This window comes from Pelodiscus sinensis, chromosome 11 (assembly GCF_052426305.1).
Source record: "Pelodiscus sinensis isolate ZL-2025 chromosome 11, ASM5242630v1, whole genome shotgun sequence".
NCBI classification, from domain to species: Eukaryota; Metazoa; Chordata; order Testudines; family Trionychidae; genus Pelodiscus; species Pelodiscus sinensis.
The window spans coordinates 1,988,632-2,132,810 of NC_143062.1; the positions used below are offsets into that span (position 1 = coordinate 1,988,632).

The 144,179-nt window shown below is 43.4% G+C and overlaps 2 protein-coding genes and 1 long non-coding RNA gene across 6 annotated transcripts; 2 read left to right on the forward strand and 1 right to left on the reverse strand.

Annotated features, from left to right (window-relative positions):
- Nucleotides 1-734: 734 nt before the first annotated feature.
- FBXW12 (F-box and WD repeat domain containing 12) lies at nt 735-23,355 on the reverse strand. 3 transcript variants are annotated; one of them, XM_075939679.2, is made up of 11 exons: nt 23,224-23,348; nt 21,654-21,815; nt 19,208-19,245; nt 17,026-17,189; nt 15,699-15,820; nt 8,673-8,882; nt 7,152-7,316; nt 3,379-3,586; nt 2,263-2,444; nt 2,051-2,178; nt 735-1,158 (listed from the first exon to the last, which is right to left on the reverse strand). In XM_075939679.2, exons 4-11 carry the CDS (start codon nt 17,132-17,134, stop codon nt 1,059-1,061), a joined length of 1,224 nt encoding a protein of 407 aa, XP_075795794.2. In that variant the 5' UTR covers nt 17,135-17,189; nt 19,208-19,245; nt 21,654-21,815; nt 23,224-23,348; the 3' UTR covers nt 735-1,058. The 3 variants fall into 3 exon arrangements, with proteins under 3 accessions (XP_075795794.2, XP_075795793.2, XP_089637133.1); XM_075939678.2 differs by lacking the exon at nt 21,654-21,815 and having other exon boundaries at nt 23,224-23,355; XM_089781007.1 differs by lacking the exons at nt 21,654-21,815; nt 23,224-23,348 and adding an exon at nt 20,641-21,049.
- On the forward strand, nt 23,226-45,652 carry LOC149523764 (uncharacterized). Its single transcript, XR_016350401.1, has 3 exons — nt 23,226-23,367; nt 36,648-36,748; nt 41,679-45,652. It is a non-coding gene; the product is annotated as an uncharacterized LOC149523764 (long non-coding RNA).
- A 4,105-nt stretch (nt 45,653-49,757) lies between these two features.
- WNT7A (Wnt family member 7A) lies at nt 49,758-105,778 on the forward strand. 2 transcript variants are annotated; one of them, XM_075939682.2, is made up of 5 exons: nt 49,758-50,456; nt 51,389-52,109; nt 53,424-53,650; nt 76,869-77,140; nt 103,487-105,778. In XM_075939682.2, the coding sequence occupies exons 2-5, from the start codon at nt 52,039-52,041 to the stop codon at nt 103,964-103,966; spliced, it is 1,050 nt and encodes a 349-aa protein (XP_075795797.1). In that variant the 5' UTR covers nt 49,758-50,456; nt 51,389-52,038; the 3' UTR covers nt 103,967-105,778. The 2 variants fall into 2 exon arrangements, with proteins under 2 accessions (XP_075795797.1, XP_089637134.1); XM_089781008.1 differs by lacking the exon at nt 49,758-50,456 and having other exon boundaries at nt 50,507-52,109.
- Nucleotides 105,779-144,179: the final 38,401 nt, after the last annotated feature.

Genomic DNA, 144,179 nt, shown 5'->3' on the forward strand with positions numbered 1-144,179 from the left:
TACTGTATTAATCACAAGGTTGCAGCCAGAATAGTGCTGCTTTTGAGGGCAAACAGAGAACACGCCATTAGCTCTCTTGGTAAAAGTGAGTGGTAATAAGGTAAAGTGTCACTTATCCTAATTTTGAAAGGAAGGTTAAGACCTTCCAGTACTGAATGAGTTAAAATATTCAAGTGACTTTTAATAATAGCAGAAGTGTGGGATATCTCTTCTCAAAGTGCTCAATACTTAGTCTTTTTCTACAGCAATAAACATCTACAATGATTGAGTTCTAAAGTTTTATTTTTTATTCATCGTGGATATGTGGGGTATTAAAGGGAGGATTGAAACAGCTTAAAAATAATTAATGCTGACAATCACAGGAAGTATAGTGGTCCTTTCCTGTAGATATGATGGTACAAACTGTTCCATGATTTTAAACTACATCTATAAATCTACATTGCACAGCATACTGTAACTTTTGCAGAACTGCACGCAGGTCTACATCTTGCATGTGTGGAAAAGATGTCCCCTGCTATGTTATTTAAAGGCAGTCAGTGCTTATATTTTATAAACATCTTTTAAAAATATAGTAGTATGCTACTGGATAAAATATCATGCCAGAAGAGTTGCACTGAACCATACTGTATTGACAGAACTAGGTACAAGGATTGTTTCATTCCTGTATTTTTTTAAATTTCAGCATGTATTGTGTATATTCCATGTGACTAATGTATTTTTATTTGCAGATCCAATAAATTTTAAACTGTTGTATGACTCTTTATTGAGGATAAGAGCAACTTAACTTACATAATAGAAAGCCGAGGGTTACTTAAAGCATTCTAAAAGCAATATTAATAGTGGTGGCCTTACTGAAATTAAGTGTATTTTAAAGGAATATTTTTATTAGATGAGCTAAAATACAGGTTAGGACCTCTAGTAAACCGCATATATCCTGCTGTTTATCATTACTTTAAAAGTTTTATGATGACAGAGTGCCGTATGCTTAATTGCGTAAAGCTTTGCAAAGGAACACACAAAATGTAGCTAAAATGATGGATCATTAAATGTTTCTGTATTCACAAGTTAAAGGAATATGCTCTTAAAATACTTTTTCCATCACTTTCCGCCACCACACCTACAATGCTGATATTGTCACATGCCACTTCTGTAAAGCCCCTGTGTGGAAAAAAATTGAGAGAGAACAAGTTAAACAGAAGGTCTTAATAGGCAGCTAGTTGTAGTTGTCACCTTTAAATTAGGACTATACAATTTAAAGTGTAGACATATCCATTAAGTCCATGTTTTACTCTTGGGGCAGAAATACCTGTCACAGCCTAGACAGCCATCCTAAACTTTCAGTGTGGGGGTGGAGGAGAGCCTGCCTCTTGCGATATTTGTGCCTGCAGTTTAAATTCTACTGCCCTGCAGCTTCTCAATTGAACATAACAACACAAACAGCATTAGCAGAGGCCTAACCCACTGAAAAATAGTGATGACTTTCTGACTTTAAAACAGAACTTGATTTTGTAGCAGGGGTGGGGAATCTTTTTTGGGTTGAGGGCCACTGATCCACAGAAAAATCAGTCATTGAGAGGCCCTAAGCAAGAAGCAGGAAAACTCCGTGGTGTACTCCCTAACTGAAAAGGAGAGATGCTCTCCACATTACCCTTACATACGGGTGCTTAGGAGGGACTAGCCTAGTAGATTGTGTGTGCTTGGAGCAGGGAGTGGAGCATCAGCTTCCCCAGGCTGGCATATGCCCTCAACCTCTGGACTTGAGGTTCCCCACCTCTATAGAAATAAATACCATGCAAAATACAAGAACCACATGATCATTAGAAAATATTTTACATACAAAAAGCAGCTTAATATCTTCCACATTTCTGAAAAAACTACTAGTTTGATTTTTTTTTCCCTTTAGAGGAGACTGCAGTAGTGACAATTCCCCTGTCTATTGCCAATATCTCAGTTTTCAGAATATTGAATTATTCACATGTTTAAGTGAAAACAAGTTAATCATATAAATAAAGTTGCTAACTTGGTCCAGTTACCAAGTGAGTTGTCTTACCTTGACCATCTGTGGGATCCCCCTAGTAAGTGATAGCGACCTGTCAGCGAAGAGATTTTGTTTACTTTTTTCCAGGTGTACACACGTAGTGAGAGATCCATAGATGATGTGACAACACGAAAAGAATCCTTCCAATTAAACAAAAAACCTTGGAGTTAGAGTAGAAATAAACAATGCAAAAAATATTAGTGCTAAACATTTGAGAGACATACCACCCATATAGAAGTGATTGTATTCTTGTGGTCCTGGAAAACTTCTAATTGAGTCCCGAAGATAGAATAGAGTTTCAATTCTGATCCACATCCTAGAAGAATTGTTTCTGTTCCATGCCCTTCCATGAGAATTGCTGTGGTCCGGGTTCCTCCTGGTAATGTGAAACTTGCAATCTGTTGAGCTTTAATAAAGAAAATACAATATTTGTAAACACTCAAAGACTCTTCCAACTCTAAAACCACTTCTACTAAAATCTGCAGTATAGGAAGAGTTTAAGACTTTTTCTCTGGTGCCTGGTTACTGTGAGCGTGACATCGCTCTTCTTTTCCATAATTTACACTATTTGTCGGTCAATATCCTGCCACCCCTCCCAACAAGATCTTATGATGGCTCTCTTCCCCCTTTAGGATAGTGCTACATTCCTGTTTGACTGAGAGCCTTATTTTTACATGAGCTGCAGGCTGTGTGTTCTCCATAAGGCTCCCTTGACTTTGGACATGGCCTTTTGCCCATCCAGGACCATGTGCATATTTTAAATTATTTAGCCTCTTACCCTTTTTGCATTTTGAGTAAGGACTACAGGAGAAAAATTTTCCTCCATTCTTCTAAGTAACTGCTTGCGAATTGGGGGGGAACCTGCCACTATACCCCAATGACCAGCTGGCTCTGTTGCAGCAGTGGTAGTGATCATTTCCAGAGTTGAGTATTCCTATATACTTACATGTCTATGTGCCCTAGCTGAACTGGACTGCTGGAGAGTAGAAGGGGAAATACATGGCTTCAGAAAGGACACAAGCTATGAACAGCTTTGCGGATTAATATCAAACCCCTCAAACTGCAACCAGAAGCCAACAGGAAGCTAGCAGTTCCTGAAGCACAACTGCGGCAAAAGCAAATTTTTTTCCTTTCTCCTATAATAAGTGATGTATTTTAATCCATATTTTTTAAAAAAATATTTGGGATAGAAAATTCCAGCTCCAAGATAAAATGTTTTGGAAAGAGTTTTGTATCCTGAACTATATAATAAACTGCTATGATTACTATAAAAAAGTGCAAGTCAAATAAAAAAAAATCTTTTCTATGCAGTGTTAAAGGGAATAGTAATCAAAACATACCTAGAACTTCCGTTTTATATTTTGACTTCTTGACTGCTAGATCAAACACTGTGATGTTCATTTCAACTGACATGCCATCTTTGTGCATTACTGCTATTCTTGCTGGTGCTTTTGGTAAGCAGCAGACTACAGCACAGTTGTTGACAGGCAAAGAACAAGATATGGGTGGTTCATCTGTTGGATTAATCAAGCAATCTATATAAAATATCTGTTGTAGGGAAAACAAAAAAAATACACTATTCAGATTACAGTGCCACCTATGGAAACAGTAGAAAAAATTCTCCACAATTAAAGTTAAGAAAAACTTTTGAAAGTCAGTTATTAAAGTTTGCCTTTGAATGCTTTATTGAAAGTCATCACAGTCTTACTGAAAAGTGAGGGTTTGATGCTTGTGAAAGTCTGGGATAAGACTTCGTATAGCTGAGCCACAGACTGAGCAGGATTGCTTACGCAGTTCTGCCAGCATATCTGAATATAAAATGGCAGCATTCTCTGCTATTCCAGTCAACTTTCCTTTTATCTTATGCTAAAATATGTAGAAGGGGTGTATGGTGTTTTAACTAGAATGATGCCAACAGAGCACTGCTGAAAATGATACTTTTTGCATGAAGAAAGATCCCAAATTACTTGTGGCTTGGTTGATTATTCTGAGGTATTTCTAATAAACTTTCAGAATCCATTGTAAAATGAATCTAACCTGTCAAGGGCGGTTAAAAATTTGTTGCTGTGCATGTTATTCAATATATAGGAGAATATCTCAAAGCACATATGAAACTAGGGTGAATTCACAAACTCCTAGAATATTAGAACTGGAAGGGACCTTGAGAGGTTATCAAGTCCAGTCCTCTACCCTCACAACAGCACTAAGCACTGTCTCAGTCATCCCTGACAGATTTCTATCCAACCTGCTCAAATATCTCCAGTGACTGAGATTCTACAACCTCCCTAGGCAATTTATTCCAGTGCTTAACCACCCTGACATTTAGGAAAATTTTCTGTGTCCAACCTGAACCTCCCAGGCTGCAGATTAAACCCATAGCCTCTGATGACAGGATAAGAAGCAAAGGAGAACAATTTTCCCCTCTCCTCCCTGACACACCTTTTAGATACCTGAAAACTGCTATCATGTCCCTTCTCAGTCTTTTTTTTCCTAACCAAACAAGCCCAATTCCTTCAGCCTTCCCTTATAGCTAGTTTTCTAGACTGTTAATCCATTTTTGTTGCTCTTCTCTTGACCTCCAATTTTTCCACATCTTTCTTGAAATGTGGTGCCTAGAACTGGACTCACGCTGAGGCCTAATCAGCACAGAGTAGAGCGGAAGGATGACTACTTCTGTCTTGCTCACAACATTCTTGTTAATGTATCCCAGAACCAGGTTTGCTTTTTTTTGCAAGTGTCACACTGTTGACTCATATTTAGCTTGTGGTCCACTATCACCCCTAGATCGCTTTCTGCAATACTCCTTCCTAGACAGTCGCTTCCCATTCTGTATGTGTGAAAAGGATTGTTCCTTCCTAAGTGGAATACTTTGCATTTGTCCTTATTAAACTTCATCCTATTTACCGCAGACCATTTCTCCAGTTTGTCCAGGTCATTTTGAATTATGATCCTATCCTCCAAAGTACTTGCAACTAAGGATGTTAACTAACTAGTAATTTACTAGTCGAGTAGTTGATGGAATTTCCATCGACTACTCAACTAGTCAATAGCCCAATGGGGGCTCTACATTTCAAAGGAGGAATGTGGAACTTTGCCTGCAGCCCGGGGCTAGCAGGAAGTCCTGCTGACTCCGGGCTCCATGTGGGTGCTTACCCTTTGAAATGGGTAAGCCCTGGGGGGCTCTTGTGCTTTTCAAAGGGTAAGCATCCACATGGAGCCCGGAGTCAGCAGGACCTCCTGCTGGCCCCAGGCTGCATGCAGCGTGCCAGCTTTGAAATATACAAGAGTCCCCAGCGGGGGTTCTTGTGAATTTCAAAGCAGAAGCGCCCTCATGGAGTCTGGGGTCAGCAGGGGACTATTTTTGGGAAAATTCATCCTGAACTAGGACAAGAATGTCAAAACCTCAATTTTTCACAGAACAGTAATCCCACAATGAAATACAGAACTTAGAGGTTCCAAAATTAAATGTGCTCCTTAGAATCCTTCTGGTAAGCTGCAGTGAGGATGAGAACACTGCTACCCCTGGCAACCGCTACTAAAAGTACTATGATTGTATCGCTGCTGTCCACCATTAAATAGCCATGTGAGATTGACCAGACTCTGGTCAAGTTTAACACCTTGTCAGTTTCACTGCTGCTATTCAGTGCTGGGCAGCAGTGAAACTGAAAGGAATTGTCTGCCAGGGCCCCTGGCTCCATTGCAACCACCCTGGCAGCCCTTGGCCCTCTGTAGCCTAACTAGCAAACTGATGGGAGTGTTGATTCACAAACTCCTGTGTCAGCTCGACCTCTCAGAAGTTCAGCAATGGAGGGAAGCAACCGTCCTGGAAGATACAGGGTTCAGAATTCAGGGAAGTCTACATAACATGAGCTGCCATGAACTCTGAAAGCCTGGGCATCCTAGCGCAACCTACCAGGCAGGTGTCCAAAATAAATGTATCACAACCTTTCTGACAGATTGATGAATTCTGATGAAAAAAGTGTCTTGCTGGAGTTTATGTGAACCTTGCCGTTATCTTAGCAAGCAAATTCAGTTGTATCTCATTCTGTAAAGATGAGGACCTTGACAGTAACCACTAGGAGTGTCATCTGCCTAACACTAAGAGCAAGTTGTTCGTTTAGGCTTCTAGCAAATTTTCTATTTTTATTTTTCGAATCTTCATATTATTTATTAGCTTCAGATATATAAAACTGCTACACAGATTGCTCTACTTGCACCACAAAAATATAAAATGCAATAGTTTAGATATTCAAATTCAACCAGTTGCATTAGAAGCAGAGTGTTTTGCAACAAAGAAAGCTACATTATAAATTACATGTAATGCCCTAAGATTTATGGGATAAAACACATTAGGCACTTTGTCCAGGAAGGGCAAATTCTTTAAGGTTAATTAGGAAATGTTCTATCAAGGAAGATGTTTTCCTTCTTTGATATCAGATTGTTATATATTAATACAGTAAAACTCCGATGGTCCGGCACCATCAGGAACTCAGAAGTGCTCTGGGCAGCCGGACCATTGGAGCTGCTCTGCCCCCAGTTTCCCGGATTCAGCCGCTGCTAAAACTGACCAGCGGCTGAATCCAGGAAGCCGGGGGCAGAACAGCTCTGTCTCCGGCTTCCTGGAGTCAGCCACTGATCAGTTTCAGCAGCGGCTGACTTGGGGACACCTGGGGCAGAGCAGCAGGGGTGCTGCCGGGTTGGTCTCGCCGTGCCAAGGGTCGGCGCTACCGGATGAACCTAGCAGCACTCCAGCTGCTCTGCTGCAGGCGTCCCCGATTCAGCCGCTGCTGAAACTGACCAGCAGCGGCTGAATCAGGGACGCCTGGGGAAGAGCCGGACTAATCGGAAGGGGGGGCTATGAAGGGTCTGGGGCCAGACCCCTCATAGCCCCCCCTTCTGATAGTCAAGCATATCTGATAATCCGGCACCCCCTGGGTCCTAAAGGTGCTGGATTATCAGAAGTTTACTGTACTTCTGAGTCCATCAGTCAGGAATCTATGCCAATAAGATCAAGAGGAAGGCACAAGAGACTATATTAAAATGTATATAGTTAACATCTGCATATTTAAATACAGCTCCCAATTGTATTTGAGCGTTTAATGGCATGTTGTACCTTTAGCGATGTATCTGCATTCTCAGTAGATCCAGCAACTAGCCATTGCTTGTCCGGTGAACAAAGTAATAAATCAATGCTAGAGTTTTGAAATGCTGTAATATGTGAAACCTGATTTAGGTTAGGAACTTCTAATATATAGATAGCACCTCCTGCGGTGGCTGCCTAAAATAAAGAAAAGATGCATAAGATAGAAGCACAGCTACAGCATCCCAACTTCTATAAAAAATATGACTCTGAAGGCTTAGTGCTGATGACATCAACCAGCATCTGTCTCATCTGAATTGAAGCTAAGAGTTGAATTTTACCAAGCACCAGCCCTGAAGGCTAAAGTGCATCTCACATCAAGATGTTCATAGCACAGAGTCTCCTATGTAATCCATTCAAAAGAAAAGGAAAATTTGTATTAACTGAGGGGTTTTTTTAAGTCCATTTTGGGGATCAGCACAGCTGCTCTCCTGTTGCTGTTACAGCAGTTGGCATACAAAATTAACATGATCCTGTGGAGGAAGAACCACCTCACTATATGTAGTGTGAGGCGCAGAAGCAAAAGGCTGTGGAGAGAATTTCCTCATGATTCAACATCTAAGATTCCAGTCTCTGAAGTGGGAATTTAATTCTCCACTAGCTAAGTGCTTAGCAGTAGCTCAGTGCCACTATGCTGTAATTTTGAATACTATAACGAACATTCCGTCCTCTTAGCCGTGTTCTCTGCAGTGATGAGGAATACTGGAATCCACAGTATTCATTCCCTCAGCTAGCAGCACTAATACCACAGAGAACTGAAACAGAGACTTCCCAAACAAGCCCCATTAAGACTGGATAAAGCCTTCTTGTATTCCTATCTATTGTCCTTCTCTTGCATTCTTCCACAACACACATGCTTTTACTTGTTCCATTGTAATAGCAAGGCAAAAGATGTTCATTACAAACATCTGTATAACACTTAGTATGTGGCAATTTCCTATGTTCTAGATACTTTATTCCAAAAATATGTAGACAAACTCAAGAGAGCCCAAAAACGGAGCTGGAGGAAAGATCAAAATAACTAAATAAAATGCGGGGAGCAACCTGAAAGGAGTACAATAGTCTCCAAAGTGTATAAATGCAAGGAAGCATGATTGTGCTATATGCAACAAAAGAAGAATTAAGTTAATAAAATAAATGGGCTTTGAGAATGAAAGCCCTTGGAAGAGGCACATCTATACAGTAGAGTGGTGAAAGTTCTATCCTGGCAGACTTTTGAAATGAGACTGGATAAAACCCTAGATCATCCAGCGCAGAATAATTAATTCTTTACAGGCTGCTGTTCCAGGATGAAATCCTGGCCTCACTGAAGTTAACAAGTTTTGCCATTGCCTCCCTTCAACCAGATGTCATCTGAAGTCTCTTTCAATAAACATGTACCTATCTCCCAGTACTTAAAATGCACTCCAGAAGTATATTCCTCATTATATTAAGTAAGCACATATCTGAGGGTAGGCTGAGCTCTCATTACTTAAGCCACCTTGGTGTACTTACAGCTAGGAAGAGCTGCTTGTTCACTGAGAAGGTGACCAAACTGCAGGAGGATGACGATGTGGAGAAAGCAGCAAGTTCTTCCCCAGTTTCTCCATCCCAGACTTTGATGGTTCCATGGGCGTCTGTGCTGATTGCCAATTTGTACTGTGGGACAGTAATAACTTTGACAAATGGCACTTCCTGGGTGGGACTTGACCATATCTGTATACCCTGAACAAAAATTTGTAGTTAGAGGTCAGCTTATGGGCATCTGCAATGGATTTAAATCGCTATCAATGCATCCTTTCCCCCTTATTGCTTGTTTTTGAAAATATTACATATTTCAATAACATTTTGCTTGGTATTTTCCAGTGTTTGTGTTGAAATAGTTTTCCTTTGACAAGATAGCCATTAGTTTCTCCTTGCTGGAACTCTCTTCTCTCTCTGGATTCTAATAATGACTCAGCTTACTCCATTGAATTGAAAAAATCCTGAAATGCAGCCAAGAAACTCTTTCCAAAGATGACATCATTTTAAATAATCTGATGTTTCCTTTGCACCATAAATCAAACTTGTTCTATCCACACCCAATGACTTTGCAGACCACAGGACTGGAAAATTCCATTCCGTCACCCCTTCTTGGTAGCAAGAATCTGAAATAGTTTTTAAATCTTCTCTCCTATTCTCTTTCATTATCTCTGCATTCTTCAGGGCACCATCACAAAGTGATTTGCATTGATAATTAAAGCATATTTTAAGAGCCATCTGTAGTACAGTCAGACTAAGCAGCATTTGATACCTTGCTATGCAAATTCATCTCAGTCTGGACCTACAATACCAACACTTTTGTTACTCACGTCCTGAGCAAGGACTGCCAATAGCATTTCACTCTGCCAAAGGGGATAGTGGTTTCTGAAGTGATCTCAGGAATTAAACTCAGACCAAACACACTGTCATAATTCATCTATCGTAAGTTTTCATTCTAGTTTCTCAGTTTGCTCTTGGCATCATTCTGTTCAGCTCAGTTGATGAAGGGGAGTTGCACCTGCTTGCTTCCATGAGTCAAATTCTATCCTGTTGTCGAAAACGGGTGTGCATGTTAGAGGACTGATGTTATGGGTCACTGTCAATTGATTTATCATTTCATAGGCATGTAATACTTAGGTGTGTAAAAATGCATGCCAAAGGTGTAGGGACGTGTGTGTGTGTATGTCTGTACAGGTTGAACCTCTCTAATGTGGCACCCTTGGGATCTGACCGGTTCCAAACCAGAGAATTTTCTGGACCATGGGAGATCAATGTTATCTAGCAGCATTACCAACACTTCCACTGCTTACTGGGCTCTTAGAAGACATTTAGGGATAAATTAGAGCTAAATAACAGCACAGAACACTCAGAACCAGGACTGGTGGCTATAAACAAACTGCATAGGACCATGGGAAACTTGGCCACATCCATGAAAAGTGGACATCCAGCTAACTAAAATAATTCCAGATCATGGATGTTTCCAGACTAGAGAGGTTCAACCTGTACTACCAAGTTACTTAACCTGTACTACTTAAGTTAGCACTAGTTAACTTAAAAATCTGTCGTATTATTGCACTCATTTCCCCAAACATGTTTACAATGGCCCAGCTCTCAACTGATCTTGAATGCATTACGTTTAGCCAATTAAATGACACTGGCTCCATTCAAGCTTTATTTTCTAACTGTACGTGATACTATGCAGGCCTTGAATTTTTTAATATTAAATGCAATACTAATTTAAAATGTAACAAGTCTAGCTTCTCTAAAAGTAACAGTCCCCAATAGCTGTTTCAAGGGCGCCAGCCTAAAGCCCAATATTCAGTGATTTATCTTTAAAAACGTAGAAAACAATGAATATGATACTTTAATCATTGCAAGATTTCACTTTAACCTTTGGGCAAGACTATCATGTTGAACAGTGTGTAACCTCCCCCGCACTACCCAGAAAAAAACCCAAATTGTTTACACTCTTAGAAATGCTTATCTAATTCAAATTAATTGACCACATGAAGGCAGTGGAGCTTTGATGCATGAAAAACCTTCTTTGTAATAGGACAGAATACTAGAGATATGACTTGGTTGCACACTCTGCTCCTCTCAAATGTGATGAGAGAAGCCAGGGAAGAAGAAAAGTCTGATTTCATAATATACCGTGTTTTTTGTGCTGTGATTTGAATTAAATATTGAACATTAGTGACCATAAGCCTGAATCTCTAGTCAGAAAGAGAGTTAAAGACCTGAAGGAATCACTAGCTTGTTATCTAAATCTGTGCTGCAGGCACAGGAGGGCCGAAGCTGCAGCAGTGCCTATGCTCCCCATCCCCAATGGCAGGGAAATGATGATGTGATATGTACCCCAATAATCCTGGCCTGTGATTCACATGCTGCAGAGGAAGGCAAAAAAAAACAAAAAAAAAACCTAACCCCATGACTTCTGCCAGTCTGACCAGATGGGAAAATTCCTTTCAAACCCCACCTATAATCCCACATGGTGATCATTTAGACAAGTGGTCTCCAACCTTTTTTACACCCAAGATCACTTTTTAAATGACAGACCAAGCCAAGTTCTACCACCCCGCACCTTCTTTGAAGCCCCGCCAACTCTCTGCTCCACCTCTTCATCACTTGCTATCCCCAATCCTTATACTGCTACTTTAAAAAAAAATTCCCACCGTTCCTCACAGCTACTCACCTGTGCTGTTGCTCGGTGAGTAGCTGCTCCTCAAATGAGGAAATCTAATGTAAATGTACTGCGCAGTTCAGAGAGGGCTCAAGAGCTACTCTTAGAGCCTCCGAGATCTACCGGTAGATTGCGATCTACAGGTTGGTGACCACGGATTTAGACCATGAACAAGAACCAGCCAGCCAAGCACTTGAGAAAGAGAGTATGTTTGTGTTGCACCAGCTCTGGTCCATCTTCACTTTTTTCTTCACTCAGCACATAGCCAACCTGTGGAACTCCTTGCCAGAGGATGTGGTGAAGGCTAGAACTTTAGCAGGGTTCAAAAAAGAGCTAGAAAAATTCATGGAGGTTAGATCCATTAATGGCTATTAGCCAGGATAGGTAAAAATGGTATCCCTACCCTCTGTTTCTCTGGAGGTGGGTGACAGGAGGGATCACATTAGGATTACCTATTGTGATCTCTCCCTCTGGGGCATCTGGTATAGGCCACTGTTGGCAGACAGGATACTGGGCTAGATGGACCTTTGGTCTGACCCAGCATGGCTGTTCTTATGTTCTTCTACCCTCAATGTTCCATCTCCACCTGTGGCCATCTCTGATGCTTCCAAATAAGAAAGAAAAAAGCCTTCCAGCTGGTGGTTAGCTGAAATCCTGAGAGTCATGAGTTTTAGGAACGTAAGTCAAAGCCAATCTTCTTTCCCACAATTCCTATTGGAAAGCTGTTCTCAATTTCAGCCTGAATTTGTTCATGGATGGTTTACATTCATTTGTTCATGTGCCAATACTGTCCTTTAAATAGCTCTTTGTCTTCCCTAATATTTACTTATTTCCCCATGTATTTATAGATAGCAATCATTTCCCTGCTCAGATTTTTTCTAGCCTAAATAAGCCTAGCTTTTCCAGTCTCCCGTCATAAAATACACCCTCCCTTCTCTGATCATTCTAATAACTCTTCTCTGCACCTGTTTCAATTTGAATTAATCTTTTGGGTGACCAGAATTGTATACAGTATTCCAAGTAAGATATTACTAATATCTTGTACAATGGCATTATTTCTCTGTCTCTACTGGAAATGCCTCTCCTAATACATACTATGATCACATTTGCCTTTTTCACAATGGCATTAAATTGAAGACTCGGTCATCCTGTGACTGATCCATACACTCAAGTCTCTCTCCTCTGTCATTTCCAACTGATGAACCCCTAGCTTGTATTCTTATTAGCCCCTAGAAGCATGCCCTTTCACTCTGTACTATTGAATTTAATCTCAGGGTCATCCAGATTTTTCTGTGTAATGTTCCGATCCTCCTCTGTGTATTGATGATGCCTCCAAACTTATCATCAGCAAATTTCTTTAGCACACTCCAATTTTTTGTGCCAAACTCATTAATTAAAAAAATTAAGTAAGATTGGTTCCAAGACTGAGCCTTGGAGAACTCCACCAGTAACCTCCCTCCAATTTTCAGCACAACTTGTAGCCTTTTCCATTTAGCCAATTCCTTGTTTATTTTACAATGCTCATACTGATCCCTATCCCAGTTTACCAACAAACATATAGTATAGTGTCAAATCCTTTACTGAAGTTCAAGTATACTAGATCTACCACACTTCCCATATCTAAAAAATCCCAGTTATTTTCCCAGAGGAGGAAATCAGGTCAGCATGACACAATCTACCTTTGGCAAACCCATGCCACACTGCACCATTTCCTTTACCATTTACCTCTATGTTTTCACAATTTGTTCTACAATTTTAAACAGTACTGAGACCAGACTAACAAGATCTGTCATTTGCCACTACCTCCTTTATTAAATACAGCTATGACTGTTTTTTGTATTAATCCCCAAATAGTTGGATTTATTAAAAACCTTTGCCACTGGATTAGCAATCTCATGTACCAGTTCTTTCAGTGGTCTGCAGTGGAAGTTCTGTTCCCCTGATTAGAGTGCATTAAGCTCTTAAAGTTTTTCTTCCACCTCAGAGGTGGTAATTTCCATTTCTAGAAACACATGTCCATCAGCCAGATCACCTTCATGTATATATGCCACACTATCATTGCAACCAAAAACTGAGGTATTCATTTAGCTCAGGTGATTTTTGAGCAGAATACTTCCAGTCCCTTGAGATGGAGGGTCAAGACAAAATAATGAAGATGAAAAGACGGCTCAAGGGTTGATGCTATAGGAAGGTTTGGGATGATTGACCTTTGGGAGGCAGTTACAGAAAGAAGTTTCTTCTCAACTGATAGACTCCACGTGAGTAGTTGGGGTATTAATCTATTGTGATCAACACTGGTACTATTGCTAAAAAGGGCTTTAAACTAGGAGATGGGGTTGAGAGAGACTCTTGAAGTCTCCAGTATATTGAAGCCAGACATGGAGCAGGAAAATCAGCTAAAGGAAGATACAGTAAGGTATAAGGGAACATCACAAGCTAGAAAACCAGGTAAGGTCTGAGGGAAATAACTGAAATGCATGTTCACAAATGCAAGGGGTTTGGTCAATAGAATGGAGGATCTGGTGCTATTGGTGCTATTACAGGGAATATAGAAACATGGTAGAATAGAACTCAAGACTGGAATACAGGAAGTGAAGGTTGCATGCTGTTTAAGAGAGAAATGGGTAAAAGGGTGGAGTAGCATTGTACATCAACAAAGCAGTAAACTTAAAGAAGTGATAGTATGGACAAAATCTGTTTGGGTTAAAATCATTTTGGGGAAGGGTTGTGAAAGAGGTTCTGCTGGGATAGTATTAGGAGTATGCTATAGACCCCCAGAATCAGATTCTGTTGTGGACAGTAATCACCACCATATTATTAGATAGCAATACTTTTGGGAATTGTGGGAAACTTTAAATTTCCTGGATATAAATTGTAAAATAAATGCTGTTACTACTGTTGGGCCCAGTTATTCCTGGATGTAATAGATGACAGTTTTCTTTATCAAATTGTCACTGAACCAACAAGAGATGATGCAGTTTTGGACTTACTTTCAGTAAGTAGAGACATCACAGGAGAATATGTCATAGGAAATACCCTTAGATTGAGTGATCGTGAATTCATTCAGTTTAAATTAAACAAGGGATAATCCAAACCACAATGTTAGCTCTGTATTTTTTATTTCCAAAGGGCAGACTTTGGGACTATAAGGGAATTAAAGCCAGTTGTAGTAAAGAGTTCAAGGACTTAAATCCAATTCTTTTCCATATTTAACTATACAAACACTATTTGAAATAAAAAAAAAAAAACTTGTAGGCTGTGTCGAGACTGGCAAGTTCTTCCGCAAAATCATCTGCTTTTGCGGAAAAACTTGCCAGCTGTCTACAATGGCCGCTTGAATTTCCGCAAAAGCACTGACGAGCTCATGTAAGATTGCCAGTGCTTTTGTGGAAATACTATGCTGCTCCCGTTCGGGCAAAAGTCTTTTTCCAAAAAACTTTTGTGCAAAAGGACCAGTGTAGACAGCAGAGATTTGTTTTCCGCAAAAAGTCCTGATCGCGAAAATGGTGATCGGGGCTTTTTTGTGGAAAACTGCGTCTAGATTGGCCACGGACGCTTTTCCGCAAAAAGTGCTTTTGCAGAAAAGCATCCTGCCAATCTAGACGCGCTTTTCTGAAAATGCTTTTAACGGAAAATTTTTCCGTTAAAAGCATTTTCGGAAAATCATGCCAGTGTAGACGTAGCCGTAGGGAAAGGCTCTAGACCCACCTAAATAAATATCAACCTCAAAAAGTTTGATATGAAGAAGCAGAGAGATTGCATGGAATGGAAAAAAGGGCTGGCCAGCAAACAACGCTGCATTGTAGCAGTTAGAAAAGTGGAGGAATAAAGTGAGACTTGCTAAAAGTCAAGCTGAATAAACTCTTGCCAAGGAAACTAAATTCATGTGAGTAATATGAGCAAAAAGTAATGATTTTTTTTTCCACTATGTAAATCATAAGGAACAATGAAGTTGGATCTCTTGGGAAAGAGATTAAAGATCTAGGTCTGGTCCAAAAACTGAAGCTAATGAGTTTTCTATACATAAAAAAAGCAACAATTGCCCCCCGCAGAATTTTAGACAGATGACACTAGGAACAAAATCTGGGTTATCCACGTTCCCCCTTCCTTATTTACATACTAGCAATCTTATGGCATCTATATAGATATGGAACAGTTCACTCAGTATGAATTGAAAAGCATGGATAATATTTGACCTGCATTTTAAATATTATCTTCTGAAGATTACGAGTGGTTGTGTAACATATTGTGTAAGAGGTGTAGGTGACATAATTGTTTTTAAAATAACAGTACAACTATTCTTGATGGGACACTGGACTTGTAAAGAGTGTGCATCTCACCTCTTGGACTTGCCATGCTCGGATAGTGCCATCAGTGGATGCAGTGCATACCACAGACCTCAGCTTTCCAGCACCAAACACGTGCTCGTTGTTGGAGAGATAAGCCATAGCAACTATTTTACCTACAATAATAAAATACAGCAAAATATGGGTATGACCATCCTGTGATTTCATGCCCCCCAAGAGCACTAAGGCCTCTATTCGGCAAAGAATTACATATGAGATGAATTGCAGTAAGCAAAAATGGAGATACAAATCCAGGGAGATCTGATTGCTTCCTAGCATATAATCATACTGCACTTTCAAACATGAGCTAGCAGTTTTTTCTTAATATTCAGAGCAACATAGATATAAAGTTCCATTTGTTGTGAGTGTGATGACTCACGCTAATGTAGCACATGCTGTTATCCAAAACGTTTAGTACATTTTTTTTAAAAAATGAGAGAAAATAAATCACATAAATTATCCCCTGTGCAGACAAGAGGTGATTAAACATCATTTCAGCAAATAACTCATATAGTGATAAAAACTGCCTTAGTTAAATCTGTTAACCCTTTGCTTTGACAATCTTACTGTTTGAATGAAAATATGATGGATTCCAAAACTTGCACATCTAGAGTTTAACAATATGATGTATGAACATAGCAAGACATTAAAGGGTAAATCATACTAACTCAAGCTATGAAGGCAAATTGAAAGGCATATAAAAAATTAGATTCTATTTTTATTTGTGTGTGGAATCCAGAATATTGTCTTAAATTCTTATGTGGGGACACTATTTAATTTGGACTTCAGTGAAGGTGCCATGCAATTCATAGGCTATAGAGTTCTGATTTTTAAAGGTATATGGGTGTCTAAAGATAGATGCCTAGCTCCCTTTAAAAATGTGGCCCTAATTATAAGCGAAGAGAGAATTTATTTAACCAGCATGGAATAACCAATGTAATTATTTGGTTTTATGTCACCATCTTTGAAGAGAACAACATTTTCTTCAAAACATTATGGGATGAAGCTCGTAATTTAAGAATGTTAAGGGCCCTGTTCTTTTCTGGAGAATGTGTCCATGCTATCATACCATAAGCTTAGTCTTCCAAGGCACTTCACCGAATCTGAACATTTTTCTCATGGTTTTCTACCTACAAAGATTCCTGATTTTGGATTTGTGAGATTTGCATGTAAAAAAAAAGCACATGTTCAAATTGAGAACAACAGTTTTGAAGGCTGCTGAAGTCTCTTATCGCTAGTGTACAAAGCATTTGTCCACCTAGATCCCATGAGGGGTTAGATCCAGTTTGTTATACATTATTTTTACTGTATTCTCACATACCTTTATGTCCCCTCATGGCCAGACATGTGTAATCAGCTGATGGCCGGCCTGATGCCATATGATGCTCAAGTTTGGAGCGATGGAGATAGTACTCTTTCCATGTCTGCATCCCTGGCGTCAGGTTGGAAATATTGCAAAAAGTCCAATGACCTAGGCACAGCCTTCTATAAAACATAAAGGTGACACTATTTTTGTTAGAAGTGGGGATGGTCATTCTGCAACTCCTTAACTATTCACATTTGGTGGATGCCTCTAGCTAGGTACAGCCAAATATTTGTCTTGGATAAAAGTAAGATTGTTCTACATTTGGAGAATTTAAGATGCGGCACTGGAGAAAGTGAATTCCTCCTCAATCACAAAAGACCCTTCAGGAAATAAGGGCACCCCCTCATGGATTGGGAGTAAAAATATCAACTTGTATAGGTCCACCATTTTGCTCACTGCAACATTCTGAAAATGGTTTTTTTTTGTAAAGCCCAGTTGCATATAGTGCATTGGAGAATGCGTTCTAGAGCTGTCTCAGTGAAACTGCAGTGTGGACAGTCAGTGAGAGACCTAGCAATCCCCAGAGTGGATGTGATTCAGTAGCCCTTGAGTCAATGTGTGTTTTTTCACTGACTTTATTAGGTAGAAGATCAGGCCCAGCAAACACAATGTCTAGCGCCCATAAAGGCATCTGTGGAAAAATGTAACAAAAATGGGTTTTTTTTCTAAGATATCGCCAGCCTCTACAAGAAAGTGTAGAGGCTGGCGATACCTTTGGAGAATTTAACTGAAAACAAGTTTATGAGCTCAAAATATGATCACCTAAAATGACAATGTCTCTGTAATAGTAAACACACACATCAGTCCTAATCTGATGTAGCAAACTCTCCCAGAACCTGGACTGATCTGTTCATTCCTAATGCCAGAGTTAATTATTTAAACATTAAATGTGCTAATGAAAGGTGCCAGCCTGCAGAACAAAAGTCTGTATTTGTCTACTGAATAGATACAGCCCACTTGGTGGCAGCAGAAGCTTCCCCATTAGAGAAACCAGTGATATGTCTATTTTTCCACAATCGATCCACCGGGGGTATATTTAATGGGACTAGTGAAGACCCACTAAATGACCACAGATCACTCTCCTGTTGGTACGCCATTGGAATAAGAGGCATAAGATAAGTCGATGGGAGAATTTTTCCAATCTACTCAGTGCAGTGTAAACACCACAATAAATTAACTTAAGCAATGTCAACTCCAGCTACATTATTCATGTAGTTGGAGTTGCATAACTTAGGTTGACCTAGCCTTGAAATGTAATAATATAAGAGATAATACCAATATTCGGGGCTTTTACTTATATAGGTGCCCATTATTCCCCATTCATCCCAATTTTTCACACTTACTATTTGGTCATCCTATTCTGTACCCTGCCCCATCAATGTATTTCACATAAAAGGAAAAAAAAATCTATAAGTGAAACAGCAGTGAGATGAGGCCATAGCCATGCTTACAAGGATACCAATTAAATTATTTTTTAACTGTGTTGTTGCTGGGGTAATGGATGGGTCTGCCTTATTCATTACTGTATTTTTAAAAGATTATCCTGGGTGCCCAGAGCTCTGGAGGGCTTCTCTTACTAGAGAGTGGCAAGAATCTAAGATATTAAAAAAGGTGGTATTTGTGTGACGTGGCTATAGTTTCGTATCAGCCAAAGGGACTGGATTCAAAACACTATGTTGGGTGAAAAAGAGAGTGAGTACACACACATACATAGGCCTTACAAGCAACCCTGGGACCTTTTGTCCACCATATTGTATGCACTTCAATTTTATGCAGTTAAAATTCCTGGATCAAAATTATTTCCAGGTTTCTCATTCTGAGTATACTCCAAGAGAGGCTGGGTTCTCAGAGTCCCCATCACAGACAGCGGGGGGCGAGGGCACCCAAGTTCAGGACCTCGCAGGACTGGTCTGTTTGAACTGGGTAGCCATGAAGTCCCACCACCCCTTTGAGAAAGTTGATGGGAACCAAGAGCTACTATAAAGGGCAAAGCAAAAGTACCAGGCAGGTGGCTATAAAAAAATGCCAACGAGGGACACAGCGCAGAGAACCCCAGACAGTTCCCCCAAAGATCACCTTGCAGCTTCTCCACTCTTCTACACACTGGACTCTTTGAGACACTGAAAGGGGCACTCACCTCCATAGTGAAGTTGTATCTGCAGCTTCATTCCATGCCTAATACAATGGGAAGAGAGAAAGAAAAGATGTGTTAGAACAAAGGAAGCTGCGTTTCATGCTGTTCAGCATTACTGTCACTGACAGAAGAAAGAAGATAATATTAGTCATTGGAGGGGAAAGGGACCAGGAAATCTTTCTAGGTCTGCCCTGCAATCCCCATTACTTTTAACTGCCACTCTTAAGTTTACATTTTGTTTGAAATAGGGATGTAAAAATCCTGTTCAGTTAACAAATTAAACATCAGGTTAGCCATTTCAATGTTATGTTTGACCAGCTGACTGATCAAATGAGAGTGGGCGGGGGGCTGCTCCAGCTTCAGCTCGTTATCCATAACCGATAAGCACCACCCAGTAAGGGTGATGCTTACCAGTTAACCATTCACATGCCTAGTTTGAATATTTAGCACAAGATAGTAAGGGGGAATTTCCAAATCGATTGTTTTCAGTTTTGCGTTGATTTTTATAGGAATTCTGTGGTTATAGGAAGTGTGCTAGATAACTATTCAAAATTGTGTTTTACTCTTTGATGCTTCTTTCAGTGTTTATATACGCATGCTTTATCTGTATTTGTATTTCTCTCTCCATACCAAAAGCTATAACTATTTAAAGACAGCCAGCCTGTACCATCTAGGTACTTTGGTGCTGAGTCCAGACGCACAGTAAAAGCGATCTAAAACAGAAAAACAGGTTAATATTGTAACATTAAAATAGGTTACTGCCACCTGCAGATGAAGAGAACAGACTGAGGAGCTATGACACAAGAATAAAAACAGAGGAACAAAGGGTATAAATTAGGATGTGGAAGGTTAACCAGTGTCATCTTTAATGGGTGATGCTTACTGGTTCTGGTTAACCAGTTGGGATTGGAGCAGCTCCTAGCCTACCACCTTGAGCCTGGCCGTGGCCTGCAGCACCGCCCTCCCTCCCCCACCAACCACCTTTAATTAGTTAACCAGTTAAATATCACGTTTAAGCAGTTAACCAATTAAACAGGATTTTACATCCCTTGTATAAATATGGGACCAACAGTGACCATAATAAACACACGCCACTGGGGAAAAAAATCAAACAACCAAACCTCCCACCCTTCTGCATTTTTTTAAATAGTATGCCACATGCTGGGGCCTACCAAAGCAAAGTTTTGATCTTTTTCCAACCTAAAACATGGCAACAGAATTGTTAAAGGATGAGTGACATCTCAACATAGGTATCTGTTGGGTTCCTCTAAGAGACCTCAAATATATAAAGGAAAGAGCCAATGCAATACATCAGATGTACAGCATAGGCAGAATGGGTCAAATGCAGTCTTGGCTACTCATATCAGCAAGCACCATTCCTGGGAAAGTTCTGCACATGTGCAGAATGTATGTTCCCCACAGATTTCTTTGCTTACCTGCCAAAAAATGACTCTGATGGTGAAGCAAAGGGAAACCACAAGAGCAGTCACGAGACCCTCCCCAGAAATATGTTTTGGGTGCCTAGGACAGACGGCAGAGAGGTAGCGGGGGGGACGGGACTGGGAAGGAGTGGGACTTCCTCTTTCCCTGCAGAGCATCCAAGGTTGAGTCAAACCTACTCTACCCCTAGATTTCTACCCCAGGTGCAGGAAGCTCTGCAAACTTCTATCTCCGCTATCTCTCATTTCCTGCATCCATCACTCCTCAGCTATAGGAAGAAGGATCCCTTCATAAGGAGTTCCTCAGCTATCCATCCAGACCCTATGCTGAGTCTTAGCCCCCCCACTCAGAACACCCCTTCCGAGCCTCACTCACCCTGTACCTGGACCACTCAGATCCCCACCTGGCTGAGCCCGAATCTCCCAGTATCTGGACTCCCCATCACTTCTCCACCAAGCTCTATTCCTCCCACCCCACACCCAGAGCCCCTGCTAGGCCCCAACCACCTTTACCTTGCCCTTGCTACGTTCCATTACTAGTGCACCCAGAATCCCCACCCCAAGAAGCCCCTGTGCACTCAGATCTCCCACTAAGCTGATTACTCCACACAAACGCTTTCAACCCACACTAGGATGTAGCTGTTTCAGCAGGTAACTGATCAGTATGAGCTTATTGGTTACCCAAATGGTTACACGAAGCTCGTGGCCCATTCCTGGAAGTAGACTGGCATGTGGGAACTGGTGCATGCCAGGTGCTGGCTTAAAAAATGAATCCTGGTATGCACCGGCTCCTGGGGAACTGACTGCCGCCCCAGGCAGCAACTGGCTCCCCGGGAGTGGGATGGCAGGTAGGAGACAGTGCACACTTGGAACTGGCTTAAAAGCCAGCTCCTGTTGCACACCAGCTCCCAAAAAGCTGGCTGCCACCTCGCGTGTACCTGTGTAACCGTTGAAATGTTCAGTGGTTACAAGGTTAGCCAATTGCATGCATGTCGGCATCCTTAACTCACACGTGGATCCTTCCCCCAACATTAAACCCCTCAACGCTTGGATCCTGTCTTGCTGAGTCTGTTTGCCCCTGGCATGGAAGTATCCTGGAGTGTTTTTTGGGGCAGGCCCAAATATCCTTGTGCTGTCAGAGTTGGATGCAGCCTCCTTGCTCAGTCTGTGTCCTGGGAGAAGAGATACAGCAATTTCCCACCTCTGTGCAGCTAGTCGCCTGTGCTCCCACCACATTTATTTGACAAATAAATGCCTCCAAATTTTAAAACATTGTGTGCAGAATGTTTAGGCGCAAAATGCCCTTAAGAGTAACATATACACTACAACACTCTGAATACCTGGCTTGGCAAGTGATATACATTACTTTGGAAAGAGCAGCACGGACTACACACTGCAGCTGGATTCCTGACAGCAGAGAAGTTGAAACATCAATTGGTATTTTTCAGTGTTGGTCTGCCCCCAGTTTCCTCTAGTATGCGTTTGCTCACAACTTGCACTCAATGCGTATACTCTGAACTGGCTCATATAAAATCTCCTGAACTCCGCTTCAGTGATTTGCCAACAAACTGCCATCTGCATAAAAGCAGCTCATAGAAATGGTTTGCAAAAGAAGCACTGCTTTACAATAATCATGTTACTCGGGACTTGCATTTTTATAGCATCTTCCAACTGGAGATCTCAAAGTGCTTTACAAGTGTTAATGAATTTACCTTCACTACTCTCCCCTGAGGTAGGAAAGTCTGAGTTCTGTGTTTATGGGAAACTCAAGGCACAGGTAAGCAATTTACTGCAAGTTACACAGGAGTTTTCTGCAGAGCAAAGCAAACAGGCCCCACTGTCTGACTCCCAATGCTGTCCTTTACCAACAGGCATGATTTCCTCTCTATTGATGTATGGCCGACTGAGCAGTTACAGTTAAGGGGGATAAAGCATCACTACGGGTCACACGGGATGGGCAGAGTTTTGTGTCAAGTGTCCAGCTGCTTTCTGTCACTCTGGCGGATCCACTGGGGTACAGCTCAGTGACTCTACACCCAGTCCCAAGTTTGCTACCCGCTCTGCTCACCAGTGGGAGCAGGTGACGGGTCGCTTCACTATTCCTCTCCTCATCCCCGCACAGCGGGGTCAGGCATCAGGGCTCGGCAGGGGCCGATGTGCTTGCCCGCTGCAGAAACGGGTGGAGAGAGGGAGCCAGAGAGCTGGAGCTTCCCGGTGGGGACAATGTTTGCTCAGGCAGGTTAAGCGAACATGCCCCTTTGCTGCCCCCCCCCCCCCCGGTATCCATCACTCCGCCCTGCCCCCTCTCCCCGCCGCCCGCAGGCAAAGCCCAGAGCAGAGAAGGCCTGGAGCAGGGGGTGGGGATGCTCTGCCAGAGGGCGGGGCGCGGGGGCAGGCCCCTAGCCAGCTCCACTGCTGCGACGTCACAGCCCGGCCAGCTGGCGCGGCTCCGGGCCGGGAGTGGCGCTTTGGCTCGGGACCCGGGGCACGGGGCGGCCAGGCCCCCTCGCTCCCCAGCCCGGCACAGCCCGGGGCGAGGGCCCAGCGCAGGGCCGGGCGGAGCGGAGCCCGGCGCGGTACCTTGCTGACGCGCGCGGCGCGGAGCAGATCCGGGGCCTCCAGGTGGGAGAAGATGAGGAGCAGGCAGTCCAGCGTGAGCCGCTCGGCGCCCATCCCCAGCCCGGCTCCGGCCTCTGCCGCCCCGGGGCGGAGCGAGCGCGACACGTGAGTCGGCAGCAGCCCGCTGCTCGCCCCGCCCGTCTGCAGGGCTCCCGCGGCTGCCCCGGGCCTGTCCCCTGCTCCCAGCTGAGCCCCGTTCCTGCCCTTCCTCCTCCCGCTCAGCCTGTGTCCAGGCCCCGCCTCGCTCCCATTCCCCAGCGAGCACCCAGTGTGGGGATAGCGATAGGGATGGAGCCGGGTTAGTCTGGGGGAGCTGAAGCAACATGCAGGACAATGTAGCACTTCAAAGACTGACACAGTGCTGGGGTGCAGCTCCTCGGGGTGACGCTGGCAGCAGAGGTGCCCTGTATTAGGGTTACCATCTCTGAGCTTTCAAAAAGAGGCCACTTCTGAGAAGTAGTTTATCTGTATCCTATCTACCAACTCACCCTGTATTATTGTGTTACAGGAAATCCCCGAGTTGCGACCCCCCCCCCACTTACAACTATTTTTTAAAGTGCCGAAACCCCCCCACTTACGTCCTCTGCCCACATTTATGACAGCGCATGGCACCTGTCAATGACAGTTCGAATGACAACACCTCTGACTTGCAACGCTTCCCTGGGAACCAATCGCGTCGCAAGTCGGGGGTCGCCTGTATATATTACATCAGAAGTGTCCTCTTTTTTGAAAGTTCAAATATGGTAATCCTACCCTACATCACACCTCCGCTTAGGGCACGCAGTGCAAGTGAACGCTTGAAACAGCAGGGGGACTAGTCATAGCCAGATGCAGTTACCTGAGTTGACGTAAGACAAAAAACGTAAAGACATGCTCACCCACTTCCTGAAAGTGCTGCCCTGGCACAATTCATGACCATCAGTGGTCCTGACCTTGATGTTGTCTCATCTACTAGCATTTGATTTAGTTGGTCTAGTGTAGACCCTCAAATTGAATGCTGATGGCAGGCCCAGCCGAGGTCCGGTACTCCTCGATCTGCGAGAGTAAGAGAAGCCGCCCGCAGTGTAGACTCTGCAGCGGCTCCGCTTAAAGTAATCCAGATCCAGCTATGCATTTTGCATAGCTGGATGGTGTACCTTAAGTCAACCTGCCTGATCTAGTGTAGACCAGGCCTTAGCTTGTTCCGTGGGCCTGCTTTGGGAAAGCCACTAGCAGGCCTGTGCCACTTCGTAGTCATGGAGCCCTGTGGCATCCATTGGCTCCGGTTCACTGTTTTCAGCCAAGGGGAGCTGTGGGAAGCCAGGCCCAGGCCATGCCACTTCCCATGGCTCCTCTTGGCTGGAAACGGCAAACTGGAGCCAATGGAAGCTACTAAGTTCCATAGTTAGGAACCGTCTAGGTAAACAAAGTGGCACAGGCAGTGACTTTCCCACGGTGGGCCCACGGAACACTTTGAGAAACACTGGTGTACAAGTACACGAAGACCAGAATAAACTACAGAGACTTGAGCATATGGTGAGGAGGAGAAGAGAAGCCCTATATCTCCAGCTACCTGTCATACATATTGTGCCAGTTACACATCCTGCAAAGAGTACATTTAACAAACAAAAACAGATTCACCTCTAAGGACCTAGCTCAAATAAAATGTTTAAATTTAATGTCCAGCTGAGACTTACTTGGTAAAACACAGGCTCTAAACCTGTTCTCTTAATTTATGTGGTTTATTTTCTCTCCTGCAAACTGCAGGGGTTATCTCTTTTCAGCAGAAGGGTTGATTACTGCAATAAATGTTGCTTAAACAACTTAGATTTTCATGATACAAAGCCTTTGCTTGTTAGTTTTGTTAACTCTGTGCTTCCTGTTATTTGAGCAAAAATACATTGTTTTCCATACAGTCTGGTGGATTTTGTAATGTGATGCATTGAAAAGGGTAACAAAGCTCCCCGAATTCTTCTCATTTGCTATATGAGTGGAGTTCAGAGTTCTGCCTTGGGATATCACTTCAGCAAACTAATCACTTAAACTTTCAAAAGGCTTATTTTCATAATGTTTACTTGTCTGCATGGCAAGTTTCTGTTCTGCGTGGCAAGTTACTACAAAGCAACATGTGAGTCTACAGCGCACCAATCTTACTGTGCTGTAGCAGGCCCCACCCATGTAACTGCAGGGCAAGTGGGTGCACTGTAAAATCACACCCTAGCTTGGAGCACAATAACTGTCTGTTTCCCAAGTGAGTTCTTTCCCTCACACGGCAGAATTCTTCCTTGTCTGAGTCACCAAGTTTCTGCTGACTCTTTATCCTATGAAGAAACATCCATATAGCAGTATGTTGTATTTGGCAACACGCAGAACTTGCCATCCAAAGATAAAGCACATTACACTATGGAATAGAGAGAGAGTGAGTCAGAGACAGCAACAAAACCCAGGGCTTCCGACTTGCAATCCCTCTGGAAGCCCAGTGGGCACTCTCAAAGGGTCTGTCTACACTACCCTCCTAGTTCGAACTAGCGGGGTAATGTAGGCATACCGCACTTGCAAATGAAGCCCGGGATTTGAATTTCCTGGGCTTCATTTGCATAAGCCGGCCAGCGCCATTTTTAAATGCCGGCTTGTTCGAACCCCGTGCAGCGCGGCTACACGCGGCACGGACTAGATAGTTCGAACTAGCAAGCCATTCCAAACTATCTGTACACCTCGTGGAAGGGAGACAAAGGGTAGGTGGAGTTGACACCAGGCTGGGGACTAGGACCTGGGGGATGAATCAGTGTCAGATGGGTTAGGATGAGACAAGGGCTAAGGACCCCTTCTCCCTGAGAGGAATAATTCTGGCTGCTCTTGGTCCCTGTGTTCCACGAGGTGTACAGATAGTGCGGAATGGCTTGCTAGTTCAAACTATCTAGCCCGCGCGCCACGGGGTTCGAACGAGCCGGCATTTAAAAATGGCGCTGGCCAGCTTATGCAAATGAAGCCCGGGAAATTCAAATCCCGGGCTTCATTTGCAAGTGCGGTATGCCTACATTACCACCCTAGTTCGAACTAGGGGGGTAGTGTAGACATACCCAAAGTGAGTTTAAGCCCCATTCAGGGTGTATTTTTTCATATGGAATCAAATTTGACTCACTTTGTGCCAGAAACTTCCAGGGTGGGTTTTTTTTTGTGTGTGTGGCACATCTGTGAATTATGTTTCCTTAAAGAACCACAGCCCTCTTTAAGTACCTTAGAAATGCACCATAAGCACTAAGCCAATGTTAGACAGTAATAAATGAGGCAAATGACATGCCAGGATGTGCTGGTGATAACTGTTTTCCACTGAAGACAGAATCAGTGAAATTTTCCAGCACAACAACAGAAGCAGTTTCCCCTACCTCCCAGCGAGACAAAAAAGTGAACTCCTCCTCACACAGAAACTCTACTGCAGACCTGCAAATACTCCTCAATTTGAGACTATCCTATTAGCAACCCTCAGACTGACCTATGTTCAGCAGTTAGGTAGGCCAACCTGGGGAAGTCTGACCTTTAACCTACTCCCTCTTTTCTTGTCTGTGTGCCCAAGAGGAAATCACATGCATGGCACGAGCCTGACCCAGATATATTGCAGGGAGGAGGATATTTTGTGCGAATAAGGAAGGGCAGGGACTGCAAGATGAATCACCAAAACAATAATTATCCTGAGGAAAAACCTTGGAGGGTGGATTAACTGTGATAGCTGCCCTGTCAAGGTAACAACGTGAACTGTCAACTCTCCTGAACTGCTAGAAACACTTTAGCACAAAAAGAGAAAAGCATAAAAAGTGATCTGGACAAAGAGACATCCTTTCATTCCCAACTGAAATAGGATAGGACTGAAGCTTGTAATTGCTGCACACTGTACAACAGTAACGGCTTCCAAAACTATTTTTAGCCCACCCCTCATACAGTGAAAATAAATAAAAAGACAGTGTTGCCAGAAAGCCAGGAAATAAACTTTTGAAACTATTTAGCTTTTGGCTTAAGCAAGGCAATTGAGCTACAGCATTCCTGAGTGTGCATGACAGTCTCTGATAAGGTGAACTCCAAACCATCATTTTCTCTTCCAGCTCCAAGCTGTAAAGTAACAATCAGCACTTTGAAAGTCCACCACACTGGACTCGTACGGGCCGTGTTCACTACAGACACAGCAGTGGGTTTATAACTAGTTTACTGCTCATCTGACCAGGCTAGAACAAATGTGGCTGAGTCATGTTCACACATAAGCATTTTTGCTCCAACACACAATCACATGTATGTCTACATTTACCACGCTGGTTAAGCAGCTAAGTGCAGGCTGGGGAAATCTGGGCAGTAGGCCTGTCATGGAATGTGGGGGAGTCACCGGGTCCTGCACCCCCATCCGCAGCCAGATGTGACTCAGCCAGCAAGCAGAACAAGGTTTGTTGGTTCACACAGGGATACAGTGTAGCATAAGATTGATGTTAACACAGGGACCAAGAGCAGCCAGAATTATTCCTCTCAGGGAGAAGGGGTCCTTGGCCCTTTTCTCATCCTAACCCAGCTGACACTGACTCATCCCCCAGGTCCTAGTCCCCAGCCTGGTGTCAACTCCACCTACCCTTTGTCTCCCTTCCTGGGCAGGAGTTATCTCCTATGCTGGGCCCTCCTGCAGTGAGTCATTCCCCTTCATTCAGACAGTGTTGCCATGCCCAGGACAGTAGGAACCACACACAGCACATAAAGCAACACAGTATGTCACAAGCCCCATAGTGCTTCAGCAGGTGACTGTCCGGAGGGCATGCCCGCAGAATAGGAGGAGCAGCAACAAATCAGACAATGCTCCCAGAGATGTCCTCCTACCTAGCGCCAGAAGGAAGGAGCAGCAGCCAGACTGATTACCTCGCTATTTGTTTATGGGCTACTCTCTAAAAAACAAAGAAGCACATTAAGAGTGCCAGGCCAGGCCACCAGCATGGCTAATTGGTAACCCTGGTTAGCCACATGCACACAAGTCATGGTCCTGACTCTGCTCCCACAGAAGATAATGACAAAACTTCCATTGATTCTAACAGTGATGGATCAAGCTTTCTGTTTACAACCCTCCAGGTCACTGTGGTCTTGCTAAACGGGAAACTTTAGCAAAATATTCTCAGCCATGCTGCCATTTGTGGGAGCTCAAATGTAGGCAAAACACTAGCGCCTTCCAGTGTTTTCATCACTGTGTGAATTAAATCTGCTTATGAAATTTTAAATATTGGTTGCTTCCGGAGACTTCGCTACACCAAGGCTATGTTTACACTATGTGTTTTGTCAGAAGAGGCAATGCAAATGAAGCGCTGATTAGCATTTTGTCACGCTTCATTTGCATAATCTGTTCCAATCCATTTTTGTGCAAGAGACATAAGGATCTTGCACAAAAAGGGTTTTTTGCACAAAATGGACACGTCTACACTGCATGTTTTTGCGCAAAACTTCTTGTGCAAAAATGGATGGGAATAGATTATGCAAATGAAATGCAACAAAATGCTAATCAGAGCTTCATTTGCATTGCCTCGTCCGACAAAACACGTAGTGTAGACATAGCCCTAAGGCTCACATTGGCCTGGCTAACCCAATGACAGCACTTTTGCTAAAATTACTTTCTGTAGACTTGGCCTGACAGAGTTACTTACTTGGTTAAAAAATGTAGCATAAAATATATCTTGTGTCCCTCATTCTCTGGATTGCACCTGATCAGAAGAGGTCATTATCCAATTTGTATTAGCATGATTTATCAAATAAGCCAGAATCAGAAAGATACAAAACAGTAGTGAATAATTTCCACACAAATGTAAGAAACACAAAGCAAAAACAAAACAACCACCACAAATGTTTTGCACAAGAGGAATGCAATATCAGGTTCCTAGTGATGTGTCTTACATAAATGCTTTTCTTGATGTATTTAGAAACAAGATGAACATCTGCCACAAACACACAAGTTAAAGATAGTTATGAAAAGTATAAGCAGATACAGACGTCCCAGAAATAATATGCATTTGGGGTAGGGATTGAAAAGTCTGGGAAGTCTATATCTGCTTATACCTGTCATAACTATCTTAAACTTGAAACGTCTGGACTGTGTCCTTCTTGGACACGCGCTCACTCTGCTGGTGAAGGTCTTAATTTCATAACCACAAACTGTTCTGAACACAAATGTTCAGCAGTTTAACACTCTAAAATCCACGCTGTGTAGGTAACTACTGCATGTATTACAGAGCAGTTGGCTCTCCATTCCAGTATCCAATCTCAGAATGATCAATCCCAGATGCTGCAGTGAAAGATGTAAACCTCCATTATGGGCAATTGCTCCATAGTGGATCATAGGAGATGTTTCTTCCTTACACCAAGCGGTTAGTGTTGGCTTATGTTCAGGAGCATGGATGTTTATATCAGGGCTCCTCAACACGTGGTCCACAGGTGGGAGTCAAAACAAAAAAGCAGTCAATAAAATGGTCTTCTGTTGCTATGCGTTTTAGTAGTTAAATTCCTGGACTGTCATTGCTCATTAAAAGTGCTGTCATATGGGTGGAAATCGGGTGAATATTGCATTTTATTAATATCAGCAGAACTGACTTAAATGGAGCCTAAGTGTTGTGTAGTCTTGCCTTAATCTTTGTATTCATGCCTGTCAGTGTTAAAGAAGCTATTTGCATATATTTGCATATATATTTGCATGTATATGCAACCACACTTAAGTTGCAGCCCTTGGCATTGGCTGTGAGTATGCAAAGTTTTGTAGCCCTGGTTTATGTACATTGTAGCCTAACTTTGAATGCTCTCATTATCCATATAAGTGCCTACTCCTTTTGTAAATCCAAATAATTTGGTCAGGCCGAGTGGCAATGAATTCCATAGGCTAATTACATCCGTGTTTAAAAAAAACCTTTTCCTTGTTCTAGTTTTATATAAATGCCTTTCAATTTCATTGAATTTGAAAGTAAATAATGACCTTCCATTTGACATTCTCTAGATTAGTCATTATTTTATATGTCAGTCCTGATCTTTTCAGTCTGTCTTTATACAAAATTTGTCCGTGTCCAGAATAATTTTCATTGCCTGTCTTTGGACTCTGACTTCCCTTAAATTGCTTTAAGAGCGAGTGCCCAGAACTGAACACGGTAGTCTAGGTGATGTGGGTGTATCATATGTTTTATTCCTGGAGTGTCATATGAGTGGAAAGTGGGTAAATATGTGGGTAAACATTACAATATTCAGAATTATTCTCTAAGGGTACGTCTACACTAGCCCCCTAGTTCGAACTAGGGAGGCTAATAAGGGCAACCGAAATAGCTAATGAGGTGTGGGATTTAAATATCCTGCGCTAGATTAGCATATTCCCGGCCGGTCGCCATTTTGGAAACTGACTAGCCAAAGTAACTGCCTCATTCCACGAGAAGTAACAGTTAATTTCAACTAAGGGGTTTATCTCGGAATCCCGCTTCTCTGCCGCATTTAGATGTGGGCAGTTACTTCTGACTAGTCAGTTTCCAAAATGGCGACCAGCCGGGAATATGCGCGGGATATTTAAATTCCATGCTTCATTAGCAATTTGGGTCACCCTCATTAGCCTCCCTAGTTCAAACTAGGGGGCTAGTGTAGACGTACCCTAATTCATTCTATTCAATCCATAGCAGCAGAGCAAAAAAGCAGTTGTGTGTGTATGTGCGTGTGTGCGTGCGCACGCAAAGTAGCATGAGTGTGTGTGTGTGTGTATACGCATCTGTAACATTTAATTTGCTTTTTGGATGCATACCGAGCAGATGTGTTCTGGGCTGCCCACAATGGCATCTTGGCCTTTTCCCCTGAAAGGTTATAATTTTATATATGACCTAGGGAGAAAGGCTTTAATATTTTTTAGCTACAGCTGCAAACAGTTTTAAAAGGGTAAAAAACACCCCTATTCCTCAATTTTGGCTAATACTGTCACTAGAAGAAAATGCAACATCTATTCCTTTCCTGTGAGCTCTTTGGTAGTAGTGCTTTCCAATGCATACTATAGAAGCGATAGAGCTAAAAAGTGATGCACTAAAAGCTGGTATTAATTTTTCCTGGTGTCTAAATTATGAGAGTAAGCCATCACTGCAGTAAGAGTGAGAAAACCCACAGCCTGTTTATCAATGCCAGGAAAACAATAGTGCACTTTGCTTCTGAAAAGTCACTACCCTGAAACAGGAAGCGTGCTGCCAGTTTAATATTAGCCTGATGACTGATGGGAGGAGTGGTACGATTGCAAATGTTTTTTGGGAAAAGTTTTTTTGACTTTTCTCCCCCCACATCCTCACTATGTTTAAAGAGATATTCACGTTTATAATAAAACAAAGGGTGGAATGGAGTCTCATTCTGTAGCGAACACATTTAGGATGCTACTCAGCCAAAGACAATCTAATACATATGCGTGAGCTGCCTCTAGGGCGGTGAAGTATAATAGGATGTAGAAGATGAAGTGCTTTATTATAGCACTGACGTAACATATACGTCTGTGCTTCTCCTGCAAAACCTCTCTTGTTTTCATATCAGGGAAGTAATTTCTTTCGAAGGCCACCCACTGTCAGGGCTGGATTACTGTTTCTTAAATGGGCAGAAGAGCACAGGCCTGGAGGGTAGAAAAAATCTGGTGAGACACGCAGCCCAATGTAGCGGTTTTAAAAAAGAAGTGGTTTGAATTCAGAGCTGCTGGCTCAACAGACTTGAAGACTCAGGTCCCATATTAATGTACAGGCCAGGTACAGCCAGGACTGTGGCAATGCAAGCTTCCCCACACTGCCCCCTGCCAACCTACCTCACTTGTGATCAGCAGGGCTGTTGGAGTCCTTTAGCCGCTGTGGCCTTTCGGTCCCTGTTTTTTCTGCTAGGATGGGTGAGCACCGATTGCTGGGGAGCATGTACTTTGTTGCTGGATATTTCTTTGTCATGTTTTATTAGATCTTGTTTTGGAGGTCTTAAAACAGGAAACATCAGTTCTCCTGTGCTCGGTAGCAACCCCTCATTTCTCCTGTCCAGCAGGGGGCACCGCTGTAGCCATTGGAAAGCCAGTCACCCCATGTCCCAGGTGAAGCAGGTGGAGGATAGTAGCCTCAGTGCTACCTGGCCAGTGGCCACCACCTCCAGAGTCTGGTGGCTGAATCTGCCCATGAGCGAGGGGGGTGGTTGTCTGGAGGTCAGCTACCCTGTTTGTCAGGCATCCAGTATACACACACAACATGAACTTTGAATTGGAGATCGTTGTCAGTAAGGGCGCTTACACCTGCCTTCTTTGGTGCAAATTGATTTCTGGGAGCAAGGGATCTAGATTAAAATCCCCGCTAGAGAGTTTTAGGTTCTAGGTCCTTAACGGATACTATTGAATCCATCTCAGTGCAGGACAGGAGTCACTGTGTGTCACCTCTGTGCCCTTCCCCCAGCCCTGGGGCCAGCTCAACCCCAGGTATAAGCCACAATAGTTCCAGGGGCCTTTCTGGTAGCTGAGGATTGGGAGAGCATGTTGGCACACTGGATACATACATGGCACCTCGAAGAGGGGCAGACTAAGATGGTGTTAAGCTAGTCATGTTGGCCCTCTGCCAGGGAATCCTTGGGTGTCTAGCAGTGTTTCCTCTGCTGTGGATAAAGAGTTTTACTCCAGTATTCCTAATGCATCACGTTTCACAAATTCACACAGGGCTGGTCCTCATCTGGGGTGCATCAGCAGAGAGCCAATGGGGCTTCTGTTGAAGCCAATGGGGCTACACAAATGTACATCAACATTCCTAAAAATAGAAACAAAACGGAACCCTCCATACCCTAATAGTACTTTGTCTCAATCTAGGGTGACCAGTTCTCCTGATGTTGTAGGAATAGTTGGAATATTCAGGGCTATCTCCTACACCTTGTCCCGATTTTTCATAGTTGCTGTCTAGTCAACCCTACCTGTATCTGACATGCTAACTGCCATAAATTCCTCATTCATACAAAAGTTATATTAGGATTTGATCAGTTTTCTTCTATGCCATTTTACCTCTGCAGTTTACAATTACAGGTATGCTATCTTTTGTTTATTTACTCCATAATTCCTGTTTGGAGAAGTATAACTAGAGGGCAGTACAAATCATCTTGAAGAGGTTAACTGACCCCCTGGTAAACAGATGTGCATTAAGTAACACTTCCCATAAACACAAATTAGCATTTTAGCTTAGTCAGGCATTTTCCAGGAAAACACACGTTTTGATAGATTAGCGTTGTTTATATAGTTTTAAAGAAAATACCAAATACAAGCTTTTTTTGTCTTACATCATGAGAAAAAACACACCTTCACTTATGTAAATAGAGAGAGTTTCCTGGCTTCATGAGGTGGTAGGAAGTTATTTGTAAGTCCATAGACTCCTGCTCTCGGCAGTGCAATACAATTTCTTGGGGTTCACAGCAAATAAAAGTTATTTGCTACTAGCAAAGGATACTAGAACAACAATCTTGGTTGGAAGAAAAATCAAATCCAGGATAGAAATTCCCCATCCTTACACTTTGCTGCCGAAGTAAAGCTGAAGTTAGGGGGAAAAGCTAACACTTTACAAACATCACTTGCCATGCCCACCGTGTCTGCAGGCACTACACACGTGGCTCACAATCCCATCGCTGTTATCTTGCCAGAGTCTTTGGCTGTGTCTACACTGGCCCCTTCTTCGGAATAGCCATGCTAATTTAGAACTTTGGAATAGGGAAATGCGTGGGGGATTTAAATATCCCCCGCGGGATTTAAATAAACATGGCCGCCACTTTTTTTCCGGCTTGGGGAAAAGCTGGAAAAGAGCGTCCAGACTGGCGCGATCCTCCGGAATAAAGCCCTATTCCGGAGGATCTCTTATTCCTACTTGAAAGGCGGCCATGTTTATTTAAATCCCGTGGGGGATATTTAAATCCCCCGCGCATTTCCCTATTCCAAAGTTCTAAATTAGCATGGCTATTCCGAAGAAGGGGCCAGTGTAGACGTAGCCTTTGTGTCGTCTCTAGTCACATTATGAAACCAACGTTTCAAAACCACATCTGAAGTGTCATGAGAGGAGGGGGAAGAGGAGGGAAGAAAAATTCTTTTCAGAGAACAAATATTTTTCTAATTTAAGTAACTTTGTCATTTGTTAAATTTCTCGTTGATATTAGTAAGTGATAGCATAGATACAAGACAATACTAGATGGCTTTTTCATTGCAAATCCCATCTCTACGTGTCTTCCTCTCGTCTTCCACCCATTTCCTTCCTGCATACTGCCTCCAATGGACAGTTTACTCCCCCATAGCCTCCACGTTCAGCATTCCCTTTGCTCACACCGTGGATTACTCCAGCCCCAGGCAGTTTTTGTGACTCCTCTCGACCCAAAGAAAGCCAATAGATGGTCCCCCTTTTCCCTGTGTTTCTTTCCCCCATCTGTCTATCCGTGCCATCTGCTTTGCCTTCATCCTGTGCACTGTGACATTGTGCATGGTAGCAAGGTCAGCTTTGTCTGACTACTTATGTGAAGCAAAGCTCTGCCTCCTCCTCCACAAATGGGAACAGTCAGCTGACTTCAGCCTATGTTGGAACAAAGTCTGCCAAACCTCTATCTAGCACATTTTACTATTATGGGTGGTGTTGAATAGGGCTAACTGTGTCCACCCTAGCAGGACTACCCTTTTCAATACCAGTTAAATAGGGCTAGAGGATGTTTGATACCCATTTTCATAATATAACCACAGCCTTGGCTGGCTCCTTTCCTCACTGTGAGGATGTCCTTCCCATTGTTCACTTTTTCCTCTATTGTTTGTGCCTCCATCCCTTATATACATGGGCTACTCCCCAGGCACAGCAAACTCTCCTCTGCACCAGCCAGCCTCTCTAGCTTTATAGTTCTTGCACCATTCAAGGTCACATCAAATATTTTCTGGATCAGGTCCACGGTGGTCAAGACCTTTGTCTAACAACAATGATCTGCTTTGGTAGTTCATCTTTTCACCTTCACATCCATTTATAAATGTGCAAAGGAAATGTCAGTGTTAAAGGACAAAAATAGCAAATGCCTAAGTGCATATTGTGAGGAGTTGGGTGTATTTCCTCATGAACGTGGTACAAGTCTCTGTGTGGCTGTTCGCAATGGGTTGCTTGCTGCAGGGGAAGATGAAAAGGGATTGCTAAAGAAACAAAGCAGGAAAGGTAAAGCATTGGCCCAGGTCAGGCACATCCTCAGACACACAAACACAGCAGCCGGGGTTTATGGGAAAGAACAGACCATTACAGGAGCAAGGGCCTACAAAAGAAGAGGTGGGAAGAAGTGGTTAGCATGCGGGGAGGTTGACACAGGCTGGAGCTGCAGGCAAGGCCCTAAACAAGGCCTCAGCATCTAGGCCAAGAGCAAGTAAAATGTTTAGTAAGAGCCAAGCTGTTACGCCTCCCTGTGTTATTTTTAACCTATGTCTCTAGATGCTCTATTCCTATTGTTAATAATAATCAGTACTTTCTGAGATGGCTGGGTGGGCCCTGTGTATTAACCATTAGGCACTGTTCTGAGTCCAGAGCCCTGCTGGACGAGATGAAGTAGTCATGGCTGGTAACCAGCGGCTGTAAACCCGGTCTTGGTTGAAGCGTGGCTGAATTGTGGGACTCCACCCCATGAGAGGTAAGGGCTTCAGGCCTGGCATCTGTGGGGTTGTGTATTCAGAGACCTTGACAAGAGCCAGCAGGACAGCTAGCCCCCTATTCATAACACATAACAGCACACAAAAAAAGCAAGAGTAATATTTTCCGAAGTGCCTCTGTTCCTGGGGCTATGTCTAGATTGCAGGCTTTTTTTGGAAGAAGCTTTTCTGGAAGAGATCTTCCAAAAAAACTTCTTCTGAAAGAGCGTGTCCACACTGCCAAAGTGCATCGAAAAAACAATCTTCTTTTTTGAAAGAGCGTCCACACAAAATGGACACTCTCTCACGTGTAAGCTGTGACTGCAATGGAAGGAGTGGCCATCATGGCACCTGTGCTTTTTCCTCTTTCCCCTTCTTTTGAAAGAACTCCCTCGTCTCTGTCCAAACACTCTTTCGGAAAAAGGTTTCTTCCTCATAGGAAGAGGTTTACCAATGTTGGAAAAACCCTTCTGTTCTTTCAATTTTTTTCGAAAGAACACTATTGCAGTGTGGACGTAAGTGAAGTTTTTCCAAAAAAGCTCTGTAGTGTAGACATGGCCTTAGATTCCTGAGTCACTTGTAGTGAAACTTAAGCACTTTTGAAAATGTTACTTTTGTTTTTTTCTGTGCTGATAGGTGTGTGGGTTACTAGGCTGCACTGCAGTCCCTTTTTGGAGTCCCAACAACATTATCCAAGGGGCAGGAGAATAGTAGTTGCAAACAGTATGCAGGGGATAATCATGTGGGTCTCTCCTTTTAGATTTCCTCGCGTGTGGAGACTCCAGACCATGTGAAACCCAAAGCACACAAAGTACCTAGAAGAGACTCCCCATTAATCAAGAGCAGCGGGACTGTGTAGAGGTCAGTAGCTTTGGTTTGCAGGAGCATGTGTAGACCTTTCCTGTGCATCCCTGGATTTCCACTTGAGAGTGAATGTTTGAATGAACCCCAAATTCAAAGAGAAACTTGACCGTTACCTCCCTGGTTTCATGTGGGAACCTCCAAGTTGTACTTGGATCACACTCAGAACCAAGAGTGAGCTCACCATGGCAAGCTATAATCAGCATCAGAAAGGTAGCAGAGTGCTCATGTTTAACAGGAACTACTCTCGCTACGAGCTGGAGTTTAACCAAGATGGCACAAACCTGGCAGAAATCTCTGGCTGCTTTTATTCCAAGCAGTTTAACAGTCAGCAAGCTCCAAAAGCCTCTTTCTACCCTGGGAAGTAAATTAGCTCCTCTAGGCATTGAGAAGTCAGACTAACAGGTACTGTGGGCAGTTCTTCCAGCTGTGCTATTGCTTTCTCTCAGGAGCAACATTAGGGCGACGGTTGGACGGGCTGCAGATTCTCCACCCACTTGGCACCAAAGTCCCACAGGCCCCCTACCAGCAGGCTCAAGACCGTGCCCTGGGATCACTCGCGACTCTTGACTGCGTTTTCAGATGGCTTGTAAATTCTGCATTTCAAAATCTAGACTTGGTCTATGTGCCCAGCACTGGCCCTGAGGTCCTGAACGGCGGCGCATGAACACTGAAGGACAGAGGCAATGGGTTATGGCCCAGACCCATCCATGTTTGAGCTGGGTTGCAACCAGAATTTTGCTAAGATTGGGGGTCAAGTTATCTTCCTGTCCATGCCCTAAATGTGAAGTGGTAACTGGCACTGCATCCTGGTACATGGGGTTACCAGATGGTGGGGCAGCTGAACTAAATTTGAGTGGCATTGTGATCAGGTGCACAGGGCAGCCCCACCATCCTTCCATCATGCCAGGCCAGCTTTCTTTCTCAGACCCTCAAGTGTAAGGGCTTGATCACTTCCCTACTGAGGACTTTCCTCTTTGATCCCCAGCAAAAAATTCACAAACCCAGCACCTGAATCCTGAGCTGCAGCAGCTGCTCACATAAGAGAAAGTCACTTAACAGCACAGAAAGAGATTTGACTCCACTTTTTGAGGAGGTCTTTCTGCTTCTTGCTCTTGCTGTGGCATTAAGCCATCAGAGCTACATCTAGACTACAAGCCTCTTTCGAAAGAGGCGTTTTCAAAATTATTTGAAAAAGCTTCTTTTGAAAGAGATCATCTAGACAGCAACCAGTTTTTTCGAAAAAGAGAGCCACTCTCTTTCGAAAAAGCACTGTTTGCGGTCAATAACTGTTTGCGTTTCAAAAAAGCACTTTCGAAAAAAGGCGTTATTCCTTGTAAAATGAGGTTTTCTGCAGCCGAAAAAACTGCCACATTCTTTCGATTTAATTTCAAAAGAACGCGGCAGCAGTCTAGACACAGGGGAAGTTCTTTAGAAAAAAGGCCATTTTTTTCGAAAAAACCCTGTAGTCTAGATACACCCAAGGAGACAACAGTGTGCTTGGTCTTAACCTAGGCTGTATCTTCTCCAGATACTGAACAACTGACCTAGACTTTTCCATGCTATTCAGACCAGCTGGGAAAATCACGCTTTTCCAGCTTCCACATTGGAGTCAAAGAAAGAAACATGGAGGCTGTGTTTAGACTGCATCCCTTTTCCGTAAAAGGGATGCAAATTAGATACATCGCAATTGCAAATGAAGCAGGGATTTAAATCCCCCCCACTTCATTTGCATAAAAATGGCTGCTGCTTTTTTCCGGCTCGGAGCTTTGCCAGAAAAAAGCGCCAGTCTAGACGCAGATCTTTCGGAAAATAAAGCCTTTTATGAAAGATCCCTTACTCCTTATTTTACGAGGAATAAGGGATCTTTCGGAAAAGGCTTTATTTTCTGAAAGATCCGCGTCTAGACTGGTGCTTTTTTCCAGCAAAGCTCCGAGCCAGAAAAAAGCGGCAGCCATTTTTATGCAAATGAAGTGGGGGGGGGGGATTTAAATCCCCGCTTTATTTGCAATTGCGATGTGTCTAATTTGCATCCCTTTTACGGAAAGGAATGCAGTCTAGAAACAGCCGGACTGAATTCCAAGGAGCTACTGCATTTTATTTTATTTTATTTTCTATATTAAATTAAAAGAGAGCAGGGAGCATGAATTGAATCTGGAGAGGACATTTTCAATTACTCTTATTTCTTTGGTGTTTAGAGTTTAGTTTAGGCTCAACAACCAACAAATGTTTCTGAATTTATAACGACTAAGCTTGGTCAAGAGGTAAGCTTCCATAGCCTGGTCTCGTTATATGTGGAATACAAGCAAACGTGTGGGCAAGAGAACTATTGTTTTATAGTATCGTAGGAAAAATAAGTATAATTGTTAATGCAGCTTTTAATTCGACATGTCATTTAAAACTGGCGTTGTGCAAGCCTTAGGAAAATAGGATACTGTCATATATACACATAAAACAGGGGTCTCCAACCTTTTTAACCACAAGATCACTTTTTCAATTGAAGTGCAATGTAAGATCTACCTCAAACCCAAATACCCTTGCCCTGCTTCCTTCCCCCCTTCTCTGAGCCCCGCCCCTGCTACACCCCTACTCCTCTACTCCGAGGCATCACCCTGCTCACTCCACCCCCTTCCTCCCTGAATCTCATTCACTGTCACCAGGCTGGGGTAGGGGGTTGGGGTGCAGGCTCTGGTCTTGGGTCAAGGGGTCGGAGTGTGGGAGGGGATGCTCTGAAAGTAAATAGGTGGGGTGGGTCCTGGAGTGGCCTAAGGGCTAGGGCATTTGCCTGGGGAGCACAGGGTGGTGGGTTGGAGTCCTATTCCCCCCTAGGCAGCTCAAGTCCCAACTGTCCTCCCCCCATCCTGGGAGTGGCTGGACAGCCAATACATGCTGCCCCAGTGATGGAGCTAGCCCCCGTATTAGGAAGGCAGGATAACAGACCCCCTGAAGCAGGGCTGGATTACCCAATAGACAGACTAAGCACATGCTTAGGGCACCAGCAAAGCAGGGGCACCAAAAAAAAAGAAGAGAGATTTTATGGTATAGCATTGTTTTTATTTTGAATTACATACGGGGGGGGGGGGGGTGACACCATACTCTTTTCAGTGCTGCCAGTGGTCTCCAACCTTTTTACACCCAAGATCACTTTTTAAATCTCAGAACAGGCGAAGATCTACTGCCCCGCCCCTTCCTTGAAGCCCCGCCTACATTACATGAGGAAATCTAATGTAAATGTACTGTGCAGGCGCGCAGTTCAGAGAGGGCTCAAGAGCTACTCTTAGAGCCCCTGAGATCTCCCGGTAGCTCGCGATCTACTGGTTGGTGACCACGGGCTTAGGGCCTCTAAAAGTCTTAATCCGGCCCTGCTCTGAAGGTAGGGAGGTGGGATGGGGGATGGGGTGCTCATCTGGGGAGCACACTGGTGTGGTCAAGTCCTGCCCATCCTGGGAGCTGTCAGACAGCTAACACAGGCTGCCCCAGGGATGGAGCTGGCTCTTTCATTAGGAAGGCAGGATAAGGGACACCCTGAACATAGGGGACAGTGTGCTAGCCTGGGGAGCACAGCACAGCATGGTGGGTGGGAGTCCCTCTGCCCACCATGGAAGTGACCAGCCAGCCAACACAGGAGAAGGAACCCTCAGGAAGTGCAGTGGGCTAGGGGCTAGGGAATTTGTCTGGGGAGCACAGGGTTGTGGACAGCCGCTTGAGGTATGGAATTAAGGCAGGTTTACTTCTGCCCTGGCCCTGCACCACTCCTGAAAGCAGCTGGAATGTCCAGCAATGGCTCCATGTGCTGCCCCTCGTCTACAGGCACTGACCCCACAGCTTCTACTGGCCATGGTTCCCCATTATCAATCAATGGGAGCTGCAGGAGTGGTGTCTTCAGGCAAGGACAGCTTGTGGAGACCCCCTGCTCTGCCTTTCTCAGGGGCCGCAGGTACATGCCAGCCACCTCCAGGAGCACAGTTCCCACAGGAATTACTCCAGCCATGACATGTCAGAGCATTAAATGTAAGTGTGAGAGAAATGAAAGTTACAAATTGCACAGACCAGTCAAAAACCAAAACTAACCCACTTTGCAAGCAGTAAAAGTAGCAACAACCCCCCATGTACGTGTTGGGTCAGGAGATGAGCGTGAAGGACAGTGTGTGTTTGTGAGAATGACAGTGACAGAGATTTGCATTGCCGAGATGCCTCCAGCCCCTTCTCTCTGCGTGGAGACAGGGTACAAGAGTGGGGGGAGGAAGGAGACCCTGACATCAGCACCCCAGCACCCCTCTCTTCTCCCTCCTACACTCTGCACAGCAAGCAGGAGGCTCCCTCAAAAAAGATACACTGGCATTAGAAAAGGTTCAGAGAAGGGCAACTAAAATGATAGGGGTTCCGTCATATGAGGAGAGATTAAAGAGACTGGGACTTTTCAGCTTGGAAAAGAGGAGACTAAGGGGGGGATATGAAAGAGGTCTATAAAATCATGAGTGGTGTGGAGAAAGTGAATACGGAAAAGTTATTTACTTGTTCCCATAATATAAGAACTAGGGGCCACCAAATGAAATTAATGGGCAGCAGGTTTAAAACAAATAAAAGGAAGTATTTCTTCACACAGCGCATAGTCAGTCTGTGGAACTCCTTGCCTGAGGAGACTGTGAAGGCTAGGACTATAACAGGGTTTAAAAGAGAACTAGATACATTCATGGCGGTTAAGTCCATAAATGGCTACTAGCCAATATGGGTAAGGAAGGTATCCCCAGTCTGTTTGGTGGAGATGGATGGCAGGAGAGAGATCGCTTGATCATTACCTGTTCGGTTCACTCCCTCTGGGGCACCTGGCATTGGCCACTGTCGGTAGACAGGACACTGGGCTGGATGGGCCTTTGGTCGGACTCAGTATGGCCGTTGTTATGTTCTTATGTTCTTATGTTCTCCCAAGGTGCAGCTCCAAGGCAGACGCCAGGAGCAGCAGGACAGTGCGCAGAAAGGCAACTGAAGTGCCAGCACTTGAGAGCTTCCTGGCCAAACCAGTCAGGATCCCCTGTCAAAGGCTCCAGGTTTAACTGGTAGATCTCAATCTACTGGTTGGTGACCACTGAATTAGAATGAAGACTATTGTTAAGACAGGAGTCACCAGATGGCACTATTACACAGTCTTAAGACTTCTCATACTGTGTTGAATTTTTGATGAAATTTTGCATTGTTGTTAATTTTTTATGTCTATTCTTTTTGTGGGGCTCTGGCAAGCAGTGAGGGAGTTTTTTCTCTGAGTTGATCGCTGTAAATAGTCAATTTCTTGAAGTGGAAATGATCTCAGGGAATCAATTATTGGTGTTTTGGCTGCAATTCCTGGATGAGGGAATTGCCTGCCTGCTGTTTGCAATCACATCTGTTCAATTACTGTTATCTATCTACTACATATTTGAGAGAATTTGTCTGTGTATGAATCGATCTGCCTAAGAATTCCTCTTAAACAGTAAGAGCTAGGACTACCACATTCAGTATGCAGCTTCCTCTTATCATAACTTAAACCAAGGTCAGGATTTGGTTGTGCCAGGAAAATGGGATGTGCCTGGAATGGGATTACTTCTCATAAAACTAGAGAGAATCACTAGGAAGGTGAAAGGGACTGGCTGGGAGAACCGCCCCCTCAAGTCCAGCACTGTCCCAGCCCTGAGTCTCCCACCCCCAGTGCTTTTTAGAGAGGGCAGGTGGGAGAGGGACTGACACTCCTCTCCAATTCGTACAGGAACATTTCCCTATGAGAAAGTGCACCGTTTGCTGCATTCCTCACTGTGGCTGGGAAGCACAGAGAACACATAAACTTGCACCTGTCCCAGCCAAGGGACCTGCACAACTCCCCTGGCTGTGCCTCCTGGAGCTGCAGCAGCCACAGAGAGACGCTCAGCCTGCATGCTGAACCTCTCAGCTCCAGTTGCTCCATTTTATTTTCCAGGAAACAAAAAGTAATTAAGGACCCGAATAACACTGGGTAAATCTTCTAGTAATGTAAATAAAACAAATTATCCTTAAAAGAAACCCACCCAAACACTGCATCATATATTTCTCTTCCAATGGGAAACAAAATGACAAGGCTCTAAAGTTTGCTACCACTTAGCTGAGGAGCAACAATATACAGAAAACCAAGATCTGGAATTCCAAAAAGTATAGGAACAGGAGCACATTGTGCAGCTATTTGAAGTGAATACGACACCATTAATCACATGACAGCAAGACAGACGAAGAGCTCTGTATAAGCTTAAAAGCTTTGTTGCTTTCTCCACCACAAGCTTGTCCAATAAAAATTATTATCTCACCCACCTTATCTCTTTCATATCCTGGGACTGATACAGTTCCAGCAACACTTCATGACAGCAAAGTAGTAAGAGACAAAAACCAAAAATTAAGCAACAGGCTTGTGGAAAAAAAGTTTTAGGATCACGCACATGATCCTAATCTAATCTCTCTTCTCTATGTACAGATTTTTTTCCCATCTATGTGTGGAATAATTGTATGTGCACCCAAGAATGTATGAATGTGCACCACCAGTACAAACAAAAAATACTTAGCTGCTAATCAGCCAGGCAGCATTTGAATCTTTTCTGAGCAGCTGCACAAGTGCACACCTTACAGAGAACACGGCCCATGTGGAAGTGGGGGGATTATTTTCATGAACTGCAGCTCCAAGCCTCTGATCCGTCTCTCACAGTCTGCTCTCCTTGAGGGAGGTTTGTAGGACACTTAGGGCACATCCACACAGTAGTGTTATTTCAGAATAAATCACATTATTCTGAAATAATATCAAAATAACGGGCTTTTATTCCTTCTATAACCTTCATTTTATATAACCCCTATTTCGAAATAGCTATTTTGAAATAGGGTGTGTGTAGACGGGGCAGGTAGAGTTATTTCAACATAAGTGGCCTCCTGGGCTTCCCAGTGGTGCCCTGGTGGCCACTCAGTCCACACTCATCAGGACTCTATAGTTCCCCTTCCCCTAGAGCCCTCAAAGCCACAGCCACTGGGGAAAGGGCTTGTGGCACACAGCAGGCCCTGCTATTCCTGTACCACCCTGGCCTGCCCGACCTCTGCCATGGCAGACCCCAGCATGCCATCTGAGGCCTCCACGGCTGCCAGCCCAGATGCAGCCAACTCCCATGCCCCTGCCCAGGGCTGAAAGAGGAGAGTGCCTTTGTGGACTGATGTGGAGATCCTGGATCCCTGGGGGGAGCAACAGCCAGGATCTCCACAAGAGATGGCAAAATGCTGGTGTGTACGGCTGCATGGCCGACAGCCGGGCCCAGAGGAGGTACAGCTGCACTCTGGACCAGGTCAGAATGAAGGTGAAGGAGCTCCAGCAGGCCTGTTCCAAGGCCAGGGAAAGGAGGGAGAGGAGTTCCCAGTCGAGACTGGCACCCCAGACTTAGAATCATAGGATCAGAGAATCACAGACCTCAGGAGGTCATCAAGTCCAGCCCCCTGCCCCAGGCAGGACCAATCTCAACTTTGTCTTCTTCAAAGAAAGCTGGGTAGTATCTTGGTTTGGGGGGCGGGGGACAGGTCACCTCCCCTTGTCATTGACTTGGGCCTGGAAGATGCCTGTCATCAGCCTCCCGGAGGGCATGGCAGTGGAGGAGGAGGAGGAGGTGGCCAGCACACACACTACTAGCCAGGACCTCACCCTGTCCCTGGAGCCGGTATCCCTCCCCCAGGATGTCATCCAGGGTGTGGACAAGGCCAGGGAAGGACCATCAGGTGAGCTGCATGACTCTCTGGACCCACGTCGGGGAGGCGGTGGGTGGCGAGGGGTTGCACACTCCTTGCCTGGCCTTCTTAGCCTGGGGATGGCACAGCAGCTTGTGCATGTGGCTGCACATGGAGCAGCAGCTTGGAGCTGACAGCTGCACTGAGGCAGCCGCTCAGGGACCTTGCACGCCTGCTGCCAGGGGTTCTGGGGAGGCCTTACTCCCAACCCTGTGGTGGGACCACCTCCCTCCACAAACCACCAGTAGGGAGGATGGGGTCACAGCCGCACACGACACATGGGCATGCCCACGCTCCCGGGCCAGCGTGGTGAGGCGAAGGGCACCGGTCCCCTGCCAGGAGAGCCTGCTGGGAGCATGAGGGGGAAGAAGTGGAGGGGACCCCAGCAGCACCCACCTCAGCAAGCGGTGTCTGCCGCTCACACACCCCTCCCTGCAACACCCTCCTCTCCACTCCTCTCTCCTCCAGCAGGCAGGGTTACTAGTCCTCTCCCTGTGGGACACTGCCACTGCTGGACCCAGTGTGTGCGCGGCACGGAGGGGAACTGAGCCGCCCCATTGCTGCTCTCTCCCCTGCAAGCTCCCAGCCCGGCCAGCACCTTCCCATGCCTGCTTGTCTCCAGGATGTGGAGGTAGTTGGCTCCCCCCTGGGCTGTCCAAGCCACAGATGGCCTTGCTCAAAACACATCGCCTTTGTCTGACCCGAGGCCTTTCCGTGTTGGCTCAGAGACAAGGGCTGGGCTCCGGGCACCCTGCCTCCTGGGACGGCTGCCCTTCTCACTTTTCTTCACCGCTGGACCAGCTGCGAGTGAGGCACAAGCCACACCTCCTGCACCAGCCTCCAGGCCCCACATGACCTGCAGGCGAAGGCAACTGCATGAAGACCTACGGCAGGAGCACATCACTTGCCACCGCGGTGTGCCCTGCAGCGGGCTCTGGAGGCAGACATGGAGTTGTGCTGCACCACCTGGCAGGAGCTCTTGCAGCAGGCCACACCACTGCCGTGGACCGCCTGGTGGCTGCTCCTACTCCTGCTCCTGTAGCCGTTCCTGCCCCAGCGCCTACCCCTCCAGCTTCTTCCCCCTCCCATGGCCACCAAGGGCCCTGCACATGTGGCGATGGGCCCACTCAAAGCAGGCACCAGTCCCATCCCATCTGAGTCTCTCCTGCCCCCTCTGCCCTTTTTTCTCCCCTCTTTCAGGTTCCTTCCCCAGTTACAATTACCCCAGAGAAACACAAAATGTAATTTATCGTTTCAAAACAAAAGGGCCCGTTTTATTGTACCAACAGGGGAAGGGGAGGGGTGAAGGGAGGGATGTGGAAGGCAAGGCACTGAACAGCAATGCACAGACCCCTTGTGGGGAGGCCCAGGGGAGAGTCACTGGGGTCCTTCTCTGGAACGCTCCCCCTGGGCCTCCTGGATGCTCACAGCCCCCGGTGGGCCTGCCGGATGGCAGCCATGCGTGGCTGTTCAAAGGCCTTAGCTAACTGCTCAGCCTCCACCCTACCAGAAACATCTCCTGCCTGTTCTTGCATATATTGTGGAGGACACAACACGCTGCCACCGCTTGGGGGCCGTTCCACTCACCGAGCTCCCTTTTAGATGGCTGAAGGTGCCCTCCACAACCATGTGGGCCCTGCGGAGCCTGGCATTGAAATGTTCTTTGTTTGGGTCCATGCCTCCCACGTAGGGCTTCATCAGCAGTGGGTAGGCAATGTCCCCCCCAACACAGATAAGAATATCCATTTCCCCAACCCTGATGGTGCGGTTGGGGAAAAAAGCTCTAGCAGGCAGCTTCTGGAAGAGGCTGGAGTTGCAGAAGATGCTGGTGTCATGCACCTTCCCCTGACCACCCAACGTTGATGTAGGTGAACCAGCCGCAGTGGTCCATAAGGGCCTGTAGGACCATAGAAACATACCTCTTGCGGCTGATGTATTCAGTGGCCCAGTGGTCTGGGGCCAGATGGGGATATGGCTGCCGTCAGTAGCCCCTCTGCAGTTAGGGAAGCTCATCGTGGCAAAGCTAATGATGATGGAGCCCATGCCGCCCAGGATGACAGGCCAGCACAGCAGGGTGGTGTTAACGACCCTCACCATCCGTAGAAGGAGATAGACAATCACAGGGTTGCCAGGGTCCTCTAGACCACCAACCACCCCTCCCACACACACACCAGGAGTAACCCCCAATTTACCCCATCCCCCAGCAGGACTTTGTGAAGGTGGGACTGAAAAACCTTCCAGGGAGGGAGCCTGCACCACTACCCACCCCTCCCTGGGGAACCCCATTCCAGCAGTTCACCACCCTCCTGCAAGAGAGCTCCCTACCTGCATGACCACAGCCCCTACTGCTGAGCTCCCCACACTCAACTGGTGCCCAATGGAGCAATAGCTGTCCCATGTTGTGAGCTTCCAGAAGGCGATGGCGACCTGCTTCGGAGGGGGGAGGGGGCGGGGCGGTAGCTGGTCGCATGTGGATGTCCCATCGCTGGAGGGCAAGGGCGAGGCACTCGCAGAGCTCCAGGAAGGTGGCCTTCTGCATGCAGAAGTTCTGCAGCCACTGCTGGTCATCCCACCACTCCAGGACAAGCTGGACCCACCAGTTGGAACTGGTGTCCAGTCACCAGAAGTGGCAGTGCATGGTGTGCACAGAAGGGTGGGAGGGGTCGTGCTGCATGAGCAGCACTTGGAGAGAGGAGAGGAGGTGCCCCACAGGGTGTGGTGGGTCCTGTTCCTGCAGAGCCATGAGGGCAGCCTGCTATAACTGCAGCAGGAGGTATGGCATGGGGTCTAAGAGCCATCGACTGCTTGGAGGCAGGTCCAGCTCCATGGCTGGAGAGCTGTGGTGTCCGCAAGGGCAACCAAAGCAGGCAGTGAAAAGGCTTTGCTGTCTCTCAAGGAGGTAGCCAAAAGAGAGGAGCCTGCGACACGGCTGTACAAAGGGGTCCCTTTAACCACGAGCCTCAGATAACCTCAGGAAGTGATTGCTGTCATGATGCCCTGCCTGAAATGCTCCTAGGGGGCTTTAAATGTGATTGAGAGCCACTATGTGTGGACATGCTATTTGAAATAGATCAATGATATTTCAATGGGCATTTGCTGTGTAAATGTGCTATTTTGAAATAAGCTATTTTAGAGTTTTTCTTCTGAAATAGCTTATTCTGAAATAAACATGCAGTGTAGGTGTACCCTTAGTGGCCAGTGTGATGGCCTCCCCTTCTCATGTAAAATCAAGATCACCAAGTAGTAACTCCTCAAATGCCAGGGATCTTCCTGTATTTTTATGGTAGTAGTGACTAGAAGCCCCAGTTCTGGATCAGAACTTCATTTGCTAGGTGCTGTGCAAACACATAAAATATGGTCCCTGTCTGAAATCGGTGCAGGTAAAGCATATTCTGTGATGATAGATACTTTGGAAAGGCAGATAGGTTAGCAAGATAAGTCACGTTTCCAATATCTGTAGAACTTCTGCACAGTGTAAAAATGGAGGCCTGGGATTCACAGTTTTGTAGGGAAACATGCTCTAATGTAATTTAGGCAAGAAACATTCATGTGAAAATGCTCTTCTGTGCAATATTGTCCTACACAGTCCAAAAAGTTTATGTCAGGGCTACTCAACTCTCCTGGAGCCCATTGGAACATAGATTTGATCAATTCAAAGGATGCCTGGGTTCAGGACACCATGCTGTCCAAACTGCTCAGCACATCTGGAGTGCTATTGTCCCCCTCTCCCATAATTGATCCACGTGGCAGTAGATGGTGTTACTTTTATTTCCCAGCAGCATGTCCAGAAGTAAGGCTCACTATGAGAAACAACAGTCTGAGGGGGATGATGCAATGCAAATAAAACAACACTTTTCTGCATATCTCTTCATGGATTCCACCCTTTTCCATGAGTTTTCCTACAGGAAGATCATTATAACTAATACTTTGTTGTCCTTAAGTTCTATAAATTGATTAAAATAAATTAATATTTATTTGCTGCCTTGCATCTAAGAAATATGCCTTTTGAGATGTTTAGAAAATACTGTGTACAGTATAGAACACATGAAATACTGCTTTGGAGATAGTGATGGGTAACTTTTTCACCTAGTATAGGTTGTATTCAGACCTTCAAGTGTTTCCATCTTGAGACTGTAAATGCCTTGGGCAGGGAACATGCCCAAAACATTCAACCCCAAGTGCCCAGATTTAACCTCTCAACCTCACACTTAGGTATCTAAATAAAATTGGCCTGATGTTCAGAAGTGCTGAGCTCCCACTGACTACAATGGATGTTGTCCATAGGTACTCGTATAGGCCAGGTCTAGTACGCAACTCCAGCTGTGTAAAGTAGCTAGAGTCAACCTATTTTAAGCTGAACTTGGCACCATCTTCACTGAGGGAGGACACTGAGAGCAAATGCTCCCATTGGCTTCCTTTACTCCTTGCAACTGCAAGGAATACTGGTGCGAACCCAGAGTATTCGATTTAGTGGGTCTTAACTAGATCCTCTAAATCAAATGCCAGAAGATCAATCTCTGGTGTAGTGAGTGGAGATGTGGCCTTTGACGGCTATTTAACAAACAAACAAACAAACAAACAAACAAACACCAACCAAGCAATCAACCAAACGGTCTATGTCTATAGCAGCCTCTTGTGAAATACAAACTAAACTGCCAGCACTTTAAAAAGTGATTTAAAAGCACCCCCAACAAGTTTCTATCTTACCTGAATTCTGGGTTCTGCAATTTTTATTAAAAGCAGATGATTTTTAGCTTAGACCCAAGTCAAATCCCCAGTGGGGTTCACTCGTAATTGTCTGTCCCAGATGAGCATCAATATTTAAGGCTAACTGCAGGACCCATTTTCTTCCACTAGATGGCGCATTTACAAAGAAAACTTACCTTGTCTCCTTTCCAGGTATTGTCAGAACTTTTGGTTCATCGCCCTTCAGATACAAGTAACCCTGGGGCACCTTAGGAGACTAACAGATTTATTCGTGCATAAGCTTTTGTGGGTAAAACCCACCTCATCCGATGCCTGGGAGTGGTCTCTCTCTTGTGTAAAGTTTGCACGTCTGTGGGTTTTCCCACAGTTAATTTTGTTTTGATCCCAAGGTTCAGAGATACTCATGCACCCCATGCAGTCTGAACCACACTAAATATATGCCCGAAGAAACAGTTGCCCCCAGCCCCTCTAAACCAAACAAAAACAAAAAAGCTTTGATATAAAAATGGAACTTTAGTTACATCCAAACACACAGAAAGGTGAACCATCCTCACAGTAGCATGTAATCCTTCCCCCACCCAATTGTGAACATAGCCCATCATAATGGTGGAGTCCAACCCTGTGCCCAAAGTAGGACCAACCCCAACTAAATCACCCCAGCCAGGGCTTTGTCAAGCCGAGACTTAAACACCTCTAGGGATGGAGATTCCACCCCCTCCCTAGGTAACCCATCCCAGTGCTTCACCACCCTCCTAGTGAAATAGTTGTTCCCTAATGTTCAACCTAGACCTCTCCCACTTACACAGTGCAATAAGCCAACTCCAGGAGTTAAGTGCGCATTTTCCCAGTAATTCACTTACATTTCAGTGCCCAGCCACTAACTGGGTTTCACCAGCTCAGTGAATTAATAGGAGGTTGGTAAACCTGTTCTTTGCCTAACTTTTCAAACTTACTGTTATTTCCAATCAACTTTCTAGTAAAAATCAGGAAGTCCTGTCATTGGGGTTTTTTTGTTTTGTTTTGTTTTCAGAAAAATACTATGAGCCGAACAATTCCAGCACCACACCCCTGTTATCATTTAGGTAACCCTCCCTGCGTGATATATTTTAAGAGGATAATAAAAGCCTCCATATCCGCGTGAATCCCCGCAGCCGTAGCCACACCAAGCCCCTCCAACAAGCGAGCAGTGGCGAGGACTCCTGCAGCTCACGCGCCCCCCCAAGCCCGACAGAGAAAGGTGCCGTAGGTAAGCAAGCTCCGGGAATGGGCACAGACGCTGCCGAGCCGAGGAGGCGAGAGAGCAGGTTAGGGAAGGGAAGGGAAGGGAAGGGAGAGCAGACCTGGAGGGCGCTTCAGTCAGCCTGGCTAGACTCGGGCGGCCAGCAGCGCCTCCCTCCCGAGGGGGGTGCCCAGTGACACCTGATCCTTGTGGCTTTGACACAAAGAGCCCCCCGCAGGACCGCTGGCTGCCCCCGGGCGAGCCGCTCCGTGCCCCTCTCGCGGTCATTAAACGGATCAATCAAAAACGCAGTGGAAAGGGCAACCGGCAAAGTCTGGAGCAACAATGGGCTTGTTCTCCGGGCCGCTGTCTGGGGGCCGAGCCGGCCTTGGAGACGCGCAGATAGGATCTAAATTGCGCGGGCTGGCTCACTGGTGCTGAACACGGACGGGCTCTGCCCTGCCCCTCGCCTGCCAGGGATGCTGCCGCCGCCGGAGGGAGGATGTCGGTGATAATGTGTTAATCCCGACTCGGAAATCGGGGGAGGAAATGGGGGGCAGGGAAACGAGATGGAAAACCTCAGACGTGGGGAGGCAGCAAGAGGGGAACATGGGGTGGGGGAGCGGCGGCGAACACATCAACCCAGCCTGTAGAGTGACCCCACGGAGCAAAGCAGGGACATTAGCCACACATACACCTTCAACCCCCCCTTCCCCCCCGACAGGGCACAAAACCCCGCATCAACTGGGGGGGGGGGGCGTGGGAAACCCTAAACAATGAGCTGGTGAAGAGGAGAGAGAAGGGAAGCGGATCACCCTAGCGAGAGAGGAGCGCAGTGCAGGTGGGTGCAGCTTAGCCTCCAGCAGGTTTGCACACCTTTGGGGGCTCTGCGTGTCTTCTCCACGAGCCTAGTCACTGCTGGGCCTAATAAGGAAATTAACCTGTTACACTCCTTCTAGCTGGGACTGCAGTTCCGCGGAGTACGGGCTCCTTTCCCTGCTCCTGGACTTGAGGAAGGACTGCAAAACCCACCTTCCGCTTGGGGGAATCGCTGTCTCGTCTCTACAAGCAGGTGGTCTGTGGGCGATTTCTTATTCCCTTCTCCGCCACCCCTCGGCTGGAAAACTCCCTCCTCTGGAGAACACGCCCAAGTAGCTGGAGAAGTGGGGAAAGAAGGGGGGGGATAGATAGTAACATTGAACCTGAGGGGAGATTCAGAGCTGCTGCGTGCAGGGATCACTGCAGCCTATTCCCAGCACTAAAGTGTTACGTGTGACAGGCATACAAATCCGGAATAAAGAGAAAGAGAGAGAGAGAGAGGGGAGAGAGAGGGGGGGGGGAGAGAGAGAGAGAGAGAGAGAGAGGACACACACAGGGTGGGTGGGTGAGTGAGTGAGCGAGAGAGAGACCCAGCTGAAGGGATATGGTGTTTGTCTCCTGGGATTTACAAACACACACAGCCTGTTCAGATCACAAGGAGGTTTGTCTGTTTTGTCTGCACTACCTTGACCCGGAGCTGCACTGTCTGAGGAAACGCGAAATTAAGCAGCACGAATAGCATCAGAGGCATCATTCTGCATGGTGATCTGAAAACCAGCGCACAAGGAATATGAACAGGAAAACAAGGCGTTGGATTTTCCATATCTTTCTGAGCCTAGGGATTGTGTATATCAAAATTGGGTAAGTTATTTAAAAAAACACATAAACGATTTCGCTCTGGTGAACCTGCCCAGACCTGCTAATATTTAACCGGGAAAGTTTGGAAGACTGTTATAGCTTTAAAAGAAAGCCGAGCAGAAATGCCATTGCCCTGCAATGAAGTCGTGGTGTGTAGCGTAGCGCTGGGGAATGTGAAAGTCATTGGTGATGTGCCGGAAGCATGACTGGAATGGCAATGTGCTGGGGTTAGTTTTATGTTCCTTCCCTACCTACCGTATCCCCTGAAATCAAACCAAACTCCGCACCGCGCGGAGCGCTTGCCTGGGACCTGAAAGGACGCTGCGGGTGCTCGCTCTTCAGAGCGGCCGCCGGCTCCCCACCTCTTCCTTCCCGGGCCATGTGGGGAAACCAGCTCTGCCCAGGTGCACGCTACTTGATGGACGGTGCGGACCTGCACTTGTCCCCGATTGCCCAGTCCCGCGTCCTTAGCTGCCGGCCCACGGAAAGCCCTGAGGGGCTGCCAGAGGGAAAGAAAACCCGACCCCGCGCCCCGGCTCCCCAGAGCCACCCTGCACGCTCACCTGGCGCGCAGCAGCCTCGCCAGCCTGACACCGCGCCCAAAAGCGAGGCGGTGCGCTGCCGGGAGCGGGCGGCGGGCCAGGACCCCAGGGGAGGGGCCGCTTCATTTACCAGCTTAATGCAATTAACGCGGATAATGACAATAAAAGCCCAGCCCGTGGAGCACGCGCCTGCTCCGGGGCGGATTGCGCGCTCCTGACGCGGGAAGTTGGCCACGTTTTGGCAAAAGCCCCCGCGCGCTTCACCTCTCTGATAATGATACACCCAAAAAAGTGATGGGAGGGGGCGCGGCGAGGCGCCGAGGCCCGTGGCATTGACCCCCTCTTCCCAAGTCCGTCATTATCCCGCGGGCTCGGCCGGGGGCGCATCCCGCCCGGCACAGCGCGGCGGGGTCGTGGCCAGGGGCTGGCGGCCTGCTGGAGTAGGGGGCGGGTGCAAAGGCAGGGAGCGCCTGAGCGAAGGGTTACGGAGGAGCTGGAGCTCTGTCCTCTGCCGGGGGTCAGCCCCCTTCGGCCCAGCCTGTCGCCTGGCCCAGAGCGGCTAGAAACCCGCGTGCCGCGGGGAAAAGGTCCCGTCGCGGCAGGACAGCGCAGAGCACCGGCTGGACGCGCTCTGGGCTCCGGGCTTTGGGGCGAGAAGCTGCCTCGCTCTGGCAAGTGTAAGCAGGCGGCTGCCGCCCAGAGACTCGACGGGCGGGGAGCGCCCCCGGGCCAGCGCTGCGTGCGCTCAGTCTTTCCCCTTCTTCTCTCATTTCAGGGGCTTCTCCTCGGTGGTGGCTCTGGGGGCCAGCATCATTTGCAACAAGATCCCGGGTCTGGCGCCCAGGCAGCGGGCCATCTGTCAGAGCAGGCCCGATGCGATCATAGTGATCGGAGAAGGGTCTCAAATGGGAATCAACGAATGCCAGTTTCAATTCCGGAACGGACGCTGGAATTGCTCTGCCCTGGGGGAAAGGACCGTCTTTGGGAAAGAGCTGAAAGTGGGTATGTTACCTCTTTTCTGGTTACGGCAAGGTTGGCTCCTGTAGGTCCCCCAGAAGGTTAGCAGCACATCGAAATGTCACGAATTACACATGCTAGACCTGCCAGGGCATCCACTCAGGGCCAGCCACTGCAGGATCGTTCATAAGAACGGGCATACTGGGCCAGCCAAAGGTTCATTTAGCCCAGGATCTTGTCTTCCAACAGTGGCCAATGCCATGTGCCCCAGAGGGAATGAACAGAACAGGCAGTCAACAAGCCATCCCCCTGCCGTCCATTCCCAGCTTCTGGCAGACAGCACCCTTGCCTAATAGCCATTGATGGACTTATGTACTCATGAAATTGTTCTTTTTTGAACCCCGTTAAAGTCCCTTTAGGGTATTTTCACCTGCCTCTTCATGTGGGATTACCAAAATAGATACCTGTATTTTCCTTATAAGAGATCTAGTGAAACCCTCTGAAAAACTTTGTGTCAAAATGACTTCTTTGTCATGTAAGTGGTGTGTATTCCATTGTCTTATACTTGTAAAGCCTGTGGCCTTTCTATAGTTTTCCCCTCATGTATGTATTACACACAGTAGGACATAGGGATTTGGATCTGGGTAGGGGTTTTGTTAGGAGATAGGGCACACAGAAAGCTCATGAGTCATTCTCTGTAGCTATGAGCCCCAAGGGGTAGAGCTATTACAAGGTCAGTGCCTTATGTGAGATTTACACTATTCACAGCAGGATGCTCATTATAATTATCTGTTTAGTTGGTGAGAGACTGGCGCCTTTGGAAACAGAGTCAGAAAATGGGTACTTGCCAGTTTAGAATTCAACCTAGCCGAAACCTTAGATGCAGCTTCTACTCTGGGCATGCCAGTCTGAACCACATCCACAGTCAAAGGGGTTCTAATCTGACGTTCCAGTTTCTCTCAGTCGTCCTAATAGCTGAAGCTACATTTTAAAATTGCACTCAAATAGCAGCAATAAAAATACACATTTAGATATAAGGAAGTTTTGAACAAAGATGGAAACACTGTCCTCATATCTATGTATTGCAGAACTTATGGTACCTGAGGGCTTCTTTGTGTTTGTTGATCATGTGATACTTAGGAACAACGAGAAGAGTTAAAGATAAACTCTTTCCAGTCACAATTAAACAGTCACTGACTCCAATATAAGTTTCAGGTCTGACAGTGACATCCATAGTTCTGGGGTTCTATGCTTTGAACAGTGAAAGTGCCTAAGTACCCAATAAGTTTAGATTCAAGGATCTGTTGGAGGAGGGAATACTGTCATAACAGAGAGCAAAGGTATTCTACAGGGCTTTGGAAGCAGGATGTAGCATTGGCAAGGTGAGGAGTCAAGTGTGCCATGGGCATTTTTAAATCGGGGGCATGGGACTTTTTGATTTGTTGTGCAGAGCCTTTGGTTTGTTGAGAAGCCCTTTGGTTGGATTGTATTCTGGCCCTATTTTGTCTTAATCACCCAGGGCAGGGGGACCAGGGCAGGATATGGCCTAAATATAACACCGCATGCACCCAAGAATCCCAACAAAATCGATGGGAATTCTGTATGTATGAAGAACGCAGCATTGGCATCTATATAGCTGAAGTTCCTTGCTTAGGGAGGCATAAGTAAATATTGTAGTATTACTCATATATATGTGTGTGTGCTTTCCACTGCTCCTATTTTTTTGCAAAAATAAAAACAGTGAAAAGTCTAACAAGAGTATTTACTGAAGGCCAATAGATTCTCAACCAAACTGGGTGACCAATCTGAGAAACAGTGCCTGATTTTCAAAGACTGAGGCATACAACATTAGTGAACACTTCTCAAAATGTGCCCATTACACCGAAAGACTAGAACTGCTTCTATAGAGTTGCTTCATTCCGGCCATTGGTTTACAGAGGCATGTTTCTGACTGACCTCCATGACAGTTCTGCTTGGAAGGCTGGTTGGAATTCACTGCTCTAATCTCACATATTGGTAAAAAGAAAATTTGTGTACCGGAGAGCCACAAAGATGCAGAGTTATTGTGGTATGGTGTGTAAATCCTGTGAGTTTTTTTTTTCAAAATTGATTTAGCTGGTAGGTTATATTTAGGTACTTTTAAAGAAAGTCAATATTACAGGAAGTGGATTTGATCCAGCTTTGAAGTGTTAACTCAGATCTAATTACCCATTATAATGTTTATAGAGGTAGATGTATTCAAAGAGATCAGGCCATATTGAGCCTTGAAGTAGCTCAATTAACTTCATAAATTATGCCAGGATTGATGTAGGCCACAGTGAACAAAATTCACTTTGAATGCATAAGCAACAATGTTCAGATTTAAACAATGTTTACACTTGAATTTAAAAATATTCTACGTGCAACTTGCTAGCAAGGTGTGTAAGAAAAGCAACCCCACATGAAAAAGCAGCTGTTTTGGAGCTCAGGAGTACATCCTTGGGCTAAGATCTTTAATGGCAAGTTTGATTACAGTGTAAACTGTTATGGCTGAGTTAACTTGCTGAAAAATAGTGGGTCTATTACTGCCACTAAATATTATTAACATTAGTGTAATCATTTGTGTTCCACAGATTTTCCTCTTGATCTTGTTTCTTGTCTATATATCAGCATGTGTGGAGACCCCTGTACATGTGATTCATTCCATATCATTTTATCAGAAGAGAGGGGGGAAGTTCAGTTCCTAGCCTTCTCTAAGCTGCTCAGTGTTTTCCATAACCCTTCATTAACTGTTTTTTCCACCTCCCTAAGACCTGTAAAGTACCAGTATGAACTACAATTTATAATAATCTAAGATATTTCAGTATATTAAGGACAAATCCTATATCTAGTAAAGGCAAAGTTCAGATTTAATGCTCATGAGTAAGATAAGATAAAAGAGAGTCTCACATCTGTTACCATACATACTGGGGATGGGGACAGGATTTCTACTTTCTCATTCCTTTCACAGGATTACTTCAAAGTGCCATTAGAATGGTATAAGCGTAGAAGGTATTAGTGCATGAAGACTGATGCTTCTCAGCATGGCTGAATCTTTAAAACTGTTACCTTGGAAGTATGCAGGATACCACTAGTCCCACAACTGCAATTTGCAATAAAATCATTAGACCGCATGACATCATTCTGCTTGCTCTATTAGATGACTGCCATTTGACTTTAAAGTGGCACTGTTGTGCCTGTGCTAAGATTAGGATGCAAATTCAAAATGACTGTAATGTAACTTGTTGAAATACCATTGCATCATTCAGTGATTACAGCACGAATGTATATGTGTACTAATACTATACTAATTACCCACAAAGAAATGCTATCAGTTTGTAAAGCTATATCATATAACTCTGATGCTAACTGGAGCTGTGTGTGTAAATCTATGATAATAGGTTACCTTGACAACAGCATATTCATGTTCTATACATAGTACTTACTGTTAAAAAAGGAAACAAAGACCACCTCAGGAATGTTTAGACCTAGGAACTCTAACTTCACTATCTGGAAAGATACTGCTACAGATTATTGGACAGTCAATTACTGTTCATCTAGAGGATAATAGGGTGATAAGAAATAGCCAACATGGATTTGTCAAGAACAAATAATATCAAACCAAGTTAAGTTCCTTCTTTTACAGGATTACTAGGGGAAGCAGTTAATATCTTGATGTTGTGTAATTCTGTCAAAAGCCTTACTAACATTAGGGAAATGTGGTCTATAAGGTGGCTGAACAACTGGTTGAAATACCATACTCAAAGGAGTAGTCATCAGTGGTTACTATTCAATATTTGGATTAATGACTTGAATAACTGGGTGGAGAATATACCTATAACATTTGTAGCTGACATCATTCAGGGAGCAATTGCAAGAAGTTTGTAGGAAAGGATTAGGATTCAAAATGACCCTCACCAATTGTATAATTGGTCTGAATTTCAAGTAAAGATGAATTTTAGTAAAGACAAGTGCAAAATACTGCACTTAAGAATGAAAAATTAAATGCACAGACACAAAATGTGGATGATTGGCTAGGCCTAACCCTTCTCTCTGACTCAATTTACCCATCTATAAAATAGGGATAAAAATGTTGACCACCTTTGTTAAGATCATTGAGATCTATGGATTTAAAAGCACCTTATAAGAGTTAGGTATTATTGTTTATCAACTTTTTTTGGAAAGTCACATATAACTTTGCTAATATAGCTTTCAAAAATAGTTTTGGACAAGGGATTATAGCTAGATACCACTTAAATTTATTTACTATCAATGTGGCATATTTCTGTTCAGATGCTGGAATCCCAAATATACTCATGAGTCTCTATCCCATTTACCACATACATTTCATTTCTAATATTATGCAGTATAGTTCATCCTTCAAGGTCAAGGCTTCACTGGTATTTGAATGTGGCTATTTGACCATAACTCTTAGTAACATCAACAATGCTGATGATGTGCTGATGCAATTCTGGATGTTTTTTAAATTAACAAATGCTGCATAATAGTGTCCATACGTCAGCACTGAGGAACTTTCCATCACCAAAGCAATAAAATCTTCAGAGTAAGAGAGTCGAAGGATTCTGCTCACATCTATTCAAATGACATGTTAGAAAGGATTCAAAGGCCTGATCATGCGGATGGGTCTTTTGCAACAACAGGAAGCTCAAATTTGGGCTTTTCTGAAACATAAGAAGAGCAAATTCAACCATGAGGGGTTTCCACTGAATACTCGCCAGTCCAACCCAGAGGACACAACACATGCACAGAGCGGTGGTAAACCTACTATTTGCCATAGCTGTAATCAGGAGATGAACAGAGTGTTACTCTCTCAAATAACTGAGTCCTGACTCCTAGAATATGACATTGCTAAACTGATGAGATAATGCAAGAATGTATGGAAAAGATGTTTCTCTTTCTGATGACTGAAGTGACACTGTGGCTACGTCTACACTGGCCCCTTTTCCGGAAGGGGCATGTTAATTTCAGAGATCGTAATAGGGAAATCCGCGGGGGATTTAAATATCCCCCGCGGCATTTAAATAAAAATGTCCGCCGCTTTTTTCCGGCTTTTAGAAAATAAGAATAAGATCCCCCGGAAAAGGGCGCTTTTTCCGGAGGATCGGGGCCAGTGTAGACGCTCTTTTCCGGCTTTTCTAAAAGCCGGAAAAAAGCGGCGGACATTTTTATTTAAATGCCGCGGGGGATATTTAAATCCCCCGCGGATTTCCCTATTACGATCTCTGAAATTAACATGCCCCTTCCGGAAAAGGGGCCAGTGTAGATGAGCCCTGTGGGTATATCCATACTACAGAGTTTTATGCCCACACTGCAATCGCATTCTTCCAAAAATAACTAGAAAGAATAGAGGGTTTTTTCCGGTGTTGGTAATCCTCTTTCTGGGGAAGAGAGAGTTCTTTTGAAAGAAGAGGAAAGAGGAAAAAGCACAGGAGCCTGGCTAGCTACTCCATCCATAGTAATCGCAGCTTAAATGCGAGATGGCGTCCATTCAGTGTGGACACTATCTTTTGGAAGATGTTTTCGGAAGATCTCTTCTGAAAAAAGGTTCTTTCAAAAGAAGCCTGCAGTCTAGACATTGCCAATGATACAGCTGTGCCTTTGCAGTGTGACCAGGCAGAATTGAAAGCCATTTTAATGCCAGTCTTTGGAAATCTGGCAAGACTAAAGCCAGCTTCAGTGCAGGTCTTTGAAAATCCAATGACAGGCACCACTGGCGTACTACGGGGTGTGCCAGGTGTGCCCAGGCACACCCTAATGTCTTAGTGTTGCCAGGTGTCTAGTTTTCTACTGGACAGTCCACTTTTTTGGGGCTCTGTCCAGTAAAAAAAATCCAGAAAATACCAGACATGTGCAGTGTCCAGTATTTTCTGGTTTTCTGACTGGGTGCCATGGAGGTTAGGACCATAAAAGACTATTAGCCAGGGGATAGAAATGGTGTCCCTGGTCTCTGTTTGTCAGAGGCTGGAGAAGGATGGCAGGAGACAAATTGCTTGATCATTGTCTTCGGTCCACCCTCTCTGGGGCACCTGGTGCTGGCCACTGTCGTCAGACAGGACACTGGGCTAGAAGGACCTTTGGTCTGACCCAGTACGGCTGTTCTTATGTTCTTATGTATATGCCTGGAAACCTGGCTGGGGGAGTGGCTGGCAGGTGGGGTGTGATCAGCGCTGGGAGCCCTGGTTGCATGTGAGGAGGAGGGGCAGCCCGGTCCGTGCTCCTGCATGCTGGTCAAGTGAATGGTGGAGCCGCAGCTGGACTGAATCGCGCTTCGCCTGGACCGTGCAGGGGGTGGGAGCACCCTGGGATCTGCACTGTCCGGGTCAGTCCCGCTCCCAACTGGCTGATATGCTCCTTCTCCCCACCCCCTTCCTGGCTGGCCTCTTGGTTCTCCCCCACTTCTCCCCCCGATCTTCCCCAGCCAGCCCCGGTGCACCCGCCACCAGCTCTGCTTCCAGTGGCCAGTTCTCCCCTCCTCTCCCTATCTCCCCCAGCCAGCCTCACTGTACCCAACCCCCGCCACCAGCTCTACCTCCCGCTGGGCGGTTCCTCCTCCCAATCTTCCCCGGCCAGCCCCGTTGCACCCCCTGCCAGCGCTGCTTCCGGTGGCCAGTTCTCTCCTCCTCCTCCTGAGCTCCCCCGGCCAGCCCTGCTCCCGCTGGCCGCTCTCCCTTCCCCCCCGATATCCTCCGGCCAGCTCCGCTCTGCCCTCCCCCCTACCCCCACTGACCAGCTCTGCTTCCCATTGGCTGCCTCTCCCCCAGCCAGCCCCCGACCCCGGCCAGCTCTGCTTCCCGGCCCCCCCACCTTCTTCCTGGCAAGCCCCACTCCCCTCCCAGCCAGTCCCTCTCCCCACCCCCCATGAAGCGTGTCTGGTATTTTTTTTAAAGACTACCTGGTAACCCTATAATGTCTCAAAAAAAGTGGCTTTGCAGTTTAATTTAATCACATGATACACTCTTTTAGTTTTAAAGTATGGATTGCTGTATTATTCAATGAGCGCCGAATTGCAAATGTGAAAAACAAACTAAGAAGTACAATGTCCCATACTTACGTTTGTATTTAAAGTTTAGTTGTTAATTTTAAAAAAATGTTTAAGTTTTAGTTTCTTTAGTTTGTTTGATGAATAAAAATAATGTCCTTTATGATTGAGTATTCGATAAATGTTCGCCTTTAAAAAAAAAAATTCCCTGAGTGCACACCTAATGAAATGTGCCGTGCATGCCTATGACAGGCACTAAACAGGAAGAACTTCATCACAAGTCTATTAAGATCCTATGACTCTTCCAAAATAGCATGACACAGCAAACTAAAAATAATTTCATGGCTAGTCTGTGGAGACTCCCCTCACTGAGACTTTGCTTGTGAAAATTATTCAACACAACCATTGGAAAGAAGACACAATGATCCTACTGCACAGAAAAAGCCATACGAGACTCTTGCCATGTATGTGTGCCCAAGATTAAGAATGTCAAGATCTTACTGCAGATCTGAATATTTTTAAAAAAACCCAGCCCTTACAATGAAGACTGACATTTAATGACAAAAGCAAGACTATCTGGAGTGACATGTCTGCCACAACCTAATTAAATTAACTCATTTGTCCATAACTTCCATTCAGATGGGCAGTCCCCTTTGGACGTGTCTATGACAGCAAAAATGGGGCCTGGGATGGGACCTCCAATGGCAGCAACAGTGCAGCTTAATAGGCAGGGATGATTAGAAGAGACTGATAAGTAACTGAATCCTGCTTACAGTGTAGTCGACAACATGGCTATCACTGGCAGAACAGAACAAATGAGGGCTCATTTTGAGGAAGGTATGTGCAGCCTCAGAGTTTGCATGTGGGGTTGGGGAGGAAGGAGAAGGCTCACCATAAAGGGGTAAGTTAGGTTCCACAGTCCTTTATCCTGCTCATACTACTCATGCAACTACTGCAACTGAAGTCAGAGACTACTCTTGTGAATGATGTGAAGAGAATCTGGCCCATGTGCATTAAATCATCCTTATTCAGCACTGAGTTGCATGTTGTGTATATACTTTTAACTTCAGGGAGAACCTCAGAGAAGTAAAGTGATCTGTGCAAGTTTATAGAGGGGACAAGGTGTTAGGAGTTATTAGCTCCCACTTGCTTACATTCTCAGACCTAGAGATCATGCTTCTCTTCCAGCAACATCCTTAACTCTTGTTCACTGAATGACTTATGTGATACATAGTCTCATGATAGTAATGAGAGAAAAACGTCTTGTAAGTGGTCTGAGTAAAGATGGAATCTTCCATTCTAACACATCCCCATGAATGACATATTCTGAAGGCCAAATTATTTATCCTCTAACAACAATGTAACACTCTTACCTTCCATGGGTTTGCTGTATAACTAGCTAGCCTTATAATTGGAATTAAGCAAACTGTGTAGCTTACTTTGAGGTAATTTTGAAATAAAATGCTATTCTGATAAATCCCTTAATCCTTATGAAATGAGGGTTACAGGGATGCTGGAATAGTGTGCCCATTATTTCAAAATGTATTTTGAAATAACAGACGTGTTTTGGGATACTTCCAGTACCCTGAAATAGTGCCGTTATCTAGATTTAGCCGTAGAAAACAATTATTTTGTGGCTGCACAAAAGAGAAAAGACTCCAGCTTCTCATACATGAGCTAGCAGGAGAAAAACGTAGAAACACTTGTTTTGTCACTAATGCATACAGATCTGATGTGCAGTAAACACACATCTGTTCAGTAAAAAGTTACCATCTTTAGTCACTTTTCAGATTAGAAATGCATTTTAAATTATATCATTTAATACAAATGATTTTTCTATCATGTCTTTGGTCCAAGTGTTTTTGGTATTCACTTCCAGTATAGTTTCATGGGACAGGCTTTAAAATTTGTTTTTTAATTACAAAGAGCAAATATCAGGCCTAAATATCATTGTAAAATTATTAGCAGAAGGAAAGTACAGTAAGTTAAAATTAAACTAGTGTCTATAGTCAGAGGGAAGATATTTGCCCATGAAAGCCAATAGGCAAGGTTGCCACCTCAGCAAAAGGTTTCTGTTTGGTATTGTGCCTTTAATACAATACCATTCCCTCCCTGCAGATGTAACTGGTGTTTAGAGATTGACAAATACTATATATTTTGAACCACTGGTGCTAGTGAGTCTGCAAGATATACTGAAAGGGTGAAATATAGGTCTCAGTGAAATTAATGGGAATTCTACCATTAGCCTGCATATCAGGATTTGCATGTGTGTGCTGGATTTTCCTCTCCTGCTTCTATATCTAAGCATATATATAGTATTTGCATAGGCAGTAAAGCAGGCTTAGTTATTCACAAAAAACCTCACTCCTGCAAAAATAGAGGTGAGGCTGAAAATCTGGCCCAATATATCTAAACCCCAGCATGTTGCTTTATGCCAAAGAGTCAATCTTTCTAGGCTGTGACTGTCACAGTAAGATAAAAACATTGCCCAAGGTCACATTAGTTGGAATTCACATCAGAAGGATCTCATACCTGACTTCAAATGTATCTTGTGAGTACATGTCTCAGAGAAACAAAAAGATTACATTACATTAAAATACAGAGTAACTAAATGCTTATTGCAGGTTCACGATACAGATTTTTCTAAAAGAAACTGTAACTACCTAAAACACCTTCTGCCACAGTGCTGTATAAGAAGTGAAAATATATAAAAGGGAGGACCCATATCTTCTGAAATCCAGAACGATGGGACTGATTTTACAATCTTTGTGTCTTGAATAACTATTTTATAAGCTTAAAACAGAATTTTCTTTTGAAATGGAATACATCTGTTTGCATCTGATTTCAACACTGAACCTTTTTAATCAGTGTTGATGAAACATATTTTAGAAATGTGCATCTATCCATCTGTCCATCTGTGAGTCCATTTGGTATGCAGCTTCCTCTTATCATAACTTAAAGCAAAGTCTGGGTTTGGTTGTACCAGGACAATGGGATGTGCCTGAAATTCAATTTTTTCTCATAAAATGGAAAGGGAGGGGTATGCCAGGGAGGATAGTTATACTACTGAATGACCACAGGGGGACAGGAAGGGGCCAGAGATGGGGACCAGGACAGCTATAACTCCATTGGGCCAACAAGGGGCAGAGATAGGGACAGCTACCTACAAATATTTCAGGGTATGTCTACACTACCCCGCTAGTGCAAACTAGCGGGGTAATGTATGCATACCGAACGTGCAAATGAAGCCCGGGATTTGAATTTCCCGGGCTTTATTTGCATAAGCCGGCCGGCGCCATTTTAAAATGCCGGCTTGTTCGAACCCCGTGCCGCGCGGCTACACGCGGCACGGGCTAGATGGTTCGGACTAGCAAGCTATTCCGAACTATCTGTACGCCTCGTGGCACGGGGTTCGAACAAGCTGGCATTTAAAAATGGTGCCAGCCGGCTTATGCAAATAAAGCCCGGGAAATTCAAATCCCGGGCTTTATTTGCACGTTCGGTATGCATACATTACCCCGCTAGTTCGAACTAGCGGGGTAGTGTAGACATACCCTCAGAGAGTTTGTTTGCGTGTCTATTTGTGAATCTGTCTGGCCCTAGCCAGAGGACATGCACCCCCTCCTCTGGCTATGTCCACTGTGGTGGCAGCAGCCATGGATACATACTTCTCACCTGGCCCCAAGCTGCTGCAGCCAAAGAAAGAGCGAGTAGTCCTCTCTCCCAACGGCAGACTGCACATTGAACCCCTCATCTCCAACCCCACCCCAGAACAATGATTGCAATGAAGAAAAACAAAATGTATTTGAGTTAAGGACCCAAGCAATGCCGGGTAAATACATAACACAATCAAATTCACTCTATTTCTGGAAATTGGTTAACTAAGAATTTTTAACGTAGCATCTTAGCATACTCAACTTCATTCTAAGTCAGCAGAAGAGCTGGGTGCTCTCAGCTCCCACATTTGGGCCCCTAACTGGAAAAATGGTGGTACTTTAATTTTCAAAACTATTTTTTAAAAAATTAATTAAAATGCTGTTTTAAGAATCAAGCCTGCACATTCTCTCTCCCCCCTCTTTCTCCTCCCCCTCTCTTTCCCCCCAAGAGAGACAGATCCAGATAAGTAAGCAGAGGATGAGTTCTGCTCTCCATTTTACTAGCTATGAATTATGATCTCTATAGACATGTGAAGTAATGTTCATCATGGCACATAACTGGCAAGGTACACTGTATTTTCCATCTTTTTATTTTCACAATCAACATATATTTCAGTTCATGTCACTACAGATAACTCCCTCCCTGACCTGTTGGCTTTAAATAGCAGAAAATACAAGGTATGTTTTCCAATGAGATAAATACAAAATTGTCTTTTTTATTTCCCAGATTAGTCAATTTATGGTTGGGCTGAAATGGGGGGGGGGGGGGGGCAAAACTTTCTAAAACCATAGGTAGAATCTGCTCAACACCCTCAGCTCTCACTAACTTCACTGGGAGTAGAGGATGCTCAGCACCTTGTAGGATTAGATCCCAGTTTCTGCACTGACTCAGATACCTTTTGTAAAAGGGTTTAATTTAGGTGGATGAAATTAAGAAATCTGTTTTAAAGAAAAACAGAAATGTGTGTGTGTGTGGCGGTGGGGGGGAGAGGAAGGGAAATCCTAAATGAGTAACGTCCATATTTGCTTCTGGTAGAAAAAAGATCATCCACTGACTTCCCAGACCCTAGTCTTGTCAAGGCTTTATTCATTGGGGTGCAGTTACACATGTGCAGGCTTGTAGGGCTAGGGCTGTAGTGTACAGCATGCATTTCCTACAGGGACATTACTACATGTTAGAAGAGCCACATGGTAGCCAACTTGACAAGTGTTAAGATTATTCTGCATTCTGTTCTTGACTTCGGCTGTTCAGTGCACGAAGCAACTGTCATACATACACTTAAGTACAAACAAAGACATTTAAAAACTGAAAGGGTCAAAGCATGGTTCCCTCATTCACATACTTGTGAAATCAGAGTTCAAATACAGGTCGAACCTCCGTTGTCCAGCACCCTCGGGCCCCGAGTGGTTCTGAACAATGGAATTTGCCGGACAAGGGGATGTTAAAGTTCCCCACCCGGCTGTAGGCTCTGCTCCCTGTTGGGGCTGTGCTCCTTGCTGCCTGCAGCTGCCTCCAGGCTCCCACCCTGCCAGCCCTGACCGGGGCTGTGTTCCCCCACCGCACAAGTTCTGGACAGGGGCTGGCCCCACTGCCTCTAGCCCTAGCTAGGGCTGCACCCCCATGATGCTGGTTTGGGTGATGTGCCCAGCTGCTGGCCCTGCTAACTCCAGTCGTAGCCGGGGCTGCACTGTCTGCTGCCAGCCCCAGGCAGGACTGCCCTCTTGGCTGCAGACCAATGCTGCCTCCAACCCCGGATATGGATGTGCTCCCCACTACCAGCCCAGACTTGGCTGCCCTTCTGAACCTGGCCAGCCAGGGCTCTCTGGTCCAGCAATATCTGTGGTCCTGCCAGACTACGGATGTTGCTGGACCAGAGAGTCCTGGATTTTAGAGGTTCCATCTGTATTACTCCGTAACAGCTGGTGATGTAACTGATGCTAAGTTCACAGATCTTGTCTATTTCTAACTCTATTAGATCACCAATCCCAACCCCTGAAATGCCAAGATACTGTTCTTTTCATGGGCTGTAACTCTGTTTTAAATGTTGCAAGAAAAACCTCAAGAATTTGGAAGCTTGAAGTTGTGTCTTGCCAGCTAAAAAGCTTTATGCCACACCGTAAGTTTCTTTTACCCACTATTTATGAGGTAGGACATTTCCTTTATATTTAGTAATAACCAGAATAAGTGATATCTTCACCAAAAAGCATTTAATATTTTATCAGGTACTGGTCTGTTAGTAGTACTTGGCATCTATGGATTTATACTGCTAAGTAAAAACTCTTCATGTTTCACAGTTTAAATACTTGATCTAATATTCTGCAATAAAGGGAGTTTCCATTAAAAAGAAGCATATGCTATTTGAAACTGGTGGTATCTATCATTTAGCTTAGTTATGACCATCCCAATGCTTTCATTTGTGTCATGTCATGAGCTTCCCCAGCATCACCTGTGGTTGGTGTTACTGTGCAGTCCTTGGTTAGAGGACTAAGGACAGCTCAGGAATTACAAGAACAGCCTTTATTTGCACAAAGATTTTTTCTAAAGGTTTCTAAAATCTGGTGTTCTAACATGAGCATCCATTTTAGGCCTTGCTCACCACAGTCACATATTCCCTCCTTTTTGTCTAGCAAAAGGATACAACAGAAGCCAAAATATGGCTTCTTCTTTGGGTAGTGTCCCCGTGGCTGCTCCACTGTGGGTGTCAGGCTCGTCTCGGCACCACAGATCAGGATCGTCCCAGCACCACAGACACCCACAGTGGAGCACCCACGGGGACACACACCTCGAAGAACCATCATTACTGCACAAGGTGAGTAACTTCTTCCCCTCCATGGGACAAAAGGCAGCCATAATCCAGCTACTTGTGAGTGCATGGGGAAGATCAGAAGGTAGCTTACCATTGACAATATCAGTACATACTCTAATGGTGCACTTCCAAGTGGGTTACACTAGGTAGAGTACCAGGAAGTATAAGCTACAACTTTTGTACAAGTGTAGCTAACTCTCCACTCTCCAACAGCGATCCTAGGTTTCACACCTCATTCCATCACCCTCCCTCCTGCACTCAGATGACACCAACATAGTGCACCTCAGCATCCTGCACCTCGGCTGGAAAACCCATCCTTTGGATGTATGACATTGCCTACACTGAGCCATCCTTCTGGACTGTGGTTTGCATGGATCCCAGTCATCCCCTCTTACTGTGTTCGTTGTGTAGATTTGTATTGCATGGCAGCTCCAAGAGGAGCTGGTATAGATTAAGATTTGCCATGGATGTCACCAGCTTGCAAAGATTTTTTTTTAAATGTCTGGGTCCCTTTCTGATGTTTGTAGCTGTTGGGTTGGAGGATTGTTTGAGATAGATTTCCAGTCTGGCAGGCATAGTTCACTCCTATACCGTCTGTCTACACTCTCTCCAAATAGTGTCTTCAGAGTGCACTCTGTTCAGCTCAGACTCCCATGTCTGACCTCCTTGGGCATTTACAGAGCCCCCAGCACTGCTGTCTGGGTATCTCCATCATTTCAGGTTCTACAGAAGAAAGGGGATCACCAACTCCAGCTTTCCTAATCACCCATCTTCCCTGGGGGAAAAGTGCAGTGAGTGTTCTGGATATGCTCCAAAGAAGGCTCTATAGCCCACTGGAAGCCACAGTTCTGAGCTCGATACATCTTTCCCTTCCCTCTTTGCAGAATCCCAGTTATCCCCTCACAATAAAAATGTTACAGGAATAATCACTTGCTTCTTTGCCCTCTAACAATCTTTTTCATGCCACTTTACCTCTTCTTCCTGTACAAGAGTTGCTGGTCCCCTTTATAAAGTGTTTTTGATGCTATGATCATCAATAGCTCTGGATTTAAAAATACTGAAATAACTGCACTGGATAGAAGTTAAAGCCTGAGCCCTTTCAATAGTACTTCTAATAATAAGATCCTGAATGTTACATTGCTAAATCTTTGCAGGGAAATTATGGTAAGGGGGCTAATTTGGCTGAGATGTATATACTTACATTCCAGTGATGGGAGGAAGTAGATAGAGTGAAATTATTCATCTTCGTTCTGGCTGTCTGCGAACTCACAATGGATTATTTCCCACATTGTCCTTACCTGGCACTGTAGCAGCATTTCAAGATGAAGATGAACTGTAAGCAGGTGTGGTTAGTGTCTTCTAAGACATCTGTGCCCAGCCTTTTACCTTCCCCTCCTAAATAGATTACTCCTGCTGTGGTGACATATACCTGCACATAAGGATGAGTTTCGGGCAGAAGTTGGTCAGAAATTGAACTCACTGAAACAGTGCTTTTGATGTGTTAATGTGCACCTGTTTACTGGCCAAATGCAGAATGTGCCAAAACTTGCCCCCCCAAAAACTTAAAATATTTTTAGAACTCTCACCCTTCTGCCCCCTCAAAATTAATCTCAGACTCTCTTAAAAAACCCATAGTATATGCAGTGTTCTGAGCAAAACAAGTTTTACAGAGTAGGTTAAATCTTGCACTTTATAACGTCTTTGCTTGAATACAAAAGGAAAAATCCTGTTGTACTTTTTGAGTATTTAAAGCACAAACAAGAAACTGCAACAAAAGCAGTAATATTAGATGAACACAAAATTACATCTACTAATTCTAGAATGTCTCATCATTTATATTCTTAAGGACAGAACAAGTGTAACTGCTTTCAGAATCATCAGTGCAAAACACATCAGCCTGAAGTAGATGAGACGTGTGAGTGATACTTTATGAATATACTGTATGTGGTATTTGAGTATTCTCCTGTGGAGAATTCCTCTGTATACCTGCCTTCTGTCCAGTATAATCTTTGTCCAGTATAATCTCCTCTAGTTTAGCACTGAAGAGCTGACAAGACTTTTTACACACACACACACACACACACACACACACACACACACACACACACACACACACACACACACACACACACACACACACACACACAGTTTTTAGAGAATAGTTTGATATGATTTATAGTATTTAAGTAGGATTAGAGTCAGGCTCATATCTTTTTCTTATGTGAAGAAAAGCAATTCCTGAAAACAACCTGTTAGATGAGAAATGCATCCAAAGCAAGAATAAAAACAGATGTAAATGTAGACCTAAAGCTAAAGCATCTGCATCCTTCCACAGAATAATCTCATGAGAAATAATTTTGTATGGTATTTCAGCAAGATGGACCCCACAAAGTTGCCAAGTCATCCCTTAAACGGTTTTAGGGCCTATTTACTACAGAAGTGCCCCATAAGCCATAGAAAATCCTAGAAATATCAGTGCATCCAACTTTTAACACCTCCTTCCTGGCAGCACAGCTTCCCTAGTAGCCTCCTTAGTAAACTAGGTAGGGTGTCCCAGTATACCATAATTATCTGAACAACATGGCTTTTGTAAGGACCAATCACGCTTCACTGGTCTATCAGAATTCTTTGAAGGGAGTCAAAGAAACACGAGGACAAGGGAGCTCCAATGGATACAATGTACTTGAACTTTAAGAAAGCCTTTGACAAAGTCCCTCAACAAAGGCTCTTAAGCACTAAGCAGTCATGGGATAAGGAGGAAGAATCAGTTGTTGCATCTGACAATGTGGGTTTCAGCCCATGAAAGCTTATGCCCTAATAAATTGGTTAATCTTTAAGGTGCCACAGGACTCATCATTGTTTTTGTGGAAACAGACTAACACAGCTACACCTCTGAGAGGAAAAAAAATCAGTAAGGGTGCATCTACATAGCATAGCGTATTTTGAAATTTGGTGCTGTCTACTCAGTGCCAAATTTCAAAATAAGTGCTATTCTGACAGCTCCCTTAACCCTCGTGGAACAAGGTTACAGGAACCCCAGAACAGCACGCCCATTATTTCGAAATAGATTTTAAAAAAACGGGCACGTTTAAAGATGCAGAATTGTTATTTCTGAATACTTTCAGGATCCCAAAATAGCCCCACTGTCTAGATATAGCCTAACTGATTAAAAGGCAGGAGACAAAGGGTACTGAATAGATGGTTAGTTTTCAGAATGGAGAGAGATTAATAGAGGTGTCCCCAAGAGATCCACTCTGGGACAAGTGCTGTTCAATGTATTCATAAGTGATCTCAGAAAAGGGAGAAAGAGTGAGGTGACAAAGTTTGAAGATGACACAAAATTAGTCAAACTAGTTAAATACGAAGGAGGCTGAGAAGAATTATAAAAGGATCTGTCAGATATAGTGACTGGGCAACAAAATACTGGATGAAATTCAGTGCTGATAAATACAAAATAATGCACTTTGGAAAATGTAATTCCAGCTATATGTACAAAATGATGAGGTCTAAATTAGATGTTATCATTCAAGAAAGAGATGTTGAAGTCAGCATAATTAGCCTTCTAGAAACATCTGCTCAATGTGCAGAAGCAGTAAAAAAAAAGCTAACAGAATAGTAGGATCCATTAGCAAACAGATACTAAGATAATGGAGCAAGTAATTAAGGAAATCATCTGTAAACACTTGGAAAGTGGCAAGGTGATAGGGAACAGCCAACATGGATTTGTAAAGAACAAATCATGTCAAACCAATCTGATCGCTTTCTTTAATAGGATAACGAGTCTTGTGGATAAGGGAGAAGTGGTGGATGTGTATACCTAGACTTTAGTAAAGCGTTTGATACGGTCTTGCATGATAGTCTTATCAATAAATTAGGTAAATACAACTTAGATGGGGCTACTATAAGGTGGGTGCATAACTGGCTGGATAACCGTACTCAGAGAGTAGTTATTAATGGTTCACAGTCCTGCTGGAAAGGTATAACAAGTGGGGTTCTGCAGGGGTCTGTTTTGGGACCAGCTCTGTTCAATATCTTCATCAACGATTTAGATAGTGGTATAGAAAGTACGCTTATTGGGTTTACAGATGATACCAAGCTGGGAGGGGTTGCAACTAATCTGGAGGATAGGGTCATAATTCAAAATGACCTGGACAAATTGGAGAAATGGTGTGAGGTAAATAGGATGAAGTTTAATAAAGACAAATGCAAAGTGCTCCACTTAGGAAGGAACAATCAGTTTCATACATACAGAATGGGAAGCGACTGTCTAGGAAGGAGTATGGCAGAAAGGGATCTAAGGGTTATAGTGGACCACAGGCTGAATATGAGTCAGCAGTGTGATGCTGTTGCAAAAAAAGCAAACATGATTCTGGGATGCATTAACAGGTGTGTTGTGAGCAAGACATGAGAAGTCATTCTTCCGCTCTACTCTGCGCTGGTTAGGCCTCAGTTGGAGTATTGTGTCCAGTTCTGGGCACCGCATTTCAAGAAAGATGTGGAGAAATTGGAGAGGGTCCAGAGAAGAGCAACGAGAATGATTAAAGGTCTAGAGAACATGACCTATGAGGGAAGACTGAAGGAATTGGGTTTGTTTAGTTTAGAAAAGAGAAGATTGAGGGGGGACATGAGAGCAGTTTTCATATATCTAAAAGGGTGTCATGAGGAGGGAGAAAACTTGTTCATCTTGGCCTCTGAGGATAGAACAAGAAGCAATGGGCTTAAACTGCAGCAAGGGAGGTAGGTTGGACATTAGGAAAAAGTTCCTAACTGTCAGGTTAGTCAGACACTGTAATAAATTGCCCAGGGAGGTTGCGGAATCTCCATCTCTGGAGATATTTAAGAGTAGTTTGGATAGGTGTCTGTCAGGGATGGTCTAGATGGTATTTGGTCCTGCCATGAGGGTGGGGGACTGGACTCGATGACCTCTCGAGGTCCCTTCCAGTCCTAGTATTCTATGATTCTATGAAGACAGTAAATATCGTAATGCCAGTATATACACCCATTGTATGCCCACACTTGGAATGTTGCCAGCAATTCTGCTTATCCCATTTCAAAGAGGTTATAGTAGAAATGGAAAAAATACTACAGGTGTAGTTACACTGTACGGTAGGTTGAAATAAGATACGTAATTTGAGCTATGTAAATTGCATATATTCTATTGATGTTATTTTAAAATAGCTTATTTCAAAATTTGGCGCTGTCTACACAGAACTTATTTGAAAATAAATTGCTATTCCCAAATGTCCCTTACTCATCATGGAATGAGGTTTATAGGGATGTCAGAAGAGTGAGCCTGTTATATTTTGAAATAATGGGCGCACTCAAAAGATGCAGAATAGCTATTTTGGGTTACCAGAGGTAGCCTGACATAGCACTGCAGTGTAGACGCAACCTAAGAAGGGGAACAAAAATGATTAAGGATGGGAACAAGTTCCATATGAGGAGAGATTCAAGAGACTAGGACTTTTCTGCTTGAAGAAAAATGACCAAGGGTGACTATGTAGAGCCCTGCTCAGATACAAAGTTGCCATCCACATAATCCGTGGAAATCCACATCCGCAGATTTAAAGTTGATATCTGTGAATTTTCAGGGTTCTGGATACAGAATTTTTATCCATATGTCTAGCCACAAAAAGGAGCTGCAGATATCCATATCCACAGATGCTGGATACCCACGGATATAAAGTGGATATCCTCAAATCTGTAGGGATATGGTAGAGGTCTATAAAATCATGAATGATGCTGAGAAAGTGAATAAGGAATTGTTATTTATCCCTTCACATAACACAAGAATTGTGGTCACCCAGTTAAATTAATAGGTGCAGTATTTAAACTAACAAAAGGAAGTACTTCTTCACACAACATTAACGTTAACTTGTGGAATTCCTTGCCAGGAGATGTTGTGAAGGTCAAAGTTATAACTGGGTTAAAAAAGAATTAGATACATTCACAGAGGATCTATTAGCCGGGATGCTTGGGTGTCTCTAAGCATCTGGCTGTTAGATGCTGGTACTGGAGGACAGGGGATGGGCTCACTTGATAATTGTCTGTTCATTCTCTTTGAAGCACCTGGCCACTGTTGGAATTCAGGATACAGGGCTAGATGGCCCATTGGTCTGGCTCAGTATGGAACTTGGAGGGATAGTCAAGGTGCCTCAGCTGGTTCTAGTGAAACTGGTATTTTGTTTCAGAATTCCATGACATTTGCTTACTTGTAAGCCTGTGAGCATCTGGGTATTATATATAATTCATTCATCAGCATATTCAGGTAAGTACCTGATAACAATTACATCAAGGCAATAAACATCTAACTTCACTTGATATTCATGCTTAGTTCTCTCCCCCCCTTTCTCTGACAAATAGGAAAATAAAAGAAAAAACCTGTCTCAGTTCTTCAATTATTCTTTTTAGAAACTAGTGGGTGTCACAGGAAGACTGTGGCAAAGCAACAGTTTTACATTTCATCCTAAAGGCAATAAATATCATGGTTGTTCTAATCTGAATGTCTACACTAGGAAATTATTTCAAAATAACTACCTACTGCAGACTAGGGTTTGTAGAGATTACCAAGAAATGTCTGTCCACTGATCCGACAAGCCACATCCTTCCAATTGCATGCATCTCCTGCTGTCTGGAGGGCAGGGGACTGGACTTGATGATCTCTCGAGGTCCCTTCCAGTACTAGTGTTCTATGGGTCCTGCGCTTCCTGGTGGGGCTTCACGTGTGCCTCAGAGGCTCGCGGTGTCCCTATCACTGCCAAGAAGGCAAGGGTACCCCGCTATCAGAGCCCTTTCATCATCAGACAGGCCAAGATTTTGGAGGTGTCCCGCCATTAGTCCACAGGGTCTCCCCTGTTCCTTACTATCAGCCCACCAGCCAGGAGCAGGGTTGGGGGGTCCCACCCACTTGCTCCGGGTTCTGGCCCAGGGCCCTATGCGGGGGATAGCCCCGAGTGAGCTGTGAGGCTTGGCCCTTACCCTACTGAAGAGCAGCCCCTTCCTGGGCCACTTCCCCAACTCTTCCTGGGTACCTCCTCCCCGATGTCTTGGAACAGGCCTTGTTGCTGCTGGCTGCATTGGGTCTCTGGGTTGGCTTAGGTTGGGCTCCTCTGTCTCTTGTCAGTCCCTTTTCTCCTTCCCTTTGCCTTGCTTGGGGGAAGGTTTTTATTGTGTGCTCATAGCCTTAAGTGGCTGCAGGTGCTCTAATCAGTCCACCCTCCAACCTGACTCCAGATGGGCTTCAGGTGTCCTAATTGGCTGGGCTGCAGACTCTGGAAGCCTGCTCTGGGAACATAAACCCAAATACCCAACTCCCCGGCTACGTCTACACTGGCATGATTTTCCGGAAATGCTTTTAACGGAAAAGGTTTTCCATTAAAAGTATTTCCGGAAAAGCGCATCTAGACTGGCAGGACGCTTTTTTGGAAAAGCACTTTTTCCGGAAAAGCGTCCGTGGCCAATCTAGACGCGCTTTTCCGCAAAAAAGCCCCGATCGTCATTTTCGCGATCGGGGCTTTTTTGTGGAAAACACTACTGTGCTGTCTACACTGGCCCTTTTCTGGAACAGTTTTCCGGAAAAAGACTTTTGCCCGAACGGGAGCAGCATAGTTTTTCCGGAAAAACACTGATGATTTTACTTTAGATCGTCAGTGCTTTTCCGGAAATTCAAGCGACCAGTGTAGACAGCTGGCAAGTTTTTCCGGAAAAGCAGCTGATTTTCTGGAATAACTTGCCAGTGTAGACACAGCCCCTGTGTAAGTGCCTTCCACCCGGCTTCTGCGGCTCCCTCTTCTTCGGCTGCCCTAATATCCATTGTTATGGACAATTGCTGTTGTAGGTCCAGACTGCAGAGAGGGAGGCAATCTTGTAGAGAGTCCAATTCATCAAGGTAAGGTTGCCAACTCTCCCCAGCTGAGTGGACTGGATGCCTTTTGTAGCAATGGTGTTAGGTCCATCCGGTCCAGGAGAGGTGTCAATCCTACACCAAAGGTATGTCTATATTGCAACAGCAGACCTGTGGAATGGCCTTAACTGGCTTGGGTTAGCCGAATGGCACTCAGGCCATAAGGTTAAATTGCAGTGTAAATGTTCATGCGTGGTCTGGAGTCTTGGTTCTGAGATCCTGTGCAGGGAGAGGGTCTTAGAATCTGAGCTCCAGTCTTAACCAGAAAGTCGATGCTGCTATTTTTTAGCCCTGTAGCCTCTGGCCTGGAGTCAATTTATCTGGGCTCTGACACTTGGTGCTGTGGGGTTTTTTACTGCAGGGTATATGTACACTCGGCATTTTGAAGTTGTAGTCCAGGCTCTTGAACTGGAGGCTCCTGGAAACTTCTCCTTTTCCTTTAAGTTTTCATGACAAGCCATTAATCCTAACAATAATAGACCCACAGAGCCTGCAGGGCATATATATCCCATCAATTCAACATTTTACAAATTGTTGCTTTTACGAAGGACAAATCAAGAAATCTTTTAGGGAAGTTGGTTGTTAGTTCATTTGTAAACATAGCACACAGCACCATCAGTGTAAATAACCTCTGAAAAGTGTAAAGAGTGTTCATGTTGGCAATTGGCAAAGAAGTTTCCTTATTAATAGACTTTGTTGATTTTTTTCAATCCATTATGCTTCCTTGCTATGAGGTAAGAAAGAAGATATTTTTCATTAAAAGAATGAACCACTTAGAGACAAGCATAAAAACATAGATCACGTATGAGAAGAGAGATGGATGCAGCTGAGAATGGAGAGCCTGTAAGATTTCCTTACTTGGAAGGAAACTTTACAACCATTTCATTCTTCCTTTTCCTTCCTTCCTGTTTCTCATGAAGTCTGATGAACAACAGAAATTTGCTTGTTCTATGAATCATAAGCAGGGGTGACCCATGACTGTAGGCCGACTTGGCCGTTGCCTAGGACGCCGCCTTCAATGGGGCGCCCAAGGTACCCGATGATGACATCATGGGTCACCCAGGACGCCCGATGATGATGTTACTCCATTGACAGCTGTGCAGGCAGGGGTTCCGATCACTCGTTCTGCCTGGGGCGCCAGCTGCCACAGCCCGCCTCGGCCCAATCCTGATCATAAGCTATCACCAGTGGTTGTTTGGGGCATAACAGGACTCAGTTGGCAGATGTTTAACAAGGGGATTTGAGATTTAAATAATTGTTCTAATTTTGAATCAGAATGAAAAGTTGAAATCTTGAAAATATCCACAAACTGGCCATTTGAAAAAGCTATTGGATTAGGTCACTCAGCCTTTTTTGTTTTGATAAATTTGAAATGTTTGGTTTTGATTTTGAGTTTTTACTCTTTTTGTATAACTAAATGGATAAAAAATTCTAAATGAGAAGAAATTTCAAATGAAAATTTGAAATTTTTCCTTTCAAATGGGAAATTTTGATAATTTTGAAACTTTTTTCTATTTTTCCAAACTTGGGAGTTTTATCAATGTCCCACAAATTGATGAATTGATATTTTTAACAAAAAAAACTTCAATTGGAAATTTCCCAGCTAGCTCTAATGGTAACTGAGAAATATTTGTATATCGTTATCTGGATAATACCTGAACTTAAATATACTGTGGCATGGAGCTCTATTTTTTCAGAGTGCCTGAATGTCAACAAAAATCAATACTTAGAATAGCAGAATAGTACTTATATCTGCATATTTATAACACTTCTAATTATAACCTTGTGGCATTTGTACTATGCTGACTTGCACATATTTTCCCAAATAATTCCATGACAAATGATGTCACATATACTTACAGCACTGTTTTAATTTCAGGTAGCAGAGAAGCAGCATTCACATATGCCATCATTGCGGCTGGAGTAGCACATGCAATCACTGCTGCCTGTACCCAAGGAAACCTAAGCGACTGTGGCTGTGATAAAGAAAAACAGGGACAGTACCATAAAGACGAAGGATGGAAATGGGGAGGTTGTTCTGCTGACATCAGATATGGAATAGGATTCGCCAAAGTGTTTGTGGATGCAAGGGAGATTAAGCAAAATGCAAGGACTCTCATGAACTTGCACAACAATGAGGCGGGGCGTAAGGTAGGTGTGTCTCTGCTCTCTATCATCATATGACAATTCCTTGTCTAGAATCAGAGGTCCGGTGACAACACATACAGCACAATGTTAAGAACTAAATGGACTTTAAGACTAATGCCATTTTACAGTAGTTGGACACGCACTTTTGTAAGCTACACAAACTTGTTGGACAATCCATCTGTCAAATATTTGTCTAAATGTTACTTTTTCCAGTCATAAAGCAGAAAATGCAAACCAACAGTTTAGCTGGGAAGTCAAATGGTGCTTAAGGTAGAAAGCTTTCTTGCTACTGTGTAGCTGAATCTGCTTCTCTTCAGGTTGAGACATGAATGTCTCATCATTCATTTGAAAAGGGATCACTTTCAACCCAACTGTCTAAATCTTGCTCTTTGTGTGGGGACTATAGCTAAAGGGGGGAAAATGTGAGCGAAATGGAACTGAGACCACAAACCAACTCATTTTAACCCAACATAATATATACACACGTAAGGCAGGGTTATCATTTTAAATGGAAAACTCCCCCACCATTCCTTAGAAACAGGCAGCTTAAAACACATTCAGGCAGAAACAGTGTTTGAACTTTTGTCTTCCTGGCAGCTGTAAACATGCACTTTTTATGTGGAATCTACACAGCAATTCTGGGAATCTTGACATCTCATGGTTTTGCTTCCTTTGCAATATATTGTCGTATATTCAGATTTCCTACTGTCACATGCAAAGAATAAAGATGCGGGCCCTGGCACGCCTGTCCAGCAGAGCAGCACTCAGCACAGGACTCGTGACAAGAACTACATCTGTGCTCCGCAGATCCCTGTGAGGTGGTTTGGCCCCCAGGGAACAGTAGAGCAGCCTCAGAGCACTCTAACTGGTGCTAGCTAGGAAGTGCCCAAAGTCGGTCTTTACACTGGCCAGTGGCACAAAGGGGCCAGGATCTCTGGTTCATAGGACATTAAATTACCATGTGGAAGTGTACTCTGAAAGAACAACGATGTAAAAACACCTTCTTATTCAGGGCTGGGCAAAATATGGCCCACAGGCTGGATTTGGCCCCAAAAGCCACCAGATCTGGGATGGCTTTTTCTCTGCCCCCTGCACACAGCTCAGAGCGGCTGGCTGTGGGGGCCTGTGCTTCTCTGAGTGCCATCATGAGCGAGGGGAGGTGGGAAGAGGCTCCACATGCTGCCTCGCCCCCAGCTCTGAGCGGTGTGAGGGGGTGCAGCAGGCAGGGATCCTGCCTGAGGGACCCTCTAGGCTGCTGGCCAGGAACTTCTTAGGTAAGTGCCTCCTGGTCAGCACCAGCCCCTTCTTCCCCCCAGCTGTTTGGCCACTGCACTTCTGCTCCCATAACGCAAAACTTCTGCCACCCCGCTCTTGCACTCATACCCCTCCCAGACCCTGCACCCCAATCCCTTGACTGAGGTCACAACCCGTTTCTGCTCCTGGTCAGAACTCAAACCCCTGCACCCCCATCCCAGGTCAAAAGCCCCTTCCAGACCCTGTACCCTCTCCTGCCCCAGGTCACAAACTCTTCCTTCTACCCAAACCCACTCCCAGACCCTACACTCTCTCCTGTACCCCAACCTCCATCCCAGGCCCCACGCTGCTTCCATTAATATCATGGAAAAGTATAGCCCTTGATGACTTACCATATTCTTGAAGTGGCCCCTAAATCCAAAAAAATGTGCCCACCCTCTTTCTTATTGTTCCCTGTGCATTTACAGCCCTGTCTGCTGATTTTACTGGCCTGTCATTTTTTTACTACTGTTAAGTATTATAGAGCCAAGAGAGCTAAGGACAGTGAGCTGGATTGTCTCCCTTCAGGTGCATCATCAACAGAAGGGTTCACCAAATAATGCCTCAGGGACACCTGAGCAGTCGCATGGCCTTAGCTGGATTGCACAGGCTCACGGGATGGAACGCAGCGAACAGTGCTGTTACTGACCCACGGTTACCTTCTAGAGCAGAAGGGCTCCTGAACATAGTAATTCACTGTCCTACAGCCCAATCTTGACCCCAGCTCCAGCCCCCAAGCTAAAATAATTCCCTGTGCTTTCTTGGCTCTTTATTTCACCTTCTCCACTGTCGGCACTTCGATGGAATTTTTCAGCCAGGCTGTAAGTGGTGGCTTTGTCTTTGTCTTGCTGTGAGTTAGCCCTGAGTCTGAGTAGCCTGAAGTGGAAAGTGGCTTGAAGACACTAATATTTCTGTTGCAGTAACAATAATTAGGGCTCTGAGAGATCACATCTGGCACTGAAGTGGCAGCCCACAGCATTTGGGCCTTGAAAAAGAGCTACTGTTTCTGTCACAAGCAACAGCATAGCCTGCCTCAGACTTACTGCTGCCGAAAGCTAGAGCAGTGATACGAACCTTTTCTTTTTTTCAGTGCAGAGATGATCTCTCAGAACACTACTAAGTTGTTACGACAGCAGAAATATTAATGTCGCCTGAACTCATCTCATTGAGTAACTGTTCAAAGATCTTGATTTTAACAATCCCTGCGGTAGACTCCAGTGGTCTGAGAATCACTCTCTTGGCTGGTAGGCTCTTTACAGCAGATGAGTTAGCATAGCCTGATTGTATTCCACCGGGCTTTTTAACAGAGAGGGTCACATTTCTTTTGTTACACCAGTGTAAGTCCACTGAAGTCAATGATAACAAAGGAAATTGGTCCACTCAATGTGGCGTTCCCCCTTTTTGTTGTATCTTGCAAGAGCTGGTTTATAGAGAGGTTCATTTCCATATAACTGGTGTAGCTTGGAGCTGGAAGGAAAAAAACGAACTTAAAATGGCTTACTGACATCCGGCTGCTCACAAGTATGTTTGGCACTGGGGGTTCTTTTAGAAAAGCATCACTACTGCACAGCTAAAGGAATCAGACAAAGTATCCCAAATGTTGTGTATTATAGTTACAGGGCCTAGGTTTTTAGAATTACATGGACAAAAATGTAGTAGGCATCTGGGTCTTGGGGCTGTGGTGGGAGCCAAAATCACAGCCCATTTAAAAGTTCTGTAAAAGTCCTTGAGCTAGCCAAGGCAGAGGCATAGCATAACATGGCAGTCATGCCCGTGTCTCTTGACTCTCTAGACTGTGAGCTTTGTGTTGTGTTGTGCCTTGGATATGTAGCATAATGTGCCTGGTCCTTTGTATTTCCCACCAATTGCACATGGGCACAATGATTGTATGTCTAATTTGTGTATACAACACACACAGTCCTAAAAAACTAGAGCCTGGGAAGTTTCACTGTGTTTGTCTTATTATCGGGAAGAGCTGTGGTGTGTGCTGTCTTTGGCAAACTGCCATTTCTCCAGCAGGCTCAGAAACTATTCTGATATGGAGATATTTATATGCCTGTAACTGAAGCCTTCACAATGTAGAGCTACTGATTTCATTTGAGACCAACACAAGCCTGGGAGGGTGTTATTGCGTGGCCACAAACCAGTAGAAAATGGATTGCTAAAGACTGTATTTAGTTCAGCGGTCATAATCAGGTTTTGTACAGAGTTTTTGTCACCTGCTCCATTCTACAGCAAGGACTACTTGAGGGCATGCATCAAAGTGGGAGTGATTGCTGATTTTAAATGCCACAAATGGACACAGCAAAGCCTGGCATGTTGTGTTTCAACAGGGAATATCTGAGATCCATATATTTTTGGGACTCTTTTCCAAAAGATTCCAAACTACTAGGAATAACCCGGTCTACTCTAGAAGACATACCCACTGCTGAGAGTGGTTGTCAGTAACTTGTTCCTTGGAACAGCATATCGACAACGGTTTAACTGCTAGTACAGACAGGATAAGAGTGTTATCAGCTAGGTTTTAGAAGGCATGACTGAGACTCATCAAGTAAGCAGTGTAGTGAGAGAAGAACTTCAGGTGTAGTTGTTGCTTTTTAACCATGCATTTTTTTAGTTTATTCATATATTAATTTCTTAGCATCCTTTTCCTGACACAGTCTCATTAGTGTAATAGCTAATGAACTAGCTCACAAAGCAGTAACATTCAGACCAAGGATAATATGAGTGTCTCCATGTACACTTAGTTATACAATGTGTTCCTGGTCTCTTATCAAAGCTGGATTTGCACCTTACACACTCCTAGGCATAGCATTTTCAGGGTCCCCCTGTGTAGAGATGATCTTCATGTTTTCCATAAAAAAATGAAACTTAACTCACTTAACATTTAGTGCTCCTAGAACGCTGGCACCCCCTATGCATGTGCCAACGGTGCCTAACTCGAATTCTAGCCATGGCTCTAACCCATCTGTCCCAGGATATAGATCCAGTTCTGACCATGGTTGTCAGTCACTGGTCCTATGGATTCAGTATCTACAGGATTTAGCTGCTTGGGTGGAAGGGATAAACAGGGTTCATCTGTATCTCTGTATTTCCCCCTCACATATGCAAGTGGAAGTTCTCCCAGTTTCTTCAATAGTCACTCCTATTGGGCAGTGCTGGGATTCCCAGAAACTCTTTTTTAGGTATGTCTGTTCTGCAGCTGGAGGTAAAATTGTCAGCTTGGGTAGACATATGAAAGCTAACTTTGATCAAGTTAGCACACTAAACACAGCAGCACAGCTTTGATGGTATGGGTGAGCTACCTGAAAAAAAACCCCTCCAGGTCCTCCTAATTATGTAATTGCATAGCCAGCTCATGGCACTGCCCAGGATATGCTACTATTTTTAGTGCACTATTTCAATCAAAGTTAGCGCGTGGACATCTACTCAAGCTGGAAATTACAACTCCAACTGCAGTATGGATGTACCCCTGGTTAGCCAGATCAGTGAGCTCAGAGATGGATTTAGGAGGGATTTTTGCTTGCACCCTGGAAAAACATCTCAATCAATGGGAGATGCCTTAGTTCATTTGTCTGGCATATCTCTTTCTGCTAAGAGGGCTCCTGGAACCCTCTTCCATATCTGAGACACATCACATCAGGTGCCCTTTGCTTTGCCAAATTCATATGTCCAGAACTGCTGGCTGACCACACTGAGAAGCAAGCAGAACAAGGAGAATTGTAGGAGCATTCATAACAGCTGTGCCAGAAAATGGAGATAAAGTTCCTGTTAATTTGTAGCATGAGCCTACTACTGATCTGCTCTCCGAACTTCCACTAACTTCATGGGAATTGCAGACATGCAACAGTTGTGGGTTGGCTCTTCAATTAGCAAATTAGACTTCTCACATACTTAAATTATGCAGGAAACTTCCATATCTACTAGTGTAACCTGCTAAAATAGCAAAGTAGGTATGAAAGAGCTTAGATATTTTGGTGCTTTGACTGAAAGATTTTCTTTCCGTGTCAGAAGCAAGGACATTATCAAATCTCTCTCTCTCTGACATTGCAGTTCTGTGAATGACATCTTGCATCAGTGTTACATCATATTAAATATAACGCCACATTATGAGTCATTGTTATAAATCATGGTACAGGCTACATTAGAAGGCTTTTGCAATCCAAGGGCACATCAAGGTGGATTTTTATTTGATGTTTCTCTTTGCAGACACACATAGGTGTGCTAATTTAGTAATTCTATCATGAATTGGTAGTGCTTCAATTCTCCTTGGGCTCTTGAGTTAAATATATGTTGTAGAAGAGGTTCTGAATGAACAAACAGGGGGTTTGTACTCTAACTACCAGGCATGGCTGAGAGAAATTATAAGGAGTGGATCCAAATGGATCAAGTAATTTTCAGAATTAATCCAGTGTAATATTGACTGTCCTATTTGTAGGGGAAGAGGTTGAGATGAAACAGTGGTGCTTAGAAATGAAGGATTTTAGGAATCCCCACAATACAATTGTGGAATGCCAAGCATTATGTCATTTTGGTCCCCTTTCCTGGCTGGGTCTCTTTTATTGCCTAGCAAAGTGTTAACTTCAGGGTAGGTTTGGATTCCTCAGACAAACTGCCTTGTATACTTTCCCCACTCTCTTCCAGTGCTAGTATCAGCACTAGAATCACCAGACCACAGAAGAGCCAACAGCATTGCAGTGTCCCTGGGCAGTGTGTGCATGTGGGGTCCCAGCTCTGCTTGGAGAAGAGGCGGAGCTAGGACAGCCAGCCCCCAGTGCTGCCTGAATCCCTGCCAGTCCTCAGAGCCGGCCAAAGCGCAGGATCCAGGGCTCCAGTGGCAATTCTAAAGGGCCCGGGGTTCTTGGCTGCCACTGCTGGCGCTATTTCTAGATGGCTTAGGTGCCCACAGGGGGGACAGACTGCCAGTCATCACCATTTGTGGTTCAGCTTTGTTGTGTGTATACATATACAATGTCTCTTGGAGAGTCCAGCCGTTGTACAGCCAGCATGCCACAGGGATGGAGCGAGGCCCTGCCTGCCTTCCCCACCTCCTCAGAGATAGCTGTGTCACAAGACGGCTTGTAGGGAGTAGTCCTATAAGGGCATGTCTACACTTGCAGCCTAATTTGAACTAGGGCTGCAAATGTAGGCATTCGGAATTGCAAATCAAGCCCAGGATTTAAATATCCCGCGCTTGATTTGCATCTTCCTGGCTGGGTGCCATTTTTTTTTTTTGAAATTTACAAGCCCGAAGTAACTTCCTGCGTCTACACGCGGCAGTGAAATGGGCGTTCGAAATAAAGCCCTAGTTCGAACTACCTGTTATTCCTCCTGCAATGAGGTTTAACAGGTAGTTCGAACTAGGGCTTTATTTCAAACACTCGTTTCACTGCCGCGTGTAGATGCAGGCAGTTACTTCGGGCTTGTAAATTTCAAAAAAAAAAAAAATGGTGCCCGGCCCGGGAAGATGCAAATCAAGAGCAGGATATTTAAATCCCAGGCTTGATTTGCAATTCCGAATGCCTACATTTGCAGCCCTAGTTCGAATTAGGCTGCAAGTGTAGACATACCCTTAGTGCCATAACAACACAAGCAATGAGCAAGGGGAGAATGGCCCTTGTACTGGAAAAAGAGCTTGCCACAATCTGGCTCTTTATAGCTTACAACAGAGAGCAATTGGCTAATGTACAGTAGCCAAAAGTATGTACTTTTGTATTCAAATATCCCAACAGCTACACAAGCAGGAATGTTTTCAAGGGGTTATACATCAAGATGCATGCTCTACTGGGCCTGGAGCTGCTGAAAATTACCATAGACTCCAGAGAGTCTAGGAGACCAACTTATAGAAGAATAATTAAAAAGTGGGTGAGGCTGCTCTGTTACTGCAGTATCATTTAATTACCGATACCAGAAGTATTGGCAGGACAGTCATATGTTTCCTGAAGCTCACGACTTCCTAGTGCCCTTTAAAAAGTTACACTATTTATTTTCTAACTTTGCTTAAACCTCCCTGCCCCCACTGATCTTTGCTTTTAGAATCCTTCAGTTTTCAACTTTTTGCGCGTCCTTTAAATTTAAGGCGGATCAACCACTTTCCACATTGCAGTTAGTAAATATGAATGGAATAACCTCAATGGTTAATTATTCTAGAATGAAAGTAGTTTCCTGTTGTCAGTGGGGCCGACTGCCTTGCCGGGCCACTGGGAAAGACGTAGGGGTGGGAGGGCTCCTGCTCCATGATTCTGGAAGGGGTGGGGCCTCAAGTAGAAGGGGCGGGGCTGGGGCTGCACAGCCCTTAGTGCTGCCGTACAGTGCTCTGGCAGTGATTTAAAGGGCCCAGAGCTCTGGACTGTTGTCGTAGTAGAAGCAGCAGCAGCAGCTGGGAGGTCCCGGTCCTTTTGTATTGCTGGGTGCCAGGGCAACTGCCCTTTCATCCCCCCATTCACAGGCCTGGCAGTTGTAAATTGTCTCTCAGGAGTTTACTCTCCAGCTTTGGTTCAGTTGCTTATATCACTGGGTATCAGGAACATTTGAAGGGGCAAATATATTGAAATACTGGCTGTGCACCAGGCCATCTCAGATGTAACACATAGAAACACCAATGCATCTGTCTTCTGAGTATGGGAAGCCACTTAGCCACAGAAATCCCCAAAGAGACTGTATCTTGCACTGAACAGATGCAAACTATTTTTTCTATTTGCTTCCATCTAATGGTAAATCTGTCATATAAAACATTCATGTATTAACATCCAAATCCCGTCCCACTGAAGACAAAGGCCACATTTCCACAGACTACGAAGGAGGTGGATCAGCCTTAAGCCTGGGAGTCCATCGTCATAGTGTACAATAAAACAAAGGATTAGAGTTTGGGTCCTCGGCTCCTGAGGGACAGAGACTGGGAGCCCTGTGGAGGCAAACAGGCTACTTCAGTGCTTTAACTTCTTTGTTTTCAGAGGATTTGCTCCAGTTTACAGTGGTGTGAGCTCAGGATAATGCCTAGTATTTGTTCATTCCTTTATGGGGAATGCTTTTCACAGGGGTACATTTTTCCCTTCAGGATGGTGGCTGGAGCGATGTTGACAGGCCCGGCGAGTAGCTGCATTTACTCTTTCTGGCCAGAGGAGGTTATTGCAATACCGGAGTGCAAAAGGGTGGGGCCGGGTGAGGGATGATGTAGAGTGAGCAGAGATACATAGAGCTGAAGAAATAAAGGGAATCTCAAAGGCAAGCTTCTGAAAACACAAATATAAATATCTTCCAGGGTAAATGGTCAAAGGCAGCATGTTCACTAAATTTCACTCGAACCTGTGATCTGATTATATGGAAACTCTACTGCTAAAATAATCTGTACCACTTTGAAAACATGTCTCTAGCCTCCGAAATATCCCTACACATTGGCTTGTTCCTTGATTTAATAGTGTAACTAAGCAGCTTGGTAGAAATCTGCCAAGAAGGGAAAGAAGCAGCAGCAGCAACAACAACAAAATGGAGGGCTTACCAGGCTCATCCAAATGTCCTAGACAAATACCTTGTTGCAGTCAGAGGCCCATAAACAAAGGCAACAAGGCTGCTCCCAGCAAGCCCCTTCTGACTTCCCAGTTGGTGCGGTTCCTCACTCCAGCCAAATACAGAGGAAGAGCCCGAGCCAATCCAATTTAGAGTTCTCTCCTGACAGAACAACTCATTCTAGGTAGGCCTGGACATAACCCACCCCTGCAATCCTAGCCCTGTTATAGACATTCTGCTCAGGGAGAACGTGTTTAGTTTCTCCTTGACAACCACTGCACGGGGCCTGTACAACCATCACTACAATGACGCAATCTACTGAAGAGGCGATAGAAACAGTAGTTATTTCTGGCAAGCCCACGCACAGCTCCTTCGACATGCAGTTTGTAAGGCAGGATTTTCAAGAGGGCCCAGCACTGAATGAACAGCACTCCCACTGAAGTCAATGATGAAAATTCCATTCATTTAAATGGGAGCAAAGTAAGGGAAATGCGGAACACTTTGGAAATCACCACTCCATTTTCCTCTTTTACCCCACCCCCTACCTCCGGGTCTGGCTGAATGTTTGCACTACACCTGACAGGCCTATGCAGGACAATTTCCTAGGTGTGAAAAAAAATACAGATCCTGGGCGCTCTCATAATATTTTGTTTGTATTTGAAGGGATCAAAGCTCTATTTTATAGCTTTCCTACTGCTTTTAGATAATAGTCTTAAAACAAGACAAAACTTGACAGACAAGCTCTGCATCTTCTCAACAGCCCAGGGTAAAGATAAAGGGAACATTAATGTTATTCTAAATTATGAGAAGGAATCAGACTGCACAAGAGTTGTAATCCACAAGAATGAATTTTCATTCCACTTGTCCTCCACTTTCAACTCATCAGAAGTTGTGATACATGGTCCTACTTGTATTTTGGCTTTCAACTCCCTCTTACATCTTATGTGGTTGAAAATTGAATTCCTGATTTACACTGAAGATTAGGGGATGATAAATGCAATCACTTACCTGCAATCACAGTTTTAGAGGGTTCTGGCATTTTGAGCAAAGCTAGCAGTTCATGGAGGTGATTACTAGCGCTGACAAAGACAGGTAAGAAAACGCCAAGTCCTGTTAATAAATAATAAAAAGCCCTCAAGTTCCAAATTTACTCTCATGAATTTTTCATAACAGAAAAAATCAGAAGGTCACTATAATGTTTAAATAGCTTAAATAATACAAAGTCACTGACTAGGTCACGAACCTTTCATGGAAGCTGGGAGATGTTTCCAAAGTTAGCTCACGTTTGCTCTTTGGGAAGCTGGCTGCATACATCATTTAGTGAACACTGAGGTACAGGGTTGGCCTGGGGTCCACTCACCACAGCAGCACCTCTTGCTGGCCTTCCTGGGGGTTAGCTCTATCATTTGGTGCTCCCTCTTTGGAGAGGGTGGATGTCTCCCCTTGTTCTCTCACCGTGCAGCCCTGCCTCACTCCAGACATCGCAGCATCCCCTTCACGACTCGGCCCTGTGGCCAGATCATCATCTGTGTTTCCTTCCAGAGTTACCCAAAGTCCTTTTATGGAAATAGTCCCAGGAAGTCTTCTCCCCTGCTGCCCTGATGATACCACTTACTCACTGGCCAGTAGGGGAACCTGGGCCTGCTCTGAGCTCTGGATTCCAGCCCAGGGACCCTCAGCATAGCAGTTCTGGTCTCTGGTTTCTCAGCCCTCACTGCTCCTTTCCTTTACTGCTTCCTGCTCTTCCTGTCACCTATTTCTTTGAGAACACCAGGTCTAAACCAACTTCTTCCTCCCTCTTCGAAGGGAGTGTTTGCTCTTTCTCCCAGGCACTCTGTTTCTGCACAGCTGAGCCTGCTCACCATCAGTTCCCTTCTCCCTGGCTCGCCCTCCCTCCCTGGCCTCTTTAACCCCTTCTCATCCTATGTGGAGTGCACACCCCTTCACAAGTACCCAAGGAGAAATGAAGGATTATTTTAGACATTATATAATTCACTGTTTGAACTAGCTCTTACCGAAGTCAATGGAAAGATGCCCTTTGACTTTGGAAGAGTTGTCAGTGTCTCACTAATATTCCAAAATCAAAACTTTGTTTTACATTGGTAAGCTTGTTTAGAGACAGTGTGCTTACTTATTACATCACACACAAAACCTAAACACTAAAAGCAAAGAAACTGAGTGTTTAAGAGCCTCAGATTTTATCCTAAAACCACAAACATATTATTGTGCTCTAGAGAAAAACATGCACATTACATCACATCACAACACAACAACCTTTACTCTGACCCATAGTGGGTAGAAGCTGTTTCTGTATAATTTCTGTTACCATAATCTTGGTTATGTTAAAATACTGTATGTTTTTTCTTTGTACTTGTTTCTGGAATTTCCTTCTGTGTGTACGTTAGGGGATGGGGGCAGAGGTCACAGGAAAAAAGTCATCAGCTAACTTTTTCAAACTTGGCACCTAAAGTTAGGCTTGTTAAGGAGGTGGCAATATTTTCAGAGGTAGGTGCTAAAATTTTAGTGGGAGTATCCAGCACTCTTGCAATTCAGGTCTCTTATTCAGGTGTCTAAATATGGACTTGTGTGTCTATTCTCGGCATGACAATATGGATATTTTGGCCATTGAAAATTAAAAACATGAAAGAGTGAAGTCCCCAGATTTTAAAAAATGTATTGGTGCTTGAGCAAGTTAACTTTTTTGCATGTTATTGACAATCTAATATCTGGTTAGGTCCTTCTGGAATACCATTTTCCACACTTCTGAAGAGATAGTTGTTTACACCACACATAACCTATAACACATACACTGAATTTGACCAGGGTGCCTGTGATATCTTACCTCATGCCAGATATCTTTATTCACAGTGCATCTGCATGAATTATTCATATGTAATGCTTCTCCCATCATGGGATGTCAGTAGGAGTGGAACCTGGGTCTTTCAGAACAAGCCTCTACAACCTGAGCCAAAGAATAGTTGGTGTGCTCAAGTCTTACCTGCATTTGGGCCAGCCACTGGGGTGTGTGTGTAAGACACAATACCCACAGCTGAGATATTACACGTGCATGCCTATTACTCCAAACATTGGTAAACAATGCTAGAAAGTTTTAAGAAGTTCAATAACTGACAAGACCAAAAAGATCCACCTCCCCTGGTTTTTCTGCCAACTCCTTTTATCTATAATTCTCAAAGAGCCTTGCAAAGGTAAGTAAGCATTATCAGTCCACTTTTACATTTGGCCTATATAAAGATGTTTGAATCAATGCATGTGAGAGGCACTTGACTTCAGTGGAGTTGTATCAGTTTCAACCAGCAGTTTAGCCCAATTAATATAAGTTTTTCTAAGTAGCCTGTAGTGACAAAGCAGGTGAGTTATTATCTTATCACCTACCTTGTCTCTCTAATACCCAGGGGCTATGTCTACACTGCATGCTTTTTGTGCAAGAGTTCTTGCGCAAAAGTTCTTGTGCAAGAGTGCGTCCACACTGCCATGTGCTTTTGCACAAGAGATGTGCTTTTGCACAAGAGCATCCATGGCAGTGTGGATGCTCTCTTGTGCAAGAAAGCTCTGATGGCCATTTTAGCTATAGCGGTTTCTTGCGTAAGAAACCCCTGTTCCCGTCCACACTAGCCTTTTTGCACACGAGCTCTTGCGCAAAAAGGCTTATTCCTCGTGGGGAGAGGAATAACTCTTGTGCAAAAAGCCCTCTCTTCTGACGATCTACTGTACACTTTCTTGCAGGCTTGTAGTGTGGATGCTCAGCAAATTTTTGTGCAAGAATAGCCGTTATTGTGCAAGAAGCCTGCAGTGTAGACGTAGCCTGGGAGTGACATGGCTATAATAACACTGCATATTATAAAGTCTGCTTAAGACGTTTGTGGCACAAGAGAGATCAGAACTCAGCTCCTTGCAAAGTCATGAGCTATGACAATGCTTGCCGGAATCCACAGAGTGCACAGAACTCTGGAAGCAAGCAGTTTAAATCCCATTCAGTGAAAACAAACAAACAAACAAAATCAGTGTATCACTTAGGAAAACAATGGCTTACGTTTCTTACATGCCTGTCTTGGAAACACAAGAGTGTGATGTGCTCTTTAAAGGGCTAACCTGTGAATTATGTATTATAAGAGTTTGTGAAGGAGCACAGCCTTTGCATAGCCATGAAAAGATAAGACACATATTGCCAGCCATAGAGCTGAAGATGAACCACTCATTTCTGAGCAATCAATATACTTCAGGGGTGGGGTTTTTTGGGTTGAGGACCACTGACCCACAGATAAATCAGTCAAGGGCCACTCACAAAACCCCCTCCCTGATGTGGCACCCAACTGAGAAGGAAAAAGACACTCCCCACATTGCAGGGAGGGGGAGGGAGGCTGAGCCTCGGGGGCTGGACTTAGGCAAGCCAGTAGCCACATCTGGCCCCCAGGCCTGAGATTCCCCACACCTGGAATAGAGCAACAGGTACAAGCACTGTTAAATGACTATATAGCTAGTATTTCTTGGCATTATACTAATGAGTACAGAGCAATAGGTATGTGTACTCTTACATGACCAAATAGCTAAACGGGGAATTAATGCCAGAATCATAATTTGTGTTTTCCAAATTGATGTACTCAAAATTTGTGCACAAAAGTTGTGTGATTTTAGGAAAATGATCTGAGTATAAACATATTCTGGACTTCATTTAACAACATATTCAGATTTTTCCTCAATGGGTCATAAAATATTAAAACACTTATCCCTAAACTGATACAAGATATATAAAATACCTATTGAAGTGCATGTTCCTGTAGAAGCTTTAGTAAAATGTTAAGTCATATGTGACTGCAGAGGAGATGCCAGATTCATCCAGCCCAGAGCAATGCTATATACCCAAAGTAAGAATTGTTGCAAAACCTTTAGGAGTCTTGGTTAGCCAAGATGTCCTAATACTTTTAGAACCTGTGAAGCCCACAATGGACCACACTCCTTTAGAATTTGGTCCAATTGTAGGATACAGAAAAGATGGCAATGTCCATATTTGCAGAAATTACGAAGCAAATGAGGGCCCATTTCCAATGCTAAAAACATAGTATCTTTTTCCACCATTAGAAAGTGGCAAGATTTGTCTAAAACAAACTAGTAGGTGAAACACAATCAAGAACCTTTAAATATCTGCATATCAATATTCTTATGGGGCTATTTACAGCTAGCTTTTCCCAGGTGTGGCTAGTACACTGGCTACATAATGAAACAAATGGCAGGACCCTCTGAAGAAGGTCTGGCCCATGAAAGCTCATCACCTAATAAACCATCTTGTTAGTCTTTAAAGTGCTGCATAGTCCTTTCTTTTGTTTCAGCAAGATCAGACTAACACCGCTACATCTCTATTACTGGCTACATAATGGCATATAAAAAAGGTTTAAATGATATGATCAACCATTTGAATGGCATACTAATTAAGGTGACAATATGGAAATTTATTTGAAGAGTCTGGACTGCATGGTAAAAGTCTAAAAGGTTGGATTATGGGGGGGAGGGTTGTTTTTGTTTTTTTAAAGGAGAAATGTCTCTTTTCCTAATCACAAGACTTAAGATAAATGATACAAGTAGAAAGCTTAAAATCTCTTCCAAAGTGGAGCAGTTTCCAAAATAACTATGCCTAGGCATGCCACAGTAGTCAGATCCCTACTTAATTGGGTTACCCATTATATTAAGGTTTCTTTTTATACAGGCTTAATAAATAATGAATAGTTGTTATAAGCATATCACAGGCATGAGTTGTATGTGTTGTGGATAGGTATAAGCACACTAGTGCAAGATGTAATAGATAGTGATGAGTCATGATTGCACGGAATCGATTGTCCTATTATACTCTGATTAACCCTTTACTAAAAAGATTATTTATTTATTAACCCCTTATAAATAATTTCTAAACTGAACATCAATATGAAGAGGGCCATTAATTTTATTTGGGAACTTTGCTATCTAACATGTCTACAGCAGTAACAAGAAAGACAATTGTCAGTAAAGAAGAGTAACTGGGTTTGGACATTTACATCTGTAGGTGTAAATGCCATCATACTACATAAAATGCCTGTTGGGATCAAGACAATTCTATAAGCAAAGCCAAAACATTTTGCTCAGAGAAAGAATCTCTGGGTATTTTACTCAGAATCAGGAAATTCCAAGTACTTCTGCATGGGAGGAAAGTTTCATTGACAGCAGGCCAGAAGCTCCTTGTTAAAATTCTTGGCCTGAAGATAAGTATGCTCATCTTTATAACTTAGCAGCTGCTAAGATAGGCTTGGATGGTAGGATCTTATCTCAGATAAGTATAATCTATCTGAAAACATGGAAGTGCTGATGTATTGTCCCAATTGCAATTAGAAGTGGCAAATTCTTTACAGCTAAGTCCAATTTTAGAATATTTTTGGAAGAAGTTCTTATTTCAGCAAAAAGAATGTAGCAGCAATAAAGAGCCAGTTCTTAAATGAAATTAATTAAAACTGGATGTTTCAGATAGTGATGTGAATGTTTGTTCATCATAAAAAACAATGTGGAAAGATGAACTCGCAAAAGAATGAATCTATATTTTTTGGGTTTCTGTGTGACAATGATAAAATACTTGCAAGTCACAGCGTTGGAAGAATTGCATGAAGGCTACATTAGAATTCCTAAAGAAGTTAAAAGTGGTCACGAGCTATTTTTAAGGCCAAATTTGTATCAAGATCTTGAGATGGTGAGTGTATGGGATCATGTGACACAATAGGTCCATAACACACCTGCTCCAGGCATCTGATGGCTTTGGAAATATGCTTTGAACCCAGGGCACAGAATTCATATCTACTTTGTAAAGAAAGATTAGTAAATCAAAAAGATTTAAGTCTGACTGGGTATTTCCTCTGGGAGAATGCACCTGGAAACTTCAGGGGAGGAGACAGGACAGTATGGAATAAGTGGCATTTAAACAGTAATTGGTTTAGAGACAAATCTAAGAATAAATAGAAACGTTAAGAGATAAATATATCAGTAATTTACTCTGAATTATAAAATGTTACTAGACTCTGAAGCTTAAAAATGCTATCTCCATGAATGAAATATGAAGAAATATGCACAGAATTCACATCAACTTTGTGTCTTTTCCAGATTCAGAGGATTTATATCCCTATATGGGCAAAGTAAGAAATGTAAAGAAGCAATGACAAATGCCACTGAAGTATTCCATTCCTAGTAGAGTAAGGTTGTTATTAAACCTAACTGAGACAGAACTTTCATTCAGGCTATGTCTACACTGCCATTTTTTTGGCAGAAGATATGCAAATCGCACTCTCATTTGCATATCTTCTGCCGATCCTTTTCGTAAAGAGGTTTTGCTGCTAAAAAGCCCCGTGTAGATGGGGCCATTTGTCGGAAAAAAACCCTTTATCACAAGATCTCTTATTCCTCAAGATCCCTTATTCCTCAAAAAATGAGGTTTATAGGATCTTGCGAAAAAGCATTTTTTCCCGACCAATGGCTCCATCTATATGGGGCTTTTTAGCGGCAAAACCTCTTCCACAAAAAGGATTGGCAGAAGATACACAAATGAGAGCACGATTTCCATATCTTCTGCTGAAAAAAATGTCAATGTAGACATAGCCTCAGTCTCCTCTCAAACTCATCACTGTAAATGAATTTATATGATTACAGCATGTTTAATCCAGAAGTACCATAAAAGCATTTCATAAATAGAGCCCTGCATATCCACAGATATCCACATCTACGGAGGTGGATGCGGATATCCACAGATCACTTTTGTGCCTATGGATGTGGATACAAATTTGGTATTTAGAAACCTGCAAATCTGAAGATAGCTGCTTTATATCCCTGGGTATCTGCATCCACAGATGTCAGAACAAATATCTGTAGCTCATTTTTGTGGAAGCAGATATGGATCCAGATACAAATTTTGTATCCACGCAGGGCTCTGTTCATAAACATATAGAAATGTATATTACACACTCAATAACTGTGATTAAAAAAGCACAACTGTCCTGTCTTATAATGCTAATGTCATACGCTGCTAATAGAAGAAGGAAGTTTCATTTTAGGCATAAATATGCCATCTAACTCTTTGGAGATGAAGGTAATGCACAGCAGGGGACAGTCCTATATCAAGAAGGATAATGATATAATGATATAGTATTCATCCCACATATCTACACTTTCATGACAGCAGATCTTTTTACCAATCAGTTTCAATATCACTTCATGAAGAAGCCAGTTTTTTAGGGCAACAGGGCCATTTGACCTCTGATATTATAATATTGGATATTCCCTATCATCTCCACAAAACATGAGAACTTTACTTGGATGAGAGCAAGTGACAATCACAAAGAAAACTTCCTTTGTGTCATTGTCCCATTTCAATGAGAACATCATATTTCTGGTTACGTTTTATAATACATGTAACTACCTGCTGAATCATACTATCCAGTGATTGCTGTGGACAGCACTTTTAACCCATGGCAGAACAGATAGTCTCCTCCCAACACAGCACACAAATCTGCTGAAATAATTAACGAGATAGTTGCTTTTTCCTATTAAAATTAAGAAAAGCTGGAAAATGTATTTTTCAAAAGTTGGCTTACAAGTATTTTTTATTATTGTAGCTTTATATTTTATACATGATGACACTAATTTGGCCCTGCACTGATCTAACCTAATCTAGGTGATAATGGGTCTTCCTGAAGTTGTTTTTGAAAAACAAATGGCTGCACTTTAGCAACAACAACAAAAACAGTTCTGTTTTCAAACATAATTCTATCTTCTCTGTGAAAATATTTGGACTAGCATTTGCAGTCTGCAGATTCTGCCATTTAAATGAAACTGGTGCCAGACTTGTGGCTAGCTGGTCTTTGATATTCACCAAAGAAAACGGTAGCTGTTGGTTTGATATAAACAACATTAAAAATGTCTTTTCTAAAACTACTTGTAAGAGCAGAGATGTTTTATTTTCAACTTTTTAAAAAGCTTGATTGCCAATAAAGTAATGAGGATAAATAATTTGCAATGCATCTCCTGATAGAGGAACTCATGTATCCGAACTGGTAAAAAGACTTGACTGCATAATTATGAAATACTTTTGTTACAAGTTCAGTGCCAACTGATAGAAGAAAGGGTGGTTTAAAATGTTTGCTATTAGATTGCAAGCTTAATCACTGACCATTCACCTTCGGAGTATGTTTGAAATCCAACCTTGAGCCAGGTGACTAAAATCATTCAAAACCACAGGTTCTAAACAAGCTCAGTTTGCAGGAGAGTGGGCAGCAGCTGGAGTCAGTTCAGATGAGATCTAACAGGAAGCTGTCTTGGGTGTGTTTTACACTACACTGTTATTTCGAGATAACTAACATTATTTCGAAATAACAATGCCATTCCATTATTTCGAAATAATTTTGAAATAAGAGATGACTTATGTGGACTTCCGTAAACCTCATTCTATGAGGAATAACTCCTATTCTGAAATAGCTATTTTGAACTAAGGTGTGTGTAGATGCTCCACTGCTGCTATTTCGAAATAGCTCCTTACCAGGGCCATTCCAAGTTACTCCTCCCCAGCGCCTCCTGGGACTCTAAATCAAAATAACATGTCCCTGCAGTGTAGATGTGTGATTTTGAAATAAGCTATTTCGGAATAACTATTCTTGAATAGCTTATTTCGAAATAGTGTTGCAGTGTAGACGTATCCTTGGAGACCATAGTGTTATCAAATATGATAGAACTAGGAGAAAGGAGGGAAGGAAAAATAAGGACCTTAATCATAGAATCCTAGGGCTGGAAGATGCCCAAAGCAAGACCAACCCCAACTAAATCAACCCAGCCAGGACTTTGTCAAGCTGGGACTTAAAAACCTCTAGGGATGGAGATTCCACTGCCTCCCTCAGTAACTCATTCCAGTGCTTCACCACTCTCCTAGTGAAATAGTTTTTCCTAATATCCAAATTAGGACCAAATATATGGTTCTACTCTGAAAAGAGACTCAAATATGAGCATTCTGGGTGCGTCTAGACTGGCAAGATTTTGCGCAAAAACTTGCCAGCTGCCTACGCTGGCCGCTTGAATTTGCCCAAGAGCACTGACGTTCTAATGTAAGAATTCAGTGCTTCTTGCACAAATACTTTGACGCTCCCACTCAGGGATAAGCCCTATTGCGCAAGAATACTTGCGCAAGAGGGCCAGTGTAGACAGGCACCTTATTTTTTGCACAAGAAAGCCCGATGGCTAAAATGGCCAACGGAGTTTTCTTGCTCAAAAGCACGTCTATACTGGGCACGGATGCTTTCACGCAAAAGCACTTTTTGCGCAAAAGCATCTGTGCCAATCTAGACGCTCTTTTGCGGAAATACTTTTAACGGAAAAACTTTTCCATTAAAAGAATTTCCGCAAAATCATGCCAGTCTAGATGCAGCCTCTATGTTTATCGTGCTTCAGATTCTATATCAGATTTGCTCAATTATCAACTACAGGGGTTGCTGAGATATAAGTAACTGTGGGCATAAGATGGCAAGCAGCATCTTGATGAAGGTACCATGGCGCTTAGGAATTTAGTTTGACTTTTGGATCAAAAATTATGTTTGCAAGGTTGTCAGGGGAAAAAAAGTCAAGGGTGGAACCAGTTTGATACAGAATCTTTGAGTTGTACACATGGAATCCTGTCCGGGAATTTTCAGAACTGAGCAGGGCTAAAAGGAAACATGCCATGGGGGGAAGTGTTGTGGTACAACTGGCTGAAACAGAGTTTTCTCCTCTGAAGCTGCTGTTGCTAGCTATGGTCACTGACAGAACATTAAACTAGACAGATTCCTGGTCTGATCATGTACAGGCAAAGGGGGCAATTGGTCTGGGATCTAGTGATTCAAAAGGTCCTGGGGCTCCCAGCCGCTTCTGTCACTGTAGCAACAGCGGCTGGAGCCACAGGCTCTTTAAACTGCCACCGGAGCCACAGGAGGTGCTAAAGGGCTGGTTGGGGGAGGGATAGTCCAGCTCCTCACATTCTACCCAATGCCCCACCCCATCCAGAAGCACAGAGCTGCCCCCACTAGCCCAGAGGCCCAAAGCTGGCTTTGTCAATCTGTTTTTTCACTTCCCCAAGTGGGTATTTAAAATTTAAGAATGCCTGATAGAGATCCTGTAGGTGTTTGTCTCCGTCTGTGGGATTGGGGCAAATTCGGTTGTATCTTAGGGCCTGGCTGTAAACAACTGATTGGGTGATGTGTCCAGGATGGAAGACAGAAGCATGTAGATAGATGGTCGGTAGTTTTCTGGTATAAGGCCATCGTTTTCTTGTGCTGTAGTGTCAAGGAAGCGGATCTCTTGTGTGGACTAGTCCAGGCTATGGTTGATGGTCGGTGGAAGTTGTTGAAATCCCTGTGGAATTCTTTAAGGGTCTCCTTCCCATGGGTCCACATGATGAAGATATATCATAAGTAGAGTAAGGGCCTTTCCTCAACTCTCGTCTTAGTGCATTCGTATGACGCCAAAATCAGGATCTTGCATTGTCCATGAAAGTTAGGATAGATTGACCCAGTAAAACTGTTCCAGAAGAGTGTGTCAATGGCTTAAGCAAATGAAACTGTGAAACTAAAATGATTAAAAATGAAAATACGGAATTCTGACTAACCTTGATAACAGAAATGCTATAAGAACTGATTTCACAAGTTAGATATAAAATTAGTTCTCATCCTGTGTATTTTCCTCCTACTTTTTTCTTCTTTGTCCATTGTTTAAACTCCTCATGTAGTGCTCAAACATGGGATTGCTGCTGGTAATATCACCACAGAGAACTAGTACAGGTTTTCCTTTCCACACCCTTTCAATGTAAACTATTTCCCAGAGGCTAAGGAGCGGAGGTGCGTGAAAGAGAAAAACCAACAAGTACTGACAGCTTACTGCAGGACTTGGGGGAAAAAGTGGGCAAAACTAAAAACACTCCCTTTGTCAGCAATTAGCATAATCTCAAGAATTCACTGGTATATAACAAATTTGCCTTCGATTGCTGATAATGTTGGGTAAAGCAAGTTGGTGAAGAAACAGAGGCCACAGGGTTGCAATTATGCACCTTCCAGATTTCTGTATTTAAAGAAATCAAATTATGGTCTCTCTTAGTACCTAGTGTAATGTGAAAAATCTGAGCTATTAGTTAAACCTTCAAACAAACAGATCCTGACTTTTCTGAAATATGGCAATGTGACATTTTTATGCCTAATGGAGAATGATGGGTTTTTAATAGTAAGCAGCTTCTTTTGAGCCCCAGACGTGCCATGTGATACCCAGGCTCAAAGAGAAAAACTCCATACCAATGTGCCCTCTAATTTTTCCATCCACGTACAGAATAAATTTTGTCACGTGCACCAAGGCATGTGTGGATGCGCACCACCAGTAAAAACACATACGTCCAGCTGTGGGCACTCTGCTTATCAGATGTGCAGCATTTGAATGACTCTTGGGTGGCCATCTAAGGGCCTATCTAGACTACACCGAATGGTTGAAAGAGGTTGAATATCTTCTTCTGGTTGAATATCTTCTTGAATATCTTCTTCTGATTGCACTTTTGAAAGCAGAGCTTTTGTAAGTGAAAGTAATTAAGACGCGGCTTTTTCAGCGAACCCTTCCCCCTTTCTTGAAAAGTCACGTAAACCTCCTTTTTTAAAGAAAGAGCAGCTTTTCGATGAAAAGGGTGGCTCGCTGAAAAAGCCACGTCTTAATTACTTTCACTTTCGAAAGCGTGATCAGAAGAAGATATGCAAATTCCTGCAGAACTTGCATATCCTTTTTCGACTGTTTGGCATAGTCTAAATATGCCCCAAGTGCTTAGCTTACAGGGATCACTGCTCTATATCAATCTGTTTGGGTAGCATGCATCACCCAGGTCCTTCTTTTCATTTAAGACAACAATTGAATCGCTGGCGGTATAGAGAGGTAACCTGAAAGCACGAAGGTGCCAAAGTATGTACCTTTTAATGTGGGATAAATAACCAAAGCCTCTGATACCACAATACTCCAGTGTAGCAAACCACCATTTGACAGAGTTTTGCATTGCTCCAGGTAGAGGACAGACATGATTCTGATTAGACTCCTGTTCAACTTGCCAGGGAATGGGTTGGAAGGAGCAGCAAGAAGAAAGGGATAAAGGAGAGTAACCTAACAGAGGGCTTGTCACCCCAACCTATACTTGCCCCAGCTAGGTGATGCATAAACCACACACATGAGTTAGCTGTTCAGTCTAAGCTAACATTAAAAACAACCAAAAGGGCACCCATCAGGTATGGCACAATATAACATCATATTTTTGGTTCTTTAAAAAGAACTCATAATAGTCAGGCTCATTTGCTAGTATTCAAAAGGATCATGTTCAAATGAAGTCAGGTCTTTTAATCCCAATTGCTTGCGCCCAGTCCTGAGAACAGAAAACTTCCTAAGCTAGTTCCAGCTGGCATCAAGATGCTTCACCCAGAACAGCAAGCTCAACACATGGCATGGGTCCTTTCAATTGCTGATCCATTGAATCAGCTTGCTCAGCTCTTTCCAGTTGAACTGTTTATTCCCTCAGTGATCACTGTCTGTAAACAGGATGTTAATGAAATAGCCTAAGTTCTCTTTCAGTGTATCTAAAATCGGGGGGGGGGGGGGGGGGGGGGGGGGGGGGGGGGGGGGGTAGGGGAATAGGAGGGGGAGAAAAGGATGAAAACCTCATGACAACTGACAATAAACCATCCATGATGTATTTTTATTAACATTTCAAGACTTTGTACTATCCTGAGGGAGGATTCATGTGAAAGTTAGTACAAAGTTGTTAGACATCATTATTTTTCTCACCACTCTGAACATTGCACTAGGCTACAAAACCAACCTCTTGAACAAGAGACGTTATTAATACTATATCGGTATAACAGATCACCTCAAAAGACAGATCCGTTACAAATATGGCTGAAAGAATCCATATTGTTTTCAAGTTGCTGAGCTATGGATCCTTTTTTGTCTCCATCTATCTCCTTGGTGTGCTACTCTTATAACTGACTATGCCGGGGTGGGCAACTAACGGCCTGCAGGCCAGATCCAGTCCACCAGGGTTAGGCCTTGGCAGGCCCCCAGTGCTATATTTACCTGCCCCTCCGCAGGTACTGGTGATTGCAGCTCCCATTGGTTGTGGATCACTGTTCCCAGCCAATAGGAGCTGCGTGAACATAAGAACGTCCATACTGGGTCAGACCAAAGGTCCATCTAGCCCAGTATCCTGTCTGATGACAGTGGCCAGCACCAGATGCCCCAGACGGAGGGATCACAACAGGTGAAGTGGTGTCCCAGGCCATGCTGCTTCCTCCCACTCCCACTGGCCGAGAACGGTGATCCATGGCCAACGGGAGCTGCAATCACTGGTACTTGCAGAGGTGCAGACAAATATAGTGGTGGCTGCAGCTGTTTTATTGCTACCCCTGAGCAATGCAATAAAAGACAAAGTATCCAGTAACTGAATGAGTGAGGGAGTATCTCAAAATAACTCGTAATGTAAGCTGTAATGTAAGCCTAAGGCTAGATCTACACTACACCTTTTTCTGATTTTTTTTCACAAGAGGCTTTTCTGAAATTTGGCCTGTCTACTCTGGGCCAAATTTTGGAAAATTCCCCTTTCAGAAGATCCCTTTTTCCTCATAGAACGAGGAAGACAGGGCTTCAAAAAGAGCAGGTTTGCTCTTCCGCTTTTTTTTGCGGAAGAGCAAATGTGATCCCTGGACATGGCGGAGTTTTTCCCGGGATACTTCTGGCATCTCGGAAAAACCCTGCAGTCTAGATGTACCCTAATTTTAAGCAGAGTTGCCAAGCTGTTCAGATGTGCTTCTGAAGCTAAACTTTCCCAGATCTAGATTTTGGTGCATCTATTAGATAGATCACTGAGAGTCATTACATTTGGATCTGAAGGCAAACTCTCCTGTAATTTCTCTAAAGGCAGCCTATTATACCCCCAAATTATTGCTATAATCTGCTCAGAATTATACTCTCTAGACACTTTCCCACTCATGGCACCAGACCAGTCCACTCTCAGTGACTTCCTTGACAGTTCAACATGTGGAACTAAAGCAAACTGAAGCCACAGCTAATGTTTTTTGAACGCCAACTCTTCACTGTTGGGAAAATTCAAACAAAAGGCGAAAAGCCTAGAAATTGTTATGGTGGCAGAAACACAGCTCTGTCCCAACCTTCCTCAGAAGGCTCAGAAATAGAAGTTACTATACGGCCCCTTAAGCTACAGTACAGAAGAGCAAGAAGTATAATACCTCTACTTGCAAGGCTTAAAGGAGCTTGATTGTTTCGGTCTTTAGTAACACCAACTTTAACAAGTATTGATCTATCATCACCAGATAACCCCAGCCACAAAGTTGATAAGTAGCACACATGCTGAGAAGCTTGTGTTGTGATTTAAGACTGTCTTAAGGACACATTGCTCTGTTTCTTTGAGTATGTGGAGTTGGTTTTGTCCCCATTCATGCAGTCTCTGTCTTCCTATAACAACCCAGACAGTGTGTCCCTAAAAGAACAGACAGTGTTTGCTCTTCTGAGAGGGTTGCATAGGGGAAGGGGAGCTTTACATTGATGTTGGGAATCCATGGGAGATGCATTGACCAAAGGCAGCTAAAGGGATGCTCCAAGTTTCCAGGTCAGCTTGGCCATTCCCTTTCCAAGAGACTGCTCACTTTTGGAGTTGTGCTGGACAGCTGCAAATCCTTGAGAAAGAAGGTTGCAGGCCTTGTTGCTAGAGCCTCCTCTTCTGCAGACATCAGGACTGTGTCTAGACTGGCCAGTTTTTCCGGAAAATCAGCCACTTTTCTGGAAAAACTAGCCAGCTGTCTCCACTGGCCACTTGAATTTCCGCAAAAGCACTGACGATCTCATGTAAGATTGTCAGTGTTCTTGCGGAAATACTATGCTGCTCCCGTTTGGGCAAAAGTCCTTTTGTGCTAAACTTTTGTGCAAAAGGGCCAGTGTAGACAGCCCAGATTTGTTTTCCGCAAAAAAGCCCCAATCGCGAAAATGGCAATCGGGGCTTTTTTGCGGAAAAGCATGTCCAGATTGGCACGGACGCTTTTCCGCAAAGAGTGCTTTTGAGGAAAAGCGTCCGTGCCAATCTAGATGCTCTGTTCTAAAAATGCTTTTAACGGGAAAGTTTTCCGTTAAAAGCATTTCTGGAAAATTATGCCAATCTAGACGCAGCCTATCAGTTTAAGACACAGAAAATAATACTACAGGCTAGATACACCTGTCTCACCTGCCATAATTTAGCATATCAGTGCTAAATGAAGTATATGACATTCATGTCTTTTCTTACATTAACCCTACACACGTCTATGTAAACTCAATTACAGGGCTCATACAGCGAGTAGTAAGTCTGTCAGTCAGTCTTCTGCCAGGAGCTGGAAACCAGACGACTGGTACAATAAGTGATTTGGGGGCTGAAAGGAGCCAACAGTGGGATGAGAAATCTAGGCTGACAAAAGGCAGAAAAGAGATTTTTACAGGGGAAAAAAATAGGAGAGGAGAGGTGAGAGTGGTGTGTGGGGAGAGATACAGACCAGGACGAACAAGAACTGCTTTAATAGTGGTAAGCAATATCCAACAAAAGAGAGAACAGAAAACTTTGGTAATTGATGACAAAAATTAAAATGGTAACGAATTTGCCCTTCTCTTTCCTATCCCTTTTTTACACTGCAAGACAAAGCTACAGTTGTACTACAATGAAGGCTGAGAATTTTACAGACTAAGGGGTCTTTTATTTTCCACAGTGGGAATAGACTTATGAGTACCAGGCACATAATAAAACTAATACATAGGAAAGTAATGTACAGTATAGGGTTTCTTAGATGCAGCATTACATGTGTTTATGTCCATCTATACATTACCATGAGACAAAACTGGTGAAAATTTTCCTTCAGTGTTTTTCAGTAGGTTTTTTGTCATGCCATTTTCAGGTCTAACTATTGGAATAGAATGTGTTTCCCCAGTTGGCTTGCAAAATCTGTTTGTAGCAAAAATCATTGCTTTTTCAGAATGTGGTATGTATGAGATTTCATGTGAAAGTACCATAGATGTGTTATCTGTGCTTCTTTGCCCCCCCCCCCCAATCTTCTTGGCATATGCCAAAATTGCAATATAGACACATTGTGCTGGACACTGTATAAACAGTAAGCGATGTGTAGACCACTGTTGGTTGGTAAAGACCTCATTTTTGCTTTTATTTGACATTGGATAAAGTTTTCCTCTCTGATCAACATGGAGTGGGGAGGGAATCAGCTGGGCATATTCTGCAGACAGAACTCAGTTGACATCCATAGGGGTTTGATGCCTGTGACAATTACATAGGTAACAAGTGAGATCTGCCGCCTGGGTGGGCATGAATTTTGCCCTGGGTTTGGTAGCCATTGTGATAAAGAGCACATTTGAGAACCACAGTTTTCATTACCTCAGATCAATGTGCCTTCAATGAGGTCTTATTGTTTTAACACATTCTGTGGGTTTTTTCAAATCTAGATTCTTGAAGAAAATATGAAATTGGAATGCAAATGCCATGGCGTTTCAGGATCTTGTACTACTAAGACATGCTGGACAACCCTTCCTAAATTCCGGGAACTGGGCTACATCCTTAAGGACAAATACAATGAAGCTGTTCAGGTTGAACCAGTGAGGGCAAGTCGCAACAAGCGTCCAACCTTCCTTAAAATCAAGAAGCCACTGTCCTACCGCAAACCCATGGATACAGATTTAGTGTACATAGAAAAATCTCCAAACTACTGTGAAGAAGACCCTGTCACTGGCAGTGTGGGAACACAGGGCAGAATGTGCAACAAAACAGCCCAGCAGTCCAATGGCTGTGATCTGATGTGTTGCGGTCGAGGCTACAATACTCATCAGTACTCACGAGTGTGGCAGTGCAACTGTAAATTTCACTGGTGCTGCTACGTAAAGTGTAATACATGCAGTGAAAGAACAGAAGTGTACACCTGTAAATGAAAGTGTGACTGGGACGGGTGATTCTAGATCTCTAGGAATGAATACATTTGCACATGAGCTCAACATACCTACACCAGACTGTAGCAAAGACCTACTTTTTTTCCAAAAGAAAAGCTAATGAACGGATCCGTCTTTTCCTTTCATGCTTCAATACTTATATGGAGACACATTAAAGACTTGTATACATTATCCAAAAAAAAAAAAAAAAAAAAAAGCCACCTGAGACACAAAACAGAGGAAAAAAGTCATCTAAACTAATCTGCACCTCCAAAGCTTAATGCCTTGACTGCCTTATGAAAAGAACACCAGTCAAGTGAAAAAATCTCGGAGTTGGCAACTGACTCTTTTGGTTTGGAAAAAGATGGTTAAACACACAAGCTACTGTGCATAAGGGGTGGATTGGGTGGGGGAAACAAAACAAAACTTTACAATGGTCTTTGCACAGGATGGGGGTGACAATGCCCCTGTGTGAATTTCTACTTAAGTGTGGATTATGCAGATTTAGGTTTCTACACTTGTGAAAAGCTTCTGCTGGTCTTGCCTGTCTTTCCATTTCACACAATTTGCTACAGCAAGTAGAACTGTTGAAGTTTTCCATAGACACTGGTTTATCTGCCTTTTTTTTTTTGTGTGCTGCAGATTTTAGCACAGGGATTTGGGACATCTGGGCATAATAATAGCAATATTTAACAATTTATTCAGATAAAACTAATATTAATTTATTTAAATAAAAAAGAACTCTACCAACATTTTTGGAACTATTCTGCAATTAAAGTAGATAGCTTGCTTTCTTTGTGGAATAATTATTTTGTAGATACGGCAAGGAAAAACTGAAGCTGTATATATTATTCTTTACTCGAATATTTCTACTAGTTGGATTTGCAGGATATTTTCTGCAGTACTAGTTGTTTAAGTACAAAAAGCAGGCATCTTTTATATTTTTTTCTGTTTGCTGCTAGTTGTCTGGAAAATCAAACTGGTAGTGATTATAATCTCTTTACAATACATTTTTTTCCAATTAAAGAGGAGCATTATGAAAATCCAGTTTGGAATACATCAAAAATTAATATGAAACTCCAGACAAACTTCCACCTTTTGGAAAATGAACCATAGGATAAGAGTATATTTTGTAAGAGACTATTTTTATATGAATATTTTATTTATACTATGTCTGCTTGTATAATTCTATAACCTGTACTTTTTCCTCAAAACAGGCATACAATTTGTAATTCTTAGGCTATTTAACAGATAAAAGCTGATTAATTTGTGGACACAACAGCAGCAAGCAGGATACATTTAGCTGCAGTTGGTAGATGTGTCAAAATGCAGAATGAACTTTCTCTCCGGATGTGTGTACAAACTGGCTCTTTTCCTGCAGTTCAATTTGCAGAATATGCAAAACAAGAACAGGGTATGTGGCATCAATTTTGTCACATGGCTTGAATTCATGATTGGTATTAACTGGATGCTCATTTATCCCATTCAGAAAAAAATCTGAATTAGCTTCCCACATGGGTCAGTCATTAAAACTGTGGTGTTATGACTAGCAAATGTGCTGTGTGTGCCGTCAGTTAAACCTCTATATTGTGTTACTGTCAATTTTGATTTTATCAGTGGAAGACTATAGACTATGACTGTAAAAACTAGCATCACACACGTCGCCTGATTCTCATAGATAAGATACAAAGCTTACAGGTTTTGTCCAATTGCTTTCAGCATTTACCTTATTCTTTCTCCCAAAAAAGTTCTGGGTTGAAAAACTCAAATCACATTTAGGCACACATTAAACCCATTAAATCTGTTTCTCCAAAGCCCCGTGAAGTCCTCCTTGTGCTTTCTTTTTGAGATTTCCTCTCTCATCTGGGAAACCAGAAGTGATGTGGGTGAGCAAATAAATATTCCCCCTCCCAGCTGGAATCTTTTTGCTTGCTTCTCCTGCCTGAATCATTTGGAGCCTCACTTCACAGTTCTAATTTCAATGGTGCTTTGGTCTGAGTAAGGAATACAAGACAGGGCTCTTACTGATATCACATTGTCCCAAAAACTGGAACATGACAAACACTTCCAAAATTGAGAAATGTGAGATCACTCACAGTCAAAGTTAAAGACAACTGACAAAGGAAACAAACAAGTTATCTTGAAGGCTGTGCTCTCCAGTGACACCCAAAATAAGCAAATTAGTAATGGACCTGATTCATTCATTTTTGGAGGATATCTGCCTCTACAAGGACTGCAAGGTTAGGACCACTTGAGAAAGAAAATAATGGAAATAGTACAAGATAATCTTATGGGATTTTGGTAAAATAATGTATTTTCAGAATTTCCCTGAATGCAACATATTGTTTACATTTGCACATTCCATTAAAAACACTCAATGCTGCTCTTTGCAATGTACAGTTAAGATTAAGGATATAGTGTTTCTTTGCAGTTCTGCCATTTATCATGTTACAGCAACTCAGACATCAGTGTATGAGATATCCAAGTAGAAGTTGGATAAGATTAACACAGTTTGCTTTCAATTGTATGACTTGTCAACATGAAACAATTTAAAAGTAGAATTTTTTTTATAATGGGGCCTATTTTTTTTCTTCAGGGTTCTAAATGTTGTGTACTGTATTATAGATTGAAAATGGGACCTAAAATTCAAGAATACATGTTCATTATGGATATAAGTTACAATTATACAATATGGTTTAATAATACAGATCTCTAATATATTAAATCACTGGGCAATTTTTTTTTACAGTATGCATTGGCTTTGACTAATTACATACACAACACAGTCAACCGTTTGTTGTTTTTCACTGATTATAGTAATTTAACAAAGTATTATTTTTGCAGTAAGTTTTTATAATAGAAAAGCATTCTGTAAAACTGCTGCTTTCTGTATATTTCAATATATTGGTGATGCACAGTGTACAACTAGCACATTAACTCTTAAAAGACAGAGATTTCTTTAAACAGAATAATTTTAATCACAATAATAAAGAACTGGATATACACAGAAAATCTATTTATTTGTATTGCAGAATTAGGAAAGATTGATGAACTTACCAATTCTTAAATATTGTACAGTGGAGATAGTCTCATTTGGGAAATTAGTTGAACATTTAATACAAAATAACATTGGGCCTGACATTGTCCCTTTATTTGCAGTATTTCTGGTGATCCAAATATTAGGAAGGGTGTTGGTTTCTTTCATTGGTTGTGAAGTTGACTCTCAAGTTAAGAATACTGCATTTGACAAGTAGCCATACAAGTTCAGAAATGAGGAAAATGTTGAGCTGCAGTCTACTAGAAAGTATCTGAAAGTTTGGCTACATCTTACCATATAAGAGAAAGTTGGCCCATCTGAGTCAGCCATGAGTCTAGAGTTAATTAGCCATTCTCTAAATGTGACTGAATGGCATGAAGAATAAATAGGAGAAAGATTTACGATTTTGTAGATATTTTTTCCCCAAACAGTTTGTTCTTTGTCCTCAGGGAATAGAAGAGCTCTGTTTGTACTTGGTAAAGAACCATACAATGGGAATGAAATGCATACAACTGCAGAGGAATACAGCCTTCAATAGAAAATTCATCTTTTCATTTTTATTAAATGAGTGGAGCGCTGGATTGATGTTCACATAAATAACCTGGTTAATGTTCAGAAAAGCAAACATGTTCAATATTGTAAAAATAGGAAGAAAGTTAAGAAAAAAATTTGAACAAGCACTATTTGACTTATAATCTGCACTGAAGATACATTCCAAGTGGGATTCTAAAGAAAATTAAAAAGAGGATTTTCATTGATCTATTTCACTTCATGGCCCTAATTTTTTTTTCAGTTGACAACTGTCTTGATCACAGTTAGCTTGCATACTTGGAAAAGTACTTGCATAAAACAAGAATCCATCAATGACCTAAAGTTTTCTTTGTCGTGTTTGCACAAAACTAATGGAGAGGTATCTTTCAACAGTGATAATTAAACTCAAAACCTCCTGAAAATGTAAACTTAATTGGCTCATTTAGTAAATGGCAAGGTTATTCTGAGGTTGAACTATTACTCTAGAAAAAGAAAAATAAGTAGGAACCATCTCATGAGTACAGGATTTAATAGTATATTTCAGAGACTATGAAACTATTAAAGCAAAACTCAGTTTTAAAAGCCAGTTTGTATGATTGAATTTAGAAATGGGGCAGGCTTCAGCTGCATATACATGCCCAAATGAAAATTTAATAGAAATATATCAGAGCCCACAGTGCAGGGCAGCAGCCGGCTCCCCGGGAGCAAGGCTGGGAATGAGGTGGGGAGCAGGGTTGGGAGCTTAAAATCTGGCTCCTGGCATGCACTGGCTCCTGGGAAGCTAGCTGCCCCCTCATGCTGCTGCCTCTCTACTAGTTCTGGGGAGAGATGTGTGACAGATTATATTTAGCTATCTAACTTATCACCTTACATTTCTGATGGTTTGCCAATTATTATAGTTGCTAGATGTAGGAAGAAGTAAAGCCCTGCAAATCTGCAGATGTTTGCTTTATATCCACGGATATCCATGTCTGTGGATATCATTGCAGATATCTACAGCTCATTTTTGCAGCTACAGATGCAGATGTGCATACACATTTTGGATCATGCAAATTTGTGGATATCCACTTTATATTCATTGGTATCCACATCCACGGATGTGGATGGGGAGATCTGTGTGCCATTTTTCTGGTTATGGATGCCGATATGGATACACATTTTGTATCCACACAGAGCTCTAGAAATATGGTAAAACAGAAAGGCATATGGCATAAAACAAAAATGTCCATGCAATCTCAATGTGCTCCTATAATTCTATCGTATGAGAAAACTGAAAACAATTTTCACTGCAGCATGATGTCCAGTTAGTAGCCCAATTCAGGTCTAGGATGAAAAGTCACTATTTAAAGATTATTTCATATGAAATCAGCTCAGTGGACCATATCAGCCGTTTCTTTATTTGTGTTACACAGGAAGAATTTTATATATTTAATAGTGAACACATTTTCATGTCCATCTGGTCAGTTGTAAATTCTGGGTTATAGTGAAAATAGCATGGAACAGTGCTAAATTCTGAGCTCAGCCATGCAAACTCACTGATTTAAATGGGAATCACATGGGTATGAGAGAGAACAAAATGCAGAGAATGGTGCCTAAGAAGATCTGTTGAAAATATTTATTCATACTGTTTGTACTTCTTTATTCATGCACTTTTCCTTGTTCTCCTGCATCTAGCTTTGAACTCACCACAACCGCACACACTCTAAATAGTTGCAATGCAAACTAATAATGTTGGACCATCCCTTCTTATCTCCTCCAAATCTGCTGGGGACTTTTCTGAAGTCCTCCAGTGCTGGAAGTTTAAAATCTCAAGTACTTTTGTATAGTCTCAGCAGCAGAACACAGACGTTTTTTAAGTAATGGTATCAAGATTTTGCTGAAAAGCAGCCAGTGGAAAGCAGATCAGCAGACAAGCAACACAAAAAAAAAAAAAAAAATTCTGGATTAAGTATCGAAGAGCACATTTTGTCCAGAGATTTTTGATTTATCCAGATATATAGTGGTATCCATCCATTTACTGAACCAAACTCTTTTACATAAGTATTATATCAGGAGAAGCAATATCTCTACATATCACATAGGAGGCTGCCACTGGTAAGGTATTGGAGAAAGTAGGCACCAACCCACGCTGCACAAATTGCTGTTTGCTATCACATTGTTCATTATGGTATCATCCACCATGCCAAAGGAGAGAGCAATGGATACCTGTTATAATCCCCAACCAGTCCCTCGTGGCCGACCCTACAATCTGTCCACCTGGTTTTGATCTTCCCCATCATCAATGGTCTCTGTTGAACAGGTTCCAGATCAGGCAAGGTCTCTGTGCTGCCAACCAGTATCACTGGGGCCTTCCTGGCAGCCCTTGGTGCAACTGCAGTGCAACACAGACAATGATGCACATTGTCAACAAATGCTCGCCAACTAGCTTCCACCGTGGTCTAGAAGAACTGCATCATGCCACTGAAAATGCCATTGCTTGGCTAGACAACTATGCACACACTAAATAGACAGACTTTCAGTAAAATTAGCTAAGATAAAATGTGTCCATTTCCCACCCTCCATTAAGATAATTATTGGTTGCACTTTCATAGCACATACCAGCTAAGCAGCAAAAGTGTTCAGCAAACAGTAAACTTCAAGGTACTCTGGTTTGATAACTGAGGCATAGAGAAGATAAGTGACTTGCCCGAGGCACATAGGAAGTTTGTGGAAAAGTCAGGAATAGAAAACGAGTCTCCTTGCTTCTAGGATGTTACTTTAAGACCTGAATTACTGACTGGTCTCTAAAAATAACACCAACAAACAAAATACATGTTGAGATTTAACAACATTTTTTAAAGAGGTTTTTGAAAATCAGCTCTCCTTCCTCTAACTGTATCTACTATGTATTTGAGAGAGTTTGTCTGTCTGTCTGTGAGTCTGTCTCCTCCTAAACTGTAAGAGCTAGGATCACCAAATTTGGTATTCAGCTTCTTCTGATCATAACTTTAAGCAAGGTAAGATGGGATGTTCCTGGAATGCAATTGTTTTTCATAAAACAGAAAGGGAGGGGTCTGGCAACAGGGAGAGTTATACTGTATAATGACCACAGGGGGCAGTGAGGTGCCAGAGATGGGGACCAGGACAGCTATAACCCCACTGGGGCAGTAGGGGGCAAGGATGGAGAAAGGGACAGCTATCTATTATTTATTTCAGAAAGAGTTTGTCCATGTGTCTGTCTGTTTCTCTCAGGTGGAGGAACATGTATCTCTCCCCCAGTTGTCTACCGCAGCTGCAGGAATCATGGACAGGAGCTTTTCACCTGACCTCAATCTGTTGCAATTCTCCTCTCTCCCCGGGGCCGCCTGCATACTAACCCCCTCATCATACTAACCACCCCCACCCCAGAGCAATGACTTAAATGAAGAAAACAATTATTTGCATTAAGGACCCAAGCAACAATTGATAAATCCTCTAATATGTTAACAACTGAGGCTTTGTCTACTCTTGTAAAATAAAAGCACAGACATGGCAGAACTGCTGCGACAGTGTTTTAAAGTGAAAGCATGGCCGTGGCAGGCATTCTGGGAGAAAACTCTTCCAGCAAGGTAGATAAACCACCTCCATGAGGGAAGTAGCCAACACTGCTGGTAGTCCATTTACACTGGTGCTTTACAGCACTATAATCTGCTGTGCTGGGAGGTTTATGTATTTTTTCACCTTTGAGCCAGAAAGTTGCAGTGCTGTCAAGTGGCAGTGTAGTCTTAGCTTGACAGTAGAGGTTGCCTTTCGTCTGCTAACAATGACTTCACCAATTGCTGAATAACAAATAAATTATCAATAGAACCTTTACATTGCTATGTTATTAGTGAGGTTGCAGTGGAATTTAAAGAATCATGAGCTCAGGTTTTGTCTAATCATTTCACCTTTAAATACATTATTAATAATAGCTTTAGAAAAGGAAGGTAATGGAGAATAGGCCTAGAGGTCAGAAGACCTGGGATCTAATCCCACTATTGGAAGTAAATGAGCTTGGGCAAGCTAAAGCAAAACATGTAGTAGTTCAAGTTCTTCATGTGTAAGGTAAGAATATGACGGCTGAGCCACCTCACAAAGGATATTGTGATGCTTTATCAAGAACAGTCTGTGAAAGAGTTTGGAACTGGAAGTGGTAAACCCTATCATTTTGAATACCGGGTGCAGATGTAGTTGCCTCATCTCAAAGAAGATATCTTGGCATTTGGAAATGGTTAAAAAAGGACAACAAAAATGACTAGGGATATGGAATGGCTGAGATTAATAAGTCTAGGACTTTTCAGCTTAGAAAAGAGAAAGCTAATGGGGGGGGAAATAAATTGACTAGTGTGGAGAAAATAAATAAGGAAAAGTTATTTATTTGTTCCCAAAAGAACACGGGACCAACAAATGAAATTAATAGGAAGCAGGTTTAAAACAAACAAAAGGAAGGAATTCTTCACACAATGCAGTCATCCTGTGGAACTCCTTGCCAGAGGATGTTGTGAAGATCAGGCCTTTTAATAGGGTTAAAAAAAAAAAGATTGATAAATTCCTGGAGGTTGGGTCCATCAATGGCTATTAGCCAGGATGGGCAGGAATGGTGTCCCTAGCCTCTGTTTGTCAGTAGCTGTGAAGAAGTGACAGGAGAGGGTTTACTTGATGTTTGCCTGTTCATTCTCTTTGGAGCACCTGGCATTGGCCACTGTCAGAAGTCAGGTTACTGGGCTAGATGAACTTTTGGTCCGACCCAGTAGGGCTATTCTTACGTTCATATTACTTCTATATTCAAAGTCTGCATAGTATGGCCGGCTACCCGAAGAGGGGGATGTGAGGTGACTCAGTGCAGATGACAAGCTGTGCTCACGCTAAGCATGTGTGGTGAGGCTTGGAGAATAAGTACAAAAAATGGATCAGAGTCTTTTTGAAAAGTTAGAAAGGCAATTTATCTGCTTCTCGCTCTCTCTTTGTACTAAGTTTGGGTACCAGTTGGATTATTTCAACGCTTGCCCATCTCTAATTGCATCTCTCATGAACTGAATTCAGATTAAACAACTAAAGAAAAAAAACCTCCTCAGACCATAGATTGTGTTTCTTTAGGCCAGACCAGTTTGTATGAAAGTACAAAATCAATCAAAGCCTAAAAGGAAGCTGGCAAACAGTCAGTGCCTTAGCAGATCTTCACTTCCTCCATGAGAAAGCCAGTGGCAGAGGGCTAAGCACTTATAACATCCGTTTATTTAATAACAAGATGAGTAAAGGTGATACAATGACTTTAATTGATGACTATGGCACCAAAGTCATCGTTTTGATGACTTGTTTGGGCAAAAAGAGTGGTAGTAGCTGGGTGATAGATTAGTCCCTCTTTATCCTGCTACAATGACATCTGCTTTATTCACAGATCAGCCACCAGTTGCTACAACAACGCCAGTGTGCTTTAGAAAATGTTGTTGAGCTGCTGAGAGAATCTTGGCTACCCATTAGCAAAATGTTAACTATGCAAAACCAAATAGCGCTCGGTTTTGTTGTAGGAAAAAAAGTCAACGCTCTGCAGTAAGTAAGAATGTCAAAAAGAATTTACATTCAAAAAGTAGAGAAGGGATTTAACCCGTGATAGCACCATGATTCCACCCCTAGCCTCCCCAGAATTCATTAGTAAGCCATTAGCTCAGAAGAATAGAGAAAATAAATAATGAGCTTTAAACAGGAAGAACAAATGCACTTTCTGAACAGCTTAGTGTTGGCAATATTCAGACATGTATGTTGTCTTTTAGTTTCCTGTGCACCGGTTTGGATTTTGTGAAGAAGGGTTTTAATTCACATATTTATTTTACCCGTAACATTTTCAGGAGATGCCAAGTGCTGCTAAACCACGTGGGAAATCTGATTTGGATGCCAGATAGAGTCTCTTGCTTCCAGCTTGCATGGGAGGTAAGAGGACCTTGTACTTCTATATACCAGTCCCCACAAAGGACCAATTATAGAAAAGTATTCACGGGCATCTGGAGGAGGGTGCCTTCTTCTCCCAGCCAGATAATGCTGCTTTGGTGCTTAAGAGGAATAGAGGTATTCATACTAGAGGGTGACTGATGTGTCCAATGAGGCAGGAGAGATGCTTAAAGGGTGGGAGAATGATCCAACAGGCAACTAGTTATGAATAGTCCAGTGGAAACTCACTCGCTGTCTGGACAATGAGCAAACATACCCATACATCTAGCACGGGTGGCAACTACAGTCATAGAAGACGGGCCCAAACAACAAAGTTTGGATCCGATTTTCCCGCAAACACAGAAAAAAAAGTCTTGCTCGTCATCTTATCTTAACAGGATTAACGTTTAGTCTGCACCCCACTGACCCTGAGAATTGATGAACGGCCCCTACCACGCATGAACCAGGCACTGAGGGCAGAAAGCATGCTCTTCTTTAAAAGCAAGTAACTTCAGTATATTTATTACCTAAATACTTCCTCAGTATTTTCCACAGAATAAAATTGTATTCCTTTTATTCTTCACACCTTCTAAGAGAGTGGACTAAGGAACCACTCTCTTGTCCTCATTTTCATTCCACAAGCAAGATCTGCATCATTCTTCACACTTATCCTTATTGCTAAAAATATTCAGGTAATAATAATGTAAGCTGCTGTATTTATTAATAGGCCAAATGTGGTATGAAGGAACTCTTTAGTTATCAAGAGTTTAACTTTATTGACGTAATTATCTAGTAGTTTCTAAGCATCTAATTTCAATAGTTAACTCTAAAAAAACCTACTATATATTTGAGACTGTCAGTCTGATCAAGAAATAAATGGTAAGACCTAGAACAATGAAATTCAGGATACAGCTTCCTCTTATCATAAGTTAAAGCAAGGTCAGGGTTCGGTTGTGCCAGGAAAATGGGATGTGCCAAAAATGGGCTTGCTTCTCATAAAACCAAATGGAAAAAAGAGACAGAATCAGCCGTCAGGTGAAAGGCCATTTGGGACTGCCTCAGCCCCAAGCCTCCCACCCTCCTAGGCATCTTTCAGGGGAGAGAAGTGAGGGCTGAAGCTCCCCCACCCTTAATTAATACAGGAACATTGCTGGTTGTTCCCCTTCATCAGGGAATAATGGAAAGTTTGCTGCATTCCTCATTATTAATGGGAAGTGAAGGGGGCAGATGAACCTGTACCTGTCCCAGCTGGGAAACATGCACCTCTCCCCTAGCTGGGCCCGCTGGGGCTGCAGCAGCCATGGAGAGGTGCTTCTCACCTGGCCCTAACGTGCTGCGGTGAGGGAGGGCAGGGGTAGTCTTCTCTCCCCGGGGCAGCCTGCATCCTGAACTCCTCATCTCCAGTCCCACCCCAGAGAAATGATTCAAATGAAGCATGGACATTTTCATTTTATTTTCTAAAATACCAAAAATGAATTGAGTTAAGGACCCAAGCAATGCCTGGTAAATCTTTTAGTCATAAATATATTTGTACTTTAAAAAAAAAGCATTTCATTGAAGTTTTGAACCAGTAGATCTAAAGCTCCTTCAGAGATCTGAGTCCAGGGCAGACTGGAGATGACACTCATCACTTCTAGGAGGCCAAATCTGGCCCAAAAAACAGCCAGGAGTCACCAAGGTCCTTCACAACAGATTAATTATTACACCTTAATAACAGACATTATTAATACCTTGTGCAAGGAAGAAGAAAAATGACAAGGAAAAGAATGACAAAAATAGTGAAATATTAAGTACTTACACCAAGGGCCGCTGACGACATAAACCAGTACAGGCAGTCCCCGACTTACGCGGATCCGACTTACATCGGATCCGCACTTACGAACGGAGCTTTCTCGCCCTGGAAGTCGGGGCGAGAAAGCCCCGTTCGTAAGCTGCTCCGGTGCCCCTGGTCTGCTGGAGACCGTCTCCAGCAGACCAGGGGCACCAGGCGGGTTCCCGCGCTTCTGAGGCTTTGCCAGAGCAAAGCCTCGGAAGCGCAGGAACCCGCCCGCTGCTGCCGCTTGGGTCCCGGTGCCTGTGGTCTGCTGGGGACGGTCCCCAGCAGACCACAGGCACCCTGACTGAAGCCGCAGCCGCGGGGGGTCCCGCGCCTCAGAGGCTTTGCCAGAGCAAAGCCTCAGAGGCGCGGCACCCCGCTGCCGCTGCGGCTCTGCTCCCCGTGTCCCTGGTCTGCTGGGGGGGGGGGGGCGCAGCTAGTGTGCCCCCCCCCCCCAGCAGACCAGGCTTTTGTTTTGGACTCTGGGGCAGAGCAGCTGGGGCGCTGCCGATTGGTCCTGCAGCGCCCGTGGGCACTACTGGACCAACCCGGCAGCACCCCAGCTGCTCTGCCCCAGGTCCTGATTCAGCCGCTGCTGGTCAGTTTCAGCAGCGGCTGAATCAGGACATCTGGGGCAGAGCAGATGGGGTGCTGCTGGGTTGGTCCAGTAGCACCCCAGCTGCTCTGCCCCAGGTGTCCCCAAGTCAGCTTCTGCTGAAACTGACCACCGCTGACTACAGGAAGCCCCAGGCAGAGTTGCTCTGCCCCGGGCTTCCTGGAATCAGCTGCTGATCAGTTTCAGCAGCAGCTGACTTGGGGACGCCTGGGGTTCTTAAGTTGATTCTGTATGTAAGTCAGAACTGGCGGTCAGTTTCAGCAGTGTCTGAATCTGGACGCCAGTTCCGACTTACATACAGATTCAACTTAAGAACAAACCTACAGTCCCTATCTTGTACGTAACCCGGGGACTGCCTGTACAGTTGTATTTAACAGAACAATCATTCCACAATGAGGAAAATATCTGGATTTTGCAGTTGCTTTTTTAAACCTGTCCCTGACCTCTTTTGAATTTCTCACTGCACAGTTCCATCATTCCCTGTATTGGCATTTCCATCTCTTCAAAGTATTTCAACCTGGCTACCATCTCTGAACTAAAGAACAGACTGTGTATGCTAATATTCTCCTTGTCGCCATTCACTGCTTATATTTGTAAAAACACATATTTAAGAAAGGCACATGGGGGGCCAGTGGAAATGATGGCAGATCCTCACCATTGTCTGAATAAGGCCAGTCTGGAAGCTTGGTGGGATCAAATGAATCGCATTCTAGGTGATTAGGGGATTACACCCCCCTTACATGGATTAGATGGAAAATCATGTTGTAGTCCACAAACCTTCAGGCTGTTCAATCTAGGGATTGAAGGGAAGGGCCTTCTTGATGTTTTTGACTGTCTCCACTATCAATAAAAACATTGAGGATTCCTGTGGCATATTACAGACTAATGAATTTATTTGGACATAAGCTTTCATAAATTGGATGCACTCCACTCCAGGCATCCTACAAAATGGTTTGGACCTACGAAAGCTTTTGCCCAAACAAAACTGTTAAGTCTTTAAGGTGCCACAGGACTCCTCGTTGTTTTTGCAGATACTGACTCACACAACTACCCCTCTGAGTCCAGTATCAATGTTAGTCCTGTACAGGCACCTGGAAACTAGGAACGTGGCTTTGGACATGTGTACAGCATAAATTCTATTCTTTGAACTTTACTTAAGGGAAGATTCACTTAGAAAATATTTTCCCTTCTTGAAGCATATAGTATTGCTCAGGTTTCAAAGTACTGGTGGAAGTTTTTGCTCCTGCCCTGTAGAGTTGCAAGAAAACTCCTTATGCCCATATTTGGAATTTATACTCAAACTATTTCCCACTTAGACTCCAGGTGCATTCTATTTTGAAGTCTGAAGGGCAGAATACCATAGCCACCTGTCTAATCACAAATACAAAAGAATATGTAAGTGTAAGACAAGGGGAACAGGCAGCTAACTATGTTATTGTCTTAACCTACTGCTTTGAGATTCCTGGGTTCAAATTATTACTTTGTTGCTCTCAATAAAGTTCTCATTTATGCAATTAAAAAACCCCACCATAAGCTTTGCTACAATGGACATTTTCTCTCAGCCAAAGCTTGGTAATGATGTAGAGCATAGGTGGGCAATAATTTTTGGTGGAGGGGCCACTCCAAGATTTTGGAAAGTGGTCAAGGGCTGCACTTTTCTGTGGAGATGGTGCGGGGTCTAGGATGGAGACTGGGTACAGAAGGCTGCACGGCGTAAGAGACTGGGGTGCAGGAGATGGTGTGAGGTCTGAGAGGGAGTTTGGATGAAGGAGGGGGTTGTCACCTGGGTTGGGGAATGGGATGCAGGGTTTGGGAGGGTGTTTGGGTGCAGGAGAGGATTCTGGCCTGGGGAAGGGATATAGGAGGGGGTACAGGGGCTCGGAGGGAATTGTGACTTGGGGCAGGGGTTGCAGAGGGTTTGGTGATCTGGGGGAGGGAGTTGGGATATGGGAGGGGCAGGGGTGCCAGAGGCAGGCTCTGGCTGGGAGGTGCTTACCTAAGCATCTCCTGGCCAGCACCCCCAAGTCAAGCTGGTTTCCCTGCCTGCTGCAGCCCCAGATCACTTAGAGCTGTGGGCTATTCCCTCCATGTGGCTCTCAGCTCCAGGAGGGGGAAAAAGGCTTATGCTGCCCCCATTCCCCCAAGCCAATCTCTCAGCTCCTATTGGCTGGTTCTTTCTGGCCAATAGGAGCTGAGGATTAGGCTGGAGGCGGGTATATCACACAAAGCCTCTCCCTCCCTCCAGAGCAGAGAGGAACTGAACTCTGCTTTGAACCCACGGCAGCTGCGTGCCTGAGGTTTGCCCAGCCCTGATGTAGAGTTATTGCTGGTCAGGACTGAGGAATATTGGCAGATAAGTTAGAGAACTAAGGAGCAGGTTAAATTCTGATCTCAGTTACACTAGTGTGAATCTGGAGTAAGTATTTACTTCATTAAGTTGCATGGGATGCCCTCCATCAACATAGGTTCCTTGTGTTATTTCTGATAGGCATGAGCAGAAGGTAAGGATTTCAACCACCAGAGCAATTTGTTTCATGGCCACTGAGTTAAAAAAAGAAAACCCAGCCCTGCTATCTTAAAGTTTGCCATTTTAAACCTAATTATATATTTGGGGCATTATCTGAAAATATGTATATGACCTTAGCAACAAGGGATGGATAACATCTTAATCTGCCAGAAACAGGATTGTGTTTTCAAGAATTGTGTTTACAAACATAAATTTTATCACTTTTTTTAATACAGGACCTGTGTACACCTGGAACTAAACAGTAGTTGATAATTTATGGTGGACAGTGATGACAGCTGTTTTTACTGGAACTATGCCATAGCTTGGTGACTAGTGCTATGCCCTATTGGGTCAAGCTAATACATCAGTCAAGTGAAGCACTTCAGTAAATTATTGAACACTTACATTTACTTTTTCCACCTATGTAATTACTTCCCTCAGCCAATATTCCCCTTGCATCACCTGTCCAGGACACTTTTTGATTTTCTGGGTTTAAATTACAGCTGCAACATAGTTGTTCCCCAAAATTTTGATTTTATTGAACATGCTTCGTCAATTTCATTAGCTGTGGCTCACAATTCCCTGGCATTGACCCATTAAAATCCTTCATCACCATAAGCTTGGGAGCTGTGCTTTGCCCATTAAGTTCATGATATAAAATGAATCTGCAAAATACTACACTGCTTAGTCACTGTGAAAGTTACAATCTCTCTAAGGGTTGGAGACAGGGGAACTTGATACACGAGGCATAAGGGATCGGTCAATGAAAGCTTCCCTTGTCGACCGATCCACGTCTTGACTTGCGCGCTGTGCCGACGATCAGCTGAACCGGCACTGCGCGGCGACCATTTTTATTATAATGAAGCCGGGGATATTTAAATCCCCGCTTCATGGACTATGTAGGGTAGCCTATTTTATATGCTTCTGCTGGCAGAGGCATGTAATCTAGGCGTACCCAAGCTGCTGCAGTGAGAGAGGACTGGGGTTGTCCTCTGTGTCTCTGGGGTAGCCTGCCTCCTGAACCCCTTTTCCCAGCCCCATCCCAGAGCAATGGATCAAATGAAACATGTATGTTCGCATTTTATTTTCCAAAAACTAAAATTTCATTGACTTAAGGACCTGAGCAACTCCGGGTAAATCTTCTAGTGGTAAATAAATGAGTGAGATATTTGAGAATGCAGCTGTTGTAGTAGCTCTTTGCCTAGAAATGAATTTCACTCTTAAAATGCACTGCATAACATTACTGGAAATGCAAAGAACCCAAATGTGTGCTGTAAGCTTCAGTGCTCTTGATTCTTAATTGAATAAAAGAAACATTTCCCGAGAGTCTGAAAGTAACTGCAAAATGGCCAGTGTGACCGTTTGGGATTACAAGGAAAACACAAAATTTACCCCTTTCCCACAACTAAAAATAATTTAGAACCTGCATGTTAAACACACAATGTTAAATAGGTCATCAGTCATTGAGTAGTCTGACTTAGTTCTACGATCTTTCTTTAAAAATTATCTCCATTTCATGTCACCCTACATTTGTATGAATATAACAGAAGTTAAGAGGTGATTTTTTTTTTTTTAGGTCAGGCTTCCAAGTTTCCTGAAACTCTGCTGAATCTCATTTACAGCAATCCTTTTTATTCCAACGTGAGCTTATGGAAATTCACTTTTTATTTGATTTACTCTAACAGGTCCTGCTTGTATCAATTGCACTGTCACCAAAGGAAACTGCTCTGCACATCAACAGGCAATAGAACGTTGCTGGTAAGGTAGCTCAGATCTGTTTCCTGACAAGTATACAGTGGCAAACATAATTATGGCATTGAAACCTGATCCCTTTTTACATTTTCCTCCTTCCACGCCAGATCTGAATACCAAACATATCGAGGGTTTGTTTGGTTTTTGTTTGTTTTTTTTAAAGTGTTGGTTGATCTTGGGAAACATAGCTGGGAAAACAGAAATAGTTTTCTCTGTACTTCCAATGAAAAAAACAAATAAGCCAAGGGCCAGACTCCACCTCCTCAGGAGCAACATGTGTATATGAACATGGAGAAAGAGGGCCTCCTTTTTTCTCCACTTCAGGGCTAAGTAGAATCCCAGTGCACTGAGCCCTAGTAACAGCTCCTTCCCTGCTCCAAAAAGGGGCAGTCCAAAAAGGGAGGCAAAGGCGTGTGTGTGTGCGCGCGCGCGTGTGTGTAAACTGATCCACATAGGAATTGTAAGTTGCCAGCATGCAACACTCTGCTTCCCCAAACGCCTTGGCTACATCTAGACTACATCCCTTTTTCGGAAAAGGGATGTAAATTAGAGTATCGCAATTGCTAATGAAGCAGGGCTTTAAATCTCCCGTGCTTCATTAGCATAAAAATGGCTGCCGCTTTTTTTCAGCATGGAGCTTTGTCGGAGAAAAGCGCCAGTCTAGATGCTGATCTTTTGAAAAATAAAGCCTTTTCCGAAAGATCCCTTATCCCTCCGACAAAGCTCCATGCTGAAAAAAAGCGGCAGCCATTTTTATGCTAATGAAGCACGGGAGATTGAAAGCCCCGCTTCATTAGCAATTGCGATACTCTAATTTACATCCCTTTTCCGAAAAAGGGATGTAGTCTAGACGTAGCCCTTGTGTGGTTGGGCACCATCCCCAGTGGAGGGCCAATAAAGTCTCAAGACTGATCTACCTGTAGGCCCTTCTATCCTGACAGTGTGCTCCATACTGCACAATAGTTGGGGTTGGTCCTGCCTTGGGCAGGGTTGCTGGACTTGATGACCCCATGAGGTCTCTTCCAGCTCTAGGATTCGATGATAGTGTGTAACAGATTATAATCAATTCAGTAGGACAAATTTAATTCTACCCAAAGGTGGGAAAACCCAGATTTAATAGCTGGCTTTGGGCTCACTTACTGTACTTCAGGTACTTTGGGTTCCCTACTACAACGTTCAGTACTTGAAGATGATGGGCAACTGGTTCAATATTTGGGAGCTCGGTCTCCACTTTTTCTCTCTTCCCTACTTCATTCTGTTTCACACACAAAAAAATCATTCAAATGCTTCCTTTTTCGCTCCCTCTCAGTCACGTGTGCCAAGGCTTGTGGGAAAAGGACTCAGCTGCTGCTCTCCATGTGCTGCTTCTCTTTCCACCCTTTCAGGCTCCCTAACAAGGAGGAGGGACCTTTGGGTCTCTTCACGCTTGCGCTCCCCCTAAAACGAGTGCGAATCCAAATGCAATGACACTCTCATGAATTCATTCCAGCAGCTCGGTTTACATCTGCACTTTGCACAGGTGCAGTTTCCAACTAGCTGGTTGGGCATCACCTTTTTTGGTGGCGGTGTTTAAGTTGAGGTGACTGTCTCTAATATCATTAAGGCCTATGACAAGGAGCCATGCTGCTATAGTAAAGGACAGTAAGATCATAAGCTCGAAGGAGCTTGTTCACCTGAATTTACAGCTCTGTTGAGCTGTTTTCAGGGAGTCTAGTTATCCTCTCTGGATGCCAAACCAGGGTTTTTTATGCTAATTTGTTGGCACTGGAAATTCCCAATGTAGGTCACAGATTCCATGACATTATTCAGTTACAAATAACACAAACTTCATTTATATTTAAGTGGCATATTGGTTACCTTTGGTGGCTTTTACTCAGCTTCTATCATTGATAAAAGGTTATGTTACAAAGGCACCCCAGAGTTTCTTCCATTGAAATCCGGCCCGTAATCTCTCTCTTTTTATGAGCCAAGTTTTCAAGCACTGAGTTTCATGGATTTGTTCTGCTTTAACACATCTCCTCATTGCAAACACTTTGTGGCCACCGTCAGCAGACGGACATTTTCAGAGGGCGTGCACATTTTAGCAACTAATCTGAAAACAGTATGCCAACAGGAATTTTTTCTGTTCCTTATGAAACCTTTGATGTGATCTGTGCACAGAATGGAAAACAAATACAGGTCTGTGACAAGGCACTATCTGTGGTATCCTGGCTGCTGAAGTGGCTGCAACAATTGAGAACAAGCTTGAATGAAGTTAACTAATCATTTGCAGTAGCGGAATTCTTGACTCATGGGTGGTAATTGCTGGACTAATTAGACAAGTAGTTCAGTGACTAGGAGGATATATCAACTGTGGGGGATAGACAGGAAGAAAAGAGTGAGCTGGGTGGAAGAATGAAGCTGTATGAAAAGCTCCTTCTGCCGTATACCTGTATTATGTTCTGTCCAGAAACAGGATTAAGGGTAGACACGGTGGCAAAGAAATAGACTGCATAGCTGAAGAGGCCCTAGTGACAAGGTCCAATGTGGCAAACCATTACTCATGCATTGACTTCAGTGGGGCTAGCTGGGTGAGTAAAGGCCATTACTTAAGGGTTTGTAGGATGGAGGCCAAGATTCTGATCTTTAGAATGAAAGAGATTCAGAATCCTGCAACCAAGCAACCTGCTGCAGCTAGATTGCCCTCTTACTGTCCATAGGAAGGGGGAAATTAGACCCAAAAAATCTAACTGTACCAAAGTGCCTACATCATTCTTCGAAGATTGCCAAACCCAGTTTTCACACATTCAGGTTTAAAAGTTCAGCACCTCACACTGCAAAAGCTATGAAGTAACCCCAGGAAACTTCCATCCTGGGAAAAATCCAAAAAGCATCCCAGCTAACCTTGACTGCCATGTTGGAGTATACAGTAAGACATTCTCTAAGGTAACAGCATTGCACACTGAAAAACTAGGAAATTATGTTTAGAAAAGTTACATATTTCACTGCTTCTGAGTTGTCTTTAGGGGTAGCGCTAAATCAAGAACATTCCAATCGTCTGTCCTGGAAGTAACAACCTATGACCAGACTGTCACAAGATATGTATTAGGAAGGAAATGTAGCATTTGGACAAGTTGTAGATGAAAAAAGTCATGATAGGGTATTGTGGCTGCCTGAGAACCTAGGAACAGTGATTGATGCATCAAGAACCTGAGATTTCAAAACATTTCAACAACAATTGGACAGGCTTAGAAAATCCTCTTAACAACAAGAACAAAGGCTTCCTTCGCTTACTAGTAACCCCACTTAACTTAGTACGTTTAAACTTGCTCCTTAGTTCTAATGAGGGATACAAATGTAGCCAACCGAAATTGCCAATGAAGTGGGAATTTAAATATCCCATGCTTCATTAGCATAATCTATTCCGCTCGCCAGCTGATTCGAACCAGGAAGTGTGCTCTGGGACATGTTAGTTAGAATCTAACCCCTTGGTTCCAACTAATGTTACAAATTTTTTGAGGAGTAACACTAGTTCGAACCAACGAGTTTGATTCGAACTAACGTGTTCCAGAGCGCAATTCCTGGTTCAAATCAGCTGGCGAGCAGAATAGCATGCGGGCGAGATTATGCTAATGAAGCGTGGGATATTTAAATCCCCACTTCATTAGCAATTTTGGTCGGCTACATTTGCATCCCTAGTTCAAACTAGGGAGCAAGTGTAGATGTACCCTTAGTGGGTTAAGAAAAAAAAACGTATCTCAGTTCTTTTGTTGGTCAGAAATTGAGGAAGCTGGGCTTGATGGATAAACATCCAGCATCATCAGCATATTTAATTGCTCTGCAACCCTGAACATCTCACTTTTAACTGAAATGACGAGACTGAATTCTGCAACACCCCATATGTAAAAAGCTTTGGAGCATGGGATAAGCAATTGTTAGCATTAGCCTCCTGAAAGCTTCTCCACCTGCCTCTGCACCTGCCACATAGACAAATCAACAATACCCTGTGATCAGTAATGTATCATTCCAATCAACAAAAGCAACTAAGAGTCCTATGGTACCTTATAGACTAACAGATATATTGGACCATAAGATTTCATGGGCAAAGACCAATTTTGTCAGATGCATGTAGTGGAAATTCCAGAGGCAGGTATAAATATTCAGGCATAAGAAAAGAGTACCAATCAAGAGTAAGGCTAGAGATAAGGAGGTCAATTCAATCAGGGAGGGTGAGGCCCCACTTCTAGCAGCTGATCTGGAGGTGTGAACACCAAGAGAGGAGAAACTGCTTTTGAACTTGGCTAGCCATTCACAGTCTTTGTTTAATCTTAAAATGATGGTGTCAAATTTGCAAATGAATGGTAGCTCAGCAGTGTCTCTTTGAAGTCTGGTCTTGAAGTTTTTTGTTGCAGGATGGCTACCTTTAAATCTGCTACTGTGTGTCCAGGGAGATTGAAGTGTTCTCCTACAGGTATATGACCATTCCTGATATCTGATTTGTGTCTGATTATTCTTTTACGTAGGGACTGTCCAGTTTGGCCGATGTATATAGCAGAGGGGCATGGCTGGCACATGATGATGTATATTACATTGTAGATGTGCAGGTGAATGAGCCAGTGGTGGTGTGGCTGATCTGGTTAGGTCCTGTGATGGTGTCGCTGGTGTAGATATGTGGGTAGAGTTGGCACCGAGGTTTGTTGCAGGGATTGGTTCCTGAGTTAGAGTTACTGTGGGGTGGTGAGAATTTGCTTCGGTTTGGCAGGTTGTCTGTGGGTGAGGACTGGCCTGCCTCCCAAGGCCAATCTAGTATCTTACAAACCAAAGATCTCATAAAGTTAGTGCAGGAGCATTAAGCTTATCCATTGCTAGAAGGAATTAAATTAGTGTAGCTAATATAGCCTTTGTTTCACACGCAGAGCTGAAAACAAATATACAGCAATCTAAGAAATGTATTGCTCCAGTATCACCTTCCCTAAGAAAAGGAGTCTTGAAAATGGCAAAAAATGGACAAACTGCAGATGCCACAAGCAAATGTCTGATCACAGCTCACTTACATTTGCTTGGCATTTTGCCTACCACACTGGGATGAGTTACACTGAACTGGATAGAACAAATAAATACAAAAAGATTCAAACTGGAGGGCATTTAGCCTAGAAACAAGGCATCCAGTAGTCTATTACAAATATTTTGTTCTTTCTGAAATTCTTTTGGGACCTCATTGTATGTTGACAATATCCTACAATGTGATGTGATATAACTATAGTGTGTCCTACAAGTGTAGCCAAATAGATGCTATCATAGGATTTGTGGCATCACAAAGTGATGCATTCTGGGATATGCTGAGTAGAAGGGACCTCATTAAAGGTAAACTAGAAAGCTGATTTTGGATTGAAGGCTCTACAGTCTAGTGAGTAGGGGCATCTGCACACATTTCCTTAACACAACACTTCTCGTGTGTATTTGTCTCTAGATATCAGTGAGAAAATGCTTTTTTAATACCAACTGCTATCATAAGTTCTGAATTGGCATAATTATTTAAGAAACTTCTTAAGACTTGCCATAACCTCATGACATTAAGGTTCTGGGTCAGATTCAAGATGCTGAATCTGGGGGAAGGTACCTTTCCTCTGCCATATTATATGGCAAGATCTTCAGTTTCCAATAGTCTGGTTTAGGGATATAATAGTGAAGTCAATTAACTGATTAACCAATAAGCGAAAGCGTATAGGTTAATGCTATAGACTACACACTTTACTCCTCCCCGCCCCCGCAGTAAATTTTTTAGCAGGCTGGTCAGCAGCCCGCCTCAGTCTTGGCTCACGCTGGGTCTAGGACCTACCCCCGCTGTGGCTCTGCATTTAAAGTGTATTAGGAGCCAGGTGGGCAGGCAGCCCCGCTCAGTTCCAGCTTGTACCGGGTCCGGGAGCTCAGCCCTGCCGAGACAGGGGTTGCTGCCACCCCACTCTAATGCCTCTTTATCAGAGGCAGCAGCATGGGGAGACAGACAGATGGTCCATGAGGGGAGCTGGCTTATAAACTGGCTCCCTTTGCAAACCAGCTCCTGCCTGGCACCATGCGCTGCTGCGTCTGATACATAGGCAGCAGTTTGGAGCGGTAGGGGGCTAGTTGGGAGTCAGGCCAGAGCACACTGGCTGCTGGCCCCACCCCCGGAAACTATAGAATAGTCGACTAACCGATAAGAATTCATGAGGTTACTCGACTATTCAATTAACCGTTATTTAACATCCGTAGACTGGTTCACATCCATCTATGCACCAATACGGTTAGAATCACCAGACTGTCATGTTAGCTCTCTGATGTGTACTTACAAATGGTGAGTGAAGGAGAACAGTCAAATCCCAGAAATAGAAGCTGGTGAGTCAAATAGTATAAAGTGTCCATTTTGTAGAGTTTAGTTTACATGCTACTCTTGGCCAACTGCATACAAAAGGCGTTAAATTCTGTATACATCTTTTTGAACAAGATAATTCTATAAGTAGATATTATTAAATACAACAGAACACTAGATGATTGTTGCAAACGCCATTTTAACACAAAAGCCAAATTCAACTCATTTGTTGCAACCTGGCATGTTGCTGCATTTTTTCTTAAACGGACATATTCAAAAAATCCTGTCGAAAAAATATTCCATATAGTCTTTCCCTACATGGGGCTTCATTCTACTTTCACTGACGTTAATGACCAATAGTTTCTCATATAAGTTCTATTCACTACACATCTTTATAAGTCAATGAAGCACCGTGTAGGCGTGACAGTTCACCTGCACACCGCATGTTTTAGGACTGAGACTTTGAATTTTAATCTTAGTAGAGAGCCCAGCATGATATGGCTCCCATCCTCATGGATTCTGTAAAATAAATGTTTGACAACTCAAGAACACCTGAAAGGGCAAATAGATAAAATGCACCGAGTTAGGACATTTTCAGACCAAAAGGCAAATCCACCAAAATATTAGGAGTATATTACAATAGAGTTATAATGGTAACTCTTTTGCAAGTTTTACAACAGCACGTGACAACTGTCTGTGTTATTCACAAGAAATAGTCTCTCTCTTTCAAGAATTCTTCTCTATAAGAAAAATAATTGGGAAATGTGAAAGATCTGATGAGTTCTTGGCTAGATGACTATTCACACACTAAATAAACGGGTCTGAAATAAGAGTAGCAGGTTTAAAGAGACTGATAATCACCAAAACCTCAAGATCACGCCTTAAAAGATTTAATTACTAAAACATGAAAAAGGCATTATTGTCCTCTTCTGCTGGAAGAGAGAAGCACTTCAGATTGATTCATACATACCAGCCGCGTGGGTGCTAATGGTGATCAGTGAGAAGAGCTACAAATTTACCAAGAAAATAGAACTGAGGTCAGTTTTGGAAAGGTTGTTTTTTAAAGTAATGGTTGTGAACGTTAAATGCCTTCAGAGATGATTTGAGCAGGAAGATAAATACATTGCAATTAAATGAGCTGTTCTTAACCTTTTGAGGCTGTGCCACCGCGTCCTTTCTAAGTGAAGGCATGAAGAGTACTTCATTCCCTGTTCAACTATTTTCAGAGATGAGTTTTGCACAGTTCCAACCTTTAAAAAGGCTTCAAACCCTTTATGGTCTCCTTTCCCCATTATTTGAAAACAAATAAAAGCAGATGAATTATCAGACATGCCGGTGCTGCAAAACCATTAAACCATTGCTTTTTTTATTATTTACAGTGAAGTTGCAATTTGCCCCAACTCTGTAAGGGGGCAGAAACATTTGCTGACATTTAAGGTGGATGACTGAAGCAACAAGTTATTTCCAAACAAAAAAATAATGCATTGAATAGAACAGTTGACACAGAAACAGCAATTCCTGATTAGCGTGGTTAATTATTTGTTTTGTTTCTTTTCAGTATGTACCATATAAGGTGCTTTTTCATTTGAGACACATTTTGTATTTGAGACACATGTGCAGCACAGTCAGTACATTACAAACATCACAAATATCATAATTGAATCATTTGGACCTCTTACTTCCCATCCATAATTTGAATGTGCATTGAAAAACCCATAATTACTCTCATAAATAGCAAACATTTATCTGAGAGCTATATGCAGAGTGGCCGTTGGGGACAGCCACACCTCCAAGGGAGAGGCCAGCAGAGCTGGGGCTCTGCCATCGTGTCTGCCAGCATTAGGGATGTTAGTTATCGTGTAACTGAATAGTCATGTAACCGCATGAAATCTTAGCAGTTTCATGACTATTGGATAGTCCCTGGGGGCAAGGTCGGCAGCCAGTGCACTCCCAACCCCACTCCCGGGAAGGCCCCTGCTACCATGGTGGGTAGGCTGGAGCCAACCCATCCAGAGGCAGGAAGGGGGCGGGGGGAGTGCTTGTAGTTGACAGGATTAACAGATAAGCCCAGGTGTATTGGTTAATTGTATAGTCAACAACAGGTTTACATCCCAGGTCGGCTCACTGGTAAGCAGTCCCTCCCCCCCAAACCCTTTCCTGCCCTCCTAGCCCTTGGGCATAGCACTCCCTCCCACCCCCATACTGGCTGCAGCCCCCCTGAGCCTGACCTGTCTGTAGACAACATGATGCCCATGGGGTAAGAGGGAGGCGCTGCAGGCTGGGGACAGCCCCCAGAGTCTGCCCTCCTGCACAGCGAGTCTGCAGGCCATGTCGGGAAGGGCTTCTAGCCGCCCTCTCCCCCGCGGTGGATGCAGGAAATGAGGTGGCCACTGACGGCTGGGGCCAGCCCCTGCAGTCTCATCCCCGCCCCCAGATAGGTGACAGGCCATAGGCTGGGAAGGAGGCTGCTGGAGGCTGGGAATGGCCTTGAGAACCTCGCCTCCACCCTGGACAAGCTGCAGGAAACGGGCGGAGGCGCTACAAGCCTGCCCCCCTTCCATCCCTCCGCGTGCAGAGATCCTGCAGGCTGTGGGGGGGAGGGGACACTGGAGCTGGGGCTTTCCCCAGTCAAGCTGCAGGTTGGGACCAGCCCATCCAGCCCTGGCCTCTGGTGAGGAGCCACCAACCAGGGATTGCAGCCCCGCCCCTGCAGGAGGAGCTGCTGCCCGGAGAGCACAGCCCCTGGGATGAGCTGCCACCACACCATTGCCACTCTTGCCGCCCCAGGCAGCCCTGATAAATTCCTGGGGCCTCTGCACTGAGTCCTGCACCCTCACCCAGTGCCTGAGCCCCTTCCCCCACACCCAACCCCCTGTTCTGAGACACCCCCCATCGCCCCGTCAGAGACAATCATAACAAAGCATGTGCATGATCCTGTTAATTTACAAACACAAACCCCAAACTTTAATACAGCAACATCTGCTAGTCTACCAGGTATTTGAGAGAGTTTGTGCTTCTGTCTGTCTGTGCATTGTCCAGCTCTCAGTCCCTTTGTTCAAGAACGCCTCCTAAATGGTAAGAGCCAGGACCAATACACGTGGCCTGCAGCTTCCTCTTCTCATAACTTAAAGCAAGGTCAGGTTTTGGTTATGTGAGGGCAATGGGATGTGACTGTTTCTCATAAAATGAAAAAGGAGGGCTCTGATAGCTGGGGCAGTTATATTCCTGAATGTCCATGCGGGTGGGGAGTGGGGGAAGGCGGGTGGCAGCAAGCACAAGAGATAGTTATACCTCAGCATGACCACAGGCCCCCTGCTACCCTGGGCCATCCCTGGGGAGCATCTGGTGGCTGCTCCCATCCCCGAAGTCTCCATCCCCTGAGCCCTCCACACCTCCTAAACCGCTGCCCTGACTTCTACACCCCCACCCCCGGCCCTGACTCCTCCTCACCCCAACCCTGACTCCTAGCCTTCTGTTCTGAGCCCCCACAGCCTCAAGCCCTTGCCCTGACTCCTGCACATCTGCAATTCTGGATACAACGGTCTACATCAGTTAAAACTGCTGTCAAAAGAGAGTCAGAGGGACCAAATGTCTTTGATAGAAAGAAGGAAACATTACAATCAAACCTGTCCTTGAAAATGAAGAGAAATAAAAACTAAACTTAACTAATCTAAGAAGTGACAGTTATATAACATGCCCCCATCCTCCATCCTCCGACCAATGCTGCAGAGCAATGAGGTGGTATGCAACTAGTCCATCCTTCTTTGACTATTTTATATAATAGCTAAAATGGCTAGGTAGGCTACAGAATCTAAAGTAGGGTCCTGACTCATGACTGATTTAGTAATGAGATATCCTAAACTCACATGGATAAAACCTTTGTAATCACATGATCATGTAATTCACATATGTGTATATGGCCAACAGCACACTTAAAGAGTCTTTTTCCCCCTATATTGCAAAATGCTATTAGTTTGAAGAAGATGAACTTCTAAGGCCTGATTTACGCTAAAAAGTTTGGTTGATGCAGAAACATAACTTAGAGGTGTGAAAAATCCACACCCGCAAGCAATGTCGTTAAGCTGAGCTAACCCTGAAAGTAGACAGTCCTAGGTCTAGTAAGAGATTTTTTCCACATCTGCTTCAGTTATTTAGTTAACAGATCTTTTTAGGGTGATACCCACAGATTTAATGACACGTTTATGATTTTTAGGTGTATGACTTATTAAGCTGCATTCCCAGGGGATTGATTTTTGGATTCTGAGAGGAGGCTGTTGAAAGTATTTCCAATTGCCTGACACACAGCTTGTGAAAGTTTGTTAGTCACACCCACACAGAATGAAAAAACAATGGAGCCTGGTGACCACTGTTTGCACATAATGTTAGTGTTCTATGCCTTCTAAAACATGGTCCACAATGATGCTAGTTTTCATTACAACCTAGATAATCATTCTTATATATTTTTTAAGTAAGTACGTCCTGCAAATGTGCTGTGTCAGAATAAATCATGGGTATTACATTTAGATGAGCAAAGCAGTAAAATATAATAAGACATGGCCTAAAAATGAGATAAAATTTGAACATTATTAATTTTCCCTCCAAATCCCTCAAGGGTTGGGGATGACATGCTCCCATAACATGGGAAATATTCTTGGAGGCCTAGCTGTTGAATTTGTTGGACTCAATGATTCTGACAGGGGATAGGTACTAGAAGCACCAGTAATCCTTCCAATGGGACAGCTAAAGTGTCTTAAAACTTTTCATCCCTGTGGCACTTTCCAACCCTTCCCTTCTCTCCCCTCCTTATGCACCTGCCAGCAAAGAGTAAAACTTTCTGCCTCTACATTCTTGGGAGTTCCACTGCATCTGGAACTGCTGCCAGCAAACTGGCCCTTATTTTCTTTGAGTTTTGAGGCAAAGGGCCAGCTCCTTGAGTTGCCCCTCAGATTTCTAGGTTAGATAGTACCCTGGACACGACCAGTCCCAGACCAGGTAATTTGCCATACCAGGGGAGGTGAATGCTGGCCCCTCTGCTGCCACTGCTTGCTGGGCTCCACTTCGGCAGCAGTACAGGGGCTGGCAAGGACTGGGAGGGGCACTCGGGGGAAGAGGCAGAGTGTCTTCCGAGCCCCGCAGCTGTTTGCTAGGAGTGCAACCCTGCAGGAGAGCACCGAGTCCCAGAGCAGTTGGGTTGCACTCTTGGCCCGTAGGTGCAGAGTTCCACTACCACCCTGTCTCTTTCCCTGAGTGGTCTCCCATCCCTGCTTCTTCCCCTCCCACCCTGAGCTTGTGGCATACCGGAAGCTCTGAGAGGCAATAAAGCAGACTAAAGCAATATCTTCCCAAATACAAATAGTTATTTCCTCCACTGGATTCTTATACTCTAATAGTCATTCTTCAAGAGTAAGAAGGTTGCTATGGTACAGCTTAGTGTGGGGCTAGATATGCCTTTTATGCCTCTCTTCTCTGGGTTAGGATAGCTAGATATTCCACCAGTAGATTGAGCTGTTCAACCCTTCACACACACACACACACACACACACACACACACACACACACACACACACACACACACAACTAACCACTGTTCAACCCTTCACACACACACACACACACACACACACACACACACACACACACACACACACACACACACACACACCCACCCCTAACCTCTGACCAACATGGATTTGAATCCCAAACCAGCGTTCGTAGCTACAGAACTCAGTCAAATGGCGCTGTGCTACATTTGCACTGTGTGCACTGTTACAACGAATTAAAAACATATGAAATAGAATGCAGGAAAAACCAGACTCCAAAAAGAAAGTTCAAGGCATGTATTTCAAAGGGAGCGAGTAGTCTTGAGGCACTTTAGAGAGTAACAAATATACCGGTATATATATATATATCACATCACAAGTTTTCATGGGGAAAATCCACTTCTTCAGATGAGCTTGATTCAAGAAAAAAAGGGGCACTCTGAGAATTTAGAACAGAAAAAGAAGGGGGAGAAGTGCCTGTCAATTGTAGTGCCGGTGCTAATGAGGCTAACTGAGTGGGCTGCAAATGTCCCATAATTAGCTTTCGATGGCAGTGAGGTGTTGAATGTAAGGATAGCTGGTTTTATAATGGCCACCCCATTAATGTCTTTGTTCAGGTGAAGGGAAACAGTGTCAAATTTGCACATGAAGGTCAATTTGCATTTTCTCTCTTTCTGTAGTTGGCTTGTGAAATTCCTTTGTAGAAGAATAGCTACTTTTAAAAACAGGATTGAGTGTTGAGGCAGGTTACAATGCTCCTCTACAGGTGTTAACATTTCTGATATCTGATTTGTGTTTATTTATCCTTTATCATAGAGGGCAGTTGCACTTTGAGCATGCTCTTATCCAAAACGTGTTATGCGATCAATAGAATACCTTCATCTAGCTAGGAGTTAAAATATGTGAGGGGCTGATAATTTCATGATTTAAAGCACACCGGCTCTTTCCTTAAGCTACATAGCAGTGCAAATGGGATTTGCCAAAAGGGCGTTATAGTTCTGAATTGAAAAAAAAACAAAAAACGTTTCTAGCAAGTAAAGGTGAAGTACTGTACATCCATGCAGTAAGGAGTAGAAATGATAACATGTACACCACAATCATGATCAGCTGACTCTTATGAGCTTGCTTATTCTGTCAAATCTTGAAAGAGACTCTCTCAAAATTAGCTTGAAATAAGATATGAATTTGCGTAGCTCAAATTCTGTAGCTTATTTCAAGCTAGCGCCGCTATGTAGATGCACCGTAGGAGATGTATATATTCATCTTGTCCTCTTTGCTAAATTCCTTAAATACTTCCTGATTTCCTGTTGTATATTCTGAGGGAAAAGTCAAAATCATTTATTTTTATGTTAATCACCTATTTCTTCCATTTCTTTAAGATAGTTGCCCTTAATAGTCGCTTGCTACTTCCTGTTTAATCACCACCTCAAAAATATTACAAAAGCAATTATTTTATCTCCACTGGCTAGTAAGACCAATATTAAACTACTTTCTGTTTCAAGTAAAGAACCATCTACAATAATGTGGAACAAACTCATCTTTTGGATTCTATAAGGAAGAATCCTAGCTATTTAGTTTATACACATGGGTAGTTTTTGTTAATCTTCCTGGCATTAAGATGCAGTCATTTTATAATCTCACATGTCAGAGATGAGCAGTTTCCTTTTCCCCTTAATTTTAAGATCTGCAAACTATTACTGTAATTCTGCTTTAAGGAATTTCATTTTTCATTTTCATTCCAGCTACTTTTGTGCTTGTCAGTATGTACGATTTTTTATTCACATTTGAAAAAAATGAGAATGACAACAATCTTCCCTTTTTATACCTCACACACATAAAGGATTTACAAGAGCTTCCACTACAACCATCGGGAAAGAGGCTGAGATGATGAGTTGTTCACTGTGCATAGAAGCAATAGCAGAAGGGTAAGGAAGGGCTTGTGTCTAAACCACAGAATTAGGAGTCAGCTGATCCAAGTTCAGTTCCACTCCTTTATGCAGATCCCTTATAACCTTAGGTTAATCATATATGTCAAAGTTTTCACTATTTTTACTCTGGGGCTCAATTTTTTGATACTGCATTTACAAATCAGTCCATAGAGGATGTCTTCACAATGCTAACCAGCAGTGATACTAAATGGTCTCATAGCCCCCAGTGTTAGAAATCTGTTACGGTCCTGCATTCATAAACACTAGTATTAAAAATGCTAATAACTAAGGTATTTGTTAAATTTTTGAGAACAATGAAAGAGCCTAATTCTCACTGAGGACTAGCCACTTTGAACATTTAATGTGGTTTTTAAGTTATATCTGAGCTTGAAAGCATCTTAAAATGTACTTAAAATGGAGAAAAAAAGAGTCTCCCCATAGCTTTCAATAACTCAGAAATGGATGAATGGATTTAGCACAGACTTTGAAATTAGGAAAAGAGGAGAGGGACTTGGCTCCCACCATTTCTCAAGAATGAATAATGAATGAAAGGTTTGACAGAGGAGAGAACATAGGGCTTGCAACATGTATTAAAGGGATTTTTAAGCCATCTGTCCACCAGCTTTAGCTAGTAGCTGAATGAAAATTCTTTTTGAAAGCCAAAAAGACAGATATTCTAATCTTCTAGCTCTTCATCCTCCACTGCAGACAAACAAATCACTGTGGTCCCCATGAACAGAGACTATAAACTTTATCTGAAGGAAAATGTTTTGCAAGTGATTTAAGGTGTGCTTTGACAATGACTATGTCACCCTTTTGACACCTTGCATATCTAGTGCCTCTGAGAGAACTGTGTAAAAACTTGATTAAAAATAATTAACCTTCAAGAGGTAGTTGTTATAAATATTTTACAGACACAAAAACTGAGCACAGAGCATCTTGCCCAAGATCAGGCCACTTTCTAATGGTAGAATCAGGAATAGAAATTAGGAGTCCCAACTCTTGCTTTTCTGCTCTAACCACACAGATGATCTAGCTGATTCTGTTCACAGTGAAATGAAAGTAAATTATTTTACTGATTCCCCCCCCCCCCCCCACACACACCTTTATATCATCAAAGCTGAAAAAATAATTTATGGTAACTACACATTAAAGAATTCTGGTCAAAATACATCAGCTGATCAGGGCAAACTTCAAGCTGTGGGAATGTAGTAAATACGAATGTAAGCACTTGACCAGTCTCTACTTTACTGTTGTGCTAATGAGGCAACAAAAAATATTCTTTTGGCACAATGCTTGTGGAAGCCTGGATATTCATTGATAAATTTCATCACGATTTAAGCTCCTGTTCTCTCTCAAAGTTGAGCATTGCTGAATCAACACAAATGTTTAAGAAAATAAAATAAAAAAGTTTAACCACTAACCAGTGATTGCCAGGCGTGGGAAGATGACGTGTTAATTTATGCAACAGGATTTGAAGAGCAAAGTCAAGAGAAAGAAAAGCATCCAGACAAATGTCTTGGGTGCATCCTGGCCTAGTGGTTCTTTGCACCTGGCAAATCAGCAAACTAAAGCAAACAAATGAGAGAAATAAGTTAATATTTCCGAAGAAAAGAAAATAAGGTAATTTCCCTCATTCCCATTCAAAGTTCACATTATTATACTTTCCCAGGGCTATTCCATGTAAGCTGTTACCATCCTTCACAGCCATTGTTTAGACAGCTTGAGCAGTGGCAACGGAACTAAAGAAGATATTTATATAGTCAGGACTGCAGCATAGAAGTGCATCCTTGGTCCCAATTTTTATAGCAAGAAGCTGTTGCTATACAATATTGCATTATGAAGTGAGTTTAATTTCCTAAAAGTAATATCCAGTTTGAAGAAGCTTCAGGAGGTAGCCGAGTTAGTCTTTTAGGGAATGTCTACACTACCACCCTAGTTCGAACTAGGGTGGTAATGTAGGCAACTGGAGTTGCAAATGAAGCCCGGGATTTTAATTTCCCGGGCTTCATTTGCATAAAGCCGGGCGCCGCCATTTTTAAATGTCCGCTAGTGAGGACTCCGTGCCGCGCGGCTACACGCGGCACGGACTAGGTAGTTCAGACTAGGCTTCCTAGTCCGAACTACCGTTACTCCTCGTGTCCGAACTACCTAGTCCGTGCTGCGTGTAGACATACCCTTACAGAAAAAAACAACAAATGGTCTGGTAGCACTTTATAGACTAACGAAACATGTAGATGACATCATGAGCTTTCGTGGGCATAGCCCACTTCTTCAGATGACTGGAGTTATGATTTGGGGATATGAAAACTTGAAATAAATAGGAGGGGAAGGGGAAAAATAGATACTTTAGCCATATACTACTGTGCTGTTATGGTTCAGAGGCTTAGCTTGTCACAGAGCATTCCAGCAGCATACACAATGCATAAGTGAAGTGTAATCAATGGCTAATGTGCTCAAACCCTACAAACAGACTTGTTTGATATACACCTTATTCATGGTTCAATTCTCAATTAGAATGCAAAGAAGGGGTTTTTCAGGAGCCAAAGAAATGTTTGTGGTGCTCTCCTGGTGATGCGATGCCCTACTAGGCAACAGTGTGGGATCTAGACCATTACTCTTGGGGGACAGGGGTTTGACAGATGATAGCTTAGTTCTTGAGGGAAACTACTGGAATCTGTCTCAACTGTCATGGAAGCAAATGGCAAAACGGTCATGGATTTCTGTGGGAGACAGATTTGGGTCCAGCATTATCTCCCTATCTTCCCTTCCAGCCACTTCAAGAGCTGTATTGAAGGGCTTTGGAAGAAGCTACATTTGGCTAAGCTGAAATAGGATATATGATGGGGGAGGGGTGACAGCGAGAACTGGAAGGGCATCAATCCATCTCTAGGGTTCCTGGAGGAGAGAGGAGACAGGGAGGAAGAATGAAATTTCATGCAAATGTTTCTGGGAAAAACTCATAATTTGTTCAAGAGCAACAAATTATTGTTTATTTTTAACCTTGTTATAGTCAGAAGAAGTGTCTAATCTAGATGTGCTTTATGGTAACACAAAGCTGCAGTGCCACTCCTTGCTTCAAAGGAATCACTTTTATCAGTTATTTTGAGAGAAGGGTTTTCTCTCGAAATAACAGCATCTTAACAGCATCTGTTATTTCGAAATAGGGCTATTTCAAAATAGCGCCATAAAGCGAATATGGGATATTTAAATCCGAGCTTCATTTGTAATTTCAAATGTCTTCATTTGCATCCCTCTATTGAAAGAAGGTGCAAGTTAGACATACCCTCAGAGAGTAGTTATCAGTGGTTCACAGTTAAGCTGGAAAGGCACATTGAGTGGGGCTTTCTATTGAATCTGCTTCTAAAGTCTCAGAGGGGTAGCCATGTTATTTTGTAACTTAAAAAAAGAAAGAGAGAGGTCCTGTAACACCTTAGAGACTAACATACATACATATATATATATATATATACACACACACACAGGGCTTGATGATTACGGCAAGCTACTCTCCTGTGGCAAGTAAATTTTAGCCCTGCATGGCACCTCAGTGGGATCAGCATATGTGCAGCGCGGTCTGTGCATGCGCAGCATGCCAAACCACATGGCTGGCGAGATGGGCTTGATGCCGCTTGTCAAGCTCTGTGTACGTACACACACACACACACACACACACACACACACACACACACACACACACACAGAGAGAATCATGAGCTTTCATGGGCAAAATCCACTTCCTCAGATGAGCAGAATGGAGGAAAAAAGGGAGAAACCTCACAATATATAGCAGAAAAAAAAGGGGGGGAGAACGAACAAAGGAAAACCCTCTGTAAGTTGTAGTGCCAGTACTAGTGAAGGACTAACTGAGTGAGCTGGAAGTGTCCCATACTTAGCTTTTAATATCATTTGGGTGCTGAATATAACAGCCCATCCACTTCAAGTCTTTGTTCAAGCCATGAGAGATAGCATCAAATTTGTAGAGGAAGGCCAGTTCCACAGTTTCTCTCTATAATTGTTTTTTAAAATTCCTTTGTAGAAGAATGGCTACTTTTAAATCCATTAATGAGTGCCCATGTAGGTTAAAATGTTTTCCTACAGGTTTTTGTGTATTCCCATTTATGATATCTGACTTGTACCCATTTAACCTTTGTCATAGAGACTGTCCAGTTTGGCCAATACACATGGCAGAGGGGAATTGCTAGCACTATGAGTTTGGTTCTATCACTGTCTTCATAAATGATAAACAAAACATGTAGATGGTATCATGAGTTTTCGTGGGCACAGCCCAATTCTGCAGATGACTGGCCATCTGAAGAAGTGGGTGGTGCCTACGAAAGCTCACAATACCATCTACATGTTTTGTTAGTCTTTAAAGTGCTACCAGACTATTTGTTCATTTTTTAAGTTTTTCCTGTTACAGACTAACTCAGCTACCCCTCTGAAATGTCATAAATGATAAAGTATATAATGTCATTGAGAGTACACTTATAATGCCTGGGTGAGCTTGCAAGCACTGTGGAGGAAAGGATTCAAATTCTAAATGATCTTAAACTGCAGAAATGGACTGAAATAAATAGAATGAAATTCAATGAAGATAAAGAAAAGATACTACACTTCAGAAGGAATAAACAATTGCACAAATACAAAATGGGAAGTGGCTGCTGAACAAGATCCGGATGTTATAATGCATCACAGTGTAAATACAAGTCAACAATGTATTATTGGGTAAAGAAGTGAATATCATTTTGGGATATATTAGCAGGAATGTTGTAAGCAAGACACAGGAAGTAATTCCACCCCTCTACTCAATACTGATAAGGCTTCAGCTGGAGTTCTATGTCCACTTTTGGACACCAAACTTTGGAAAAGATGTGGAGTGATTGAAGAAAAGCCAGAGGAGATCAACAAAAACGATTAAAGGTCTAAAAAACATGACCTATGAGGAAAGATTGAAAAAGTTTAGTTTGTTTAGTCTGGAGAAGAGAAAAGTGGGTGGGAGGAGACACGATAACAGTCTTAAGTACATAAGAGAGAGAAGGGTGATAAATTGTTCTCCTTCACCACTGAAGACAGGACAAGAAGTAGTGGGCTTAAATTGCAGCAAGACAGGTTTAAGTTATGCATTAGTAAAAATGACCTAATGTAGTTAAGCACTGGAACAAATTACTTAGGAAGGTTGCGGAATCTGTCATTAGAGGTTTTTAAGGGCTGGTTAGAAAAACACCTCTTGGGGATAGTCTAGGTAATACCTAATTCTGCTTTAGTGCAAGGGAATGGACTAAGTGACTTACTGAGGACCCTGCCAGTGCTACATTTCTATGATTCCATGATATCAGATTGATGGGTCAATGGGATGATCCAGTATGATTAATTCTGCAATTCTAGTACGTGTCAGATGGCCAAGTCAGAGGTCAAACTTCAAAGACACAACTGGAGAAATGACACATTTATTTGATAGTTTTTTTGATGAAGCTATCATTTCCATTTTAGATTAAAAGACCTTTGAGTGAAAGTGGCTATTTAGACATTTTTTTTAAATTGACAATGTAAGCCTTTGCCCACATAATACATAGGCAAAAGTAATATGCAATCCTTAAATAAAGATGTTAACATCAAATGGGAATTGGTTAGTGTGGTGATGTAATCTTAGTATATATTTTAGAAATATGTGTATGTCTATCTGTCCATCTGTGAGTCCATTTGTTCAAGAACTCCTAAATAATTAGAGCTAAGATCACCAAACTTTGTATGCAGCTTCCTCTTATCCTATCGTCAAGTACAGTAAGGGTTTGGTTGTGCCAGGATAATGGGATATGTTTGGAATTCAATTGTTTCTCATGAAATGGAAAGGGAGGCGTATGGTTGGAGGGAGTCATACTGCAGAATGATCACAGGGGGGTGCCAAAGGGCCAGAGACGGGGACAGGGACAGCTATAACCCATTGGGCCAGGAGAGGGCAGGAGTGGAGAAAGAGATAGCTAACTACTACTTATTTCAGAGAGCTTGTGGGTGTGTCTGTCCCTCAGCTGAAGGTTATGCAACACCCCCCACCCCCAGCTGATCTGGCGCAGTTGCAGTGAGCATGGAGAGGTATTTCCTCCTGGCTCTCAGCTGTTGTGGTGAGAGAGGACCGGAGTTATCCTCTCTCCCTGGGGCAGCCTGCATAATGGACCCTTCATCTCCAGCCCCAGCCCAGAGCAATAATTTAAATGTAGAAAAACAAAACATATTTGAGATAAGGACATGAGCAACAGTGGGTACATTTTCTAGTCCTCCATTTATGATTATATATGTAGTTTATGTGGTGAATGCAAAGGTATATTTAAATAGGTCTGATTTAGCATTAGGATGAGACATAGCTTTTCATGACAAATAGCTGGTTTTTCAAGATGGACCTGATCCCATAAACAATGGTACTACTCATGCATAAAGTGAAGCACGTGCTAAAGTGTTTGCAGCACCACAGCACAGCCAAGCAAAGTCGGAACATTTATTTGCTTTATCGCTGAATATGACAGCTGTGTGAAACAGCATGTAAAGTTTTGGACCAGCCTAAATAATAAACATCATCTACTGGTCTGAAACTAATAAAAATACCTACAGGGCTGCATTTAAATTGGGACTGGGAAACAATCTGAAATAACTGTGCATCATTTTATCTGCCAGTGTGCTGATAAGTGCGGTTTGGGGACTGAATGCAGCTTTTGTTTAAAAGCATTTGCAATGATAAGAACCCAAATCCTTACAGAGATACGTGGCCAAGCTGCATTGCTCGCTGGACACCACTAAAAACTCTCTAAAATGGCAAATTACTTACTTGGCAAATATAGAAACATAGCCCAAGCCGGTGCCAACTCCCAGTCCCAAGCCTACGAAGGCAATGGAACAAAGGCCTTTCACAGGCAGTGTAATTTAGGCTACCTGACTTAGTAAGAATGGTCAGGTGTATAAAGGGGCCTCATGGAACCCTAGACAGAGAGAAATTCACATGGAGTAAGTGAAGCGCTTTGCTGGCATGTGGACGTAGGTTCCGGAGGCTATTCTCAATACAGAAGACAATCACTGGCAGGTAATAAAGGAGGCATTTATGTGATATGTCAGCAGTTAGTGCAAAGCTTAAAAGAAATGAGATCATGTGGCAAGATAGCATTCTCTGCTTTTCCCTGAGGGGAAGGAGCATTACTGTTATTACTATAAGCCATTGTTACCGCTACTTCTTTGAAATAAAGTGTGACACAGTATCGTCAGCTGATACTTGTGCGATCGCAACTATCATAAATTGTGGTTTTCCAGAATATTAATCTCTGGTTACACTATGCAGCTACCATACAAACATGCAGCGAAGATATAAAAGCAGCTCCCTCGATAAAATTGCTACAATTTACTGCTTTACTTTGAGATTTCAGAAGGGTTCCCCCCCCAAAAAATGTAAACTAGAGACGTGACAACTTAATACAGTACCAGTTTCACTTGGCAGGGGACAGTATACATTTAGTGCTTGTATCCCATAAGGCCAAATCCTAAAGTCCTTATAGTGATTAAACTACCACTGATTGCAACAAGAGTTTTCCTAGAATAAGGGCAGATTAAAAATTGAGTAAAGACTCAGGATCTGGCACGTATATAACACTATTTAAACAGTTTACACTGCATTTCAGATAAGACTTTAAAATTCAAGAGTCCTGAGACAATGACACTTTGCTCATTGCCCTTACTTAGCACTTACACAGCCCTTGTACACATTTCTAAGCATTTTACAAATCCAAATTATACAAGTGAGGAAAATGAGGCAAGAAAAAATTGAAATGACTTATCCAAAGTCACACAGTGAATCAATAGCAGAATAAGGAATAAAGCCCAAGTTTCTCAAATCCCAGTGCTCTATTAATGAGAATTGTTGAGATTAAATTGCCCGTGAGAACCAACTGCCATTTATTTATAAGTTTCATATTGGAAAATTAACTCTTTAAATTTAGCCAGTAAAACCAATCACAAACACTCTTCATCAGTGTATTCTCATTGCACTGGTCTGAAATGAAAGAATACATCTACCACAGGACATGACCTTCAAATGGAAAACTACTTTACATGTTTAGAACCAACACCGATCAATCCAAATCCTCTTAATACTCAATTGACTTGAACTGCTTGCATGAAATTCAATACAAGCATTCCAACACAAAGATATTTGATCTTTATTACACCAGATGACTGAAATTAACGTGTTCATATCTTTGAAAAACAAACCAAATCACAAAGTCACACAAGTACAATTGGGGTTTTGAAACCACAAAAATGCTTTTCAAAGATACATGAACAGTGAGACACTGAAAATCTCTTACTAGATTACTTGATTTCATTTCCAAACAACTACTTTTGAAGAACTAGTGAAGGCAAATGCAGGCTCACATGCTGCATGCTTATTGCAATTATTCATTAATAGTTTGACAAAAATGCTATAGGATGTCAGAGATCAACATATTCCTAAAATTGAACTGTGCTAGGACTGTTCAGTTGTTCAGTAACAAATCACATGAAATTAACTGCAGAACTAAAAAAAGTTATATATGCCATATGATACGAGTACATCAATCAGTTGGATGGTGTAGGGAAAAGTTTTCTCTGATTGATTTCAGTAGGGCACTAATCAGTAATGCATCACTAAATAGTAAGCAGATAGATTCAAAATTGTGGAAAAGCTTCATTTATAAACATCACAGTGCTGCATGACTCTACCTCTCAGGGTCCAAGACAAACTACAGGGCAAATGCAAATAGGGTGTAAAAGTCCACAGACTTTATTAAGGTGGTTCCCACTCAGACCTCTGGGCAAAGGTTCCTCACAACAGCTTTGTTAAGCACCGCAGGCCTCTCCCAGCCAGCCCAGACTACCCAACAGTCTCTTTACAGTGGGCAACGAATCTTCTGAGGAAAAGTGTAATAGTCCCGTGTAATAGTCCTACTTTTCTCCCAGTGGGTTCTGGCAATCAGCAATCTCTGCAGAGGTTCTGGGCCGGTCTATTCTCCCTTCTAGTCAGTCACCTATTTCTCTTTTTAACTGTCCCTTTCTTACCTGACAGCAAGTGTAAGAGTAGCAAGCTCAGAGAAGCTTGTTAACAGCAGGTTGATATAGCCCATCCCATGCTGAACTGCATTTCCTGTAACTAAGGGCAGATATACATAACAGCTGGGAAACACAATTCCCAGCTTGGGGAGACATGTGTGCACTAGCAGCGTGACCACTGTGGGTCTGAGTACATACTGTGGGGCCGGACGAGCTCATACTTGAGTGACTAAGCCTCAGTAGTGTGACCATACTTCCACGTGCTGAATACAGGATGCACTATAAAGTGACTCCTATTCAAGTGAGTTCAGTGACAATCAGAACTATGAAATACAAAGGTTCAGATTAACGTCAAGTTGACTGAGCACCTGTTGAAGAGGAATACTGCATAGTTGGAGTCTTTTAATTTATCTTCTTATCTTTAACGTTTTCATGGGGAGAGGCCACACACACCCACACCCACCCACACCCACACCCACACACAAAATAAAAAATCCCATACACCTGTCCTATACATGGTGGATGACTGGCTGACCTGGCCCAATCCTCCCTGCCTGGCGCTCTCTGCCCACCATGCCTGCTAGGGCTTCAAGTATGGACCTCTCTCTCCCAGTACCTGGTGCAGCATCCTCCTAAGGCAGGGGAGGGCAAATTCTGGCCTGCGAGCTGGATCTGGGCTGCAGGGTTATTCTCTGATGGGCCCCCACCTCCTGTTTACTTGTGCCTCTGCAGGTATCAGAGGATCGCAGCTCTGGTTGGCTGCGAATTGCCATTTGCAGCCAATGTGAGTGCTGGGAAGTGACATCCCGGTCCACAATGCTTCCCATCACTTGCATTGACTGCAAATGGCAATTCATGGCCAACCAGAACTGCGATCATCCAATACCTGCAGAGGTGCAGGTAAATATAGTGGCAGCGGCCCACCAGGGACTAACCCTGTGGGCTGCCATTTTTTTATTGCCCACCCCTGTCCTAAGGCAACGTGCAGGTGGTATGGGGGAAGGAGGAGGGTGGAAGGAGGGTCACATGCCCTCTCCCGAATTTCTGCCAGGGTCCACACCAGAATGTGGCCCTTTCGGTACTGGGCAGGAGGGAAGAGATGGAAGCTGTTTCCAGCTGCAGGGGAGGATGATCTGTCCTGTGTCTTTGAAGAGCCTCACCCTCCACACCCCAC

Excerpts from the sequence above, each read along its gene's own strand:
- FBXW12 (XM_089781007.1), bottom strand. The coding sequence starts at position 20,802 with ATGCTCTGCAGGGAAAGAGGAAGTCCCACTCCTTCCCAGTCCCGTCCC. Across the intron at positions 3,587-7,151 it reads ATGCAGATACATCGCTAAAG|ATATTTTATATAGATTGCTT; the intron begins GTACAACATGCC and ends TCCCTACAACAG. Across the intron at positions 2,445-3,378 it reads ATATAAAACGGAAGTTCTAG|CTCAACAGATTGCAAGTTTC; the intron begins GTATGTTTTGAT and ends TCTTTATTAAAG.
- WNT7A (XM_075939682.2), top strand. The coding sequence starts at position 52,039 with ATGAACAGGAAAACAAGGCGTTGGATTTTCCATATCTTTCTGAGCCTA. Across the intron at positions 53,651-76,868 it reads TGGGAAAGAGCTGAAAGTGG|GTAGCAGAGAAGCAGCATTC; the intron begins GTATGTTACCTC and ends TTTTAATTTCAG. Across the intron at positions 77,141-103,486 it reads ACAATGAGGCGGGGCGTAAG|ATTCTTGAAGAAAATATGAA; the intron begins GTAGGTGTGTCT and ends TTTCAAATCTAG.